Genomic DNA, 139,450 nt, shown 5'->3' with positions numbered 1-139,450 from the left:
GACACATAAGGGTAGTAGCAGACCTGTCCACTGAAACTTGACAGGCCAGAAGGGAGTGGCAGGAAATATTCAAGTGCTGAATAGTAAAACTATACAGTTGAGAATCCTTTATCTAGCAAGGCTGTCATTCAGAATAGGAGAGATAAAGGCTTTCCCAGGCAAACAAAAACTAAGGAGTTCATGACCACTAAACCAGCCTTGCAGGAGACTCTAAGGGGGACTCTGAGTGGAATGCTGTAAAGACTACAAAGGACTAGAGGTATCACCACAAACACAAAACCTACAGATAATACAATAGCACTAAATCCATATCTTTCAATAATCACTCTGAATGTAAATGGACTAAATGCCCCAATCAAAATACATAGGATCAGAATGGATTAAAAAAGAAGAAGAATAAGATCCATCTGTATGCTGTCTACATGAGACTCATTTTAGACCTGAAGATACCTGCAGATTGAAAGTGAAGGGATGGAGAACCATCTATCATGCTAATAGATGTCAAAAGAAAGCTGGAATAGCCATACTTATATCAGACAAACTAGATTTTAAAACAAAAGCTGTAACAAGAGATGAAGAAGGGCATCATATCATAATTAAGGGGTCTATCCATCAAAAAGAGCTAACAATTGTAAATATTTATGCCCCCAATATAAAGCACCCAAATATATGAATCAATTAATCACACACATAAGCAAACTTACTAATAATAACACAATAATTGTGGGAGACTTTAATACTCCATTCATAGCAATGGACAGATAATCTAGACAGAAAATCAATTAGGAAACAGTGGCTCTGAATGACACATTGGACCAGATGGACCTAACAGATATATTAAGAACTTTTCATCCAAAAGTAGCAGAATACACATTCTTCTTGAGTGCACATGGAACATTCTCCAAGATAAATCATATACTGGGTCACAAAATAGCCCTCAACAAATATGAAAGGATTGAGATCATATCATGCATATTTTCAGATCACAACATTATGAAACTTGAAATCAACCACAAGGAAACATTTGGAAAGCCCCAAATACATGGAGGTTAAAGAACATCCTACTAAAGAATGAATGGGTCATTCAGGAAATTAAGGAAGAAATTAAAAAATATATGGAAGCAACTGTAAATGAAAACACAACAGTCCAAACCCTTTGGGATGCAGCAAAGGCAGTCCTAAGAGGAAAATACATTGCAATTCAAGCCTATCTCAAGAAGGAAGAAAGGTCCCCAATATATAACCTAACCTCACACCTAGAAAGGCAGCAGCAAAGAAAACCTGAAGCCAGCAGAAGATAAATAATAATGATTAGAGCAGAAATAAATAATATAGAATTTAAAAAAAAACAGTAGAATAGATCAATGAATCTAAGAGCTGGTTTTTGAAAGAATAAACAAAATTGATAAACCCCTAGATAGACTTCTCAAAAATAAAAGAGAAAGGACTCAAATAGATAAAATCATGAGTGAAAGAGGAAAGATCACAACCAATACCACAGAAATATGAACAATTATTAGAGAATACTATGAAAAATTATATGCCAATAAACTGGACAATCTGGAAGAAATGGACAAATTCCTAGACATCCACACACTACCAAAACTCAAAAGGGAAGAAGCAGAAAATTTGAACAGACCCATAACGAGTGAAGAAATTGAATTAGTTATCAAAAACCTCCTAACAAATAAGAGTCCTGGGCTAGATGTCTTCCAAGAGGAATTCTACCAGACATTCAAAGCAAAGTTAATACCTATTCTTCTGAAGCTGTTCCAAAAAACAGAAATGAAGGAAAGCTTCCAGATTCATTCTATGAAGCCAGCATTACCTTGATTCCCAAACCAGACAAAAAACCCACTAAAAAGGAGAATTACCGGCCGATATCCCTGATAAACATGGAAGCAAAAATTCTCAACAAGATAGTAGCAAATCAAATTCAACAGTATATTAGAAGAATTATTCACCATGATCAAGTGGGATTTATTCCTAGGCTGCAGGGCTGGTTCAATATTTGGAAATCAATCAATGTGATACATCACATTAATAGAAGAAAGGATAAGAACCATATAATTTTGTCAATAGATGCAATAAAAGCATTTGTCAAAATACAGCATCCTTTCTTAATAAAAACCCTCAAGATAGTTGGGATAGAAGGAACATAACATCATAAAATCCATATATTAAAGGCCCACAGCTAATATCGTCCTCAATGGGGAAAAACTGAGAGCTTTCTCTCTGAGATCAGGAACATGACAGGGATGTCCACTCTAACCACTGTTGTTTAACATAGTGTTGGAAGGCTTAGCCTCAGCAATCAGACAACAAAATGAGATAAAAGGCATTCAAATTGGCAAAGAAGTAGTCGAACTTTCACTTTTTGCAGATGATACGATACTCTACATAGAAAACCCAAAAAATTTCACCAAAAACCGTGCTAGAACTGATCCATGAATTCATCAAAGTTGCAGGATATAAAATCAATGTACAGAAATTAGTTGCATTTCTATGCACCAATAATGAAGCAACAGAAAGAGATATCAAGGAATTGATCCCATTTATAACTGCACCAAGAACCATAAAATACCTAGGAATAAACCTAACCAGAGAGGTAAAACATCTATATGCTAAAAAATCTAGAAAGCTTATGAAAGAAATTGAAGAAGACACAAAGAAATGGAAAAACATTCCATGCTCATGGATTAGAAGAACAAATATTGTTAAAGTTTCGATACTACTCAAAGTAATCTACACATTTAATACAATCTCAATCAAAATAGCACCAACATTCTTCACAGAGCTAGAACAAACAATCCTAAAATTTGTATGGAATCACAAAAGACCCCAAATAGCTAAAGTAATGTTGAAAAAGAAAACCAAAGTAGGAGGCATTACAATCCTGGACTTTAACCTGTATTACAAAGCTGTAATCCTCAAGACAGCATGGTATTGGCACAAAATACACGCATACAGCAATAGAATAGAGAACCCAGAAATGGACCCACAAATATATGGCCAACTAATCTTCAACAAAGCAGGAAAGAATATCCAGTTGAAAAAAGACAGCTTCATTAGTAAATGGTGCTGAGAAAACTGGACAGCAACATGCAGAAGAATGAAACTAGATCACTTTCTTACACCATACACAAAAATAAATTCAAAATGGATGAAAGACCTAAATGGAGGAAACCATCAAAATCCTACAGGAGAAAACAGGCGGCAAACTCTTTGACCTCGGCTGCACCAACTTCTTACTTGACATATCTCCGAAGGCAAGGGAAATAAAAGCAAAAATGAATTATTGGGACTTCGTTGAGGAAAAAAACTTCTGCACAACAAAGGAAACAATCAACAAAACTAAAAGGCAACTGATGGAATGAGAGAAGATATTTGCAAATGACATATCGCATAAAGGGTTAGTATCCAAAATCTACAAGGAACTTACCAAACTCAACACCTGAAAAACAAATAATCCAGTGAGGAAATGGGCAGAAGACATGAACAGATACCTTTCCAAAGAAGACATCCAGATGGCCAACAGACACATGAAAAGATGCTCAACATCCCTCATCATCAGAGAAATACAAATCAAAACCACATTGAGATATCACCTCACACCAATCAGAGTGGCTAAAATTAACAACTCAGGAAACAACAGATGCTGGGGAGGTTATGGAGAAACAGGAACCCTCTTGCACTGTTGGTGGGAATGCAAACTGGTGCAGCCACTCTGGAAAACAGTATGAAGGTTCCACAAAAAATTAAAAATAGAACTACCCTACAACCCAGCAATAGTACTATTAGGAATTTATCCAAAGGATACAGGAGTGCTAATTCATAGGGGCACATTTACCCCAATGTTTATAGCAGCACTTTCAACAATAGCACTTAGCTATTGCACAATGGCACTTTAGCACAATAGCACTTTCAAAAATTATGGAAAGAGCCTAAATGTCCGTCAACTGATGAATGGATAAAGAAAATGTGGTTTATATATACAATGGAATACTACTTGGCAATGAGAAAGAATGAAATCCTGCCATTTGCAGCAATGTGGATGGAACTGGAGGGTATTATGCTAAGTGAAATAAGTCAGTCAGAGAAAGACAGATATCATATGTTTTTACTCATTTGTGGAACTTGAGAAACTTAACAGAAGACCATGGGGGAAGGGAAGGGGAAAAAGTAGTTACAAACAGAGAGGGAGGGAGGCAAACCACAAGAGACTCTTAAATACAGAGAACAAACTGAAGGTTGATGCAGGGGGCGGGGGCAGTGGGAGAAAGGGGAAAATGGGTGGTAGTCATTGAGGAGGGCACTTGTTGGGATGACCACTGGGTATTGTCTTTAAGCGGTGAATTAGGAGAATCTACCCCCAAAACAGCACACTGTATACACTGTATGTTAGCCAACTTGACAATAAATTATATAGATATATATATATAAAAGAATGTGTAGTATCTACCTGTTGTGGGGCTAGAGGGGCCCAGAGCTCTTGGTTTCACATGATACTGGAAGCAGAATAGGTCTCTATCTTTCTATATATTTTTTAGTTGAACATACAAGAGTTTAATATTTTATACATAGTCAAATCATTAGCTCTTTTTTTTATGGGGGAGGGAGTATTTCCACTATTCTATTTTCTCTTATTAGTTTTCTCTTCAGCTACCTACTGATGTGTAGCAAACCACTCCAAAACTTAACGGCTTTAAATAATAATTTATTATTTCTCACAGTTCTGTGGGTTGACTGGGATTAGCTTGGCGGTGCTTGCTTGGGATCTTGCATTGGTAACCCCATGGCTGAACATGGAGTCATCTGAATGCTCACCTGGGCTGGATGTGTAGGATGGCTTCTTAACTCTCTGTCTGGCACCTGAACTGAGATGGTCAGATTTAAAAAGGAAAAAAAAAAGCTGTTTTTCATTTGAAAGAAACACATAAAAAAAGCAGAATATAGGATAAGTGAAAGAAAACGAAGGAGAAATTATATACCTGACAAGTATCAAAAGAAAGCTAGTATAGCTATATTAATGTTATACAAATTAGATTTTATGACACAAAGCATTTCTCAAAATAAAGAACTACTTCATAAAGATGTAACACTGTAATAATCTAAACAGTTTAAATCTGAATGCCCCTAATAACATAGCCTCAAAATATACAAAGGAAAAAAATTAACAAAACTACAAAGAGGAATATATAAAATCACCCATTAGTGGGTAGTTTTAATAAGCTATTTTCAGTAATAGAGAGATCAAGCAGGCCAAAAGAATAATGAAAAATATAAAGGATTTGAAAACAATTAGCAAGTTTTATCTGACATGTACAGAATACTGCTCCCTTCTGCTGCAGAAGGCACATTAACAAACATCAATTGCATACTCAGCCACAGAGCAAGTTTCAACAAATATAAAATGGTAAGATAGCAGACTTCATGGCTGTACTCAAGGAGTCCATCAGCTGCACTGGGCACAGTTGTTCTTTCTTGAAACATGTTTTTCTCTTGGCCTCTAGGACACAGTCCCTTGATTTCTTTCTCATTTCACTGGCAGTTTCTTTTCAGTCTCCTTTGAGATTTTTCCTCATCTTTTTGAACTCTACATATTGAAGTTCCCTGGAGGCTTAGTGCTCAGAACTCTTCTCTTCCTTTTTAGCACTAGTCCAAAGTAATGACATCTCTATTTATGACTTTAAATAATATACAGTGCAGACTTCCAAATTTAAGTCTCCAGCCCAAATTCTTCCCCTGTGTTTCAGAGCAACAAATCTACCTGCCTACTCAACATCTCCATTTGGAAGTCTAATCAGCATATCACACTCAACACGTTCAAATCTGAGTTCCTGATTTCTCCCCAAACCTGCTTTTCAGGCATTCTTCTTATCTCAGTAAATGACTACTTTGTTCTTCTAAGTGTTCAGGCTTAAATCCTTGGCATCACCCAGAGCTTGTCTCTCTCTTTTATTACATAATAACAAATCCTGTCATCTTTGTTTTCTGCTTCTACTACTCTAGGTCACACCACCATTATCTCCCACCCAGACTAATAGTCTCCTACAGGTTGTTTCTGTTATTTATTGCTGTGTAACAAACAATCCCAAAATTAATGGCTTAAGGCAACACCATTTTATTATTTCTCATGATTCTGTGAGTTGAACAGGTGGTTCTACAGCTTTTGTTTTGTTTGTTTGTTTGTTTGTTTGTTTGTGGTTCTACAGCTTAATGTGGTGTCAGCTGGGGTGTGGGATGGCTAGAAGGATTATTATGACCTTACTGTCATGGCTGGCAGTTTGTGATGACTTCCCAGTTAGGAGCTCAGCTGGAGTTATTAGCCAGGGGTCTGGTTAGGCTGCTACACAGCATGACTTCTATGAGGGAGTAGCACTGAAAGGGAAATGCACAGTCCTTAAAATTATAGCCTTGGAAGTTACACAGAATAACTGCTGTGCATTCTTTTAGTCAGTGCAGTCACAGGACTGGCCAGATTTAAATCAGGAGGAATAAAGTCCACCTCTGGATGAGCAGAGCAGCCAAGAATTTGTGGTCATTTTTAACCCCCCATAGCTCCTGTTTCCACTTTTCCCACCCCATAATTCTCCACATAACTTCCAGACTTCCTTTGAAAACATAAGCCAGACCATGTCACTCCTATCCTAAAAACTCTCTAGTAGCTTCTCCTCTTGTCCAGACTAAAACTGCAATTCTTCACTGTGGTTGTCAACTTTATCTCATCTGATCCTTGCCCCCTTTCCCAGCTCCTATCTCCCACTCACCTCATTCAGGCCAAATTAGTCCCTAATGTTTCTCAAACTCCCTAGTCATTGTCCTGTCTGAGGGCCTTTGCATTGGCTATTCCCTTTGTCTACATCCCATGGATCTTTGCCAGTGTCATTCACTCCCTTACTACCTGCAGGTGTCTAATCAAAACTCATTTCATCCTGAGCATCTTCCTTCTCTAGAATAAGCAAAACTAATCTATGCCAGTAAAAGTTAGAGGGAGGTGCCTCTGGGTAGAGGGGGAATTGCCTGGAGGGCACAAGAGAACATTCTATATTTCATTTTGGATGGTGACTCTCCCATGGATGTTTCTGTTATCTATTGCTGTGTAGCAAATCGACCCCACATTCAGTTACGCAAAACAACTATTTATTATCTCTGAGAATTTCTGTGGGACAGGAATTCGGACAGAACACAACAGGAACAATATATTCTGTAATATCTGGGACCTTAGCTAGAAAACTTGAAGGCTGGGAGCTGGAAAGGCCCATTCACTTATATATTTGGTGGTTGATGTTGATGTTGATGTTGACTGGGACCTCAGCTGGGACTGTGGGCCGGAATACCTACACTGGCCTCTCCATGTGACTGCTTGGCTTCCTTACAGCATGGTGGATGGGTTGAGAGAGAAAGAGAGGGAGAAAGAGTGTCATATGGAAGCTGTATTGCCTTTTCTAACCTAACCTCAAAAGTTACACTATGTCCCTTCCACCACATTCTGTGCATTGGAATCAAGTCACTAAGGCCACAGAATTGTCAGACATGTTTTAACACACCACAGGTCTGAACAATTGCCAAAACCCATTGACTGAACCTTTAAGAACTGTTCATCTTATGATATTTCAATTATAGCCCGATTTAAAAAATAGAAAAATGACCTTCCTTGACCCTAAAAAAGAGGCCCCACCCCACCATTACCTCCCATCCCTTTGCCCTGTTTTATAGTAAAACAAAAAGCACTTACCACAACTCAACATAGTATTACACATTGTTTTTTCACTTATTTGCTATCTCTCTCCCACCCCATCCCCACCCCAAATAAAACTGTAAAATTTAGGAGACCAGGCGTTTTGTGCCCAATATTCAGCACATACAACAGAGCCTGGCACACAGTAGCTGCTCAGTTCAGATTTCTCAAATGTTATTGACTGCATTGAATGACTCCAGGAAAGGAAGACCCACACAGCAGAAAATAAGTGGCACTAAGGCCATGTATATCAACATTTTAAATACAGATCACAATTGTCACAGGCTTTCAGACAATGGAAGGAATGTCTAATTCTGAGCCATTCTCTAATGGCTCCAGAAGGATCCTTAGAGGTGACTTGGTGTTGCTCCTCATTTTACAGGTGAAGATGGTAGGATCCAAAGGAGGGGAGACCCTTGTTCAAGGTCACACAGCAGTAGGTTTAGGAACCAGGCTCCATGACTTGGGTAACGAGGTAAAGTTAAAACTCCAGGTATTTTATTCTTCTGGAGAAGGACAGCCCTCTCTTCAGTACAGCAACTTTTTGGAAATGAGCATTCCTAGCCTGGCAATGCTGGCTGGACACAAACAAATGAGATTTTAGAAATAAGACTATGAGTTGGATGATACGAATTGGATGATACAATTCAGGCTCATGTGTTGGGCAAAATCTCTGTGTACTACACAGAAGGGCAATGCATTCCTTTTGGAGTTTTTAGGTCATTTGATTTGCCTTGGGTGGTGGGATAAGCTGTGTGAAAAAGTTTCCTGGTCTTTGGTATCATAAAATCCTCTCCCTTCCCACCCTCCTCCCCCACCCCCACCATCAGCTAAAGAACTCTCTGTAAAAGCTAGAGATTTGAGCCAATTCTCAGGAAAGTGATTCCATGATAGAAAGATAGAAACATTTTTACTGCTATTCACTCACTGAAAAGCTTTTGGATCCCTACCTTTGTTGCATTTCTGAGAGTGCTAATTAATTTAAGGTGTTCTTCTATTATGCTATACTACATCTGGAGTATGAGCAGTACACATTGTGCAGCCATAAACCAAATAATACTCATTTTTGCATAAAACAAGAGTCCAATTCTATCTTTTAGCTCTTATTCAAGTTTCTTGAATCATTCTATTTAAGCAACATCTGTTAGGACAAAGAAACACACTAGTTCAGGTGGAAGATTCATTTCGGGAAAGAATATGGGGATTCGCAGAACAGTGTGAATCAGGTTTTAAAAAAAAAAAAGAGAGAAGAAATGAGAAATAGTGCTTGCACACTCTATACACTAAATTACTAATGTATTTTCTTGTTCAAATTGATATCATTGTATTACAAGCAAAATTAGCCATTGGAAATTTTTTAAGTGCACGATTCTGCTCCTTTCTAACCTTGTTCTTATTCTCACGATTAGCATTACCTTGAAGAAACCACAAGCTGAGCCCAGGAGACATTATGGAGCCTAATCTTGCCCATGATGATATTTCTAATAGCAATAGACTTCATTCAAATTCAGCATCACCAAATGGATGATTTTAAGTTTATTTGCTTAAGCAGTGAATGAATAATGAGGCAGGGTGAACTACATTGCTCTTTTTCTTTTTTCTTCCTCTTTGTAATTGTCATGAATCATATATTCTAATTTTCCAGTTTGTGCTTCAGTTAAAGTCACATCTACCCACTTAGATACTTTAGGCTCTCTAAGAGCCATCTGCTATTTCCCCTTTCCTACTGCTGCAGTGACTCACACTCATCCTGCAGAGACACTATGTGCCTGTATGTCCCACAAAGCTTTGCTCATAAAAGATGCTCACTAAATGTTTGTGGACTGCATCTATGAAGAGAGAATGCCCTCTGTATTCCCTTCCCTTTCAAAAAACGATTTCTCAAATCCTAGATACATGTTTGGCATGTTTAGAGACAAACATAATTTCAAACTTAATAATGTTTGTGAAATTAAAAACAGACACTCAGATCAATGGAACAGAATAAAGAACCCAGAAATGGACACACAAACATATGGCCAGCTAATTTTTGACAAAGCAGGAAAGAATATCCAATGGAATAAAGACAGTCTCTTCAGCAAGTGGTGCTGAGAAAACTGGACAGCGACATGCAGAAGAATGTACCCAGACCAGTTTCTTACACCATACACAAAAATAAACTCAAAATGGATGAAAGACCTAAATGTGAGACAGGAAGCCATCAAAATCCTCAAGGAGAAAGAAGGCAAAAACCTCTTTGACTTCAACCACAGCAACTTCTTACCCAACACGTCTCCGGAAGCAAGGGAAACAAAAGCAAAAATGAACTATTGGGACCCCATCAAAATAAAAAGTTTCTGCATAGCAAGGAAACAATCAGCAACACTAAAAGGCAACCAATGGAATGGGAGAAGATACTTGCAAAAAGACATAGCAGATAAAGGGTTAGTATCCAAAATCTATAAAGAACTTATCAAATTCAACACCCAAAAAATAAATAATTCAGTGAAGAAATGGGCAAAAGACATGAATAGACACTTCTCCAAAGAAGACACCCAGATGGCCAACCGACACATGAAAAAATGCTCAATGTCACTCATCATCAGGGAAATACAAATCAAAACCACAAGGAGATACCACCTCACACCTGTCAGAATGGCTAAGATTAACAACTCAGGTAACATCAGATGTTGGCAAGGATTTGGAGAAAGAGGATCTCTTTTGCATTGCTGGTGGGAATGAAAACTGGTGCAGCCACTCTGGAAAACAGTATGAAGGTTCCTCAAAAAATTAAAAAATAGAACTAACCTATGACCTAGCAATTGCACTAGTAGGTACTTATCCAAGGGATACAGGTATGCTGTTTTGAAGGGTCACATGCACCCCAATGTTTACAGCAGCACTATCAACAATAGCCAAAGTATGGAAAGAACCTAAATGTCCATCAATAGATGAATGGATAAAGAAGATGTGTATGTGTATAAATATATACACACACTACACACACACACACAAACATGCACATATATATACACACACATATAGATCTATATGTGTGTGTATATATATGTGTAAACACACACATATATATACACACACATATAGATCTATATGTGTGTGTATATATATGTGTATATATATCACATATGTGTATACACACACACACACACACACACACACACACACCAATGGAGTACTACTCGGCAATCAAAAAGAATGAAACCTTGCCATTTGCAACCACGTAGATGGAACTATAGGGTATTTTTTTTTAAATATGAAATTTATTGTCAAATTGGTTTCCATACAACACCGAGTGCTCATCCCAAAAGGTGTCCTCCTCAATACCCATCACCCACCCTCCCCTCCCTCCCACCCCCCATCAACCCTCAGATTGTTCTCAGTTTTTAAGAGTCTCTTATGCTTTGGCTCTTTCCCTCTCTAACCTCTTTTTTTTTCTTCCCCTCCCCCATGGACTTCTGTTAAGTTTCTCAGGATCCACATAAGAGTGAAAACATATGGTATCTGTCTTTCTCTGTATGACTTATTTCACTTAGCATGACACTCTCCAGTTCCATCCACGTTGCTACAAAAGGCCATATTTCATTCTTTCTCATTGCCACGTAGTATTCCATTGTGTATATAAACCACAATTTCTTTATCCATTCATCAGTTGATGGACATTTAGGCTCTTTCCATAATTTGGCTATTGTTGAGAGTGCTGCTATAAACATTGGGGTACAAGTGCCCCTATGCATCAGTACTCCTGTATCCCTTGGGTAAATTCCTAGCAGTGCTATTGCTGTGTCATAGGGTAGGTCTATTTTCAACTTTTTGAGGAACTTCCACACTGTTTTCCAGAGCGGCTGCACCAGTTTGCATTCCCACCAACAGTGCAAGAGGGTTCCCGTTTCTCCACATCCTCTCCAGCATCTATAGTCTCCTGATTTGTTCATTTTAGCCACTCTGACTGGCATGAGGTGATATCTGAGTGTGGTTTTGATTTGTATTTTCCTGATGAGGAGCGACGTTGAGCATCTTTTCATGTGCCTGTTGGCCGTCTGGATGTCTTCTTTAGAGAAGTGTCTATTCATGTTTTCTGCCCATTTCTTCACTGGATTATTTGTTTTTCGGGTGTGGAGTTTGGTGAGCTCTTTATAGATTTTGGATATTAGCCCTTTGTCCGATATGTCATTCGCAAATATCTTTTCCCATTCCGTTGGTTGCCTTTTAGTCTTGTTGATTGTTTCCTTTGCTGTGCAGAAGCTTTTAATCTTCATGAGGTGCCAATAGTTCATGTTTGCTTTTAATTCCCTTGCCTTTGGGGATGTGTCAAGTAAGAAATTGCTGCGGCTGAGGTCAGAGAAGTTTGTTCCTGCTTTCTCCTCTAGGGTTTTGATGGTTTCCTGTCTCACATTCAGGTCCTTTATCCATTTTGAGTTTGTTTTTGTGAATGGTGTAAGAAAGTGGTCTAGTTTCATCCTTCTGCATGTTGCTGTCCAGTTCTCCCAGCACCATTTGTTAAAGAGATTGTCTTTTTTCCATTGGATATTCTTTCCTGCTTTGTCAAAGATTAGTTGGCCATACTTTTGTGCGTCTAGTTCTGGGGTTTCTATTCTATTCCACTGGTCTATGTGTCTGTTTTTGTGCCAATACCATGCTGTCTTGATGATTACAGCTTTGTAGTAGAGGCTAAAGTCTGGGATTGTGATGCCTCCTGCTTTGGTCGTCTTCTTCAAAATTACTTTGGCTATTCAGGGCCTTTTGTGGTTCCATACGAATTTTAGGATTACTTGTTCTAGCTTCAAGAAGTATGCTGGTGCAATCTTGATTGGGATTGCATTGAATGTGTAGATAGCTTTGGGTAGTATTGACATTTTAACAATATTTATTCTTCCAATCCATGAGTATGGAATGTTTTCCCATTTCTTTATATCTTCTTCAATTTCTATAGTTTTCAGCATACAGATCTTTTACATCTTTGGTTAGGTTTATTCCTAGGTATTTTATGCTTCTTGGTGCAATTGTGAATGGGATCAGTTTCTTTATTTGTCTTTCTGTTGCTTCATTATTAGTGTATAAGAATGCACCTGATTTCTGTACATTGATTTTGTATTCTGCGACTTTGCTGAATTCATGTATCAGTTCTAGCAGACTTTTGGTGGAGTGGAACAATAGGGTATTATGCTAACCGAAATTGGTCAGAGAAAGACAAATATCATATGATTTCATTATATGAGGACTTTAAGATACAAAACAGATGAACATAAAGGAAGGGAAGCAAAAATAATATAAAAACAGGGAAGGGGATAAAACATAAGAGACTCTTAAATATGGAGAACAAACAGAGGATTACTGGAGAGGTTGTGGGAGGGGGGATGGGCTAAATAGGTAAGGGACATTAAGGAAACTACTCCTAGAATCATTGTTGCACTATATGCTAACTAACTTACATGTAAATTAAAAAAATAAAATGAAATAAAAACTTCAAAAAAATAATGTTTATGAAATCTGTCTTAGGACTGTATTGAGTCACACATGTAAGTTGTTGCCTAATCCTGATCCTGTTGAGCCCTAACCCTGGCCATTTGGCTGCCAAGCATGTGACATTGGTTACATGGACAACAAGGTAAACAGAGGAGCTGGACTTGTACAAATCCACTTGCACTGTGACTTAGGTATGGCTCATCTGTGGATGAGCAAGTAGTACAGTGGTGCATGAGAGAGTGAAGTGAGCATATACCAGAGCAGTGGAAGACAAAGTCTGAAAAAAAATAAAATAAAGGGAGGTTGTAGAGGGCCAAGGATGCTAGCCTAAGGAGTGTGAATTCTATTCTATGGAAATCAGAGAGCCTTCCAAGGTTTCCAGTGACAAAAATGCTCATGGAGGTCATTCCTATAATCATCAAACATAGTTAGGTAAAATGGTACAATTACTTTGAAAACAGTTTGGTAGTTTCTTACAAAGCTAAACATATACCTCCAGTGCAACCCTTATCCCTAGGTATTTACTCCAAAGAAGTAAAAATGTACTTCCTCACAACAAAAAAACCCTGTACAGGAATGTCCATAGGAGCTTTATTTCAAGAAGCTGGAAACAAATCAAGTATCCATCAATTTGTGAATGGGTAAACAAACTGTGGTACCATGTTCACAACAAGATACTACACAGCAGTAAAAACACGATGGGTTCACACAGCGTGGATGAATTCTAAAAACACATATACTGAGTAAAAGAATGCAGACAAAAGACTACAAATGGTATGATTTCATTTATAGGAAACTCTAGAAAAAAACGAATCTACAGGGACATAAAGCAGATCAACGTTGCCTGAGACCAGGGGTGAGGAAGGAGTTGCCACAACACGGGAGCACAGGGAACTTTTGGGGACAATGGAATTGTTCTATATCTTGGTTGTAGTGGTGGTTACCCGAGTACATACATTTGTCAAAATTCATTGAACTGTACATGTAAAATGGATTCATTTTAATGTGTGTAAATGATATCTTAATAAAGCTGACTGGTGAAGAACAAAAGAACTGTTTGGGCACAGTTCTACACATGGCAAAGAGGAGACAGAAGAAACTTTCCTAAGGTGCTTGTCATCTAGTATGAAGATGAGGTGAAGTCCTATGACATAAAGGCCCTACATTGAAGAACAATAAATGGCAGTGTGGATTAAGTGACCAAAGCAGCATATGAATAGGAAATAGAGGAGGAGAGTGTGCATGCGAGTGTGTGTGTGTGTGTGTGTGTGTGTGTGTGTAAGGATACCTATGGCCTGAAATTAATTAATAACATATCAGTTTTGCTGAAGATCTTGTTTATATTACTCTTCCATCAAGACCCACTTCCAATTTCACTTCATAAATTCTAGCTGGAGTCCCTACCCACAGCAACCATTTCTTCTTTCTCTCCTCTGTACTCTTCTAGTAAGTTTAATTTGTCTGTAAATAACCATGGCCTTTTTCTTGAACTGTTCTTCAAATTGCTTATCACTACTAACTTTAAATGTGTCATGCCTTATAATCTGTAAAAAGCTCCTTAAGAGAGCACTGTATCCTGAATCTCTAACGGTTCCTTAACTATAGCAGCTGGGCAGTTTTTGTAGGTGTTCTCGGTTCATTTTGATTTTCAGTTCCTAAAAGTGAACTGTGTTAACAACTGAGGGTAAGGAAGAGACATCTACGGCCCTGTTATGCTTGTACTTCGGGACTAAGGAGCGAGACACTGGGATTTGTGAACCCCTCAGTAATTTATCTCTACTTCTACTTTCATGGACAGACTATAATTTCTATCACAAAGCCAAGACCCTTTTCAGACAATGTTGTCTCTGAGGCAAATTGAAACTGGGTTGATATATTTACTCCATAATTTCATATACCATTGATGTGTTTTTCAATCGGGAATTTCAGCCAGGGTAGTCACATTTGTATGCGAAGCCTGCCAACCATGGCCAGAAACCAGGTCTCTGTTCAAGACACACCTTGACAAGTGGATTAGATGTTCTAGTGAAAGGCAGATAAATGTCACTCATGTCACTATAAATAAAAGTCTGGGCCTGCTTATCAGCTTGTAGGGTTGAGGTCTTACCTTCAACACTTCTGAGTGCTTTACACTTTATTATCCTCTAAACAAGGTCTTTTCTAGCCAGCTTCCCCCATTTATACACCCAGAGGGAATTATTACCGTTCAACTCTTTGAAATATGTGCCTTCTGTCAACTCCCTGTCTTTTGCTTTAGGAGACAATACAAACTGTGGCCTTAAACGGAAATCTGCCAGAATTTTCTCAGATGTCATATTAGGAAATAAAATGTAGTAGGACCCTTTCATAGTGCTGGATCTAGGACATCTTGTACCTGCTTTACAAGCGAATCATGTTCTAGCAGGCTTTGACTGTTTGGGGTTACATTTTAGAGCATGGGATTTGTCATCTAAATCCATGTAATAACAAGTATGGATTTAGACTCACGGTTTTGGTCAAATCCTATTCTTGGCAACCTGAGTACAGGCAGCCAAAGCTTGCTAAAACATCAGTAGCAGCCTGTACACACTTACACTTATAGCATCTATTCACACTGTTTCCCAGGGATACAAAACCTGCAAAATGCCTTGCAAAAAAAAAGGGGGGGGTTCCCATGGTTAGAGAAATGTAGAAATGGGGCATACAAAAAGGCTCAAAGAGGGCCATAGAATTGCGGTCTACTCAGCTCAATTTAACCCAAAGCTCCCAAAATTATTTGACCACAGATCCTATTTCTCACATACTTTGGAGTACACTACTTATTGTTATAGCTCTTTGGTTAACTTAAGGCATGAGTATACACTGAGAAAGTTTAGAGTTAAATAATCTTTCTGAATAAATTTAGCAATGTGTATATTACGGCCTTAAAAATAAATCTTTTGAAGGGGGTGCCTGGGTGGCTCAGTTGGTTGAGTGCCTGACTCTTGATTTCAGCTCAGGTCATGATCTCGCGGTTCATGGGTTCGAGCCCCACGTTGGTCTCTGTGCTTTGTCAATGTGGAGCCTGCTTGGAATTCTCTCTCCCTCTCTCTCTGCCCCTACCCCATTTGTGCTCTCTCTCTCTCAAAATAAATAATAAACTTTAAAAAATACATCTTTTGGTTATCTACATCCCTCTATTGCCCTCCTGTACCTTTATTTCTGAGCTCCAGTCTGAAGTTCAACAGAGATAGGATGTGTATCAACAAACATGTTTGTGTGTCAGCTCGCCAATGTCATGTTCATTTGTAGCTATTATTTGTACTTGGTGATAATGATTGCAGAGTGTTTTAGGTAGCAAGGAGCACTTGAGACAACATCTGAATACACAAAAATCTTGGAAAATTGAAAAGTAAGCTTTGCATTGTTTCTAAGAGCAGAAACATGTAGATTCCATTTCCATTTTATGTTCTAAGACAGAGATTTTCAAAGTTTTTGGTCTCAGGGCTCTTTTATACTCTTAAAAATTATGACCACTCCAAGGGGCTTTTGTGTATTATATCTATCAATATTTCCCATGTTACAAATCAAACTTGAGAAAATTTTAAAATACTAATTTATTAATTCACTTAAAATAGCAAGAAACTCATGCACGTTAACCTATCTTATGAAAGTATCTATATTTCCCCAACAGAAGAAATTTAGTGAGAAGAATGACATTGTTTTACATTTTTTGAAATCCTTCAATGTCTGGCTTCATAGATGACAACTGGATTACTGTCACATCTACTTCTGATATTCAATTTGTTAAGATATCAGACCCCATAGCCTCTGAAAAATCCCACTATACTCTTGGAGAATGAAAGTGAAGAGGGTAAATCACACTTGAATATTATTATGAAAATAGTTTTGACCTCAAGTCCCCCTCAAAAGAGTCTCTGGGACCCAAGGGATCTCTGGACAACATTTTGAGAACTATTGCTCTAAAAATTCAATTCAATCAATGTATTTATTGAGAATCTGCTGGATTCCAGAGAACTTACAGTATCTCCTTCCACACCTCTTTATTTTCAATCAAATCTTACTGTTATTGCAAGACTCAGTGTATTCTTTCTCCCTATCATCTGACGACCCTGTTAGATGACTAGATCTCTGTCTTTTCTCAATGTCTGTAGCAATTATTATCTATGCAGCTCATTTGGGCTTGCAGTCATACACTGTGATATGAGACTTATTTATTGTTGGCTAAACTGTGACTTATTTTATTATTTTATATTTTGTGGCTGTCGCTTATCCTTGCTACTGATGGTAGGCTCTTTGGGAGAAATAATTTATTTTGCTTATGGTACCCAACATACATAGCAAAGACTGTGGACCATAAATATATATTTACCAATTTGATTTGCAACTTTGCTGAGGAGTGTGGCAGAGACAAAGCCATGTGTTCACCAATCCTCTTTCCTTTTCCTATCCTTGGGCATGCAAGACTATATTTCCTTATCTCCTCTGCAGTTGGGTTGGGACTATGTGACTGGGTTTTGGTCAAATGGACCAAAGTGGAAATGAATAAGCCACAACCAAGCCTGGACTTTAAAAACACCCAGGACTGGAGCACCCGAGTTGAACATCCAACTTTAGCTCAGGTCATGATCTCATGGTACAGGGGCTAGAGCCCCACGTTGGGCTCTTGCTGACAGCTCAGAGCCTGGAGACTGCTTCAGATTCTGTGTTTCCCTCTCTCTCTACCCCTCCCCTACTCACTTTCTGTCTCTCTCTCTCTCTCTCTCTCAAAAATAAAAACATTAAAAAAATTTTTTAAGAAAAAAAACATCCCTCCTGCTCAGTCTTTCCTTTTAGTAACAATGGTCTGGTCATGTGTTGAGCTGGCAGAATTACAGGAAGAAAGCAGCTGAAGTCCTGAGTCACCTTATGGAGGATATCCCTGGGGAGTAGCCCAACCCCATTTACAGTAAGTTAATGAGATTTCAGGCATTATTTATTACCATAGCAAAACCCAGCTTACCCTGATAGATTAAACACAATGTTCATAGGAATAATGAAATGGAAGATGAGATGCCATGTAGAAGTCAGGGAATGTTATGGAAGATGACAGTGGGCAGGAGCCAGTTTGCACTCACATTCTGGAAGACATTCATGGAGAAGAGGAGAGAGAAAAAGTGTAATTTGAATTGGCAGGAAGGTGGTGGGAAGACTAGCAGCATACACTCAATGAGGTGAGAATGTGTAGGAAATACAACCAAGAGAGAATGAAGACAGCCTCAATGCCAGGAAGTTAATGCTGGGTGGGGGATGTAAAAATGAAGCTCCATTAGGTGATTAAATTGTCCAAGATCTTTTAGGTGGATCACACTAACAAAATTGTGAGGCTTCCTCAAGGCAAAAACCCAACAGATAACCATTCAATGGCTAACATTTGCTGGGTGCTTGGCATGTTTTGGGCCATGCTCTGAGTGTTGTATCATTGAATCTTCACAGAAACTCCATGAAGTATATAATCCTCATTTTATAGTTGGGAAAACTAAGGTGCAGAAAGGTTAGGTATCTTGACCAATATATTAGTCAGGGTTCTCCAGAGAAACATAATCAGAATCAAAAGTGTGTGTGTGTGTGTGTGTGTGTGTGTGTGTGTGTGTGTGTGTGAGAGAGAGAGAGAGAGAGAGAGAGAGAGAGAGAGAGAGAGACATAGAGACAGAGACAGACAGACACACACACACACACAGAGACATAGAGAGATTGAGAGAGCTTGGCAAGTCCAAAATCTGATGGGGAGTGGGGCTGGCAGGCTGGATTCTGAGGGAAGAGTTGCAGTTCAAGTCTGAAGGCAGTCTGCTGGCATAATTCTTTCTTGTGCAGTGGAAGTCTTTGTTCTATGAAGACTTTAACTCACACTCTGGAGAGTAATCTGCTTTACTCAAAGTCCACCTATTTGAATGTTAATCTCACTAAGACATAACACAGGGGTCTCCTGCATTCCAGGCACACCCTCTCCTACTTCCACCATGGAGTAGCAGCCCCATTTCCCCTGGTAGTTCCAGTCCATCACAGTAACTTCCTTTTTTGCCTGAGTTTAAAATGGCCTGGTGGCAGTCTTAACTTCTCGGTCAACGGAATCATTGCTGTGTCTCCTGTTGGAAGCATTGCTGCTTTGGAACTAAGACCTCTAGGTCAGCAGAGTGTAAGATCACAAATATAGGAAGCAAAAATTTTGCTACTGGGTCACTATGGGTAATAGTGAGTAGTGCCAATCTTATCTCCACACCTCTATTCCTAGACTGGTGAGTCTTGGCTATGGGAGAAACAGCATCATATACTGAATGCTGATTGAGAGCATATACAGCCTCTTTGGAGAAACTTGTTCCAGTCCTGTAAGATATTGCCCCCCTGATACTGTAACAGAGTAGTTAAAAAGACATTCCAGGGGCACCTGGGTGGCTCAGTCAATTAAGCATCCAACTTCAGCTAGGTCATGATCTCATGGTTCAAGAGTTCGAGTCCTGCATCAGGCTCTCTGCTGTTGGTAGAGAGCCTGGTTCAAATCCTCTGTCCCCCTCTTTCTCTGTCTTTCCCCACTTGCACTCTTTCTCTCTTTCCCTCTCAAAAATAAACATTTTTTAAAAAGTCATTCCACTGTTCTAGCAAGCCAGCTGCTTCAGGATGGTAGAGAACATGGAAAGGCCAGTGAATTTCATGGGCACAGACCATTGCTACACTTCACTGATATGAAGTGAGTTCCTTGATCAGAAGCAATGCTGTTTGAAATACCATAATGATAGACAAGACATTCTGTAAGTTCACGGATGGTAGTTTTGGTAGGTGCATTGTGTGAAGGGAAGGCAAATCAATATCCAGTGCACATCTGTTCCATTAGGAACAAAATGCTTCCCCTTCCATGATGGAAGTGGTCCAATATAATCAACCTCCCACAAGGTAGTGGGTGATGCCTCCTGGGAATGGTGACATACTGGGAACTCAGTGCTGGTCTGTGTTGCTGGCAAATTGGGCACTCAGCATCGCTGTAGCCAGGTCAGCTTTGGAGAGTGGAAGTCCCTGTTGCTGAGTCCATGCATAACTTTCATCTCTGCCTCTGCTGTCACTTTGTTCATGAGCCCATTGGGCAATGACAGGGGTGGCTCTGAAAGAGGCTGTCATCCACAGAATGGGGCATTTTATCCAACTGATTATTAAAATCCTCCTCTGCTGACGTCACCCTTTCGTGTGCATTGACAAGACACAGAGATTTACCATTCCACAGAGATCTATTCACATACTTCTTCCCCAGACTTCCTTGTCACCAATCTTCCACTTCTGTTCCTCCCAAGTCCTTGATCCCAGCAAAACCATTGGCCACAGTCCATTAATCAGTATATAATTGCATATCGGCCATTTCTCCTAACAAGAAAAATGAACAAGGGTGTACTGCTCAAAGTGTTTCCCACTGGGAAGATTTCCCTCCACCACTGTCCTTCAGGATGTCCCAGAAAGGGGCTATAGTATTGCAGTGGTGCCTGAATATTATGCAGAACCATTTGTAAACCAGGCTTGAGTTTTCTCTTCTTTTATATTAAACCAAGGCAGGTCCAGCATTTTTAACTTGCTCACAGTGTGCCATATTTTTGTCCATGTTTCAGCCAACCAAATTGTCAGACCCGTTTCTAAGCCCCAGAGCTACTTTCAATGCAGAATCCCTGCTCAGTGTGCCCACAACAATAAATTTGCCCTGACCCAACTTTAGGTTTCTTCTACCATTATTTCACACACTTTGTATCCATTCCCACACATACTCTCTGGATTTCTGTCTGTATAAATTAGAAAATCTAAGTAGTTATTTTGGAATGTAGTGCACCTCATGGGTCACACTTTGCACCTCACTTTTAGTGGCCTGCTGGGACTTGTGTCTAATTACAGGTTGCTATAGATGGAATGAATGCTTGTGCATTCTAAAGAGAACCCTTGCCTCTTCTGTTATGCGACATTACACTGAGAAGAGGACTGTCAATAAGGAAGCAGGTCCTCACCAGACACTGAACCTGCTACCTCCTTGATCTTGGACTTCCCAGCCTCTAGAGCTGTAAGAAATACATGTCTAGTGTTTATAAACCACTCAGTGTATGGTATTTTGTTACAGTAGTCCAAAGAGACTAAGACATTGCCTAGAAGCAAAGAGGGGAGGTGGGAGTGGGTCCTGAGGAGAATCAGTATCATCTTTCAAGGCAACTGCCTTGAAAGAGGGGAGGCCATTATAGTTTCCGCAAGCAATGCAGAGTTAATCTCCACAGGTGGGAATAGAGAGGCTGCTTCTATGGGCAAAGACGAATCAGAATGAATGGTCATAGGCTCCCAACTCCATCAATTTTCTCACATGTCGGCATTCCAGTTTTCAGGACCTCATTCCTTTCCAGTCAGTGCCTTTATCTTAACAGTAGACACCTGGGAGGCTGGGAATGCCATCTGTGTTATAAGTCAGCCACTCCCATGATGAGGTTCGGAGTTTGGCTCTCAGCAATATCAGCTGTGCCGTAGGTGATAAATGTCTCTTTCAGGGCAGACACTGTGAGGTCATTTATATGATGTTTGAGCTGGGAAATTGAATCCCTGATCTCATCTTTTTCTTCTTCTACTTTGCCCCATGATGCCAGGAGCAACCAGCCAATCTCATTACATATTTGTTGGTTGACAAAAATGTTTTGTTCTTCTTACAAGTTGATTAGGTTGATGAGGGTATCCAATGGTGATATTTTGCATCTCTCTATTGCCAGGTCACACCGTGGACTCTCAGTGCTCTCTTTACTAATGGAGACAGTCATTAGTGTGCTTAATTCTAATCAGATTGGACAGTCAATTCCAGAAGCCCCAAAACCAATTCAGAAAATTAATCTTGAAGATTCTAGTCCTCTAAAACCAGACTGGTACCAAAATCTATATTAGTCAAGGTTCTCCAGAAAAACAGAATGATTATTTATTTATTTATTTGATATATATTTAAGGAATTGGCTCATGCAGTTAGGGAGACTGTCAAGTCCAAATCTGCAGTATGAGCTGGATAACCCAGGAGAACGAATGGTGCAGTTCCAGTCCAAAGGCTGGCAGCATGGAGACCCAGCAAAGGGGAGGGTGCAGGTGAAGTCTGAAGGCAGTCTAGTGGAAACATCCCTCTTGCTCTAGGAAGCTGGTCTTTTTGCTCTATTCAGGCCTTCAGCTGACTGAGTGAGCCCTACTCACATTATGGAGGACAAGCTGCTTTACTCTACCAATTAAAATGTTAATTTCCTATGCAAACACCCTCACAAAAAAAAAAAAAAAGCCTAGAATAAAATTTGACCAAGTATCTGGGCATTCTGTGGCCCAGTCAAACTGACACATAAAATTAACCATCACAACTATTATTTCAAACATATCACATTATTCAAAATGAATTTTATAAAGACAATGAGGGAAAGGAAGCACTTGGTAATCCAGAGAGCAATCACGGGCAACAGTTTCTCAAAGATTCTTTAAAAAAAAATTTTTTTTAATGTTTATTTATTTTTTAGAGAGGGAGAGAGAGAGAGAGACAGAGTTCAACTGGGGGAGGTGCAGAGAAAGAGGGAGACACAGAATCTGAAGCAGGATCCAGGCTCTGAACCAGCAGCACAGAGCCTGACGTGGAGCTCGCAACCGTGAACCACAAGATCATGACCTGAAGTCAGACACTTAACTACCTGACCCACCTAGGCGCCCCACAAAGACTCTTTTCTATAATTACAATGTTAATAGGGCTTTAAAATAAATTTATGAATGTTTAAAAATACTGGTTTCTATATATTTCATATTATCTTCATATTAATGTAATCCAGATGTCAGCTGGGGGCCTTTGTCTGCCCCCTTCAGGCTTAGGCAAAAAACCTAATGTTTCAAAACCTAATAGTTCCCAGCCTTTAGAAGTTTACAACCTGGTTAAATATTCCTTCTAATTTCCAATACTTATAAATTCTCCTCACCTCTTCTGCTTCTTGAAATCTGCTATGTTGCGTAGCTCTGTGGGTTTAGACAACAGTGACCCCAACATGAGACTCATCCTCTTTTTTGATTTCAAAACAAAACAAAACAAAACAAAACAAAACAAAACAAAACAAAACTGACACCCATCCTGAGTTTAGTAGATTTTACTGGAAACACTAGGCTGAGAAAGGTATCTCACAACACAGCCTGTATCTTCCTGCCACTTTCAGGTTCCCTCTCTTCTCTACCTTTCACTCTCCCCTTTTCTGCCCAAAATTTCAATTTTTGTACCTAATTTACGCAAAGCAATTTTAGCACCCAGTGAATTAGTTGTGTACTCCTCAAATGTTGTTACTGGGTTGTTTGTACTATTTCCTTGGCAAGGGATAGGAACTTAGCCCAAACCAGCTTAGGGCAAAAGAATTTATTGGTTCATGGAATTAAAGGAGAGGGTTAGCAACCAAACTGCAGGAAGACGGATTTAGCTGTATTCAAAAGCCACCGGAAACAGGGACTTAAATCTGCTTCTTTGGTTGCAGACTGGCAATAAATCCCATTCTTATCTTTCAGCTTTCAACTATATGGGAGGGGTGCCTTACCTTCCTTATGGTTCGAAGTACAAAAATGCTCAGCAAGGACTCCCAATGGCCCAACTTGCCTAGCTGTCCATACCCCCATATGATGTGTGAGTTCTAAGAACATAGCACCTCCCAAGGAAACCAAATACTTGAGGAGGAGGAGCTATTTCCAGGAGACATAAGAGATTTCACCATAGACATTAATACTCTGGAATAGTTCCAGCTGTTCTTAAGTAAAACATGGGATAACAATTTCTCTAATTTCCACACCAACAGTTTAAACAAAGTGGCATCAGATCACAGAGGAGGAGGGGGCAATGAATATTGCATGCCAGGTAGCAAGGAGAAATACTTTCAGTGGCCTCTTGAGGTGAGCCTTTAGGATTGAGTGTGATTTGTGGAGCCAAGAGGGGATTCCAGGGAGAGAGACTTCCAAGCTTGAGCAAATGGACATAAATACCTCCTCTTCCAGACCTCTCTTTTTATATGCTGGAAAAATGTATTTGAAGCCACCACAAAACAAAGGATAAAAGTATCCTATTAGAGCAAGGATAGAGGATTACATGATCTTTAGTTGGACTGAAACAAAAACTGTGTGAATAAACAGGTGACTAAATCCCCCTACAAATTGACTTTCTCATGTTACATAAAGATAATAGTACCTTAAGGCTCGAGTTACGATTAGATGAGATAATCCCTTAGCCAATGCTTTAACACAACGTAAACGCTCAAAAAAACAAAAACAAAAAACAAACCCCACTAGATATCAGCAATTGCACTCATAAATGTACCTGGAAAGTTGAATTAAATGCTGAACTCCGGTTAGATTCCATTTTTTTAAGTATTTAGAGTGAACTTATGCAAACCAGTCATCATGACGGCAAAATATTAAAAAGTACTCCTTTTAATAGTCCAGGTATGTAGAGTATCACAAAACCGAGAAAAACCAGGAAGCAGAAATAACGAGTGGGTTTACATGCTGTAGTTCTACTGTGACTTGAGATAGGTTTGAAAGAGGTGATCAAACCCGCAAAGAGCTCCCCTGGGATCTGCGGAGCGCCAGGACTCAGCTATCCCGGGAGCCGGGATAGCTCAGCGGGAGCCGCGGCGAAGTCACCGCCTGGGCCCCTCCCACGACTCAGACGTGTCACAGCTCTGGGACTGGCCCCACCGACCGCAAGGGCCCTGAACCCGGCAGGGCCACCCCCTTCACCTTCCGGCCGGCGGCCGAACCCCGCCCCCAACAACAGGCCAGTTTACGCACCAAGCGGCGCAGCCGTGACGTCACTTCCTGTCGCCGGCGCGCACGTGGGAGGAAGTGCTAGTGCCCGCGGTTGCCGCTGCTGCTTGTGTCTCTGGTTACGTTCGTCCGCGGGTCGGGCGGTCGCCTCCGAGCTGGGCAGCTGCTATGGGAGTCCCGGCTTTCTTTCGCTGGCTCAGCCGCAAGTACCCGTCCATCATTGTCAACTGCGTGGAAGAAAAGGTGAGGAGGCTCCTGACGGCCACCCCGCTAAAGCCTGGCGCTCCGGCACGTCTAGGCCGCGGCCCTTGGCGCCCGCCGCCTGCCCCTGGGTCACGGTGCTCGGTCCCGCGCGGCTCTTTCAGCCCTGCGGACTGCGGTGGCCCGACACGCGGTTGGGCGCCGGCACCCAGAATCTGGACCCGGGCCAGCGGGAGGGGCGGGGCGAGGGCCGAGAGGGATACGAACTCGCGGAGGGCTGTTACTCCCTCGCCCGCTTTCTCCCCCCGGACCGGAAGGCCCCGCCCATGGCTTTGTTTCCTCCGGCACCGCGCGTAGTCGTTTCTGGAGAGACTCAAAGTCTTTTAGGCCACTTCTGGCGAGTCCGTTGAGTTAGCTGGTTAGGGCTGCACGGATGCTGATCCCGGCCTTTAACAGCCTTGTAAAGTAATCCCCGGCGGCGGATTTTTGTTTACTGTTCGTGACAGAAAGGTTTTCTCCTAGTGTGAGAGGCTATTTGTTGCTGTTTAACCCTACGTCGAAAGCAGCACCTTGGAAACGTCTAGGACAAGATAGAAGTCTGATAAGTGCCCCCTTCTCTAGGCAGTATGCTTGTAAAAATTTTCGGAATTCCTGAGTGCACTCGAACAATACACTTTTTGTTGTTACGTTGGTAATATACATGTAGACTTGTGCTCATTCTTTAGTTTTGTGTTTACTGTTTCCGTGTTTCCAGTCCAAGTTTGGTTTTGTACTCCGAATTAGAATTTCTGGATTGGGAAGATTCAGGGACACATCATGCTTCTCACCCCTTCGTTTTTGAAGGAAGTACGCATCCGTCAGTGTGAAAACATTTCTTTTGCTAAAGCTGTTGAGGTCTTGATTTTTGCTGATTTTCTATCCAAGGAGGAATCGAAAGCTTTGTTTTGATGATATTCCTTGTGTTTTTGTCAGAGAAACTGTTAAACTGAATGCTCATTTCCTTTGTTTTTAAAACTTTCATCAAGCTTTACTAACTTGGATCTTACTCCGTTTCTACTCTGCAGTGATAACCACTTTTAAGTGTTTTCGTTCTAAGTATTATGTTTATACCTGATTTATTTGTTTTGGATCTAGCTGTGGAATTCCAGCTGTGATAGATGAGGGTTTAGGCGCTCATGCAGCACCCCCCACCCACCCCCCACCCCCTTCTAATATTAGTACGTCACCATGTTTCTTCTATGGGTAATTACACTTGATAGCTTTAATATGCCTTTTTTTTTATTGACTCTCCTATATAAAGTATACCTTGAGTTTTCATCATCTAAGCTTAAGTATTAGCTTTTCTACCCCTGCTGCCCTTATTCTTTACCCCAAGCCTGTCAGCTACATTTTTCCCTTATTGGCATCCAAAATTAAATTGTCAGGGCATTGGCTATACTAGTTTGTTTTAAAAGCTGAAAAAATCAAAAAGTGTTGTCGATTATTGTCACGATGCTGATTTAGGTTATGTGCTACTTTTGTCTTAGTGTTGCTTCTCTCTTTTCCTGTTTATATGGTTCCTCATCCAAACTGCGGGTTGTCTCAGGTATTCTATCAAGTCCTCTTCTTGGAGACTGCTTTTTGAGGTCTTTTATTTCTGTGCTGTCACACCTGGTTATTTATTTAGGCTTGCTGGAAAACTGCTTCTTGAGGTTTTTAAAAATTCCTTTCTTCTGTTGGAGGTAGTTTTCTGGTCATCATCTTTGTTGGCTTAAATCCTTCCTTGGTTTTTATTTTTAGTTGAATTCTTAAGAAATGTTATGTGAGATGTGAGTTTTCTGAGTCCATTCTATCCTTGTACACATCATTAGCTAAGCATAGTTTGAGTTTGAAAATTTGTTTCCCTCAAAACTTTGAAAGCATTGTTCTTTTGACTTCTGTCATTCATTGTTGTTGATGAGAAATTCGATGTTAATGTGATTTACTTATTTAACCAATACTTATGTAGTGTTTTACATGTACTAAGTGCTGTTCAAGGCACTATACAGAGAAGTTTATTAAATCCTCATAATAACCATATGACTGCTACTGCTTATTATTATTACTACCGGTGAGAAAACTGAAGCACAGAGCACTCAAGGTCACTTGGCTAATGGGTGTTTAAAGCCAGTGTCAACTGGGAAAGACCACGTTCTTTATTTCTGTTCTGCTTTTATTCTTTTGTAGTTGATCTATTTTTCTTTCTGGATTTTTAAAAAATCTTTATCTTTGGTAGTGTAAGCTTTCATGATTATGTACAGGTTTTTTTAAAAAAATTAAATTCATTTTGAGCAGTACTTGGTTGACTTTGAGTCTGGACACTTGTGTTCTTCAGTTCTAGAGAATGCTCTTTGATTTTTTTTTTCTTGGCCTTTTCCTCAGCCCTCTGAATTCTGGATACTGGTCCTCCGATTGATTTTTCTTTTCTCTCTGTTCTCCACTTCCCCTCTCCCTTTTGCAGCTTTATTGAGGTGTAATTGACCTACGGCAAACTGTGCATATTTAAAGTATACAGTTTAATAGATTGACAAATGTGTACGTCTATGAAACCATCACCACAAGTAAACATAACTTTAAGACATTCCATCTGCCCCTTTGTTTTTTCTCCTTAAAACCCCTCCCTGTTGCCAATCTTTTTTTTTTTAATTTTTTTTTAAAACATTTATTCATTTTTGAGAGAGAGAGACAGCACGAGTGGGGAAGAGGCCAAGAGAGAGGGAGGCACAGAATCTGAAGCAGGCCCCAGGCTCTGAACTGTCAGCACAGAGCCCAACGCAGGGCTCAAACTCACAGACCTGGAGATCATGACCTGAGCTACAGTAAGATGCTTAACAGCCTGAGCCACCCAGGCGCCCCTGCCTTGTGAATCTTTAATCAACTCTGGTGTCCCTAAGTTTTCCTTTTCTACAATTGTATATCATTGCTTTGATACATTGTTTCTTCTCATGCAGGTATGGAGTGCCTGCTACCTTACATACCACAAATATTGAGATACTGTTTTTCATTTTCATTCAGTAACATTCCAATAGACTCTTTGGCTTCTTTGGCCCATTAGTTATTTATAACAGTGTTACTTAGTTTTCAAATATTGGGGATTTCCAGACATTTTTTTCTGTTCTTGATTTCTAATTTAGTTCGCTGTCAGAGAACATACTTCGCATAATTTTAGTCCTTTTAAAGTTTATTTGCTTTGTTTTATGGCCCAGAGTCTGGGCTTGGTAAATGTCATTTTGCCTTAAAAGAGATACAGGTTCTGCTGTTGTTGAATGGAGTGTTCTATAAATGTTATCATGCTGGTTGATGGGACATGGAAGACTTGAATAACATTTACTGATTTTCTCCTTTCAGTTACTTGATAGGAGCATGGAAATCTCCTGGTATATATAATTATTTGGATTTGTCTGTTCTTGTTTCAGTTCTGTTGGTTTTTGCTCCTTGCATTTTGTAGCTTTTTTATAAGGTGCATAAATGCTTAACATTGTTATGTATTCAATGAATATGCTCTTTTATCATCATAAAATTATCTTTTTTATCCCTGGTAATATTCTTTGCTCTGAAATCTTTGTTCAATATTAAGATAGCCAGATCTTCAGACTAGGGTAGCATGGTCTATTTCCACTCTTTTTTAGTCTCTTTGTGTCTTTATATTTAAAGTGTTTGTGTTTATAAGCAACATACAGTTGGGTCGTGTTTTTTAATGCTATTTGATTATATCTGCCCCTTTTTTATTGTGGCAAAATACACGTAACATAAAACTTGCCATTTTAACCATTTTTAAGTGTAGAATTCAGTAGCATTAAGTATATTCACAATATTATGAAAGTATTGTCATTATTAATTTCTATAACTTTTGCATCATCCCAAACAGAAACTCTGTACCCATTAAACAATAATTCTCCGTATTTCCTCCTCCCCTACTTCCTGTCTTAAGAATTTGCCTACTTTACGTACCTAATGTAAGTGGAATCATACACTTTTCATTTTGTGTCTGGTTATCACTTAGCATAGTGTTTTCAAGATTTACACATGTTTGCATGTATCAGAATTTCGTTCCTTTTTCAGGCTAATACCCATTGTATGTATATATCACATTTTGTTTGGACGCTTGGGTTATTTTTACCTTTTAACTACTGTGAATAATGCTGCTGTGAACATTGGTGTACAATGATCTGTATACATATCAGAGCTTAGGGTAGATGTCCGTAAGTGGTCCCTACTGTCAGTTCTTTGGGGTGTATACTTATGAGTGGAATTGCTGGATCTTTTGGTAATTCCTTTTACCTTTTGAGGAACTGCTTTTTCTAATCTCTACCTTGTAAGCGAGGCACTTAGGATATTTACGTGTATGGTTAGATTTAAATTTGTCATGTTTTCTGACTCATCTGGTCCTTGTTTCCATCTTCCAATTCCTCTGCTTCTTTTGGATTGAGTATTTTTTATGATTTCATTTTTTCTCTTCTTTTGACTTTTTAACTACTCTTTATTCATTCAGCCATCAGTTTCTTCACTTTGCATCCTTGGCTTATACAGTCCTCTGTTCATTAGATTTCTCATCTTGAAAAAGTGCCTTAAACTCTCCTAAAGTCTAAAGAATTAGTGCTTCTTGCATTCCACTGCACTGCTCCCTACAGTCTGGTCATTTCTGTGTGAGAGCTGAAACCAGGCAGAGTGTTGCCTTGTTTGACCTCAGTTGGGAATGTGCATGTTGGTGGACTCAGATTTTTTACTGCTCTGCTAATGTTTGTGAATGAATGTGGGAGTGCTGCAAATACTGATTTGGGGGTTACCAAAAAATGTTTAGTAAGGAGGTGAATTTGCAAATACGAAATTCATGAATAATGAAGATCAGTGGTATGTATATCACACAGGGTGGTTGTGTGAATTAAATCACTTTAATATAAGTGCTTCAAACATTGCTTTGTACAGAAACACTTGATATTTCAAAATTTTATTGCTAAATTAAGTTTCAGGAGTTTGTATGCCCAGGTAAAAGTGGGGATATTTTTGTGTCTAACTCTTGTGTAGTGTAAAATTGTGCTCTGTTTTCACATAGTGAAATCCAGGTTTCCTACCCTGCTTTTTTTCTCTTCTGTATGATTGAGTGAATACTTTTTTTTTTATGACAGGCACTACTTTAAGGGCAGGAAGGACAATAATTAAGGAGGCTATTGGTCCCTGAATCTGCATTCACTTTTCATCAGTGTAATATTTTGGGGGGAGATGACTACGTTTTTAGGCAGCTTTATTTAGATATGATTCACATACCATACAATTCACCCATTTAAAATTTAGAATTTGGTGCGTTTTTTGTATATATTCACGGATGTGGGCAACCGTCGCCACAGTGTTAGAACATTTTCATCACTTCAGAAAGAAACCTGTACCCTATAGCTACCAACCCACTATTCCCTGCCCCTACTACTCCTATCCCTAAGCAACCACTAAGCTATTTTCTGTCTCTAGATTTCTCTACTGTGCCTTTCATGTGAATGGAATCATACAGTATGTGTTTTTTCTGGCTGACTTCTTTCATTTACTAGGTTTTCAAGGTACATCCATGTTGTATCATGTATCAGTACTTCATTCTTTTTTATGAGTAAATAATGCTTCATTGTGTGGATATATACATATACCACATTTTATTTATCCATTTGTGTGTTGATGGACATTTGGTTTGTTTCCACCTTTTGACTTTTGTGACTAATGTGCTACGTTTGTGTACAGGTTTCTGTGTGGACATGTTTTCACAGGTATATACTTAGAATTCCTGGGCTATGTGGTAACTCTGTGTTTGGTTATTTGAGGAACTGCCAGACTATTTTCCAAAGTGGCTGCAACATTTTAATTACCACCAGCAGTGTTTCAGGGTTCTAGTTTCTCCACATTGTGGCTAACATTTCTTATCTGACTTTTTTATTTTGGCCATTCTAGTGGGTATGAAGTGGTATTTCACTGTAGTTTTGATTTGTGTTTCCATTAGGACTGAATGATACTGAGCATCTTTTCATGTGCATGTTGGCCATTTGTATATCTTCTTTGGAGAAAAGTCTATTCCTGTTCTTTGCCTGTTTTTAAATTGGGTTGTCTTTTGGCTGAATTATAAGAGTTTTTAGAATACATGTTCTGAACACAAGCCCCTTAATAGATATATGACTTGCAAATCTTTTTCCCCATTTTGGATTGTCTTTCCACTCTCTTGACAGTACCCTTTGAAGCATGAAGTTGTTAATTTGAAGTCTAGTTGCTTGCACTTTTGGTGTCATATCAAAGAATCCATTGCCAAATCCAAGGTCATGAAGATTTATGTCTGTGTTTTCTCCTGAGAGTTTTATAGTTTTAAGTTTTAGCTCTTAAATTTAGGTGTATCATCTATTTTGAGTAAACTTTTGCATGGGTCTAACTTCATTCTTTTGCATGAATAAACTATCCAATAGTTACAGCACCATTTGTTGAGAACTATTCTTTCCTAATTGAATGGTCTTGACACCCTTTTTAAAAATCAGTTGACCATAAGTGTATGGGTTTATTTCTGGTCTTTCATTTCTATTCTGTTGATCTCTATGTTTATCCTTGTACCAGTACCATGCTGTCTTTGTTACCGTTGCTTTGTAGTAAATTTTAAAATCAGGAAGTATAAGTCCTCCAATGTATTCTTTTTGAGGATTATTTTGTATATTCTGGCTTCCTTGTAATTCCATATGAATTTTAGAATCCACATCAGAGTACAGACTTTATATTTCTTTGGTTAATTTTAGTTCTAGCTTTTGGATACTGTTATGAATAGAATTGTGTTCTTATTTCTGAGTTCATTACAAGTGTGCAGAAAGTATTTTTTTAAATATCATATCCTGTAACCTTGCTGAACTCATATATTCTAATAGTTTTTTAGCAAAGTCCTTAGAATTTCCTATATACAAGGTCACATCATGCAAACAGATAGTTTTATTTCCTCCTTTCCAATATAGGTGCTCTTTTTATTTTTCTTGCTTAATTGCCCTGAGTGAAACCTCCATGACAATTTAGAATACAAATGACAAAGGACATCCTTGCCTTGTTCTTGACCTTGAAGGGAAACCAACTACTTCATCACCATTTAATATGTTAACAGCTTTTTTATAGAAGGAACTTACTTTCTATTACTTTCTACTTACTTTCTAGTTTGTTGAGTGGTCATTTGGTTTTTGTTTTTATCATGAAAGGGTATTGGATTTTCTCAAATGCTTATTCTGTATGTAATGAGATGGTCATGTTATTTTTGTCTTTCATTCCACTCTTGTTGTGACGTATTGCTTTAATTGATTTTTTGATGTTAAACCAACTTTGCATTGCTAGGATAAATCCCATTTGGTAATGGTGTGTGATTATTTTTATGTATTGCTAGATTCAGTTTGCTGATATTTTGTTGACTTTTACATTGTAAGAGATATTAGTCTCTTACAAAACCAGTAGTTTTGTTTTCTTGTGGTGTCTTTGTCTAGTTTTGGTATCAGGATAACATTGGCCTCATAAAATGTGTTGGAAAGTGATTCTTCCTTTTTTGTTTTTTGGAAGAATTCGTGAAGAATTGGGGTTAATTCTTTGAATGTTTGGTAGGATTCGGTGAAGAAACCATCCAGACTTGGACTTTTCTTTGTGGGTATATTTTTATTACTGGTTTTACCTCATATTGTAGGTTTATTGAGATTATTTCTTGTGTCATTTTTGTAGTTTTTCTGTTAACTTGTGCATCTCATCTAAGTTATTTAATTTGTTGGTGTACCATTTATGATAGTTTTTGTTTCTGTAAAGTTGTCAGTAATGTCCTCTTTTGTTTCTGATTCTAGTAATTTGAATCTCTTTTTCTAGGTCAAACTGGTTAAACATTTGTCAATTTTGTTGATCTTTTGAAAAAAACAACTTTGGTCTCATAGATTTTTTTTTTCTCTTTATTTTGTGTTTTATTAATGTCTGCTCTAATGTAATTTTTTCTGGTTGTCTTTGGGTTTAATTTGCAATTGTTTTTCTAGTCTCTTACGGTGGAAGTTTAGGTTATGGATTTGAGGTCTGTCTTAATATAGACATTTACGGCTATAAATTTTCCTCTGAACACTGCTTTGGCTCTATAGCATAAGTTTTGGTATGTTGTATCTTCATTTTCATTCATCTCAAATTATCTTCTGATTTCTCTTTTAATTTCTTCAACCCATTGGTTGTTCACGAGTGTGTTGTGTAATTTCCACGTTTATGAATTTGCCAAGTTTCCCTCTGTTATTTTCATTTCATTGTGGTTGGAGAACATATTTTGAATTATCTCTCAAAAAAATTTTTTTAAAAAGCTTCATGTATTTAAAAAGTATTTTTTACAATAGCTTTTTATTTTGTTTTATTTTATTCTATTCTATTTATTTTTTAAGTAGGCTTTACGCTTAATGTGGAACCCAACGTGGGGCTTGAACTCAGGATCCTGGTATCAGGGCCTGACTTGAGATCAGTAGTCAGATGCTTAACTGACTGAGCCATCCAGGCGCCCCTCTTTTATTTTTTAATGGAAGTATAGGTAACATACAGTGTTGTATTAGTTTCGTGTGTACAGTGTGATTCAACAATTGTATACATTACTCAGTGCTCATTAGGATAAGAGCATTCTTAACCCCCTTTATATGTTTTACTCATCCCCTCATCCACCTCTCTCTGGCAACCACCAGTTTGTTCCTGTATTTGAGTGGGGGTTTTTTTGTCTTTTTGTCTTTGTTCATTTGTTTCTTAAATTCCACAAATGAGTGAAATCCCGTGGTATTTGTCTTGCGCTGTCTGACTCATTTCACTTGGCATTTTACCCTCTAGGTCCATCATGTTGTTACAAATGGCAAGATCTCGTTTTTTTTAATGGCCAGGTAATATCTCATTGTGTATGTATACCACAACTTCTTTATCCATTCATCTATGGATGGACAGTCAGTTCACTTCCATACTTGGCTGTTGTAAATAATGCTGCGGTAAATGTAGGGGTACATATATCTTTTTGAATTAGTGTTTCTGTTTTCTTTGGTAAATACCCACTAGTGGAATTAATTGGATCATATGGTAATTCTGTTTTTAATTTTTTGAGGCACCTCCATACTGTTTTCCACAGTGGCTATACCAATTTGCATTCTCACTAAGAGTACACAAGGTTCTTTTTTCTCCACATCCTCGCCAGCACTTGTTTATCTCTTGTGTTGTTGGTTTTAGTCATTCTGACTGGTATGAAATGATATCTCATTGTGATTTTGATTTGCATTTCTCTGATAATTAGTGGTGTCGAGCATCTTTTCACGTGTCTGTTGGCCATTTGTATTCTTTCTTTGGAAAATGTCTATTCAGGTCTTCTGCCTATTTTTAAAGTGGACTATTTGGGGTTTTTTGGTGCTGAGTTGCATAAGTTCTTCATATATTTTGGATATTAATCCCTTATAGGATGTATCACTTGTAAATGTCTTCTATAAAGTAGGTTGCCTTTTTGTTTTGTTGATGGTTTGCTTCACTGTGCAGACACTTCGGTATAGTCCCAGTAGTTTTTCGTTTTTAAATGTTTATTATTTATTTATTTTGAGAAAGAGATAGTGAGCAGGGGAGGTGCAGAGGAGAGGGATTCATTCATTGGTCTGTTCTATTGATTTTTTAGTTTTTGTTTCACTTATTCCAGCTGTAATCTTTATTCCTTTCTTGCATTGGGTTTGGAAAGCTTCATGTATTTTGATGCTCTGTTATTAGTTGCACACTTTTTTTTTTTTTTATTAGTTTTAAAGAGAGCATGTGCAGAGTGTGTGCAAGTGGGGGAGAGGCAGAGAGAGAAGGAGAGAGAATCCCAAGCAGGTCCATGCTGTCATTGCCCCATGAGGGACTTGATCTCACAAACCAGGAGATCATGATCTGAGCCAAAATCTAGAGTTGGGCACTTAACCCACTGATCCACTCAGGCACCCCTATGCATGTATGTTTTTAATTATTACATTTTCTTGATGGATTGACGATCTTACCACCATAAAATATCACTATTTCTGGTAACTTCTTTTGTTTTAAAGTTTATTTTGTCTGATAACTAGTATAACAACCATTCTAGTTTTCTTGTGGTTGCTGTTGCATGGTATCTTTCCCCATCCATTGACTTTCACTTTTTCACAAGCTGAGATCATGAACTGAGCTGAAACCAAGAGTCAGATGCTTAACCATCTGAGCCATCCAGGCAATGCCCAGCCACCCCCAACCCCCGCCCAGTAGTTTAATTTTGCTTTTGTTGCCCTTTTACTGAGGAGACATATCTAAAAAACTGTTTTTGCAACCAATGTCAAAGAATTACTGCCAGTGTTTTCTTCCAGGAGTTTTATGGTTTCAGATCTCACATTTAGGTCCTTAATCCATTTTGAGTTTATTTTAGTGTGAGGTGTAAGAAAGTGGTCCAATTTCATTTTTTGCATGTAGCTGCCAGTTTTCCTAACACCATTTGTTGAAGAGACTGTCTTTTCTCAATTGTATATTCTTGCCTTCTTTGTCATATATTAATTGACTGTATATGCATAGGTTTATTTCTGCACTCTCTTCTGTTCCACTGATTTATATGTCTTTTTGTGACAGTACCATATTGTTTTGATTACTATCACTTTGTAAGTATATCTTGAAATCTGGGATTGTGATACCTGAAGCTTTCTTAGTCTATCTTAAAATTGCTTTGGCTATTTGGGATCTTCTGTGATTCCTATCTAGCTCTGTAAAAAATGTTGGCATTTTGACAGGGATTGCATTAAATCTGTAGATTGCTTTGGATGGTGTGGACATTTTAACATTATTGGCATACTCCTCTCAAGTTCTACAAACATATTTATGATAGCTATTTTAAAATCTTTTCTGTTAAATGTGACATGTGGACACTTTCACAGGCAGTTTTTGCTGCCTGCCTTTTTCCTGGCGTATGGCTCATACTTGGTCTATTTTTCTACATGCCTAGTAATTTTGTTGCTGCAAACAGGACATTTTAGATAATATAGCACTTTCTAGGTACTGGTGCCTCCTCCCTTCCCCATTCCAGGGCTTGTGTGTTCCTTGTGTATTTACTAGCTAGCTTATTGTAGTGAGCTATGTTTCTTTCTCATGGCATTATGCATCTAATATTGCTCCTTGGGGAGGTGCAGTTTGGGGCATGCCCATAACCACCCTGAGCTGACCGTGGTACAGGTAGGGCTCTCTCCCATCTATCTGATCACACCCAACAGTTAAACTTTACTAATTATGGCCCATTACTCTGTCAGTTTCAGCAGTGCCCTGGGTCATACATTTCTCTACAAACTAATGCAGTCACACTGGATCCTTCCAGGGATTAGTTTTTGAGATTAAATTGGGTATTTGTCTCAGCCATCTTATTCCCTGGTTCTCTCCTGCAAACTAGCTGGTTTGGGAAATCTAACTAGTGGAGTCTAAAACTCAGTTCTGTAGTGTGGTATTTGACTTCAATAGTGGGAACTTTCAATACAGGGGAATCTAAGGCGTAATTCATGATTTTTCTGATGTTGCTGTTAAATGCTATGCAGGTTTAAACAAAAATACATCTACTTAACTATGACTAACAGTAGTGGTTTCTGCCTCACATTTGAGGAGCCAGAAAGCCTTGTAAGTTTGGTATGAAATTTTTCTTGATGGGTTTACGTTAAAGCTTATGGAATGTATTTTTATACGGACTCACTATTTGTGTATTTGTATCATCTTTACTTTTTAAAGTATATTTATCTTGATTCCTTGACATTTTTATCAAATATAGGATAATTTATCAACTGCCTGTTTAGAATGTATATACTCCTTTCTCCATGAAGTGGAGGAGGAGTGGGCATCCTGCTAGGCACAACTGCCTAGACTGCCAGCCCTCTGGGTGGGTGTGCCTCTTGTTCCTCCAGGGACCCACTGATCAGCCAGGGTACTGCATTGCCCTTCCTCTCAAGCACCCATCTTGCCTGGTCCTTGTGGAGCCTGAGTGTAAGCGAGGGGGTAGTGAAGGGTCTGAGTGAGCCTCCTAGCTGTTACTGCTGCTGGTGCTGATGGATCATCTAGAGGCTGTCCCTTGAGCTCCCCTCTGGGCTTGGAGCCCCTTGTGTTCTCCCACTTCTTGGCAAGAGCTCCTCCCTGCATTTTTCAGACTGTCAACCCTGAACAATACCAATAATTAGTCTGTTTTATACCTTTCTATAAATGGTACTATATATATATTCTTCTGCAGCTTGGTGTTTTTGGTTTTGTTTTTTGTTTGTTTTTGGCCCAGCAATATACTTGTGACCATCCTGCCCTATTTTTTGAATCTCACTTGTGTCTGGCATTTAGTATATGGACATCCACATAATCCATTCTGTGGGCTCTTTTTTCCCCCTAATTAAGTTGACCTTTCATTTTTATTTCTTTTTTTTTAAATAGTTTCGAGATGTAATTTATATACCATAAAGTTTACCTATTTAAAATGTACAGTTCAGTGGTTTGTTTTATATACAGAATTGTGTAACAGTCAACATTATCTATTTTAGAACATTTGTATCACTCTCCAAAGAAATGCTGTCCCCATTTGCATTCATTTCCTATCTCCCTCAACCTTGCCCCACCCTCAGATTGAAACTCCTCTATTTCTGTCTCTATAGATTTATCTATTCTGGATTTTTCATATAAATGGAATCTTCTGTGGTCTTTTGTGACTGACTGACTTCCACTTAGAATGTTTTTGAGGTTCATCCATGATGTAGCATGTACATGATGGGCTTTTAAGTTCACGGTTTTTTGCTATTACAAATGATGTTTTATGTGTGTTACGGAACTTTTTAAAAAATGATTTTATTAACAGTGATTTCATATGATCTCATTTTTATCATTTGCTGAAACTGTTAGAAAAAAAACAAAGGTAGTATTAATTACAAAGATACAATTGAGTGCCTCCAGGAGTGAGTAAGATGTAGTGCTTATCTTTTTAAGAACTCACAGTGTAGTTGAGTTAGAATGACTAATTGTAAAACCATGGAAGTGCTACAAGTGAATAAGCAAAATTCTGAGGAAATACAGAAGGAGGAGCAGTTTTCTGAGAGATCTGTCCAAAGAGTTAGAAAGTAAGTGACATTCGATCGCAGTCTAGACCGTGGAAAATTAATAAGGTTTCGGGAAGTGGATGTTGGTATGGAGGCAGAAGGAGAAGCAGTGTGCAGAGGCACTGAGGGATGCATGAGGGTTTTCCAGGAACTTAGAAGAGATAGGGTTGGTCTGAATGGTACTTTGGTAGGACAGAAAGCTAATAAGAGTCCAGGCTCATTGGTCTGTACTTGGGAATCATTGAAAACCTCAGGCAAGATGAAGATGCAGCCACATTCGTACTTTAGAATGAAAACTCTGATGGCTTGTGGGGTTGCCTGGAGACAGGAGAGTCTAAGGGTGAAGCAGTCCATATGAAGGCCATTCAGATCTTTGAGGTGAGTGATGCAGTGACAGCCATGGCAGTGGTGCTGAGAGGAAATGAAGTGGAGAGACATCTTTTGGGTTAAATTGACAGGACTTTCTGATAATGCGTGGGAAGGGAAAAGAATTCCAAGATGACTCCCAGGGTTTCTCACTTGGACACTTGAATGATTTGAGAGTTTGATAGCTGCCCACTTTCCACAGACAAAATATCTGCTTCAATTTGCTTTAAGGAGTAAAATAACATCTTACAATGTAAAGATGACTTAAAGTGTTTTGTTTCCAATTCAGAGGTGAAACATGGGTTCATACTGACCCTAGGATGTGTTAATTTTAGACTTGAACAATCAAACTACTATTATCACTTCCTCATAGCCAAAAGAATGCAATGGTGTCAAGATTCCTGTTGATGCCAGTAAACCAAATCCAAATGATGTGGAGTTTGATAATCTCTATTTGGATATGAATGGAATCATCCATCCCTGTACTCATCCTGAAGACAAGTACGTAACCCATTTTTGTCACTGGTACTAAAAGTTACAGAGGAGTACTGTATTAAATGACACCGTCTGCTTGTCCTTCTAGGCCAGCCCCGAAAAATGAGGATGAAATGATGGTTGCGATTTTTGAGTACATTGACAGGCTTTTCAATATTGTGAGACCAAGACGACTTCTTTATATGGCAATAGATGGAGTGGTAAGTTCACCTAGAATCCTGTTTTTGTTTTTGCTGGGTTTTGAGTGTGTAGAATGAAAGTCAGCTAAATAACAGTAAAGGTTGACTGTGGTGAATTTGAGACAGATTGATCGTTCTGTCAGTGTTTTGTGCCAGATTGTGAGATGCTGGGGATTAGTGGTGACTGCTCTTGCTTTTGAAGGACTTACCACTAACAGGACAGAGATAAGCAAGGTTACTTACTTGTGGGCTTTAGGTACTAGATAACACCTGCAGGGTACTGAGGGAAGAGGAAATCAGTGCTACTAAGGGAATTAGGAAAGAGGAGTAATTTTTGTCTCCTCCCCTTCCTTTCCGCCTGCCTGCCTTCCTTCCTTCCTTCCTTCCTTCCTTTTCCTTTTTAAATTTATTTTGAGGTAGAGGGAGAGAAAGAGAGAATCCTAAGCAGGTTCCACACTTGGTGCAGAGCCCAAATCTCACAGCCATGAGATCATGACCTGAGCTGAAATCAAGAGTCTGATGCTTAACCGACTGAGCCACCCAGGTGCCTCACTTTTGTCCCATTTCTTGAAGCATAAAGAATAACAGGTGGGGAGGGGAGTGGAATTGCTGGAATAGATGGGAAGAAAGAAGACCTTCCAGATTTCTCAAAGCCATGCCTTTAATCACACTGACAAATTTGGGAAATCATAGGTGTTTTAGATCAGAAAGGGAAATAGAGCAATGACTTGAGAACGCCTTACTTCAGGAATTTGGGTTTTATCTTATAGGCAGTGAGCAGTCATCAGAATGCTTTAAGAGGGCAGTAACTTACTTACTGACCTAGGATGATAAACCAGCTAGCTTAGCTTCTAAATGACCACATTATATATCAGAGTTCAAGGAAAATTAAAGTAGATTGTAACCCTAAAATTTATTTAGCTGTATACAAATAGACTCTCTTTCTTTTAGATTTAGTAATCCTAATAGATAATAGAATGATTTTGAAAATCTAGAAAACTTGGGGTACGAGAAGATGAACTTTTCTGTAAGGTTCTCTTTATTCAATGAAAAATCTTAGCTACTTGATAACTTATTAAGTTTCTGTTAAAGTGCAATAAAGAATAGAGGAGATAAGAATATCTTATTTGGAGCATATTCTAATTCATATTAGTGAAAATTCTTGAAGAAAATCTGTCAGTTTACATCCAGTGTATCCTTAACTGCTAGGTCAAGTATAAACTATGTGCATATCTGTATGAGTGTCTGTAGGTCTGTCTGCATGTTTGTTCACTCGTGTCTATAACATGGTTTTGTTTAAATATAAATGTAGATCAAAGAACTTGGTACTTAGATTAGGTGTAGGAAAGGGAACTATTTAAAGAGAATTTAATAGTTTTAATACAAAATAGAACTATTTTGTAGGAAAGGGAACTATTTAAAGAGAATTTAAAATAATTTATTTTATGTAGACAGGGTACTCAAGAGTTCCTTCCAACCCCAAAACGAAGTTCAGGAACTTAAAAACTTTAGAGTCCAGTTCACTTCATTCAAACTTATACAGTGATTTTAAATTACATTTGGTAAGAGTGATTTAAAAGTATTGTCTGTTAAAACCTTGTTCCCTCTCTATCTGCTTTGTAGAGATGGAGTGGTAATCATTCCTACCTTATTGTGGGAAATACAAAATAGAAGTGCCTTGGGGCGCCTGGGTGGCTCAGTTGGTTACATGTCCGACTTCAGCTCAGGTCATGATCTCGCGGTCTTTGAGTTCGAACCCTGCGTCGGTCTCTGTGCTGACAGCTCAGAGCCTGGAGCCTGTTTCAGATTCTGTGTCTCCCTCTCTCTCTGACCCTCCCCTGTTCGTGCTGTGTCTCTCTCTGTCTCAAAAATAAATGAACGTTAAAAAAAAATTAAAAAAAAAATAGAAGTGCCTTGAGGTCCTACAGATTAAGAAGTAGTTTTCTGTTGCTTTCATGGGGCATGGTGAATCCCATGTGGAGACCATCCTTCCTTTTAGGCATGTATGTAAGGTCTTCCCAGTCCTTTATGTACTAGTAACTACTCATCACATGCTGGCTGGGTCTTTGAATAAAGTGAGCTGCTGTTCTTGGGTGCCTTGAAGGACTATAACCCAGTGGAAGTGGCATTGGGTTGTGGGCTCTGCAGTATTAAGTGGCTTCTTAGGATGTTTGTCTGTTTGACATGTCACTCACCTGACTGAGGTCAGCTTTTAGGCTCTTGGTCCAAAATTTAAGTTCTTAGGAGTTATTATCTGTTATGAAAGGATAATGTATATTATTTTTCCATTTTAGTATACTATTTTTATAAGGACAACTGATTGAAAATAATGTACAGATTTAGTTGGACATATTTCCAATAGCATCACGTGACTATATGATGTTTTCAGGCACCGCGTGCTAAAATGAACCAGCAGCGTTCCAGGAGGTTCAGAGCATCAAAAGAAGGAATGGAAGCAGCAGTGGAGAAGCAGCGAGTCAGGGAAGAAATACTGTCAAAAGGTAAAGAATATGCATCTCGAAGTTGGATTTCTTACAAAATATATATAGAATGGGGAGGGTGTGTGAACTTTCCCTCGGAACAGGAATGATTTTAATTTAATTAGGATCCAGAATATCCACGAAAGATTTATGTTCACTGTCAAAAATAGTTAATGGACTCCGTCACTCCCACTAACAAACTTTTCTTTTCCAAACTCTGTAGTAAAAGGGAAAGTTGGGAATAAAAAGGAAGGAATTCTGGTAGGGAAAGGAGATGGTCAATCCCTTTCAAGGTGAGCACAGCTCTTCAGCTAACTTTCATGTATCTGTAAAGGAGAGATACATTAAGAGTGCTTCTTACTTGTTTTTTCTGTGTGGGCTGGTAGAAAGCTACAGTTTTGCATACATTTTCCTCAAATCAGTCTTGGTAGCTTGCTTATTGCTTCTTTTTGGAACTCAGAGGTCTGTGAGAGGAGGCCCAGGATGATGTGATCCATATTTACAGGCTTTCACACTTCAGTATAGGTGGATGCAACAGGCATTGAGGCAGTGAAATACCCAGGGTTCCCTTGATTTGGGGGAGGTTTGGGGGATGATTTTTGTAGTTCCTCTAGAGCCTTGGAATTCCTAGTGGGTACATAAGGGAGAGAAGTGGGTACTAATGGGTAGAAGTTGCCAGAGTCTTGGAGGGGAAGGAAGGTCAGGGAGTCCTGATACTTAGTGGGACCGGTTCTCTACTGAGACACTTACCTGTGAACTGGGTGTGGCTTTAGCAGGATGATTTGTTTGGTGTTTTGTTAGGTAAGGCAATCTGATAGACCAAGAAAGCTATGATTCATTGGGTGAGGATAGTGTACTTTGCCAGTGAAAAAGGATACGCTAGTATGGTCAGCTCAGGCCTACAATTATGATACATTTTCTGTTTGAATTTGCTAGACGTGTGCAGCTGCATAGTAACTATAGCTGCATCTTGTGATTACTATGCTAAAACGTGTTTGTATTTATGAAAGATAGTCTTTGATTTTAAAGATGTCTTGTTTCTTGAAGATGTTTTGAAATATATTTGTCTTGAAAAAAGTAATACGACAAATAGGACTTTTATATCCCAAGTGATAATTTTATGTCTTATCATATAAAGCTGTAATAAACTCAGCACTTTAATTTTGTTTTTCTAAGGTGCCTTTATCTCAGGAATTATCGTCAAAATGAGAACTCCTAACCTGTGTGTGTTTGTGGTGTGTTTGTGTGTGTGTTCTGCTGTTGAGGGCATCATGAAGAATACCATAATTTTCATATTTCTATATTATAGTATCTTTTTGTATACTGTATATTGTTTGATGGTCATGTTAAATGTTGTATTAAATTTGAAGGGATGAATCTTACTTTCTTCCCAAAATGGGGAACATTTATTCCTCGGGTGACAGCACTTCCCTTTCTTTTGTATTTGAACTGGTTGTTTTTCTTGTTCTGGTTTAATACTGGGTAATTTACCTCACTTTTTATGGGGAGAACAAAACATTGCCTCTTTTTTCTCTAGGTGGCTTTCTTCCTCCAGAAGAAATAAAAGAAAGATTTGACAGCAACTGTATTACACCAGTAAGTAGTCTCATACTTTGCCAGCTATTGCTAACTCTTAAATGGTAGGTTAATTTATTTCCTTCTATCATTTTAGGGAACTGAGTTCATGGACAATCTTGCTAAATGCCTTCGCTATTACATAGCTGATCGTTTAAATAATGACCCTGGGTGGAAAAACTTGACAGTAAGTTTCACATTTTAGTACTTGAGAAAGATAAGAGTGATCATTTTAGGCTGTACTTTGATTTGACTGATACTGTCTTTTTTTTTCCCCCCTGTAAAATGCTGTTGACTGTCAGAGGAAAGAGAAGCTTCCAGGGTTATTAGAGATGGGGTGCTCTGCATGGTCCAGTTTTAGACTGCTGAATTTTCTCTCAATGCCAATTTTGTCCTCTTACCATCACTATGAAGCTGTAAAATGGGACCTGTGATTGATAGATAGATAGATAGATAGATAGATAGATAGATAGATAGATAGATGTGTGTGTGTGTGTATATATATATATATATATATATACCGGAAAGCAATTTTTAAGTTAAAATTTCTGTTGTTATAAATTGAAATGCAGCAAGATTAAAGTTATGGGACTGCCTTTAAAGAATAGCTGTGTTCTCCTAAGTGTTTAAGTAAAATTTAAATGAAGAACTTTTATGTAATTTTAAGTACAAAGATGGTTTCACTATAAACTAGATATAGTAAATTACATTTAACGGGTATCTTTTATTGATTACTCCCAGGGCTTATATAGTTTGTGGCTATATCCTTGGGTAGCAGTGAGAATACTAGAAATTTATAAGCTGATCAATTCTTCCTTAGCTAAATTTGACCAAAACATTTCATTTTTGTAGTCCATATAATAAGTTTACCAATGAAACAGTTTTGGTGTTTTTTTGTTTTTTTGTTTTTTAATGTTTATTTATTTTTGAGACAGAGAGAGACAGACCATGAATGGGGGAGGGTCAGAGAGAGGGAGACACAGAATCTGAAACAGGCTCCAGGCTCTGAGCTGTCAGCACAGAGCCCGACGTGGGGCTCGAACTCACGGACCGCGAGATCATGACCTGAGCCGAAGTCGGCCGCTTAACCGACTGAGCCACCCAGGCGCCCCCAGTTTTGGTGTTTAACACACACACACACACACACACACACACACACACATTATGAAAATTTCCCAGTTAATGACACTATCTTAGTAGAATTATCCCAATTTATTTTAAGGTATTCAATTTTGATTTTTTTGTGCTAGAAAATTGGAGATGAACTGAAAGTGTTAAAAACTGTTTTTTATAGGTTATTTTATCTGATGCTAGTGCTCCTGGTGAAGGAGAACACAAAATCATGGATTATATTAGACGACAAAGAGGTAAAACTTCCTTATAAATATTATGTTATATGTTCTATTAAAAAGATAAACCACTGTATAGAAAATACATTCCTGTGCTATAAAACACATTTATAAAAATATAATACATCTTTCTCCCCCCTCTTTAGCCCAGCCTAACCATGACCCAAACACTCATCATTGCTTATGTGGAGCAGATGGTAAGTTTATTCTTTGGGTTTGATTCACTTGGATTAAAGCAAAACAAGCTGATGGGTTTGTGTGTAGTAATGGATTATTCATGATTGCCTGGAAATTCTAAAATGCCTTGCTTATTTTATGTTTGAGAAGGAACTGGTATTGTTTAATCTGTGATTAATGTTTATTTATATATTTTTCAATCTTTTGATACTGCTGCACATACTGTTCAAATGGAAGGTTTCCCCAAGTGTTGACTCTTGAATGGTAGTCCACATTCTGTGCCCATGTGTCTGGAGGACAACTTGTTAGCTGAGAACAACTAAGAAGTTTTGGCTTTTTGGCTTTGCCACTTCTATTTATGTGTTTGGGCTTTTCTTTGTGTTGGTGTCTTCTGTCATGGTGGTGTCCTCTATCGTTGTTTGTGGTAGGGTCTTCTCAAAGTGCTCACTGTTCAGTGTTTTGTCATTGTTGATTGATAGCTGATCTCATTATGCTCGGCCTTGCTACACACGAACCCAACTTTACCATCATTAGAGAAGAATTCAAACCAAACAAACCCAAACCATGTGGTCTTTGTAATCAGTTTGGACATGAGGTCAAGGACTGTGAAGGTTTGCCAAGAGAAAAGAAGGGAAAGGTAAGAACTTTGAGATGTTAGTTCTGTCATTTAAAATTTTTCTGTTTTATTTTTTGTTGTAATAAAGTCTATGTAACATAAAATATACTATTTTAACCATTTTTAAGTTTACAGTTCAATGGCATTAAGTATATTCAGGTTGCTTCATTTTTAAAATGGATAAAAAAAAGACTTTAAAGAGCACCGACTAGTTGATTCAGTTTTTACCTACTTGCTCTGTTACCCCTCACAGAAATGTGTCTTTCGGAACTCTTTAAAGGAAACACGGTTTGAAAAGCATGCATGCATTCATTCTTTCTACTCTCCGTTTTTTCTAACATAGCTTATTATATCTACACGAGTCTTAGGTCTCCTATTAATAACACTTCTTGCACATGATTTGTTTGTAGAAGTATTTGTTTCAAATGGTTATTTTTCTTAAAAAGAAGTATAAATCAAATATATTAATCTTGATACTTTTAAGTTACCTCTAGTTCCTACATATTTTGGGTTCACTTGTCACTTGATTATATTCAGTCCCCTTTGAATGGATTTTTATCTGATTTAAGAATATGGTGCCTCTTTAAAAGACATGCTGAGTGAAAAAAGAAGGTAAAAAATATACTATATATTCACAGAGGAGGGTCTAGAGGCATATACCTTGAAATGTTAATATTGGCTGGCTCTAGGTCGGGGTTGATAAGCTACAGCCCTCCAGATTTGACAAATGATCTAAGAATGGTATTTACATTTTTAAAGAGTTGTAAAAAGAAAAACATGAAAGAATATGCAACAGAGACCATGTGTGTGTCCTGTAGGCTAAAATGTTTACTATCTGGTCTTTTGCAAAAGCGTTTGCTGATCCCTGGTCTAGGTGTGATTGGGATTATGGATAATTTTTTAAGATGGTTTGGTGAGTTCCATTTTTTTTAAATACTTGTAAAATTTCTCTTTAGAGAAAGTCACAATATTTATTGAGTTGGGAAAAATGAGAAAGTTTAGAGTATACTTGTTTAATCTTGATTCACTTTCCTGCAGCATGATGAACTTGCAGATAGTCTTCCTTGTGCAGAAGGAGAATTTATCTTCCTTCGTCTTAATGTTCTTCGTGAGGTATGTAGCAATAAACATTGGGATCGGTGCTCTGAAGCAGGGTGGCTTTTGATAGCTATAATGGCAGCATTTCTTTCTCGTTGTAGTATTTGGAAAGAGAGCTCACCATGGCCAGCCTACCATTCACATTTGATGTCGAGAGGAGCATTGATGACTGGGTCTTCATGTGCTTCTTTGTGGGAAATGACTTCCTTCCTCACCTGCCATCATTAGAAATTAGGTATGTGTGTTTGTGTAAGTTTTCACACTAGTGTTTTAGCCGTCTTGCCTTTACAGTGCACACTGGTCCTAATGCGTAATGTTTGTTTCCTGGTGGCAGGGAAGGTGCAATTGACCGTTTGGTTAACATATACAAAAATGTGGTACACAAAACTGGGGTAAGTTCACTCTTGAATAATTTCAAAACAGAAGTATTTGCTTTTATAAGAAGATCATTTTACATGTATTTTATCACTTACAGGGTTACCTTACAGAAAGTGGTTATGTCAATCTGCAAAGAGTACAGATGATCATGTTAGCAGTTGGTGAAGTTGAGGATAGCATTTTTAAAAAGAGAAAAGATGATGAGGTAAAGTGTTTCTATTGCAGTAGCTAAATTGCTCCTGTCTCTAATAGGCTATGATGATCCTGTGATTGTACTTTTAACCTCTTTGAGTGCGTTCTTATATTATTATAGTGTATCAAACACCAACATAATCATGAGTGGTCAGTGCTTTATTTTATAAAGGTTGTGATGCTTGCTGTGTGGAACTGTGTATTGTACACTGTGTGAGTTGCATTGTAATTTTTTCTTTCTTCATGATCTTAAGATATAAATCTAAACACCTGTCTGATCAGTAGGCTATGAAATGAGGATGCCAACATTAGAAGAATGCTGGGATTGAACTTGTGGCTGCCATGTTTTATAGAAAATATTTATGCCCTGGAAGACAGGTTAAGACCAAGGAACTTTGTACTCTGGTAGTAGAGTGTAGGGAATCAGGGTTGGACTGCATCTGCCAAGGCAGAAGCACTTGGAAGCACTTGGAAATTGATTACATGTGATAGGGTAAATGCTTAGGTGAGAAGTCTGGGTTTCTGGCTCAGGCAGTTGGGAGATTCCTGGTGCAAGCACTTGGGGTAGAGCAGGTTAGGGTGGGGACAAGGTGGAAATTGAATTGATTTTGGAGATACTAAGTTTGAGAGGCCGTAGGACACTGGAGAGGAAAAAGTCCATGAAGCAATTAGATGGATTTGTGTAAAGCTCAGGGCAGAAGTCTTTTGAAAGGAGATTGGAGAACTATTAATTAGCAGGTGGGGGGTACTTCAAGCTATGGGTGTGAACTTGAAGTCCCTGGGAGCCTGTGTGGAGTGAAAGTGCCTCCAGCAGAAACCTTGAGAAATGTGGACATTTAAGGAGGGAGAGGGACCAGTTCTAGAGAGAGGGGAGGAAATCCCTAAAGAGAAGAGAAGCCATTTGTGTTGTCTGAGGTGTCCAAGAAAAATGGACAGGCCCCTCACTAAGGAATCTAGTCCTGAAATCATTTTTGCACTATATGCTAACTAATTTGGATGTAAATTTTAAAAAGTTGAAAATAGAACAAGTTAATTAAAAAAAAAAAAAAAAAAAAAAAAAAAGACAGGCCCCTGGTCTGTGGCCAGGGGTTTGGAGGCCCTCGAAGTCAGTGAGGAGGAAGGGCAGCAGCCTGAAGGCAGAGGGGCTTGGAGGATGGTTGTGGGGGAGGGTTAAGGGGGGCAAGGCAAACAGTGGGTAAAATGAGCAGATAATAGCTTCTTAGAGAATGAAGGAAGTCCTTTCAGATCTTAAGCGAATTCATAGGCCTATTTTGAGCAAATAGCAATATAGTAATATTGCTACGTTGCTTTGTGACCTCCTGTCAGATTCAAACATGTCATTATATCTGACAATATTTTCTTCAACTTTCTTTACTGTAGCTGGTGATCTCTTTCTTAGAACTTTGGGTACCATTTTATGTAGCAAAGTGAGTGGACTGTAAGCATTCCTTCCAAAGCCTTTGGTACTTGGTAATCCACTGTGGTGGCAAGAAATTTTCACATGTAAGGTTCAAATAACAGAACTAACTTTGGGATATCAAATGTCTACCAGAATAGCCATTTTTAATTAAATCATCAACAATTACAGTGGCTCCACTTGACCCACTTCCATTTACGCTTAAGAAAAAAACCGTATGTACTGTGTACTACTTGATATAAAAACTTTTATTAAAACCGCGCTTGTACATGGCTTTAGCAGACTTTGTACTAATAAATATTGGTGATATTTGGCATTAGAGCAGGATTATGGGATTTGATAGATACCAAAATACTTAATATGGTTTCCAACTGGACTAGCAGAGAGGGTATTTTACAGCTTTGGATCTTTTTTGGTGTTCCTTGACATCATAAAGTGTTCATCAGCAAGGTTGGTCTTTGGGGAAATTTATGAACCCTCAGAAATTCAATGTAAAAGTATCCGGGTATATGTTTTTTCCTGGAAAGTGTGTCTGTGGCTTTTGACTGATTTCCAGAAGAGTTCATAGCACAAAATAGATGGTAGAAAAGTGATGCTTCAATATTTGTTACTAAAATTGAGCAGTTGAAGGTGATGCTTTTTATTTTATAAGCTTTTATGTTTGTCTTTTACCTCACAAATGCTCATTTATTCAGCAAATACTCAGCAAATATTTATTAAGTATTTATCATGTGCCAGATAGTATTCTGAGTGTCATTGATATAACAAAAAATACAAAAAAGCTGACAAAAGTTCCTGATCTTATGGAGCTTACATTCTTCCAGAAGTGGACAATAAGCACAAAAACTAAGTAAAGTATGTAATATGTTAGTGATGAGTGCCATGAAGAAAATTAAAGCAGGTGAGAAAATATCTGGGAAGGTGGATATGAGGTCATTGCAGTTCTAGAAAAGGTGATTAGAGAAGGCCTCACTGACAGATGACTTTGAATAAAGACCTTAACAATGTGAAGAAGTAAACTATACAGGTGTTTGTAAGAAGAGCATTTCAAGCCGGGGGGGAATAGGCTGTGCAGAAGCTGTAGGTAGTGTACCTAGGATGTTGACAGAACAGTAAGGACCCAGTATGTCAAGAGCAGAGGAAACAAGAGGGAAGTGACAGGAGAAGAGATCAGAACAATGATTCAGGGCCCATTCTGGGAAGATCCTGTAGGTCATTATGAGGACTTAGCTTTCATTCTACATCAGTGGAGGGCTTTGAGTATAGAAGTAACAAGATCTGGCACATGTTGTGAAAGGATTGATCACTCTAGCTGCTGTATTGAGACTATATGGAAGTAGTGAGCCTAGGTAGGAGGCTCTTTTGCAGCAATCCAAGGGAGCCAGCATGGTGGCAGTGGAGATGATAAGAGGTAGTTGAAATTTGAATATGTTTTTTGGTAGAGCCACTGGATTGGCTGATGTTAGGTTGAGAGAAGCAAAGGTATCAAGAATGACTCCAAGGCATTTTTGTCTGAGCAGTTGAAAAATGGTCTGAGTAACTGATAAAGAAGACTAGGAGGTGGTGGAGAGGTCCTGGTTGGAGACTCATCACCATTTAGATGGTGTTTAAAGCCATGAGACCAGATGACTATTCTCATGAGAGTAGAAAAGTCCAAGTATTAGGCACAGAGGAACACTAACATTAGAGGTTGGGGAGTCAAGGAGCAAAGGCGTGCAGCAAGAGTGAAAGAGGAGAACCAGGTGAGTGTAGTGGCTGGGAACCCAAGTGAAGAGCATGATTCAAGATGGAGAGTCATGGTCAGATGTGGACTGAAAACTGACTAGGGAATTTTACAGTCTGTAGCTCATTGGTGCCCTAGATAAGAGACATTTCATTAAAGATGGAGAGGAAATCTTGTTTAAAGAAATTGGTGCATTTCATATCTTCGGAGGTTTTAAGGTAGTCATTCACCATATATCCAACATTCAGCTTCTCTTTTGACAGAAAGTACAAATTAAAGATCTTATTAAGGATGTTATTTTGCAGTTGGCATTACTGATCTGGAAGGGCAGAGAAGTGCAGCTAGTAAGGTGGCGGTCAGTACAGTAATTCTAGCCCCTGTTTTGGGCTGTCATAGAACCCCAATTGACATTCCAGTGCCTTGATTCTCACAGAATCTTGGGCATGGGAGGAATGCTGGGGCCAGGGAGGCCTTTGAATGGCCAAACAGTTAGTGGGAAACAAGATCAACCCCAAATCCTGTTTAATTGAAACCGTGACTACATTTTGAAAATGAGCAGAGGGGAAGAATCCATGCAGAGTGGACCCTTTCTTGTGGATTAAATTGGCTCAGAATGAGCAGGGCAGACATCTGAATTTCCTTCCTTTCTTTCATTAGATTGACTTCTTAGAACCTGGTGTGTGGGGCAGGGAGGTGATGTTTGTATAGAGCCCCACTTCTCTCTTTACCCACTCTGTGCCATGCATGCTACAGAATTAGGAACTGTCAAGCCCTTTTTAGGTAACACAAGCTCATTATTAAATTGTCAGTTTGTTTTTAAATGGACATCTTGGTTATTAACTGTATTCAGCTAAAACTTAGAATTTTTTGTTTTCTTACTTGCATCTTCTCCATATTGACAGCCTATTTGCTCCAGGGTGAGACCAAGAGTCTTTGTCATGACTTGCATTCTTTCCTGAAATGATGTCAAAAGCTTAAGTGAAAAAAATTAAGAGGAACAAATTATATCTAAACTCCATTTAGAATGATCTGTGTCCGTCAAAGGTTCTGATAAACAGCACTTTGAACATATGGTCCATTGCCTAGTTTAATTATATATGTCTAGGTTTCTGGGGTCTTCCTTTAAAACTTAAATTGTTTCCCAAATCATTCCTGGTAATGTTTAACTCTGACATTTTTGTGTAATTATTTGACAGAATATGTGGATTTTATACTTTTAGGACAGTTTTAGAAGACGACAGAAAGAAAAAAGAAAGAGAATGAAGGTGAGTTTTAATTAATTTCGTAAGATGGGCAATAGCATAAGTTTACAGTTTGGGGGAAAGATGTTCTTTGCAGTTGCTTTATTTCTTCTCTAATAGGAGTTGGTTAGGGATGTAATGTCTACCCAGCTGCTGTCTTGCCTAGAGAAAGAATGCTAGTGTTTTTTCTAAGCTCTGGAGTCTGAAAGGATGCACTTGATGGGCATGGGGCACTTAGCTATTTGAATTTTTTTGTCATTATCAGGTATTGTTTGTGTAATAAAAGCAGTCAACCCTTTATATCCTCTTAAAAGTTACTGCATTCTGTCTACATCTGTCAAGTTAATCTTCCTGAAACTGTTGTTTCTCTGCTTGGAAATGACCAGTGATTTTTGTAGTCCCCTCAGAACCCACTTCTGTCTCAGTCTGGCATGCAGAACGTACTCTGATCCGGTCTGATTGTAGCTGCCCGGCTTTTCCCTCCTGTCTTCTGAATGTATCACGTCCCTCCTGACTCAGAGCATTGCCTGCACTTGCAAGCTCTGAGTGGATTTCTGACTTCACGACTCCCTCACATCTTAGCTTTTCCACCAGGGCCTCTCTTAAGGACTCCACCCTCATCCAGGATTAGCAGTCCTTTCTCTGAACTCTGCTGCTTTTGCTTGTGATATTTGTTTTCTTACTTCTTGCATAATGCTCTGTAGTTACTTCTTTAGTTCTTATTTTTCTTGCTTCTTTACTAGATTTTAAACTCATGGAGTTTAAGGACTGCCTTTTATTATTATTACTATTATTATTATATTTTTTAAGTTTATTTTTATTTATTTTGAGAGAGAGATAGAGAGCAAGTCGGGGAGAAGCAGAGAGAGAAGGACACAATCCCACAGTCTGTGCTGACAGCGTAGAGCCTGATGCGGGGCTTGAACCTACGAACCGTGAGATCATAACCTGAGCTGAGATCAAGAATCAGATGCTTAACCGACCGAGCCACCCAGGCACCCCATTTATTTTTATATTTTATTAGAAGTAAGCAAGTTGGGGACTCTGGAAGGGAGAAAAGTAGAGTTCCTTATTGTTAGAGGTATGTTCAAAACCACTAGATTCAGAGGGGCATATTTGATTTCTACCTTATGTATTGCTATTTTCTTTCAGTCAGTACTTGTGTAACAAGTGTGTTGTATCAGTCAGCCACAACTGTCACTAATTACAGCTCTAATTGGAAGTGAAGAGTTAAATTCTAGCAAGGTGAAGGGTAAATAAAAATGGTTTTTCCTAAGTATAGATTAAACTCTTGAGTAGTTTTTTTAACCTTAATAGTTATATTATTTTCCTGTGCCTGAAATTGTTTCTTGAATGTGTCTTGAAATTGTCAGGAATCGTAGAATAGCTTAATGAGACATGAGTAGATTCTGTGTATCAGAACAGTGTATTATGTACTTTTAAAACAGTTATTAAATGTTACAGAATATTGTTTACAGGGTGAGTTACCATCAGATCAAATTGTGCTAACAGTTTGTAAATGCTAACAGAAATCCAGTTCCTCCTTTAAGTGCTTACAGTGAGAATCCTGTTCCATTGCCTTCTTTTCTTCCTGTCATCTGTGTTGTGATGTAATTTTAATTTCTACATTTGTTTCCACTTATGTTAGAGAGATCAACCAGCTTTCTCTCCTGGTGGAATATTAACCCCACATGCCTTGGGTTCAAGAAATTCACCAGGTTCTCAAGTAGCCAGTAATCCAAGACAAGCAGCCTATGAAATGAGGATGCAGAATAACTCTGTAAGTGACTTACTTTCATGTGGCATTGAAAAGTGGTGACCATCAGAGGTCTCTTGCAGTTGTGTGTGAATTTTGTCACTCAGCCTGGAGTTGTTTTGTAGTTTTCTCAATTTCTTTTGCCTTGAGATATTTTTAACTTTGCTGAATCCATGATTATCAATATGTAAATATCTAAATAACATGAAAGAAAAGAAAATGCATGCAAATATAGATAGCTAAGAGGCTGTAGGGTTTCTGTAATGCAACCAGAGGTACTGGGTGCTAGAAGCTTGAAGGGGACAAGAGAGAAAAATGGGTTTTCCCCTTTCTTTCCAGGGATCAGTTATAGACATTTTACAGAATAATCCCAGTCTGTCAAATATAAGCACTTCTCACTGCCCAAACCCTTACCCTCCAACTCAGGCATGGAATAGATTTGAATATATATTTTAAGGTAGCTCTCGCTATCCAAATTCTGGTTGCTCTGTACTTAGAAACTCAGGAACTGAATGGATTTGCCACCTGCAGTCCTTCCTTGTTTAAACTTGGTGATCCAAACTGAAGAAGCAGATCATCTCAGCCAGCAAGGCTGTACTCTGTCCAGTAGCTTCCTGTTGTTCAGTGGCAACACTGAGCACAGAGCACATGACAGGGCAGCAGCAGGGGTGAGGGAACAGACCACGAATTGAAGGACAGCAAATAATCAAAACGATTGCTTATTTCAGGTTGGTAGGCATAAGAGAGAAAATGTGTACTATAGAGAGAGGAAATATGTTTTGTAAGGCTTGAGATCTAATTAAATTTTTGTTATATATTCAAGGAAATTGTATAAGTTTTGATATTTAAGTTTCATTATTCTGTTATCCTATTGATGCTCAAATCCTTTATTACAGGGCAGTCCTGTTTGTGGAATCTTTGCCATACTAGGAGACTGATTTATATTCTCGCCAGTTTCCATTTTGAAGTTTTAGAACCTTAGATTTCGAATTTGGGAACTGAGATTTTGCATCTCCTGAGAGAAGCAGCCTGGGTTTCTGTTCTGTTTTTTGTTCTGTTTGATTTTTGTGTTCTTGTCTTATTCCTTTCACCATTAACAGTGGGATATGGAGGGTCAGTGAAGGATTGCGATGAGACACTTGAATAGAACAGAAAAGGCTGATGTCCATCATTTAATAGTGACTGCCTTCTCCACAGAGTGGAACTAAGTGACTTGTATTGTCAGACACCATGTTGATGATACAGTGCTTTTTTTCTTAATCTCAGGGAGTACGGCAGAGTTAAACTTGGCCAGCTGTGATTGCTTTGAGAAGGATTCCAGTATCATACTAAAGCTCCACAGGACTAGACCCACCATTGATTAATAATGTCTGCCATGGGAGTAGGAGTAGGGAGATTGGTGATTAGGTTGCTTATTTGATCCTATCTTAATTCCCCTTGACACAGTTATTTCTGTTGGAGTCTTGGCGTAGAGGGTTTTTCATCTAGGATGTTATAAATTTAAGGAAATCACAAGGCTGAATTACCAGTTCATTTAAAGGGTGCCTTTTGAGTTACAGAGTTTGTGCTTTTTTTTTTTTTTTTTTTTTTTAAAGCTGTTGGACATGTCCAGTATTGAGTAGTGTCTACTTGATGGTCAACGTTGTTAATGTTTTACTAGCTGGCTTCTGTTTCCTCATAAATCTGTGTTTTTAAGTTTTGCATTCTGAAAAGTATGGTTTGACTATATCTGCAGCCATTTGATAAGATTTGATTGCAAAAAAGAGTTTTTTAAAAAGGAATTTGAATAAATTGGTATAAATCTGGTATGTTCAGGAAAGACTATTTTTGTTGGTAGAGAGCAAAAAGAGAGCAGTAGAGATTTGGTATTAAAGAACAAGCTACTTCTTTTTTGTTTTCCGTTGTGGTTGTATTTGTTATCTAAAGATAGTTTTCTGTTTGTTTTTTTTTTTATCTTGTTTGTCAGTTTGGGAAAGTTTGCTTTTTATCCAACTTCTTTGTACTTAGATGATTGCTGTGAATATCATCTCATAATTTAATCCAAATGGATTTAGTGTTGGGTTTGAAAAATAAAAGTGATAAGCGGTTCCATTGTGTAATGGTGAGCACTCTGGACTCTGAAAAATAAAAGTGATGACTTCTTGAAAGGTGACCCACCTTACGCTATGTAGGCAGCCTGTGTTGTTGATCTTTCATACGTATCGTTCATATCATTTTCCTTTAATCCTTGCAATAACCTCCAAAGAGAACATTATCCCATTTCAGGTTGAGGCTAACAGAGGTAAATTGTCTAAGGCTGTATAACCTATAAAGGTTGGACTTGGTATTTCAAACTCAGATCTGTCTGACTGAAAATACCCATCTCAGTTTCAAGTACAACCGCACCTTCCTGAATTTATTTTTATAGTTTTGTGTGTTTTTTTAATGTATTGGCCATATAGTATCATGAAAAAAATGGAAATTATACATTTTTAAAAGAAAGTTATAAGCTCTGCTTTGTTGTAACTTTTTTTGACCTATGGTGTAAACTACATTCATAAAGTAATTTAAAAATAATTGAGTTTACTCACAACATCTAATATACTCTGTATAACAGAAGAAAAACCTTATCATTAAAACCTTTTCTGCCACTTGTGTTTTTGGTCATAACATTAAAAACTAAAGTTGCAGAAAATTTTAATTTTTAAAAAAAAAATTTTTTTTTTCAACGTTTTTTATTTATTTTTGGGACAGAGAGAGACAGAGCATGAACGGGGGAGGGGCAGAGAGAGAGGGAGACACAGAATCGGAAACAGGCTCCAGGCTCCGAGCCATCAGCCCAGAGCCTGACGCGGGGCTCGAACTCACGGACCGCGAGATCGTGACCTGGCTGAAGTCGGACGCTTAACCGACCGCGCCACCCAGGCGCCCCGAAAATTTTAATTTTTTAATGAAATACTGAAATACTTTAGAGTGTTCACTGTGTTTCCTGAGTTAGTTACAAAGGGAAGATAATACTGAATTTAAACTGGTATCCAAGTCTTTGAAATACTAAATCTCCATTTTTCTAAGTTACTGATAGATTTTTACTTGTGCATTGAATTTTAAAACATTATCAATAATTTTATCACTTACCTGGCAGAGTGTCTTTAAACTGTTGATTTCCTGATGGTTGCGTGAGGTTGAGCACTTACCATTTAACTTCGTTGTCTCCAGCATTGATTATATTGTATATTATTAATTTATGTATTTATATTTTCCCCCTCCCAACTTTGCTATTTGTTTGGTATAAAGTGGTTGTGAATTCATAATGTGAGGAACCACCAAAGAAAAAATAATCAAGCCCTATAATTTTTAAAAATTTATAAGATTAAATTCTTTTTTCTTCTGAAATAATTTTTATTCTAATAATGTTCAGATTCTTTTGAGTTTAAGCATAGGAAGCTTGGAACTATATTATTCTTTTTTGAAGAAGTGGCGTAGGCCAAGATCAGTCTTTGTATTTTCTAAATGTTTACCATATCTATTTAATAGCTTTAAAAAATGTATTATCATGAAACATGATTGTAACAGCAGTTGGATGTAACTTCTTGTGTGAAATGAATAATTAAATCCTTTCTCTGTAATGTTATAATTGTTTGCAGAGTCCTTCAGTGTCTCCTAATACAAGTTTCACTTCTGATGGCTCCCCATCTCCGATAGGAGGAATTAAGCGAAAAGCAGAAGACAGTGACAGTGAACCTGAGCCAGAGGATAATGTCAGGTGAAACCATTTTTTGGTAACACTTTGTTATCAAATTGCTGAAATAGATGCTGTCTAATTAATGCTATTTAGCTTAGAGCAGCATTGCCTTCAGATGCTTGCCTGTGATCTTTTTATCCACCAGTAATTAATGTGGAGGGTTAGAATAGTCAGTAAATTCCAGTGAGATATGTAAGCTATAGCTGTTAAACCTAAGTATCTAGATTAGTATGCGTGCAGGTTTTTGTCCTCCAAGCCACTTTTCCCTCTGAGACCAGGCACTGGATCGGCTAGACATGAGGTGTTTAGCTCTGACTATGTGATCTGAATGTTACTGTTTTGAGATTAAATCTTCAGGCTGCTTAACACAGAAAGTTCAGTTACACTTGGATACTTAATATAGTTTGCTTTAATCTCAGTTGGAAAGGTTCTTCCTCAAATGAAATATGCAAAAGAGATAAACATGTATATTTTTTAAAACCACAGACTTCGATCTGTACAATTACATTTCATGACAGGGAAGTTTCCCTTTAGCTGTATACTTGAAATTTGTAATGAGAAATTTTGATTCTTTATCCAGAGATTTGAGATCATTATGTAAGATTAACAGCCTCTCATGTAATTAAATCCGTATTTCAACCCTGTGTTCCAAGTGCAAAAGGCAAACAATCTGAATGATTGTAACTAATTAAGAATTTAGCAAAATGATATATTTCAAAGTTAAACAATAGTGGTCCACAACTCATGCTTCTTTTATAGGACGTGGATGGTATGTTTGCATTTATGATGAGAAACTTCTCAAGTGTCATATATGGTTCTGTATTTTCCTAACGTCCTTTGATGTCAGATTCTGAGATCTTTGGTGACTTGTGATTGAACATTTACCTGATCCTCTGTTTCTGCAACTCTGGATTTTCCTCTTAGAGTATGTTTTCTGTTTTATTGTGTAGCCATCTTGATCAATACCAGCTTAATAGTTAACTTGATTTATTAGTACTTTATTGTGTAATCCCGGTGCTGAGAATAGTCAAGGTAGAACTGCTTCTATTAAGAAATGCTTGGGACCCTTAACATGTATTTCATTAATATTTTCTGTAAAACAATTACAGTCCGCATCATAGAGGGTATTTCTCCTAAGTGATGTCCTGTGAATCCTTGGGGCAGGTGGGAGGGAATTAAAATTGATGTGGTGTATTCTGGAACATGACTGCAATTTGTAAGATGTGGCACATGGTAGAAAATAGCCCTTAATGAGAATCATCTTGATGTTCTTGATCTGTCTTGATTTGTTTTTTTAGTGTTCTTTGGCTTCTTTGTGTTCTTCGATAAAATGTTTAAATCTTTCAGAGAATGAAAAATGAGTACTTAAAAATATATATATATACTTTTGAGTGAAAAACGTATAGTTCACATGTATTGTCAGTGGCAAATGAGAATTTAGTGAATTAGAAGTGAACCTACTTCTAAGTTTTACCAGAACATGCATATGTGTGTTTATGTGTCCTTCCCTTAAGCCAACAGCTCTTAGCTGAAAGAATAATAAGGCCCACGGATGGGGAAAGTAGATATAAACATAATTTTCTGCCTGGTTCCTAGATTATCTTATAAACCATTTTTACCTTTTAAAAAATTACACATGCAACTCTTTTTTTTTTTTTTTAAGTAATTTGATTGACTTCCTTTATTTAGTTTAAATGTATTTTACAAACGGAGGACCTTGAAATATCTTCAGTATTTGAATCTTAAAATGTAGTTTTAGAATTGGTCCACAATCAAAAAACATGTAAAACAGTATTAACATTTGAGCAAACAAATACTCAGTATCTACTTTAATAAATAGTTATTCTTTTTCCAAAATGTTGTTTTCTAATGGTCTTACTAGAATCATCATTTGGGTTTTTGATGTTTATCTCTTAAGTTGATAATAAGTCCTGTGTAAGTGGGCTTTTAGAAGTGATTAAATAATTAAATGAAGCTGTGTTAGCATTACTGCTTAACTCATTAACATTTCACCTGGATATTAAATATAAAATGGTTTGGGTGATAAATCGGTGAACAATTACTGAAAGTATTAATTCGACATGAATCGGCTTTGCCTGGATTTTAGGCTATGGGAAGCTGGTTGGAAACAGCGGTACTACAAGAACAAATTTGATGTTGATGCAGCTGATGAGAAATTCCGTCGTAAAGTTGTACAGTCTTACGTTGAGGGGCTCTGCTGGGTTCTTCGATATTATTACCAGGTACAGAGAATATTTTCCTCTAAACCTACCTAATCATTTAAGGAAGATAGTAATTTCTATAATCATGTGTATTATTGAGCTGTGTTATGAAATTAAATCCAGACTCATTTTTTTAAAAGCTTCTTGTTCAGAAATTCATTACCTTAAATAATATTTGTTTGTAAACCCTTTGAAGCTTCTCAAGTGTTAATATATAAACAAAGATAATTTTTGTTGTGCTTATTAAAGATTTCGGCGTCAAGTAGTATGGTTGAGTGTACTTTGTCTTTAACGTGATTAAAGTATAATGGTTTTTTAATTGGAAATTAAAAATAACTAAGTAATTAATAGACAGTCACTAAATGACTGAACAAAGGACAAAGCCTAGAAAATACTAGTAAGAACTTGGAAGACATTTGAATGATACCATTTCCTTCGTGTAATGTAGTGATGTTACATGAAATGCATGATAATTGGAGTAATCTGTATCTGACTTTAAGCTTTTGATAATTGAGATGTCAGATTGTGAGAGATTAGGTAGACATAGAGGGGATTGTGACACTAGTAGTTAATACCTGGTTTTGTTCTTGGAGAGCAAAACAAGTTAGGTTTGGTGTGATCTGAGAAAAGATGGAGTTTGTCATTAAGTGGAAAGTGTAATTTGGATGCATTAAATTAGGTTGTAAAATACTGCAAATTCATGTTTTACTTTTGTCCTCAAGATTTTAATTCCCTAGGCATAGAATCAAAACATATTAGGAGGACTTTTCTATCAGTAAAACTTACTGTTTTCTTTTTGATAGGTTTACTTAAATTTTTTTTTTTAATTTTTTTTTTAACGTTTTTTTTTTTTAATTTATTTTTGAGACAGAGAGAGACAGAGCATGAATGGGGGAGGGGCAGAGAGAGAGGGAGACACAGAATCGGAAGCAGGCTCCAGGCTCTGAGCCATCAGCCCAGAGCCTGACGTGGGGCTCGAACTCACAGACTGTGAGATCGTGACCTGAGCCGAAGTGGGACGCTTAACCGACTGAGCCACCCAGGCGCCCCTTAAATATTTTTCTAGTAAAGAGAAAGTTGTCACAATGAAAATGTAATAGGGAATTGTAAAATGAAACTTTTGTTGGCAGTTTTACTCAGTCACTGTTTCAGTGATGTCCCTTACCATCTGTATGCTATAGGTAAGTGCCAGCTACCACCGCTCTTCATTCTGTTTGGTGATGGCAGCTGTAGAATTGAAAAGAAATACCACCAAGCACATTTTAAGGATAAAAATCTTCACGAAATTTGTTTGTAAATATAAAGTTTGGTGTTAACTACTAATTATTAAAAATGCTTTGCAGTAGTTTGTGGGGTTTTTTTTGTTTTTTTGTTTTTTTTTAGTTTTTTCCTGGGGGGGGTGCCTGGGTGCCTCAGTCAGTTAAGTGTCTGACTCTTGATCTTGGCTCAGGTCATGATCTCATGGTTCGTGAGATTGAGTCCCTCATCAGGCCCTGTGCTGATAGTGCGGAGCCTGCTTGGGATTCTCTTCTCTCCCTGCCCCTCCGCAGCTCATGTGCATGCACGCGTGTTCTCTTTCAAAAAAACTTTAAAAAGAAAAAAAGATTTTTATTTTTAGAGAAAGCACAAGTGGGGAAGGGGCCAGAGGGAGGGAGGAGGGGAAAGAAAGAGTGTGTGGGGGGGGGGGGGGGTAGATCTTAAGTAGGCTCCACACTCAGCATGGAGCCCCATGTGGAGCTCAATCCCAGGACCCTGGGATCATGACCTGAGTCAGAATCAAGTGTCAGATGCTCAACCAACTGAACCACCCACGTACCTCATGCAGTAGTTTTTAAATCAAGGAGCCATTGATATAAAGTAAAAGTTCAGTTAATCAAAACAACTTTTAGGACTTATGGGAAAAAATTAATATATGGAATGTGCACTGGAAATCGTGTTTTACAAATAGAATATTATAGGTTAATAATACTCTAAGTTTTGTTTGCTTTACTGTGTCCATACTGAACATAGATTTTTGGGTTTGGGTTTTTTTGGTTTTTTTTTGTTTTTTTGTTTTGTTTTTTGGTGATGATTCTAGGGCTGTGCTTCCTGGAAATGGTATTATCCATTCCATTATGCACCATTTGCTTCAGACTTTGAAGGAATTGCAGACATGCCATCTGATTTTGAGAAGGGCACTAAACCGGTAAGCCTAGTTATTTAGAGTCATAAAATTCATAGAATTTTGGCTTAGATAAAAATTGTGTATTTTATCTTAAACTTTTTTTCTTTCTTGCAGTTTAAACCACTGGAACAACTTATGGGAGTTTTTCCAGCTGCAAGTGGTAACTTTCTACCTCCATCATGGCGGAAGCTCATGAGTGATCCCGTAAGTGTCTTAGTACTGAGTTCTCTATACTTTTCACCTTTTTATTTTCTACTTTCCTTGGTCATCAGAACCCTTACCCAGCAAATAAAATTAATTTGTGTTGGGGAGAAATTCTTTTTTTTTTAACGTGTATTTTTATTTTTGAGAGCAAGCACACGTGAGTGGGGGAGGGACAGAGAGAGAGGGGAACAAAGGATCTGAAGCGGGTTCCATGCTGACTGCAGAGAGCCCAATGTGGGGCTCGAACTCGCAAACTGCGAGATCATGACCTGAGCTGCAGTCGGACAGTTAAATGACTGAGCCACCCAGAGGCCCCTGGGAGAAATTCTTGTAACAGTTACTTTGTTCTCAGCCTACCTGTAAGTTATTATTTTTATTTATTTCCACCATGTGTAGTGGCTTCCAGAGTTCAGACTGGGCTACCTCAGATCATCTCTGCGCTTGTTTTATCTGCCAGATAGAGAGCAGGGGAGACCCTGGCATGAAATAGGAATTATTAGAGTCTGTAAACTCTTCATTGACTGTCTTGGGTTCACAGTTGTCAGTTCTAAAATTTTTCTATAGTAATGCCTTCCCACCCCCCATTTTTTAAATAAAATTGTTAATTTTGTTTTACTACTGGGGTTAATGACTTGATATCTTAATAACGAGTTTTTGAAGGAATAAAACCTCATTTTCTCATCGGGCCTGATAGCATGAATGAAAGAAATGTCAAATTCTTTATAACTCATGCATGTGTGACTTTTGTTTTGAATCTTTATTTTTCTCCCTGATACAGGATTCTAGTATAATTGACTTCTACCCTGAAGATTTTGCTATTGATTTGAATGGGAAGAAATATGCATGGCAAGGTAAAATTTAGACGTTATTCCTTTTTGTTAAAATAATTTTCTCTTTTTGGTAAACGTAAGAAAACATGATTTATGGGATGAAAGAATTTCTGTGAAAGAGAAATATTTTGGGACACCTGGGTGGCTTAGTCAGTTAAGCGTCCAACTTTGGCTCAGGTCATGAACTCACTCATGGGTTCGAGCCCCGTATCAGGCTCTGCACTGACAGTTTGAAGCCTGCTTGGGATTCTCTCTGTCTTCCTCTCTGCCCCTCCCCTATTCACGCTTTCTCTCTCTCTCTCAAAATAATAAAGTTTTTTTAAAAAGATAAATATTTTAGGGCGCCTGGGTGGCTCAGTTGGTTGAGTGTCTGACTTCAGCTCAGGTCATGATCTCACGGTTCATGAGTTCAAGCCCCATGTCAGCCTCTGTGCTGACAGCTCAGAGTCTGGAGCCTGCTTCGGGTTCTGTGTCTCTGTCTCTCTCTACCCATTCCCTGCTCATGCTCTGTCTCTCTCTGCCTCTCAAAAATAAAGAAACATAACAAAAAATAATTTTAAAAAGTAAATATTTTAAGAATTACATGTGAAAATTTCATTTTTTTCCATCCAACCTGGGATTATCAGTGATTAGTAGTAATTAGTAACATTCTGATAAACAGTAAATTAGACTGAAAGAGATTAATCATTCTGTCTTTTGTCTCTTTTGTGATTGATTAAGGGGACTTGGGACTTGCTCATTGGCACCTTGTAAGATTGCTGAGAAATAAACATGGTTGTGTCCATGTGGAGATTCACTTATACCCCATGGAAATTTGAAGATGAAAAATGTATAAGAAATTTAGTTTTAAATACTTGACAGTAATCATTTCCTGTTTGTTTAGTTAGCTGTTATTTTCTCATTCCTTCTGTTACAGTTTTTATAAGAATGTCAATTTTAAATTAGTACTACTAAATTTAAGGTGCTGTTTACCACTCAGCAAATGTGTGATGATGACTGAATGTAAAACACAATAAAGAATTCTGTCACACAGTAAGTCAACTATTATTTCATGCCAAAGCCCTTTTCAGCAATCATTTTAATCTTTTCTTCCCCCATATATTTTTCTAAGATAATCAATTTGGTAAGGTTATGTGTTTACTTTTTCCTTGGTTATTTCCTCTGGTGCAGATGACCAATAACATGACTCAGAATTGTGAGACAAAGGGGTATTCATTTGAAAATCATTTTATGAGATTTTTAGGGTTGACTTTTGGTTTATGTAGTGAAAGACATTTCATTATTTCTTTAATGGAATGATAATGGGAAATGCAACCCATTGATTGAGGTTAGCAAGTATGCTCTGTGGTCATATTTTGTTATATGTAAATGGATTGGAGTCTTAGATTGTTTTTGAAGGTGCTTTGTGGAGAATGCTTTGATTACAGGGAGTGGAGGCATAGGAGAATAAAAGGCAGTGAAGTAAAAATATAAGTATATAAGCATACTTATGTAAATGTCAAGTAAGTAAGTATATAAGTGTGCAGATGTCTTGCTTTCTGTATATACCATTGTAGTATAAATCATCTGGAGGAAAAGCGAGGCAATGCACAATGGCTACAATTTCTTCACATCCTTGCTAACATTTTGTTATTTTCTTTTCTTTATTCGGTAAATGGCTTTTACGTATTTAGGTATTTTTTATTGAAGATAATTGACATACAATACCCTCTTTCAGGTGTACATCATTTGTACATCAGGTGTACAATACAAAGTTACTACAGTACTATTGAGTGTACTCCTATGCAGTATAACATACCCATGACTGACATAACTAGAAGCATATACCTCTCAATCCACTTCATCTAGTTTGCCTGCCCCCTCACCTGCTTCCCCCTCTGGTAACCAACAGTTTGTTTCCTATATCTATGAGTCTGTTGCTGTTTTGTTTTGTTTGCTCATTTGTTTGGGTTTTTTTTTGTTTTGTTTTTTTTTTTTTTTTTTTTTAGATTACACATATAAGTGAAATCATACAGTATTTGTCTTTCTCTGTTGGGACTTGTTTCATTTAGCATTATACCTTGTAGGTAACATCGATGTTTTTGGAAATGGTAAGCTTTCATTCGTTTTTGTGACTAATATTTCATTGTATACATCTTCTTTACCCATTCGTCTGTCTAAGGACACTTGGGTTGCTTCCGTATCTTGGCTATTGTAAATAATGCTGCAGTAAACAAAGGGGTGCATATATCTCTTCAGATTGGTGTTTTTGTTTTCTTTGGATCAATAGCCAGAAGTGGGAATTGCTGGACCATACATTCATTCTATTTTTAATTTTTGAGAAACCTTCATACTGTTTCCCATAGTGGCTGCACCAGTGTCCATTTCCACCGACAGTGTATGAGGGTTCCCTTTTCTCCACATTCTCACAAACACTTGTTATTTTTTTGTCTTTTTGGTAATAGGCATTCTTAACGATGTGAAGTGATATCTCATTGTGGTTTTGACTTGAATTTCCCTGATGATTAGTGATACTGAACACCTTTTTATGTGTCTGTTCACCATCTGCATGTCTTTGGAAAAATATCTGTTCACATCTTCTGCTCATTTTTTAATTGAGTTGTTTTTTTTGGTATTAAGTTGTACAAGTTCTTTATATATTTTAGATATCAACCCCTTACTGGATGTATGATTTGCAAATACCTTCTCCCATTTAGTAGGTTGCCTTTTCATTTTGTAGGTGGTATCCTTCGCTGAAACACGAGCTTTTTAGTTTGATGTGGTCCCCCTTGTTTATTTTGGCTTTTGTTGCTCTTGCCTGAGGGCACTCGCCAAAAAAAAAAAAATTATTACAAAGACTGAAGTCAAGGAGCTTATGGTTTCTTCTAGGATTTTTTTTTTTTTTTAATTTTAACTTGCATCCAAGTTAGTTAGCATATAGTACAATAATGATCTCAGGAGTAGAATCCAGTGATTCATCCCCTACATATAGCATCCAGTGTTTATTCCAACAAGCATCCTCCTTAAGGCCCCTTGCCCATTTAGCCCATCCCCCCTCCCACAACCCTTCCAGCAACCCTCAGTTTGTTCTCTGTATTTAAGAGTCTCTTATGTTTTGTCTCCCTCACTGTTTTTATATTATTTTTGCTTCCCTTCCCTTATGTTCATCTGTTTTGTATCTTAAAGTCCTCATATGAGTGAAGTCATATGATATTTGTCTTTCTCTAATTTTGCTTAGCATAATACCCTCTAGTTCCATCCATGTAGTTGCAAATGGCAAGATTTAATTCTTTTTGATTGCCGAGTGATACTCCATTGTATATATATATCACATCTTCTTTATCCATTCATCTATCGATGGATATTTGGGTTCTTTCCATACTTTGGCTATTGTTGATAGTGCTGCTGTAAACATTGGGGTGCGTGTGCCCCTTCAAAACAGCATACCTGTATCCCTTGGGTAAGTACCTACTAGTGCAATTGCTGGGTCATAGGGTAGTTCTATTTTTAATTTTTTGAGGAACCTTCATACTGTTTTCCAGAGTGGCTGCACCAGCTTGCATTCCCACCAGCAGTGCAAAAGAGATCCTCTTTCTCTGCATCCTTGCCAACATCTGTTGTTGCCTTAGTTGTTAATGTTAGCCATTCTGACAGGTGTGAGGTGGTATCTCCTTGTGGTTTTAGTTTGTTTCCCTGATGATCAGTGATGTTGAGCATTTTTTCATGTGTCGGTTGGCAGTTTTTCATCTGATGTCTTCTTTGGAGAAGCGTCTGTTCATGTCTTTTGCCCATTTCTTTACTGGATTATTTGTTTTTTGGGTGTTGAGTTTGAGAAGTTATTTATAGATTTTGATACTAACCCTTTATCTGATATGTCGTTTGCAAATATCTTCTCCCATTGAGTCGGTTGTGTTTTAGTTTTACAGCTTGAAGTGCAGAATTGTGATGGACTTTGTTTTCTTTTTCAGTATTTCTTTGGCTATTTGGGGTCTTTTCTGGTTCCATACAAATTTTAGGATTATTTGTTCTAGCTCTGTGAAGAATGCTGGTGTTACTTTGATAGGGATTGCATTGAACATGTAGATTGCTTTGGGTAGTATCGACATTTTAACAATATTTGTTCCTCCAATTGATGAGCATGGAATATTTTTCCTTTATTGTGTGTCTTCTTCAATTTCTTTCATAAGCTTTCTATAGTTTTCAGTGTATAGATTTTTCACTTCTTTGGTTAGGTTTATTTTTATGGTTTTTGGTGCAATTGTAAATGGGATTGATATCTTGATTTCTCTTTCTGCTGCTTAATTATTGGTATATAGAAATGCAACCGATTTCTCTGTATTGATTTTATATCCTGCAATATTGGTGAATTCATAAATCAGTTCTAGCAATTTTTTGGTGGAATCTTTTGGATCTTCCACATAGAGTATCATGTCGTCTGTGAAGAGTGAACGTTTGACTCCCTCCTTGCCGATTTGGATGCCTTTTATTTCTTTGTGTTGTCTGATTGCTGAGGCTAAGACTTCCAATACTATGTTGAATAACAGTGGTGAGAGTGGACATCCCTGTCATATTCCTGAACTTAGGGTGAAAGCTCTCAGTTTTTCTTCATTAAGGATGATAATAACGGTGGGTCTTTTGTATATGGCTTTTATGATTATGAGGTATGATCCTTCTATGCCTACTTTCTTGAGGGTTTTTATCAAGAAAGGATGCTGTATTTTGTCAGATGCTTTCTCTGCATCTATTGAGAAGATAACGTGATTCTTGTTCTTTCTTTTATTGATGTATGATGTATCACATTGATTGAATCAGCCCTATATCCCAGGTATAAATCCCACTTGGTTGTGATGAATAATTCTTTTAATGTATTGTTGGATCCAGTTGGCTAGTATCTTGTTGAGAATTTTTGCATCCATGTTCGTTAGGGAAATTGCTCTGTAGTTCTCCTTTTTAGTGGGGTCTTTGTCTGGTTTTAGAACCGTCTTTTAGGAGTGTTATGCTTTAAGGTCTTACATTCAAGTCTGCAATTCATTTGAGTTTATTTGTGTGTATGGTGCAAGAAAATGGTCACTCTTTTGCATGTAGCTTTACAGTTTTCCCCACACCATCTGTTGAAGAGACTCTTCTTTTCCATTGTATATTCTTGCCTCCTGTGTCATAAATTAATTGACCGTATACGTGTGGGGGTTTTCTGGGCTCTCTGTTTTATTCTGTTGGTCTATATGTCTCTTTTCATGTCAGTACCATACTGTTTTGATTACTGTAGCTTTGTAGTATAGTTTGAAATCAGGGCGTGTGATACCTCTGGCTTTGTTCTTTCTCAGGATTGCTTTGGCTATTTGGGTTTTTTGTGGTTCTATGCAAATTATAGGATTCCTTGTTAACTAGTTTGTGAAAAATGCCAGTGATATTTTGATAAGGGATTACATTAAATCTGTAGATTGGTTAGGATAGTATGGGCATTTTAACAGTATTCTTCCAATCCATAAGCATGGATTATCTTTTCCATTTATTTGTGTCTATTTCTGTTTTTTTGGTAATAGCCATCCTAATGGTTATGAAGTGGGATCTTACTATATTTTTGATTTGCACTTCCCTAATGATTAGTCATATTGAGGATCTTTTCTTGTGCTTAGCTACATCTTTGGAGAAATGTCTATTCAAGTTTTTTGCTCATGTTTGAATTGTGCTTTTGTTGTATTGTAGGAGTACTTTTATATTTTGGACACTAGTCTCATATAAGATTTTGCATTTATTTTCTTCCATTTTGTGACTGTCTTTTTACTTTGTTTGATAGTGTCCTTTGATGCACAAAAGCTTTAAATTTTGATGAAGTCCAATTTTTGTTGGACTGTTTTGTCATTGCCTGTGCTTTTGTTGTCATATCCAAGAAATCATTGCTGTATCCAGTGTCATGAAGCTTCCTCCTTGTTTTCTTTTGAGAGTTTTATAGTGTTAGGTCTTAACATTTAGGTTTGATCCATTTTGAGGCAGTTTTTGTCTACGGTGTAAAGTTAGGGTCCAATTTCATTCTTCTGCTGTAGATATCCATTTCCCAGCACCATTTGTTGAAAAGACTGCTCTTTTCCCATCAAATGGTCCTGGCACCCTTATTGATGATCATTTGACCATGTATCTGAGTGCCTATTGATAGGCTCTCTGTTTCGCTGCCTGGTATTGCTAATCTTATGCCAGTACCAAACTGTTTTAATTCCTGTAGCTTTAGAAAGTTTTGGAATCAAGTGGTGGGAGTCCTTCAACTTTATTTATTTTTTTCAAGGTTGTTTTGGGTATTTGGGGTCCCTTGAGATTCTAAATGAATTTTAGGGTGGGTTGAAACTCAGGCCTTTAATATTTTTATATTTTGTGTAAGTATTTTCATTTATTAGACTGTAGCAAGAACACAACATATTTTAAGGTAAAATTTAGTAGGGGTGCCTGGGTGGCTCAGTTGGTTGAGCGTCCTGCTTTGGCTCAGGTCGTGATCTCACCATTCGTGAGTTTGAGCCCCACATCGGGCTCTATGCTGACAGCTCAGAGCCTGGAGTCTGCTTCAGATTCTGTGTCCCCCTCTTCTGTCTCCACCCCACCCCTGCTTGTGCTGTATCTCTCTCTGTCTTTCAAAAATGAATAAACATAAAAAAAAATTTTTTTAAGGTAAAATTTAGTACTATTACAATTTTTCTCATATGTCTTTAAAATTTATCCAAAGTAATGGTAACATTTAAGTTCTTGCCTAACTTGAGTGCATCTTAAAATGATAGAAGATAAAATATATCTGGGTACATTTTCAGCATTTATTGAACGTGCAATGTTGTTCTTTTATAGTATTCATGTAATAATACTCCAGCACCTGTGTGGCTCAGTCAGTTAAGTATCTGACTCTTGATTTTGGCTCAGGTGATGATCTCATGGTTCTTGAGATCAAGCCCTGCTTCAGGCTCCGTACTGACAGCGCGGAGCCTGCTTGGGATTCTGTCTCTGCCCCTTCCCTGCTGAGCTCTCTCAAAATAAATACACATGCTTTAAAAAAAAAAAACACATTTGTTGAACATGTGTACTTTCAATGTTGTGTTTTTATATTTAATTTATATAAGAGAAATATAGCATAGTCATTTCGAATGTTGTGTATTTTATATATGACCAGAGAATTTAAGTATTTTGATCAAAGTCACAGAGCAATAGAACTAAGATCTGAACACAGAGAGTATGAGCACTATGTTTACCTAAGTTTTACTGCTACTTAGGTTACCTGTAAATAAGCACTCTGGAAAATTTTAGGTGTTAATGTCATTTTTACTATCAGCTCACTCAGGCTTTATCTTTATCACATCTGGGTGTAATGCATTTCTTCCCACCCTGGCCATTAGGGCTGATTTTTTGCTTAATAACCTTATTGTTGTCATTAGCTGCTGACCAGTTGGAGTTGGCTTTTGGAGTTGATGGAATGTCTGCTTGATAATTTGGGTTTTAAGTGTATGACTAAACAAAACTTGAAAAGCTCCCTACATTTTTTTTCTGTGTGGATGTTTACCAGTAAATGAAATAGCCTAACTCAGATGATAGATGTTAATATTGAAATCACTTTTCACACTAGAAGTTAGTTTCTTTTTAACTTTAAAAAAAATACATGTTTCCCTACTAGGTAATGAAATTGAACTTGTTTCTAAACTTTGAAAATATGGTAGCTAAGTAATTAATGACAACTTGAGGAGCCTTTCATTTCTCATTCTAAAGGGAACAATCACAAGTAGAGCAGTTTTGACTGTCAGTAGTTTCAAAATTATTTAGCTCTATTTAGCATTACTCTTTGCCATTTGTTTTAATTTTTTTAGCCAAAAGACTATTTATATTGTATACAGTACAACATACACATTTGGTTGAATAACTTCATATATTTTTCTAGTAATAGACATTGTGCTACTGGTGTGCTTCTTTGAAAATTATGAATTTAGATTGAAATAAAACAATTACCTTAATTCTGGCACATTCCAGAGAACAGTTTTCAGCCTGAATACTCCCCACAGTTATTTAAGCAAGTCTCTAAAAACTTCTTGCATATAAATTAGTTATTAGGTTTTAAAATGTAAACAAAATACTGTGAAGTTTTAGAGCTGGAAGACATTCCATGTATTTATTCTAGTTGAGTATTTTAGTTGAAAACCAAGTCAGAAAGATGAAAGGACAAACTCAAGCCCTTGGCAGATTAACTGGCTTGCCCACGGGCATCCTCGTAAGTAAGGCGAGAACAAAGACTCGTGTCCAGGTGGCTACTTGTTCAATTAATTTAAAAATTTTATCATCATAGAGTTAAGATTCTGCAAACATGGCTCTTACGAGCCATTTTAAGGATGGAAAATATATAGAACTTTTGTCTTCTCTCACCACATGGGAAGTATTTGCATCTGAGATTTGACCAAATAGAGTTCAGTTTCGAAGTGTTTTTACATCAGCAAGGATATTCTACTAGAAATGTTTATTTGGACCAATGATAAATGGAATTTGGATGATCCTAATAGCTGGGTGGTTGGTGTGCATTTTTTCCCCCAGGTGTTGCTCTGTTGCCTTTTGTGGATGAGCGAAGGCTGCGAGCTGCTCTAGAAGAGGTGTACCCAGACCTCACTCCAGAAGAGAGTAAGAATTGTACTTTCACTTGATCTCAACATTGAGTCTGTATCATACAGACTTTACATTTCCCTATGAAATTAGACTCTTCTTCCACTTGTCAAATTTCACATAAAGGCCTAAACCTTTGATGTTTTCTTTATAAGAAAAGTCAGCTTCTTAGAATTTATTATCCATAAATTGAATAGTAATTATAATTTTTTTAACTCACAAGTGTTTGTTAGATTTATTAAAAAGCAACACTTCAAGAATATCCTTTGACTTTTTGGTTCTTGTATGATATGTACACACAAAAGTATTTTTCCATACTGGGTTGTATTAGTTTCCTCCATCCTCCTTCCCTTCATCTCCCCTCAATAACAGTTTGCTTGAAAAGTTAGATTCAAACAAAGGCATTTTCTCTCAGATTGCTAACCTAAAATGTTACTTTATTACAAACAGTGGCATTTTGTCATTAATACTGATAGTTAAAAGTATTGGGAAATTGGGAAGCTAGATTCTATTGGGAAATTTATTTAACACCAGTATGATAAACCTATAGAAATAATTTCTCTGTCAGCCATTTGTTTGGGTTTCCTCATGAAATGGTTTTATATTTCTTAACGCAAATGAGTTCTGTACAGATAACTTTGTCCCTTACCTTACAATACTATATTCAGATATCTTTTAGTGATAATTTTTTCCAAGTCATTGATCTTGAAACCTTATTGTCAAAAATTATTTTTCTTTCATAGAGGCTTCACACATTTTGGCCTATAACTTTTAAATTATTTTTTGTAAACTTTATACTTAAGTTTTAAAAATTTAGGTGATTTCTTGGGGTACCTGAAAGGCCCAGTCGATTAAGCATCTGACTCTTGATCTCAGCTCAGGTCTTGATCCCACAGTTTGTGAGATCGAGCTCTGTGTCAGCCTCTGCACTGACAGCACTGAGCCTGCTTGGGATTCTCTCTCAAAATAAATAAACTGTAAAAAATAAAACAAAATTTAGATGTTTAATTTTCTCATAAAAGTTGTGCTTGTAGATGTAATTGTTTGATCTTTATTCTTTCCTTACTTTCCTCCCAGCTAAAAGAAACAGTCTTGGAGGCGATGTCTTATTTGTGGGGAAACATCACCCACTTCACGACTTCATTTTGGAGCTCTATCAGACAGGTTCCACAGAGGTATGGTCTCTTTTTCCATCATGAGGTGTTTTTAGACAGTGTAATTATTTGATTAATCAGAAATGCATTTTTTAAATTTTGATAAAACAGAAACAAGTGTACCATTTTAACTTTTTAAAAACCCTTAAAAAGTGTGTGATTTTTTTGGCATTAAGTCTGTGTACAGTGTTGTGCAGCCATCACCACTGTCCAGTTCCAGAACTGGGTATCCATTAAACAGTATTAAATGATACATCTCCATTCTCCTCTCCTCTTACTTTTGGTAATCTACTTTCTAAGAATTTACCTGTTCTTGGTAACTCACATAAATGGAATCATGCAGTATTTGTCCTCTTGTGTCTGACTTACTTTACTTAGCTTAATGTTTTCAGGGTTCATCCATGTTGTAGCAGGTGTCAGAATTTCATTCCTTTAATGGCCATTGTGTGTATATACCACATTTTGTTTATCCATTCATCTGTTGATGGGAACTTAGGTTGTTTCCTCCTCCTGGCTTTTAAGAATAGTGCTTCTATGAGCATTGGCATACAAGTAGACGTGTGAGTCCCTGCTTTCCATTCTTCTGGATATATGATCAAGAATGCATTTTTCCACAGCCAGTGGATGTACCTCCTGAACTATGTCATGGAATGCAAGGAAAATTTTCTTTGGATGAAGAAGCCGTTCTTCCAGATCAGTAAGCATTTATTTGTGTAAATTGGTACAACTGGGAAGAAGTTTAGTTAGCATTTTGTCTTTGTTGCCTACATGTTTTATTTTCTAGTAATAGTGAGAAAACAAAACAGAAAACCTGCTGCACTATGAAGAAGACTTGGGGTGAGAGCCCAGCTCTTCAACCCAGTGGCTATGTCACTGTGTATAGGGAGCCCTGGGGGTTCCTAAAGCCCTTTCAGGAGATCCATGAGGTCAAAATTATTTTCATGATAATACTAAGATGCTGTGATATATTTGCTTTTCTCACTCTCTTTCTGTCTTGAGTGTACAATGGAGTTTTCCAGAAACTGAATGTAGTGTGATAGATATCTTAGGAGATTAAATCAGAAGCAGATAAGAGAATCCAGCTATTAAGATAGATATTAAACCAGATATTAAAGAAATTTTCAGAAATGTAAGACAATGACACTTCTCATTTTTTTTCATTTTGTAAAATATAGTTTTTCATTAAAATGTTATTTATGTTATAGGTTTATTATTGTTATCTTTAAATTAGTATTTTAGAAATTTTGTAGTTTTAATTTTTAAAAGGTATATATTGATAGACATAACCAATGTAAGCAAAAGCTTTTTGAGGTCCTTGATTTTTAGGAATGTTTTAAAGGCGTTCTGAGATAAGAGTTTGGGAATTCTTGGTCACAGAGTATGTGTATCTTCTTTTCTACATAATATTGGATGGTTTTCCAAAGTGATTACACTATTTTATAATCTCAGTGGCAGTTTGTGAGAGGTGTTGCTCTGCATTCCTGCAAACCTTTGGAATTGTCATGACTTTAATTTTTGTCAATTTAGTGGATGCCTGTTAGCTTACAGTTGCCTTTCTCTGATTACTAATGAAATCAAATGCCATATGGTATATTTATTAACCAGTTGGTTTTCCTCATTTATAAAGTACCTGTTCTATTCTTCTGTTTGGTTATTTATTCCCCTGACGCCCCTTTTTTGATTTGTTTGTATCCTTTACAAATTCTGATACGAGCCTTTTGCAGAAAATAATTTTCTGTTAAGGAGATTGCAAACAAGGAAGACAGGGTCCTTTTGAAAGCTATAATTGGTTATGTTGTTTTTGTTGGTACATTTTAATGAGTTCTCTTTCCTAAAGTAATATCTTACTTCCACGTATCCAGAAGGCTACAACTTAACTGTCTTCCTTGTCTTTAGAATAGTATGTTCTCCTGTCCCCATGTTACGAGATCTGGCACAGAACACTGCGATCAGGTAAGTCTTCCAAAATTCACGTCATTTGACCAAAACACAGCTCTGTAACTTGCAAATAAATCTAAAAAGACCTCTGAATCACAAGGAAATGGCAGCTATTAATCTACCAATGCTTTGAGATTCGAGAGTCCCTGTGTTGCAAACCTTGGAACAGAGCCTCTTGACTTTAAATTATGTATATTGTTAAAGTTACTGATTGAACAAGCTTGCTTCTCGGCTTTCTGGTTTCCCTTGACAACCTCTAATTCTTCCCGGATTAGTAAGTGGGAGGTAGAAAGTAAGAGTTTGTAGGAGTAGTTCTATGTAGGAGCAAACAGACCTCTACACCCCAGAGGCCCACACAGCTTCACTGTGTTACAGCAGATTATTTTAATTATATTTACAGTTGTGGCTCTGCAGTTTAAAAACAAAACTATTACATCCTTTACTTTGGTTGAGATAGAATGATTTTATAGAAATTTTTACCAACAATTAATAGATAAACTTAAAGGGCTAATTTCTGCTACCTGGAAAACTTACTTATATTTCATTTCTTGCATGATGATAGCATTTTCTGTGTGTAAAATATAATATGATTGTTTAGAATTAAAAACCAACAAATTACTATTTGCTTAATTAGTGTATGTAATTACTAATCTTGACAACAGGGTTTTTGTTACTATCATTTTCTGCAGTCTTCAGGCAAGACTAAGGCAAACACATCTTAGTGAATCGAGGATTTTGTAAAAGCCTGTGTGGGAAGGCTATTTCCCACTCATACTATTTCTCTGATTCTTGGGAAGCATTTTAGATTTATCATTATAAAGTGAAAGCATGTTCATTTTCCTATCCTTAATGGATTTAGGTAGCACCTGCAATTTTAGGAGGTATGTATGTATGTATGTATGTATGTATGTATTGTGGTGATAGACTGAATGTGATGTTTTCTTTTTCTTTTTTCTTTTTTATAATATAATTTGTTACCAAATCGGTTTCCATACAACGCCCAGTGCTCATCCCAACAAGTGAGAAGGACTTTTATTTAAAAAAAACTGTCATGAATTTGGAAAATCTTTCTAGATTAGTTGCTTTTATTTATCTTTACGCACATGTTTTGTTTATCTTTACACATAATTTGTTCTAGCTCTTTGTCTTTGAGCTCTTCTGTTATGGGTGGAGTTAGAATTGTGAGCCAAGCTCTTGAGCCCTTCATGAATAGTCTGGTTTGGGCAGATCCATTGAGGATGCTCTGTGTTCACCCTTGGGGTCTCTGCCTTGCAGTGGTGCTTCAGGTCATTTAATCCCATTGGATCCGTCTTCGGATTGTCACATGTTTGCTTGTGCTCCTCTGTTTTTCTGCATGTTTTCAAGAGCCTTTCTGCCCAGCCCTCTAGAAGTAGTTAACTTTACTTACCTTTCTAATTAGGATAGAGAAACTTGTCCAAGGGAAGAATTACAAAATTGACAAATCCTTTAGCTTCTGTTTGTATGGTGGTGTTAGTGTTGGTTGGTTATGAGCCTGAGGGGCCTTTGGTATTATTTGGTATCCATTATGTTCACAAGATTATCTGATGTATAAGATAAATCCCTACGTGTATATTCAGGTACATGTTGAAAAAGCTTCATAATAAAATTGATTTGAGTTAATTTCCTAGAGATTTGTGAAAGACCACATTAATTTTTACCTTATGAGGTAATTTTCATTGTTTCCCCTGAGGGGTAATGAGGTTGATCCAGTTTACTGCATATTTTTGTGTGTGTGTTTGTTTGGGGGCTTGTTGTTCATCCCAGTGTTGTGTTTGCTCTGTAAGGGAAAATCTACGAATGCAGCCTCCGGTGCCAACTGCAGTTATTTCTCTCTGTTTTGACTCCTGGCATCTTTTCCCTTCTCTGTTTGGGTGCATCTGGTATTCCATTCCACATCAGAGAAACCATTGAGTGTAGGTGGGTTCTTCCCATCGCATTGGTCTTACTTGTAGTAGGAAAGTGTATGAGAGAGGTTGTTGAAGTGTTTAAGTTCCTAGAAGGACCCTTAGAAAATAGAGGCGGCTGTGACCTAGGAAATCTTTTATTCTTTTCTAATTCTGATCCCATAAATCAGTCAGTATATTAGTAGCTTAACTTTGAATAGAACTGAGCTATCCCCTTTAATTTTCCTCATCCTGCATTTCACCATTGTAATTTGCTTAGCTGTAATATCTTTAGAATATTGTTTGTTAACTTTAAATATATAAAACCTCATAAGTATATACAACCTCATATGATTTTAAAATTAAAGGGAAGTTCTCTTCCACTGCAGCGGCACAATTTTCTGTTCTTCTGGAGTAGACAGACACACACACACACACACACACACACACACGCCTCTTTGTTTTACCTCACATTCAGTGTTCCATACTTCTTTGTCCAGTGCCTGTCACTTGTTCTCCTGGCTGATCTCTCTTTTCTGTCTCTGAGCAGTTGCCCAGACTCAGGAGCCTCTAGTTCTATATTACATTCCATGTGCTTAGCCTCTCATTCTACAATAATCCCTGTATCTACACCACTGTTCTGGAATTTTTTTCCCTTGTTTTTTTTTTTTATTTTTTTTATTTTTGGGACAGAGAGAGACAGAGCATGAACGGGGGAGGGGCAGAGAGAGAGGGAGACACAGAATCGGAAACAGGCTCCAGGCTCCGAGCCATCAGCCCAGAGCCTGACGCGGGGCTCGAACTCACGGACCGCGAGATCGTGACCTGGCTGAAGTCGGACGCTTAACCGACTGCGCCACCCAGGCGCCCCACCCCTGTTATTTTTTATCCCTGGCTCTTCCCAGTGGGCCTATTTTGTAGGGTTTTTTTTTTTTCCTTTATTTTATAGTTTCTTCTCCTGAATTACTATAGTGACTTCCCAGCTGATTTATTTGATTCCACCTTCCCACTGACTCTGTTGGCATATGCTATAAGTCTTCTCTCTCTTAAAAGCACTACCAGTCCTCAGAAATCTTTGCTCTAGAGTGCCAGTGGAATTAAACTTTGCTTTGTCGAGGTCTGTCACAGTTTGGCAGAGCCATTGCTCTCTGCTTAAATCCGCGCAGTTGCTCACAGACACGTCCCTCCTCCTTGTAACCATGCTCTTCCCATCACTATCACACTAACCTCTGTATCTTCCTCTCATTGTTTGGAATGCCCGTTCCTTTATAGCCTATCCTTCATAGCTTTTCTTCTGTTCTACAAGGTGATCTGTAATTTATATGATCTTCTTGTGTGTTATTTTCATCAGCAGCATTTAGTTTTCTTTTTTTCTCATAGCACCTAGCATAGTTCTGAACCTGTGTAAAAGCCCAGTTGTTCATAGTGTTCATAGTGTCAAAGCCCAGTGTTTCACAGAGCCTTCCAGGAGCCCTTATTTCTTCAAAGAAGTGTTTCTTAAACTTTCTGTAGTCACCTTTGGATGAATCAGGCAAGGGATAGAGTGTTTTATCTCTTCAAGGAGGTTTTTTAAAAATGTGAGTTTTTTAATGTAACTGTTACTGCAGTGTCTATAATGCTCATGGCTGGCAAGCAGGTGATTTGAAATCAGAAGCCTAGAGGAAGTGGAGTATATAGAGTCAGTCACAGACTTGATGGTGAAAACTCTTGGAAGGGTTTATCTTCCACTACCTGGTTAGCCACTTCTGACAGCATGTCAGAAAAGACATCTTAAGTCCTATAAACTCTTTAAGTGCTTTAAAATGTCAAGTATATGAATCATGAAGTTTTCCCTACAAGAATAGTTTGCAGTGGTATGCTGATTTAGCATTAATTACAGAAGGTATCAGGGAAAGGTGGGGTAAAAATGGGGAGTGCAGGCAGTAACTTGATATTTAGAGTTTTCTGCTATCTTTGTGAAGTGTACTAGCACTCTCAAACAATAATAGTACTTAAAATAGCATTTCTAAGGGTAATTCTTAAAGTGAATTGAGTTGGAAAGGGGTGTTGTACATTCCTTTCCTTTCCTGTTGAGACTTTGCTGTAGTATTTTCTTCTAATAGTGTCTAAAGTGCTACTTGTGATACAGATAAAAGCACTGCTCAATTTTGTTATTTTCAACCATGCTTAAGTTTACAATTTTTATATTTTTGTCCTTAGTGTGTTTGTGATAACAACTAGGTGATTATATGAAATAATAGGGAAGTTCCCTACCAAGGGAGGGGTCCATCATACTTCTCCTGGGGCAGGGCTTCTCGGTGGGTAGAAGTTTGTGCTGGATGAGTCAGCACGGTGCCACCTAGAAGTGGTGAAAAATAGTCCTGTTTACAGAATTAGATGAAGCTGGATGAAGCAGTGTACGTCTAAACACAATTCTCTTACCTTAGCTGGACAGTCTGTTGAATGTATAAGCTGTTCTGTTAACTCATTTCCTCCCTGAAGCTGCTTCTGTCTTATCTCCCTGATACTGCTTTCCTTCCCCTGGTGTGCTCTACAGTTAAGCTCTTTTGTTTCTGGTGGTAGAAATTTGTCAGAGTAATCTGCATTTTTTTCTTTATTATTTCTATTATTTTTACTTATATATTTTATTATAATAAAATAATTTCTATTATTTTAGTTTCTCTGCCTATAAGAATTTTAATTACTTACATAAATAAACCTGAAAAAAATGAGGGAACTTTAAAAGCTTGGATCTCAATACAGTTCCCCTTTGGGACTTTGCCTAATGAGTTCCTGCCTCTTTGCATGTTTCTCTTTTTGGAGATGTTTGTTTAAGTTGCAGCTGATGTTATCACATTGGAAAAATACAGTTGAGTTGTGCTTTAGCTTCTTTTGTTCTTTAATTTCTAAAAATGTAATAGTTCTTAGTATATATTTTTGGGAACAAATTACTAAAAAAAATCTCAACCAGTGAAAGCTTAATTCATTTCGGAGAGAGTAAGTCTTCAAATTGTACTCAAAGGTCCAAGGGAAAAGAATGCTTTAATCTTTGAGGTCAAAAATAGTATCCCTTGTCCCTTCAATAGGGACCTCCAAACTTATTTTTAGATGCACCCTTTCTGTCTCCTAATGGTTTGTTCCCTCCCTATTAAGTATATAGATCACTTTGTGGAGTTTGGTTCTGAGAGGAAGTAGGGGAGATGTTGGAGATTTTTTTTCCTATTACCTTGGAAATGTTTTCCCTTTTAGAGCATGAGCATGAAGGATGGAATTTTTTTTTTAATGTTGATTTATTTATTTTGAGAGAGGGTGCAAGCAAGGAAGGGGAAGACACAGAGGGAGAGAGAGAATCACAAGCAAGCTTTGCACTGTCAGCACAGCACCCAGTGACAGGCTCAAACTCATGAACCTCGAGATCATGACCTGAGCTGAAACCAAGAGTCAGATGCTTAACTGACTGAGTCACCCAGGTACCCCAAGGATGGGATTTTTAAAGCAGTTTTATTGAGGAACAGTTGACATACAGTAAACTGCATCTTTCATAAATAAATGGATTTGTTTTCTCAAACACTGATTTCAGCTGTCTTACTAAATCTCTGATTGTAATGATTGTCGTTCAGGAGAGATTATCCCTGTGACCCTGGGGTTATCTCCTTACCTTTGCTGTTTCCTTCACTTAGCTTCCAGTCTTCCTGCACATGACTTGCAGATCTTCATCTCAAGCCCTCACCTCAGTGTGTTCTTCATTCCACTTGCAGCCCTGCCATTTCTTTTGCCTGCCCAGCATTCTCATCTCAAGCACACATTGAAGGCCCTTGTCTAGACTGTGTTGAAGACCTTCTTTTGGTTCTCTCCCTCTGCTCTCTGACACACTGTTGCCAGGAGGTTCTGTTTGAATTGCCTCCTTGATTATATTTACTCCCTCACTGCCTGAAGCAGCTTCATGTTGTGTTCAGGACAGCCTCCTGATGACATTAACCCAGTTCAGGCAGCCTGTCTTCCTGCCCACTTCCGTTCACAAACTATTTGGTCCAGTCTAGCTCTTTCCAACTGAGGTTCCACCTGGGAGTTAAGGCTTGAGAACTTAAAGCATTCATTGCGTGTAACAAGTTGGTTTGTGTCGTCCTGCTCCTTTAGAATGGAACTAGGTATGAATCTTTCTTGGGAGAATTGAGGATGTAATCACTCAGATCACTTTCATACAGCTGCTGTTCCAATTCAACTGAGCTATTCCTTGGTCCTGGGACCCCTTTCCACATCTTGGTTACATTTATTTCCTCTCTCATTTGGTAACCAGTCCTGTCCCACCTTATACCAAGGCCTCTTGGATGATGTTTTCCTTGGTCCCCTGTGAAAGAATACTCTTCCCTCTTCTCCATACACACATGCTTTGATCCCACACAAAGACATGTATGGAAGGCATGTGCATACACATGCTTTGACTCAGCATCTTTTCTGCATGTGTTGTTGCCTTTTCCACTTTCCTTCCTTATGAAAATATTATTAAACATTTCTTATTTCCTTTAACAGAAGGGAAAGCAGGGTTGCTCCCTGGCCGCCATTTGTGCCCCCACACTACTCTGAGACCATGTGTGCTGTGGGAACTCTTAAAGTTTGTTTGGTAAACTGCCGAAAAGCCCTGCTGACACAAAGATACCTGCTTTGAGACACTTTAGTTGCAAGTGTTGCTTTATTACCGATTTTCTGTCTTTACTTTGTACCTAGAAGGCCCTAATGAACTCCTGTACTTAACTACCATTTTCTCTGCCACCCTCTTAAACCTGTAACACTGCCCTAAGCCACCTTGCCCAGTAGAGAACATTTGAGATAAAGGCGGTTGCCAGTGAAGAGTGAGTTGTAAGAGGAATGGATTGAGTAAATGAAGTATTGTTCAGCTGCTCTTGAACTCCGCATTTTTATTACAAATGAAGTTATTTTTCTGTACTTAAAATATACAGTTAAATCCCAGTGCAACGAAAATAGACCCTAATAATATAAAGTGGCAGTATTTGAAGAAAAAAAAGTTAGCTGTCTCAAATGTCAACCAGTTCAATAAAACCTTTTTGAATAAAACCTTTTTCAACTGATTGCAGTCATGGAGGAATTTTGGAAATACTAAAAAAACACAGAGAAGGAAAGGCGATGATAATACAGTGAACATCACTGATAACTTTTTGGTGAATATATGTCTAGTCTGTTGTATATGTATTTTCCCCATGTCAGTGGGTGTTCTCTTACTAAATTTTTTGTCATGTCAATTGAGGATTCCGTTTTTAGGGAGAACCTTAGTTTCTTTAACCACTCCGCTATTACTCATACGCTTCGGTTTTAGTTTTTCAACATGAATACTAATGTTGTGAATATCCTTAGGTATAAACCTTGTATGTATCCAGAGTCTTAACTGCTGTGTCAAAAGGAAAACTTGTGTACTTACCAGGCTTTGGGACACACTCACCCCACCAGAAAGGAAGCTTGATCAAGCTTATATTCACAGTCCAAGAGTACAGACTTATAAAAAAGTCACTCTGTAGTTTTCAAAGTGTGACCATTCCTGATGGAAGAGAAACATCCTAATAGAGCATGATACAGGGTTCCAACTGGGAAATTTAATGTTTTTTTCTCCATAGATTATTTGTGTTCACTTTCTGAGTTTGCAAGTGTTTCTGGTGGCATTTGCATCTTATTTTTGTAACAAGAGCCAATCTTCCCTAAGATGCTAGAGGGAAAGTCTTCGCCCTACACTAAACAGAATGAAAGGCGTTTTTTGAAATTTTTTGTTGTTGCAAACCTCTTCCATCTATCTCCAGTATCCTGTTGGTATTTCTCGAGGGTTGAGGCAGGGTCTGTCCTTTGTCTGTGGTCACCCACAGTTAGTGACAGCATGGCTCTTCCCACACAGAAAATTACATGAAGGCTGTGTACTAGCGATTAGTTTGGGGAAGGAAATATTCAGCCATTTGATGAAACTATCAGTTAAAAGAATTTTTGGAGAAAACTTTGGAATTTTAATTACTCTTTTTTTAAAACATGAAAAGTACCTCAGTTTAAAATAGTTAAGCCAAGGTAATATTAAAATCACTAAATTGTATTTTGCTCTCTTCTAGTATTAATTTTAAAGACCCACAGTTTGCTGAAGACTACATTTTTAAAGCTGTAATGCTTCCAGGAGCAAGGTAACAGCGATGTGGCCATTAAATATAAACTGTCTAGTTTTATTTTGTATGAACAATGTTTATCCCAGTACTGAATATTGTATTTTCAAATGGTCAGAAAACCAGCACCAGTACTGAAACCAAGTGACTGGGAAAAGTCCAGCAATGGACGGCAGTGGAAGCCCCAGCTTGGCTTCAGTCGGGACCGGCGGCCTGTCCATCTGGATCAGGCTGCATTCAGGACTTTGGGGTGAGTGGTAGGTTGCTGTCCTTTGTATATTTTGCTTTTTTGGAATCATTCACAGGCATTGGGTCAATGTTTATGTCATAAATACTTAAGAAGCCTAGTTGGCAAATATTTTAATGACTTTGATGCTTTTATGCTCTTCTTCATTTTTTAAAATTCACTTCCGTTTCTTTGGTATATGTATTATGCTTTATGTATTGCTTGAGAATTCTGTTATTTTCCCTTAAGAGGTTTTGCTGTCTTTCTGACAGTTATTTCAAAGGAATAAAACATTCTCTTTACCCTCAAGAAAGTTTTAGCTGAATTAATATGCGGCAGAATCTGTTTAAAGTGTTACTCAATATGTTACCATATATGTAATGCGTAATACATAACAAGTACGTAGTATGATACGTGATCAATACAGTAACTCTTAACTTTGATCCAAATTCCTACTCCTTGGAATTTGTCCTGAGAAAATAATTCTAGAGAAGCATAAAGTTATATGCCCAAATCTCTAATGAATTGTTATCAATAATAGTAATACTCAATGAGAGGAATAGTTTAGTAAACTAGAAGATGTCACCATGGTATTCTGTAGGTGTACATATTATAATTTTGCAGACTATGACAACTATAGGGTAATGTTTGATATAATTGAAAATAGCAAGATACACAGCAGCAATGTATACAGTGATAGCAACAGCATGGGTCCTTAAGGACAAAACTGAAATATGATACAAAAAAGAAAAGTAGACTCACTTTTTGCATGAAGTAATTAATAAATAAATTAATTTAGTAATTAGTAATTAATTAATACATACTTAAATAATTACCAATTAAGAATCTTGGTGTGGCAAATGAACATATTCTGTCACCATTACTATCTGTGGTACTGTTTTGAACTTTGTTAATTATAAATCTTTTAAGGTTGTGTTCTCTTAATCACATCTAGTAGTAAAGAGACCACTACTAGCATTTATTTAATTTGTGTCAGCTATGATGTGGTGGCTAGATCTATAATTTGTTTTCTGGTTGGTGGGGTCCTTTTACAGCCATGTTATGCCAAGGGGCTCAGGGGCTGGCGTTTACGGCAATGCTGCACCACCACCTGCGACCTATCAGGGAAACTTATACAGGCCACTGTTGAGAGGACAAGCCCAGATTCCAAAACTCATGTCAAGTAAGTTTTTATTAGTTGATTATTTTACATGCTAAATTAAATATTACAACAAAGGTAAACCAACCTAATCTCATTGCTAAAAAGATTTATCAGGGCAGAGATAGTGGACTTAAAAAACATAATTTAGGAGAACTGTAAGAGAATGCTTCATGTAAATTTTGAAGATACTTTTATCTTGGCTGTGTATAGTTAATTGAATAATATGAACTGGATTTCTTATTTTCATCTGTAACTCTACTAGAGTGAACGTATGCAGAAAGAAATATGTGGAGAGATTGGCTACTTACTTCATTAATACAAGTATTGGGGCAGTTAAATCAGATGCTAGATATGGAATTGCAACCTCTTAATCAATTGAAAGCTGACAGTATCCCTTTCTCACGATGCATATTGTATCTCAGGATTCCTTAGGATAAAGCCAGGCATTGCTTTAGGTAGTAATACTCCTTTAACTCTGGTTCTATGAAAATCTTGGCCCTTCCCTAACCCCTGGTAACCAGTTTTGTGCACAGAAGTGGTCTGGAAATGTTACCCATTGAAAATAGTTACATGGCATTTGAATTGGCAGTGGACAGAGGGAAGAAAGAGTTAAAGGTTAGACTTTTCATAGATTCTGTATTAATTTTAAACTGTATCCCCATATTGTTATTTTTGAGTTCTGTGGTTGTGTTTGTTTACCAAGAAAGTAGAAGTCATGTGCCAGGTTCTCAAAACCATTTTCTTTGTAAGGTCATTCCTAGTTGTCTGGTTGCTACCCAACCAAACAATGGCAGCATGGCAGCAGGGGGATTTGGTAGCAAGATGCTAACATTTGTTAAATCTAAGTGTCATTTATTTAAGTTTCTTTCTGAATGCTTGAAATATTTCATGAAAATTAATTAACAAAAATAGAGGGAGCTGCTGTAAGAAATCTTTTTCAACCGAAGTTGTAGTAGGGGTGCCTGGGTGGTTCAGTTGGTTAAGTGGTTGAGCACCCGACTCTTGGTTTCGGCTCAGGTCATGATCTCATGGGTTCAGGAGTTCAAGCCCAGATCAGGGTCTGCGCTGACAGCACGGATGGAGCCTCCTTGGGATTCTCTGTCTCCTTTCTCTGCCACTGTCCCATGTGTGTGCTCGCTCTCTCTCTGTGTCTCTCTGTCTCTGTCTCTGTCTCTCTCTCTCAAAAATAAACATTTTAAAAAATGTTTTAAAAAAGGTGGGGGGGGCGCACCTGGGTGGCTCAGGTGGTTAAGCGTCCAACTTCTGCTCAGGTTATGATCTCACGGTTCATGAGATAAAACCCTGCGTTGGGCTCTGTGCTGACAGCTCAGAGCCTAAAGTTGCCTTGGATTCTGTGTCTTGCTCTCTCTCTGCTCCTCCCCCGCTCACACTCGGTCTCTCTCTCCTTCAAAAATAAACATTTAAAAAAATTTTTTTTAAATAAAAAAATCAATCTTGGAGTTGTCAAAGAAATACCAGATTAATGTGAAGATTGTTGGGAAGTATTTATGATATGTGCCTACCACTGTTTGCATGCTAATTAAGTTATAAACCCATATTTTAACCTAAAGCCCACCCAGATTTTCCTAATCTAGTATCCAGGAAGAAATGGGTTCTAAAGGTGTCTCTCTCAGAGCCCTCTGTGATCAGTGTATTCTCTCTGTCTCTCTTTCTCTGTATGCTATGTGGCTTGACATTGAATGGAGCATTATCAGACTCCATGAAAAACATGGAGTTCAGCGGTTTTATTCTATTTAATGAACACAGAAGGGGTACAGAATTTAATGGGTCTTGTGGGGATCTGCTTGGTGCAGTAATTTACTTAATTCCTTTCCCCCCAAGATTCAGCAAATAACATTTCTGTATATTTCCATATATATATTATCAAGCCATGCCACATACAACAAGAGTCTCGTCCCTTTGAAAGAGCTATCTATGCCCTGAAATTTTACTAGTAAATGCTGAAAGCACATCCAGCTTATTGGTTTTTTTTTAATGTTTATTTTTGAGAGAGAGTGCATGTGCATGCTCATTTGGGAGCAGGAGAGGGCCAGAGAGAGGGAAACAGAGAGTCCAAAGCAGGCTCAAGTTGTCAGTACTAAGCCCAATGCAGGGCTTGATGGGGACTGAACTCACATACCTTGAGATCATGACATGAGCATAAGTCGGATGCTTAACTGACTCAGCCACCTAGGCACCCCTCCACAGTTAAAGCCAACTGTTTATTGACACATTCCTTGCCAGTTCCTTTTTTCTAATGGCTCTTCACCATGCACTTCTATCCATAATGGTATCACAGCTTCCAGGTGGGGAAAAAAATTGAGACACAGAATGCTAGAGCCAAGTATAATCTCCATAGGTTATTTCTCAAGATGATGGTTATGTGGCATTCCTGAGGTTGTTGCATCTAGTAAACTTTGAGAGATTTGGAAAGACGTTTGAGTAGCAAAGGTAAAAGCATGTGTTCTCCATTATGCAGCTTCCTTCCATTTCATGTTTCCTAAGGCCCAGTCACTGGGCTTGCTGCCACCATAATCACCCAGCTACTTACTTAAAACTTTTTAAAGTCTTTTTTTTTTTAACTTGATTTATTTTGAATACATAAATTACAGTAAAACCTTAGTTTGCAAGTATAATTCATTCCAGAAACATGCTTGTAATCCAAAGCACTTTGTATATCAAAGCGAATTTCAAGAACCATTGGCTCAGTTGTGATCATGTGACATTCAGCATCACGTACTACTCGTATCAACTACTCATTTTATCAAGTTAAAATTTATTGGAAATGTTTGCTTGTCTTGCAGAACAGTTGCAGAACAAGTTACTCGCAATCCAAGGTTTTACTGTATATCAATACCGTGTGACATGAGTTTGATGTGCTAGTTGTATTTTTTTCAAATATATGTCAAATACATAACTGTAAAGACAAAAAGCTTGTTCACAGACCCCCAGAAATTGATTGTGTGTATCACTCATGGTATACACTTTGGGAAATGTTGCCTAGATCTTTTAGGGAATCCTAGGCCCACATGAGAATCTGTAAACAAAACATGGATTCCCTTCACAGAAAATCACTCACTCAGTGTGCAGTTTGTATAAATCTGAGTGCTTCATTCTCAGGTCCCCTATCAGTCTGCAGAATTCTTCTCCAACAGTAAGAGAAAGAAGGAAGTCAGAAAATTCTTTTATTTTTCAGGGTCACACCAGAGTTAGAGAATTTCATGTCTTTTGGGGCCTGCAAGTTTATAGTTCTTAGTTTGCCTTCTTTAGGAACAGTTACCTCTTACGAGCATCTGTGCATTTTACTTCAAATAGTGGGTTCACCTCTCCCTTTTTATTACTTTGAGTAACTCCTCTTTTGCCATTGTTACAGTTCTTATGAGATCTAATTTGTTTATACTTAGAAAGAGACTTTAATTAGAATCTATTCCAGTTAGTCTCTATTTTAATTACATCATTAAAAATGGGAAATAAGTTTTATAAAGTAGGGATTGACTTAGAGCAAGACACAAGTGGCCCTCTCTGCGTGTTGACTTGTAACATTGAGCTACCTGAGGATTAGTGCTGGAACTCTATACTTAACATCTTTTCAAAGGGGATGGGAATGGTAGGAATGAAAACGTTTATAGGAAAAAAATCAGGAAGAATACGCTATTTAAATTGAGCCTACTACAGTGGGACATTTGGGCTTAGAAATACACAGCAAAAAGTCAGGTGATATTAAGCTTAGAATAACTGGTGCAAAATTCCAGGAGCATAATGGGGACAGATTACAAGGGTGGAGAGGCTGGTTTTTTCCTCCATATTTGTAGTGGCATTTTAAATGAATTTTAACTGTAGTTCTTGTTAATTAAAATGTGGCAGGTAATAAAACAGACTCCCATAATCCTGTGATCCTGCAATTTTAAAGCAGTAATTTTTTTCATTATATTCTTCTTATATGTAATTTTTGAAAATTGGATGATCATACATGTATTTTCACATATTTTTTTATTAAAATGTAACATATAAAGTTCTGAGTCACAAGTGTACAGTTTGATTAATTTTTATGAAATGAACACACTCATGTAATCACTACCCTGGTCAAGAAGTAGAGGGGTGCCTGGGTGGTTCGGTTAATTGAGTGCCTGACTCTTGATTTCAGCTCAGCTCATGATCTCACAGTAGTGAGATCCAGCCCTGTGTGGGGTCTGTGCTGCATATGGAGCCTACTTGAGATTCTCTCCCTCCCACCCTCTGCTCCTCCCCTACATGTGCTCTCTCTCTCTCTCTCTCTCTCTCTCTCTCTCTCTCTCTCTCTCAACAAAATAAAACAAAATGTAGACAGGGACCAGTCCCCAGAAGCCCACCCTTCCCCCCCATCACGTGCTTTCCCAGGTACCACTCTAGCCCATCAAAGGTAATTACTATCCTGACACAGGTGTCATAGATTTGTTTCATCTGTTTGTTTGTTTTAACTTTATATAATGGGACTCTTACTCCATTAACCTTTTAAAAAATTTGCCCTCTTCTGTTTGACATTTTGTTCTGAGATTTATCCATATTGTTGCTGCAAATTTCATCACTTACACTGTTCCATCAGTGACTACATCACCATTTCCCTCTCCATTTGGGGTTGTGTTTGGGTCGGTCAGTTTGGGGCTGCTGGAGTAGCACTGCTGTGAAATTCTTATGTTTCTCAGCACACATAATATAAACATCTCTGATTAGTATGGACTAGTAGTAGAATTGCAAGGTCAGGGTTCTGCACACATTCACCTGTAGTGAATAAGTTTCCCAAATTACATTCAGTTTATACCAGTTTGCATTCCTTTATCAGTGCAGGGAAGATCCAGTTACTCCACATTGTAATCAACCCTAAATATTATTAGGCTTTTCACTTTTAGCCATTCTACTGGATGGGTAGTGGTCTCCCACTCAGATTTGAATTAGCATCTTCTTGATGCTTACTGTAGTTGAGCTTTTTTCATATTTATTGACCCTTGAACATTTGTGTGTGTGTGTGTGTGTGTGTGTGTGTGTGTGTGTGTGTGTGTGTGTGTGTGTAATATGCCTGTTTGAGCCTTTTGTCCATTTTTCTACTGGGTAATCTGTTCCTTTTGCTTTATTAGGAGTTCTTTTATATTCTGGTTATGAGATTATTTTTATATTGGGAATACCATTTTCCACTATCACTGTTAGTTTTCCTTCTCACTTTAACTGGCATCAGGTGAGGAATAGGTTTATGCCAACATTTGGGAACTCTGGGTGAAGAGCAGTGGGAATTCTTTGTATTCTTGTAGCTTTTCTGTAAGTGTTGAAATCACAATAAAAATTGAGGACAAAAATATTCATAGATGTTTGATGTGTGTTGGTGTTTTTAGAAGTAATATTTTAAATGTCGTTTTCCAGTTGCTTGTATGCAGAAATGTAGTTGGTTTTTTAATTTTTTTAAGTTTTTTAAATGTATATTTGTTTTTGAGAGAGAGAGGAGGGGAAGGGCAGAGGAGAGGGAGACACAGAATCTGAAGCAGGCATGGGGCTCAAACCCACAAGCCATGAGATCATAACCTGAGCCGAAGTCAGATGCTTAACCAGTTGAGCCATGTAGGCACCCCAAAACGTAGTTGATTTTTGAATTTGACTTTGTATCCAACAACCTTACTAAAATCATTTATTCTGAAAGTTTGTATATTCTGGACTTTATGCCTACATAATCATGTGATCTGTAAGTGGTGACAGTTTTGTTTATTGACTTTCTAATCTTCATGCCTTTTGGTCTTTTTTGCTTTATTGCACTGTCTAGGACCTCTGGTGTAATTGGGTAATGGTAGACATCCTTGTTTCATTCCTAACCTTAAAGGGAAAATTTGTAATATTTCACCATTAAATAGTGATGTTTGCTGGGTGCCTGGGTGGATCAGTCAGTTGTGTCTGACTCTTGATTTTGTCTTAGGTCATGATCTCACAGTTTGGGGGATTGAGCCCCTCATTGGGCTCTGCACTATAGTGTGGAGCCTGCTTGGACGGACTCCCTCTCTCTCTCTCTCTCTCTCTCTCTACCCCTACCCTGCTTGTTCTCTCTCTCTCTCTCTCTCTCTCTCTCTCTCTCTCAAAATAAATAAATTTAAAAAAATAAATAAGCAAATATGTTTACTGTAGTTTTTTTTTTCTTTTAGATAAGAAATATTGAACAAGTTTTTTTCTGTTTCTTGTTTCTAGTGGGTATTGAATTTTATCAAATGCTTTTCCTCCATGTTGAGATGGTAATGATGTTGTTTGTCTTTCCTTCTGTTATGTGGTTAAAGCAACTTGGCATTAACCATTGGTAATGATATACCAATACCAGGTATTATCATTTTTTAAAAGTCCTTGCTAATTTGATAAGCAAGGAATAATATATCTTTGTTTTAAGGGATAATTTTTTAAATTGGTACTTTGATCCTAATTTTTACTAACCAGTTTTTCCTTAATAAATTTCCTATTCATGTATAAGAGCTTCTTAAAGCTCTTTTTAAAGTAGAACAGTGCACAGTTACATCTCCTTTCTAAAACCACAGCTCTGTTGGTTATGGAAAAGACTTGGTGGTTGTTTTAGTTAGGGAAGGATGAAGATCTGAACTGATCTGTGGCAAAGTGGATTCAAAGTGGAGAAGATAGGAGAGGAACAACTGAAGGGCTGGATAATTGAATATGTTACACGAGGGAGAGAAGATGAGGCTCACTTTTGCACTGTGGACACCTGGGTGACTACTGAGAATTTGGAAATCCAGGAGGGTAAAGGAATACGGAAGAATATGCTGAGTCTGATTTTTGTGCACGTTGAAGTACCTGAAGACATTGAAGTCATGTGCTGGTAGTTAGTAATATGGTCTGATTCTTGCTCAGCAGAAAGGAGAGGGTTTGGAGAGAGAAAATTGGGAATCAAGCCAGAACTGTAAAAGCTTTAGAAGGATTTGGATAAGTAAATGAATTTTAATTGCCCTTGGTTATAAGAGAACCTAGAAAAGCTTGGGGTTCTGAGAGTAGACTTCCTTGAAGGCAGCCATGTCATTTCACAAGTTATTCCCTGATAATAATTGTCCTAATCTAGAATGGTCACTGCAAGATAGTAAATTGGTCACAGTTAATGTGATGAGCCCAGAGAAATGGTGCCTACTATCAAGAAAGGAAATCCCGGGGCCCTCGAGTGTCTCAGTCGGTTAAGTGACTGACTCTTGATTTTGGCTCAGGTCATGGTCTCATGATTTGTGGGATTGAGCCCCGTGTCAGGTTCCACGTGATTAGCGCAGAACCTGCTTGACATTCTCCCTCTCCCTCTCTCTGCCCCTCCCCAGCTCACACATGGTGTGCTCTCTCTCTCTCTCTCACAAGAAATAAATAAATAAATAAATATTTAAAAATAATAAATGATAGATCAGCCTTCTTTTTTATAGAATCTTGAGCTGTAAAATTTGATCAGAAATAGTTTTAGTAAAATGGAAATCTAACAAGCCATTTAATTTTTTTTTAATGTTCGTACTGTCATAGCTGTTTTCTTCATGTGGTGCAAAATAACAAGAGAGACCATTTGGTCAAACTCTATCTGCTGTAGGTGTTTCTTACTGTTGGTTTGTGATTTGTCTTTGATGTGTCAGTTTTTGGCTGATGAGTAATTGGCCCGGGTACTGAAAACTTGTTGGAGTCAAGTGCAGTCTTGAGCATTCCCTGTGAATGAGGCATTTCATTTCTCCAACCCAGAGAACCCAGTATGTCACTTCACTTCATTTCAGTTGGTAAACTTGTCAATTAGCCGCATTTGAAAAGTGATTTTTGATTAGTGCAATCAGTAAACATGGAATCTTTCCTGTGATTGCCATGCTGATTAGGTAAATTGTCACTTGAGGAGCTATTGGTGAAGCCTTGGTTTATATGGCCTTAGAGCTTTAGAAAAGAGATAAGTTTTTAAAGACCAAAGGAAAAAAATAACTGTCATTTTTCCTCTCTCGCCTGTGCCTTTCTGAAGTGCAATTCACTGCTTCAGAATTTTTTTTTCTCCCTCTCAAATGGATCTTCTGTTAGAGCCATACAGATGAATGATAATAAGTTTGTTTTACCTTCTACTTCATTACTTATCAGCCAGGAAATATTTCTGCTTTATGAATACTTAAGGGCTATATATATTTCTCAGAGCCACACGAAGAGATCTGTTTAAAAGTAGCCTTAAAGGTTTTCTTTGATCCTTTTTATTTTTCTTTTATGGGTTGAAAGCAAGAGATGTTTTAATAATTGTGTTAGAATTTTTACGTCATAGGAAATTTGCTTAGATTTTAACAAAGAATATAGTTTTTGCATGTGCTGAGTTTGCTTATGTAAAAACACTTGTTCTGGAAGTGAGAAATAGTAAAAGCAAAGTAGAGTGGGAAGTACCTGTAATACTAAAAGTGATGGAATAGGGACTTTGGCCATTTGTCTAGGCACTTAGAGTTATATGAGTAGACTATTGAGAGGGTTCCTTCTTTCCAAAGAAAGTATTCATGGCTAATGAACTTTATATTCCAGTTCTACTTACAGATCTTGTTGTGCTTAATCTAACCAGTAGCGTATTTGAACCTAATCAACATGTGTTCTTGATCATGGTGACTTTCCCTCCATTGGTACTGTTTCTAGGAGAAGATATACAAGCTTTTTTTCTGTCTTTATTGGTCATGAAGCATTAGGATAAGCATTTCTGAAGGTTTTTGTTAATGTAGATGTATCTTTCTGTTACCTTCACTTGATTTTAAATTTATTAGGGATCCCGTTTGGAAGCTTCTGTTAAGTACCATGCAGAGTTTGTATTCTATGGAACCAGAATCACAGAATTCAGTCTTCATGGTAAAAAAAAAAGGGCATGTTTCCAGGGTTAATTACCACTGTGATCCTGGGACATGGACATATGAAGTACAGAGCTAGACAGGGATCAAATGAAATTCACTGTATTTCCTTTGACTTTTGTTAAGCTAATTTTCTATATGTAAGACACTTAAAATACTTCTGGAAACATTTAAACTAATTCTCACTAAACTAATTTGTGTGCAATATATGAATAGACCAATGGACTTCAAGTTTAACAAGGTAATGATCAGAGAAAGTGGCGCAAAAGTTGATTTTACTTTCAGTAGATCACTTTCTCATAAATGGTAATGTGTTGAAAGTCACGTATGTTTTGAGGTAAGTGTGTCTTATGTTTTTCCATAGGAATAAACCATACAAATGATGATTGCTGTTTTTGTAAAAATTTCTGGTTTTAACCTCTTAGGATTATGATTTTTTTCTGATTGTGTTTGGTCTGTAGTAGTGATTCAGAAGTTATTCTGGGCCTGTAGAGATCCTTTTTGCCCTGTTTTCTGTGGGTTGTGTGGTAAGCCTCGTGAGTTCCCATTCAGGTTTGGAATTTCTAATGACCACTGTGAAAACTCCTCAGCAGTGTTCCTCAATTTGACCATTACTAGTCTGGTTTTAAGAGAAGAAAAGAGACTTAATTGAAATTGACTAGAGATACCACATTTTCATTCAAAATGGGTTTCTGCATGAAAGTAATGGTGGTGAAAGTTTCCTGCTTCTTTGTAAGAGAAGCATCTCTTCTGGGTTTGGCTGCTGGACACTCAGGCTGGCCGAGGAGCAGTAGGCTATGGTTGCACTCTGCCCTGGCCAAGGGTCACCTCTCCATGTAGGAAACTTCCTTCAGGTGGCATAGTCAACCTTGTCGAGGCCAGGGGAGTCCAAGGCAGTAGTAGTGGGTTGTTCACACTGGAATCATGTGAACAGCCAGGTCCTCTACTTGTACTTGTTCCATATTCTCCTTTGTGGGGCTTTTAAGCACAATTTTACTTTTCTTTTTCTCCGTTTTTTGTTTGTTTTTTTTTTTTAAAGTAAACCTAGACTGTGTTTTTTTGGTTCCTAACCAGAGATGAGCTTTCATTTCTTCTTTCCTTTAAGAAAGTAATTTTGAAAAGCATGTTTCTAGTTTGTGTTTCCATTAAAATGTGAGCCTGAATACATTATGGTAAGCCTTGTTGTCCTTGGGTCTTGGGAGTCTGGAGGAGGTTACTGTCCTCACACAGTGAACTCATTAGACAACTCCTGGAACCAGCTGTTTTAATTAGGTCACACACGGACCCCACTAAAGAAGGGTGGCCAAGGTGACTGTGAGACTGGAGACGGGAATGGAGTGGCAGTTGGTTAACACTGACCTTCTGAGCCACTGAGTGCCTTCCTCACCAGTGTTTGGGGCTGCTCCTTTCAGCTCCTTTACGTGCAGAACCAGCAGCCATGTAATTGTTTCTTGGAGTTAGATATTGGCAATTCAGCTTTGTGTTAGGGGAAGAGGTTTGACTCAGAAAACAATAGGAAAGTGGGCGGTCCCTTTACTAGCATCTCTCTGGCCTGTGTTGGGAGAGATGTGTGGGCTACACTTTATAATAGCTAGGTGAAGCAGGGTTCCTTCCAGTTGCCGTGCTTAGGGGGAAAATTTCAGGATTTCTATTGAAGTTACTATTCTTTCAGTTTGTATTTATGGAAAAGAACCTAAATCTTTACCTTTCTTTTGCACAGTATTTAAAATAAAAAATGTGAAAAGTATATACCTTAACATACACATGCACACATACATAGGCAGTGAGAGAGAAATGAGAGTATAATGACCAGGGTTCCTAAAACTATGTTTCATTATCAAAGGAAAAATAATAAAGCAAAACATTTACTGACCCAGTTGATTTTATATCTTTGTACATTTGCATTGTGTATAATTATGCTAGTTTATTTGGTTTATATTCAGTCTTAGATTTTTTTCAAGAATTTTTAATCACAAAAATATATAGGTAGCTGAATCATGATTACTTCTTAATTGGATTCTGTTTGTTGTTTTTGTTGTTTTGTTTTCTTTTTTTGGTGTTGAGTTGTAGAAGTTCTTTATATATTTTAACCCCTTATTGGATATATGATTTGCGAATATCACTAGGTTGTCTTTTTTGTTTTGTTGATTGTTTCCTTTGCTGTGCAGAAGCTTTTTATTTTGATGTAGTCCCAATAGTTTTTGTTTTTGTTTTTGTTTTTGTTTCCCTTGCCTCAGCAGTCATATCTAGAAAAAGGTCCTGTGTCCTTTGTCAGAGGAATTACTGCCTGTGTTCTCTTCTAGGGTTTTTATGGTTTTGATTACATCTTAAAATTTTCTGTTAACCCTTCCCTGTTTATTTTCCAGATATGAGGCCCCAGGATTCCTGGCGGGGTCCTCCTCCCCTTTTCCAGCAGCAAAGATTTGACAGGTAATACTAAAGCAGACATGACTTTTAAGTATTTTTCCACATCAACATTTGAGGTTTGGGCTTTCTCCATGGTTTGAAATGTACTTTGTTCCCTCCAAACAGTTTCTGTTGTGTCTGTTCTTTAGACACAGATGGCTAACACGTTGAAGTAAAAGACTCCTGTTTATATACTTTCCTACTTTTCTTGGTCCTTGGCCTTTTATTTTATTGAATGTTTTAAGGTGCCCTGAAAAATGCAACACAGAGAGCTTAAAATTGTATTAGATTTTGGTCAGGCTAAACAAATTTCTTTTTAGAAGGGTTGCGCAGCTTAATGAGGCATAACTAATGGTGTTCCACTTTTATCATTTCTGTGCAGGCAACACAGCATTAGTACAGACCGACCATTGATTCTTGCTACAAACCTCTTGAAGTCCTAATCAGCTTCTTTGGTACAACTTTTTCAGGGCTGACAAGCCTATTGTAGGGCAGTGTCACTGTAGGTCAGTAGTTATTAGTTGCCACTGAAAACAGTTTCTTTAACTACTTAAGACTGAACTGAATTAAACGCAGAAGGGACTCAGAAGAGGATTATGGGATCTGCAGTCTAATAAGTACCGTGGACTAGGAAGAGTGTGACATGGTTTAATAACGAGGGATGTTTGACTTGTGTTCTTTCATTGATAAGTTGTGTGCTCCTAAGTCAGGTGGTGTCTGCACAACAAGACCGCTAGGCATGTTATGAATAATTATAGTAACATCTGTAGAATAATTTTTTAGAGGGCGTCTTTAAGATCTATCATTTTATGCTGGTTTTGCCAGCATCAGTAAATGCGGAAACCAATGAAGCCCATAGTAAGGCTTCCCTCTTTGCCTTCCCAGTTCTAATCTGTTTTGTTTTTCTTGCCTTTACCGTTTTAGCATTCTGATGTGTTCATATCTGAAATGAATAAAATGTGTTAGGAACAGGGTTATAAATGATGCTCCCCTTTTAAGAAAACTTTCTTTAGACACTCTCAGACATCATTTCATTATTTTTTTCAAGAAGATAAAAGAAATGTTACTCAGTTGCTTTAATAGTATCAACTACTTAGTGCAAGCTGCTTTTTCATTTTCAGATGACTGATACAATGCCTGTATTTATGTTTTGTTCAGTATAAGTGCTCAGAGAACACCATATGCACTACTTCAGCATCCTCAGGATAGGACCATTTTCAAACAAATTAAATGAGTAAGGAGTAAATCTTTCCTAAATTACAAATGACCACATTAGAACTGATCTCATTTTAAATAACCATCCTTCTGCATTAAGTTTGTTGAGTTTGATTTTCAGGCAGTTTCTCTACTTCTTTCCCATATTGTTAATAATCACTGACATTTATTGTCTGCCTATCATGTGTCTGCACTGTGTAAATATACCTTTAGAAACATGACTTCATTTATTCCTCCTAGCAACCCTTTGAAGTAGATCTTGCTTGTTTTTACAGATGAGGAAACCTAGGCCCACAAATCTGACAGCTTACCTAAGGTTTCTCTTCTGTAGCATTTTTACTAAGAAACTTTCACTTGAATGAGCAGAGTTCATCAGAACACTGACTTGAGCATAATGTTATAGTAAAGCCGCCAGGACTTAGAGGAAGTAAAAGGTCTCCTTCCACTTCTGAGGAGGTGCTCATTTTTCATTCCCAGCGGCTCTCCTTCCCTGTGTACACTAAAAGATTCTCTAAGATCATCATCATTGTCCTGATATCCATCGGGTTTTTGTTCTTCTGCTCTAGCCAAGTACTGGTATTATCCTGACTGCCTTTGTGAACCCTGCAGATTAGGAGCAAGTTTTGTGGGGCATTCATTTTTGGTTTAGTTTTAGGCTGAAACTGGAAATCATACCTTAAGGCAAATGTTGAATGTGAGCTTAATAGAAGTCTGTCTTATGTCTTAGACTGTGGTCTTTTAAGAAACATACCATTTATTCCTAAAGAAAACAGTTTGAATTTGGCATTCCTAAACTTGTGCATTAGCCTGTTAGCAAATGCAGTGAGTACATCGCTCACTTCTGGAGCACTTACCAGTCTAACCATTCTGACTTCACAAGATGTAGAGGAGAAGATACACACTGGCAGTCACTTTGACTTTGCTGAGATGTCACAACTAGTAAGTAATAGAATTCTTACTGGAACCAGTTTTACTGATCCTTATTAGTTCAGTAGTTGCCTGCCACATGATTTTGAGTGTTTGGTTGAGAGCCCTACTAGAAAAGAAATACATGGGTTTTTTTATGAAATACATGGTTTCTTGAATTTTTTCTTACTTTGAGATAGTATCTGTAATCCATATGTTCATTTAAAAATGCAATAGGAACACTGCTTCTCCCCCCCACACCGCCCCCCCCCCCCCCCCACACACACACACATGCACACACAGACAAGCCAGTGTTAACTTTGAGTTAATGGTAAACAGAGCATTCGAGTTCTGCCCTATTGTCTGTAATTCTTGCTAGTGGAGGCCTTCTCTTTTCTGGCCATAATCAAGGTGGCCATTTAATTTTTAACATATGGCCATTAAGTTTAGTTAGTCTTTGAAAATCTTTAAAAATTTCGCCATATATATAAATTAAAAATATCCAAAGTAGTTACTTCGCATTGCCAGCTACTTTCCAAAACAGAAATTTGGAAACTTAAGAATATTGTTGCCATAGACAAAAACTAAGAAAGAGACTCCTAACTATAGAGAACAATCTGGTGGTTACCAGAGGGTACGAGGTAAGGGGGGAAATAGGTGATGGGGATTAAGGAGTGCGCTTGTCCTGATGAGCACAGGGTGATGTATGGAAGTGTTGAATCACTATATTGTATACCTGAAACTAATATAACACTGTATATTAACTATACTGGAATTAAAATTTTTTTAAATAAATATTAAAAAAAAAAATAGAAAGTTGACAGTAATGTTAAAAAAAAAAAGTGTTGCCATCCATGATGCCAAATGCCTCAGATAGGTTGCCTCAATAAATAGCTACTAATTTAAAATAGTTGAAATCTGTCAACCTCAATGCTTCTGTCCCAGATTTAAATAGAAGGCAAATTATACTTGTAACTATTTGCAAATTAATATAATTAATATAGAAATACGGTAAACTTGTGGAAAGTAAGGAATTCTCTGCCAGTAAAAAGGAAAAGAGGGTAATTCCTGTCCCTCTTACTGTTTTTTCTGTTTAATTTCAACTAAATTATTTTTATTAAAAAATGACTGAAAAATGTTTTAAGTAATTATTATGAACAAAGAGAGGACTTTGTGTTTTTAAATTTTGGCTTTGTTTCTAACCTATTTTTAGAACATAAAATAATGTAAAAATGCATTTATAATATATTCCATCCATGTGAGCAGATTTTCCAGAAGCTCAATTGAGTGAGTTTGATCATTGCAGAACTTAAAAAAAAATTGATTACAGTTAACACAATGTGTGAGTTGCATTTTTGGTATGTGGGTTTTGTGTGAATGGCCCAGTTTTGATGAGCCTCCTTGGTTGTAGTACAAAACATTAACCCCTCCCTCATGCACAGACCAGAAGAGACCATTCCTATCTCTGTAGAGCTGTTCTTGCTAAAATATATTTGTATTAATAACAAACCTGAAAAATAATTAAAAGCCTGAATATATGGATATTCTTTCTGAGATACAGATTTTTTTAATTTTATTTTGATTCACTTACAGCAAATTTTATATTTATTAGAGCTCTGGTTTCACCACTAACTAGAAAACAGTATTGGCTGGCTTCTCTGGAGTTCTTCAGAGTCGTTCTTTGAGCCATCACACAAAAAGAATTATCTTTGGTGTTTAAAAAAAAAAAGCAAGTTCCAAGTGAAGGCAAGGAGAGTAGGAGGGTGGAGAAGATGGACTGAGGCTTGAATAGCTGTGAGAAAATTGGACTACCCAGTAAGCCCAGCTCTGAGCTCCCATCCTCGAAGACCTGGGAGGTGAAATTCTTGTGCTGGTATGGTTATCATTAATACGAGTCAGTGCTTTAGCAATTTTAAAGTTTGACTGTAATTTCTCCTAACATCTGTAATGGCCCCAAAGCATGTGGTGTTGAAATACATTGGAGAATTTTGCTTCTGTTTATTCTTTTTAGTGACTGTTCTATAAAATGGAAGTTGAGGAAAATGTCTCAAGGAGAAAGTTGTGTCTTAAATGGTGATTGCCTTTCTTAGAAGGTGTATCTTTGCTACATTGTTTATGTGATGGTTTTAAATTATGATTTAATACAGCATACCTGTAGCTTTGTATCTGCAAAGTTAAAATAGGCACTTGAAGACAATTAAAACATTTCTTTTGACTAGTAATCTGGGCCGGCAAACTGGGTTATAATAGCTGTTGAATCTGTGTTCCCATGTAAACTGTACACCAAATGCCAGTCAGCCCATGCCAATTAGTGCTCATGTTGCTAGGTCACCACGGTCAATTGTAAGCTGCATCAATAGAACTTGAAAAGATTTCCTCCTGATCAGACCTTTTGACATATTGAGCAGAATAATGGATGGGAAAAAACAGCCAAGTCCCCTACCCTAGATTCAAAATACTGAGCAGTAAGAATTCATTTACAACCTGCAATTAACTAGAAAGAATGGACTCCAAGAACGAGTCTAGACATTTTTAAAAATCAAGCCCATTTTCCTATCTTGTACATGTTTACACTTCGGATAGCATCTTAAATGTAGCCACCTCGGTGATCTTGAGTCCAAATCTTTGGGTGACCAAACAGAAATTTCACAGTTGAAAATGAGCAAAATATTTTAAGTCCTACCTTTCTGATTCAATGGAGTTTAAGTACCTTTTTAAAAAATGGTGATACTTTATGAAACATGTTAGACTACGTTGAATATGAGGGACATAAATGTCACTCTAATACTGTGTGTCCCATTTGACAAATGGCAAATTAGGTTGTCCTAAGATTTGGAGATGATGCTGGATAGTTTGAGACAATGGGCTGTATAACAGATATGACTTCTAATGCCAACATGATTCTTCTCCACAGAGGCGTTGGGGCTGAACCTCTGCTGCCATGGAACCGGATGCTCCAAACCCAAAATGCAGCCTTCCAGCCAAACCAGTACCAGATGCTAGCTGGACCCGGCGGGTATCCACCCAGACGTGATGATCGTGGAGGGAGACAGGTGATACAGCGTGGGCCATGGGACAAAAAGCCTGCTGCTCACTTTATACTTAGCATGTTTTCTTAAAAACATTTCTGGAAAAGGTCACTGATAGAGTAGCTCAGCTGAACTTGGCTCCCTCATTGTAAAATGTATATAGGGTGGTAATCTGCCTTACTAAAATCTGTTACACCATGAAGAATTTTCATTCCCAAGGGTCTTTCAATCATAGCAGTCAGTGGTATTTAGCACAAATAGGGCCAGTTGCCAAAACCTATTTTTTTTTTGGTCATTTAAGGATGTTGTTCTTTAAATAGAAACTAGATCTCATGATATTAATGTTCTAGAAACTGAAAGTAAGAATCTATCCTTTTAACCTTTTAACCTTATTCATCTTAGAAGTCTCCTATCTTGATTCATAAAATACCCTTTTTCATGGAAAGAAATCTCTCCTTCATCATATGTTTTTTGTTTTTTGTTTACTAAATTTAAATAGCCATACTTGATTCAGTATAATAAATAATTCCTAGACAAATTTATTTGGTATGTGTAAGCTTCACTTTCTTCTCTGTAAAGCATCCGGTTTTAGCATATTTAAGCCAGAGGTCTGTTTGTCTCAGTCTATTTTTCCCCCAGCCATTTGACACCCTGGTCAGTATTTACATGCTCTGCAATCAAATCCTAGCCAGAGAACAGGGTCAGAATGCTGCAATTTAGTGTTTTAGTGTGTGTGGTGTTCATGGAGTTTGGCACCTGCGGTGATGTGAAGTGGTTTTAAAATTGCTTACCTGGTATTGCCTGCAGGTCTTTTGCAGTGCTTTGAATATTAATTTTCATATGCAGGTTCTTGCCATGCATCCCTTTATGTAAGACTGCTCTTTTGACAGCTAAGAAAAAAAAATTATACTTTTTTGTGTGTGTTCTTATAAGTGTTCACTTCACAAGAAAATCATTTTAATTATCTTTTGAGAGAATTTTGTTACAATCCATTAAAGTCTGTTCATAGACTTTGAACACTGTCAGCCCAAGATGTCTAAAAATCCCATCAATGGTTTGAGACTATTTATGTTAGAGAGTTGATGGGATGATACTAGGCAGTCTAAATAATGAGTATTATTGAAATGGGGACATACTTATAAACTAGAAAAAACCCTGGAGAATCTTCAGTCCAACCACCTCATCTTCCAATTCGGAAACTGAAACCACGTGGTGCCTGCACTTGGGCAACAGAGTTGGGGCCTGGCTGCCCTGTCCTTCTGATCCTGGTTCATCATGTTTCCCATCTCCTTCAGAGGCCTTCCTTGTAAGGGACTCTCTGCTGTTATAGCAGGTAAAATAATTATTCACTTAGAAGATATAAACTAGTTGGTAAGTTTGTAATTCTTTTAGGACCTTTTAGAAATACATTTCTTTTTCTCAATCTCTCTTTTCATGGAGATACTTTTTATTAAATCACAGGTTTTGAAACACTATTAATTGCAGAAGTTCATTGTTAAAAACAATGTTAATTATGATCCCCACTGTATTTTAGTGAGGTTTATATGACTCATAATTTAAACTACTCCGTGACAACATGGGGGCAGGACAGTCTGTTTCAGAATCCTGGAAGCCTAGAAAGGAATTTTGATGGAATCTTATGTTGTGCAGAAATGTTATTTGCAAGTCTACTAGGATATGTTATGAATGTCACCGGTAATTGTTCATGTAACAATCTAATGTGTTACTTAATACTCTACAATTTATAGCTAAAAAAAAAAAAAAAAAAATCCCTAAAATAAGTAGTTCATTAGGCCTCAACTCACTTAGCAAGCTCTTGCCTTGGTTAAGCAAAAATGACTTTTCTAGTGTAATATGTCTAAAGATGATGTAGGCATCTTACTACAGTGTGGCTTGAATTAATGCCAGGGATGGCAGGGAAGATTGAGAACCACAGAACACTTAACGATAGTTCATTTGTGTACATTGTAGGGAATTTCTTAAGTGCCTGTTATGGCTCATTTGGGTAGTTTTCAGCAGTAGCATTTGTGCCGGAGTCCAGCTTTGCAACGAGCTTTGCATAAAACTGGGGGCCCAAAGCACCTATTTATGAGACACCTTCCATATGATATACTTTTAAGACCTATTCAGCTTCTTTATGGTGTGTTTTTCCAGAGCAATGTAAAATTAATTTCTTTGCAGAGGTGTTAATCCAGAAAATAAACTCTTGCTTTTGCTTATTTTCAGGGATATCCCAGAGAAGGAAGGAAATACCCTTTACCACCACCCTCAGGAAGATACAGTTGGAATTAGGCTTTTGTAAAGCTTTCCCAAATCCTTTCATCGTTCTACAATTTTATGCTATTTGTGGAAAGATTTCTTTCTCAAGTAGTAGTTTTTAATAAAACTACAGTACTTTGTGTATTTCTTTTAACTGTGTATATTTCTACTGATCTGATCTCACTGTTTATGTTGCTTTCCAAAGATGTGTGTTGCATAATACAGTGGATCTGAATTTATTATTGCTTGTAAAACACATTTGATGGAATAGGAATACTGGTTTTTCATTATGGTTAAAAATCAAACCAGCTGTGGATTTTAAAACACAGTGTATTCTAGATCATCTGAGATCCATGCTGATTTTTAATGCACAAGAATTAGGTATGAACTCTTGAGTTGGAACCCTCAGCCAACTAGAGTATATATTGTTCAGTATTTCTTTGGAAACATTTCATTAATGTACTTGTCTTATGAAAATTTCTGAACTTTAGTAAAAAAAAAAAAAAAAAAAAAAAAAACCTCTGGTCTCCTGTGTCCTTATTCTTTTATAGTTTTTAAACATTGAAAATCTTGGCCAAATGTGTGTTTTTTTAAGTCATTTTTTTCAGAAAACTATTTCTATAATTAGATATCAAAAGAAAACCAATGTAGCAAGAAAACCCAGCCATCTCCTATATTAGTAAGTATGTCAGCTATTGATTTGACTATACCTTCTCTGTGAGAATAAGTTAACATACATTTTATAAACTTCATGCAGACTTGTACTCCAGTTTTAAGGACTTGTTTTAAATCTTTAAGGTGAAAAGTTTAATTCATAGCTAATTAGTCTGTACTCCTTAGCATGTTTTACGTTATAATAGATTTGTTTTCACTCATTTTTTTTCTTGCTACTTAGCACACTGTTATTACTCCTTATATTTATGCTTGCATTCGACACATGGCACTTGCACATGCATTTTCACTTGTTTGCCAGGACAAATTTACACACACACACACACACACACACGCGCGCGCGCACACTTGCTGCTTTGTTTCCATTTGCCTGTTCTAGCCTAAGATTGTAGAAAAAGGCTTCTCTTTGACCTTTTGACTTAGGACATTTTTGCTTTAATATTTCAGCTAAGGCACACTTGTTACTCTTAGCCTATGTGGAAAAAAAGGCCACCTTAACCTTGAATAGGAAGTTATTTTGAAGCTATTGAGTTCTTTGCTGGTGATGGGTGAATAGAGTAGGGTCCTTTACTGTTGAGACAAAGCATCTCTCTGCTGGGCATTAACAACACAACTATTGTATATTAACCTTCACAATACATTAAAGTGATAACACCTTCTGTTAAATGTCTCTATCTTCCAAATACTACAAATGAATAGCCATCTAAATCAAGTATTGCATATTCCAAAGGAGCCCATATAAATGTCTTCCCGTCTGTAGCTTTATAGATACCCCAAACGCACACTTTGACAGAACCTATATTTTCTCAGATCTTTTAGGTTTTAATTTTAAGCTATCATGAGCTTGTCTATAAAGTAATTGTTTTTGCTTGGCCTTTCAATTACGTGTAACTGTTAAGTTTGAAAACGAACGTTTAGAGTATTTTGAAGACATTTAAGCAAAAAAGCCTAATGGAAAAGCTGTGCCTGCCTCCTAGATTCCCTCTTAGAGGTTTGGTGCCCCGCAGCACACCTGCCAGCCAGCTGAACCCTCACTTAACGGGCCTTCTCCGTTCCTTCGCCCTTGCCACCTCTTCTTGCTTACTCTTCCTCTCCTTCCCACGTCTGAATGTGCCAGAAAAAAATGCATTCTATTCAACAAGTGTAAACGCTTTTTAGAACTTCAAATAGAATATTTAAAGCTATAAACATTCCCTCCGCATTCAGGTATAAAAATAGTTAATGGACCAGATTTAAATAATTATATTATCTTTCAGTAAGACACCGTAATTCAGGGTCTAATATTAAAGATGCTTAAAATCTTGGAACATGAAAACAGAGTGACTTTATTGTGGCGCTAAGGGCCCTTAATGCGCAGTTGTCTAACCTTTAAAGATCAAATGAGGTGATGCACGTTAAAATACAAAGCCGTCTACAAACTATTAGCCATTTGGCGTTACAAAGGCAAATTGGGTGTAATGAGCGAGAGGTTAATGTTCTTGCCAGGGCGCGGGGCGTCTGGACCGGCGGGGGTGCGGCTGATGGTTCCAAGCTCCGGTGTTCCCCCAGGCGCGTTGGAGGTCGGGCGCACCTCCGACCGCGTCGAGGGCCCCGGGGCGCGGCGACGTCGCAGCCAGACGGGGATAGAGGCGACGCCCGTGAGCCGCGGACCTGGCGTGGCGGGAACAGACGCGCCGCTTTTCCGAGGCAAGGTCCCCCAGACCCACGGGGGACTGGCGGGCGGGGGAACGCTCGGCCCTCGGCGCACGTGGGGGTCGCGCCTGGCGTCCACCCGCTCCTCTCGGTCCTCGCGGCCCCGCCCGCCGGAGTCCCCAGTCCCGCCACTCTCCGGCCCGCCTCCCCTCCCCCGCAAGCCGCCGTTTCAAGCAGGGCGGGCCCGGGAAAGTTCAGACCCCCGACCCGCAGGGTGGCCTGTGTGTCGCGGCCCCCGCCTGGCCCAAAGCGGATCATTGCAGCAGCAGCAGCAGCCGCCCTCGGTTCCTGGAGGCGGCGCCGAAGCTTCCCCAACCAGCTCGTTTCGCCTTCTCAGTTCAGTGCACGAATGCAAATACCGGACCCGTGAAGAGATGATGGAAATCTTCTTCCAAGGCTGCAGTTTTAAGTCTGAACGTAACACAAGTGAGCTAAACTTAGAAATCTAAAATTTAGACGTTGTCTGATGAGTCAACACTCCCCATTCCGGACGGCAGAAAGCTGGCTGGTTCCGTCCGGCTAGTCCGGTACCTCTTCCCGACCGCCCCAGAGGATCATGGAGCTGAGATCCCGCCACACTGTTCCTGGCGATCAACTGCCCTACTATTACTGACCAGGAAAAAAGTCAACAAACAATAAAATGACAAACGGCCCGTTCTCGATGGATTTTTCCTCCACGCAGCGTAACGTTAACTGCTTGTGTTGCTTGTTTCGAATTTCGTATTTCTGGAATGAGGGCCAAAAGAGAACATGGTATGATTTTTGTATTTGAAATGGGAATAGAGCTTATTCACTACTGCAAAATAACTCTAAGTTTGCACAACTTAGAGTTAGGCAGTATTAGTGGTTAAACCTTTATTATAAGTCACTTAAACAATGACTGAAATAGAGGTTACAAGGGATTTTAAAAAATGGTCTTTCATTCAGTTTTGGGTACACATTTTATCCAATTGCAGATAAATGTATAAAGCAAAAACAGTGAAACCAAAAAAACCCTCCCAGAAGCTTCCACTACGTCCCAACTTTAAAATAATAAAAGTAATCTTGAAATTACAAAATTATCTCAATACTTACTAGGGAGAGGGAATTCCTGAAGGGATGTGAATGCAATTCCCATCTGCCATTTTCTCTGAATCTTCTCCAGATGTTCACCAGTTTCACTAGCAGTAAAAGGCTATTCCAAAAAAATTTATTTTAATAAAATGTTTCCTAACTCTCTGTCTCATTGGGTTTGGACATGGAAGTAGCAGCATTTTAAAAAAAACTGGACTGAAATAGTTAACATACAGGGGTTTGTCCTCACACGTTAGTGTTACATTAAACAGTTGGGCAACATCATTTATGCTTTGAACATCTGAAATTTGTCTTGCCACTACATAATGCATTATTTTATGCACAAACTGATATCTAACAATGCAGTCCGTGGGTCTTTATGTGATTGTGGTTCGCAAATTTATTCCAAAAGTCTTTCTAAATCAGTATTCAATGCAGCTAACAAAGCAACTCTTTGGAAGGTGCTTGCACTTAATGAACAGGATTCTCTGATTTGCTTTAAATTGAAAGTAAACAACTGATAGCAGGATGGAGTTTGAACACAACATCTGTGTTGATAAAAGTCTGATTGACTACTTGCTCTGACCATTAGGTTTTAATTCTGAGCAAAGCCTTAAATAGAAGACAACTGGGTTACACCCTCCACAAGTTCCATATACAAAACACCCTTCCTGTGTCCTTTAACACTGCACTGTCACACACCCAGTGGTTCAGTTTGCATCCCGACACAGATTACAAAAAAAGTACCTGCAATCCCTGCTGTTCCTTTCTGAAACTTTGATTCTGGGTTTTTGTTTCCGTGCATCAACTGGAAAAGATAAATTTGTTGTACAACCCCAAAACATTTTTTTAAAAAAATACCACATCTGCAGTTAGCATTTCTGGAACCAAGTTTTGCTGTGGCCTCTGCTAAACTTTAAGGGGGCTTTGTTCCACTCAGACCCTGCGCGGGCCCTCCCTTTTGGTTGTGAAGACACTTATCCTCCTCTTCAGTTAATGAGTTTCACCTAGTCTGGCCATTTGTGTTGTTATAAAAGATCTGCAAAGCACTAATTGCAAAAGAAGGAAAAAAAGCTCTTGCTTTGCGTTAATCAGAATGTGGAATTCTTTAGCAAAAACATTTTCTATTTTAATGTTTCAAGAACCAAACCCTATCCTAATTTCAGGATGTGCACACATAAACTCAGTGCATTTCTGGGTGTAGAACGTCAAGCCATCTGCAGCAGTTAGTTCTGGCAGTGGCTCCCTTACTATTGAGAGCAATGCTGAAAGGAAAAAGATACGCCTACAGCAAATACACTTTCAGAAAATACTGTATAAAGGCGGCTGTTTTTTCTTTTCGATTCAGAGTTCACTTAGTCTAAGAGACTCTTTGCTCTAGAAATAAATTATATCAAGGGAAAAAACTGTCCATGAAGACTTATTTTCTTTGTTACTTGGAGCCTTTAGTCCATAAGCTATTATTGTTAAGTATTGGGCTGTAAAATATATATACATATTGCAAATCTTGTGGACTTTTGGAACATGTTTTCTGGAAGTAAAATTTCAAAATTCTGGTACTACTGTGAGGAAACCAAATCAATATAAACAAACATTTCGAAACTTGGCACATCAAAAATAGTTATGTTAGCTTGGCAAACATTTTAAAAGTTAATTCAATTAATATGCAAAAGCCCAAATTGGGAGAATTTTCTGTAGGTGTGACTGCACCATTTTCATAGTATTATTTTCTGCTCAAATTATTTTTCATGTAAAATGTTTTCAAAAAATTAGTTCTTTTCCAAAAATGCATTCACAGACTTTTGATAAAGGCTGATCCCCTTGTTTCTTCAGTGGTTGCTTTTTCCCCTCTGTCAAAGGGACTGGAGTTTTATGATTACTATTACTTATTATGTAAAATACAGTTTAAAGAAAGTGCATGTTTAATTTCTAAAACACCTTCCATAGGATTCACTTTGCACATTCAGAAAAAACACCTGAACAATGAAGTGAAATGAAATGTTTCAGCCTCAAACTAATTCTAAAACTTCAAATGTATAGGAGTTTTAGGGTCTTTGGCAACCATTTGTTTATCATTTATAAATCATGCTTTATCCATGTTATAATTTTCATTCATTTTATATAAACTAAAGTCCTTCAGCTTGCTTTTGGTGTTTTTACTCCAATACCAGTTATTTAAATTGTGAGTAAACTGAGCTGCACTGTCATGTGATGCCAAAAAGTGCAAAAAAAAAAAAAAAAGCCAAACCAAAATAAAACCTGTACAACTTAGTGAAAAAGAAATGACCACTTGACTTTTACAAAAAAAATACTTCGGATTCTTTTAAGTTATATTTAAATATCCATTTGAAACATAGGAAATATAAATTGGCATATTAAAGAGTAAATACATTATTTGTACAATAAAACACCAACAAGATCGGTGTGCAACCCCTATTGAGTTCGAGATGTGGGAAGATTGTAAATATTTCTTATTCTTTACATTCTGATTACAATTCAATAAATCACTTTATTCTCCTTGACATGCTTTGAAATATAGATTAATTGATGTCAATTTTAGCAAATTTGCTTGCTTGTTCTAGTATTCTGGTAAGGTATTCAAATTCAGACAAGCAAATAATTTAAAGAAAATAATTTGTCTATGAAAGGATAGCGTGCATTTATTTTATCAGTTGATCTGTGAGACCAGATTTCACATAAAAAGTAGTTTGCAACCCTTCTTTCTTATAATGAGCTGCAATCTTACGGAAGGAAATATCCTCTTTCAGGGTAATATAGGAACACTAATTCGCCAAATAACGATTAAAACATTCTAAAATCAGCATTAAATTTAAAAAGCTGTTATCAATGCATATAAGCAATGTTTTGATTTTTATTTCATTTCTCTATTACCTAAATGGCAATGATTCCCCTGCAATAATGTTGCTATGTGCATGATCCACCTTGAGCTACAATTTACTTTCAATCAAACATTAATGAAATTGCACTTAAGGGGGAGGCCTTTGAAAATTAATCTCTCAAGTTCCACTCCAAAAAAGCATTCATTGTTAAAGCTGGGTTGGTTTTTAGAGCTACAAACACCAACAACGTTTCCTACTTTTAAAACTCTGAGAGCTTTGGTTAGGAACGTGGTGGATGTAGACACAGCCAGCTTTCGAATAATTTAGGAACTTCTGGAAAGAAGAAATCACCACTTCAGTCTCCTGGCGTGGTATTATTCAATTCCAGGGCCGTCGCGGTCCCCCAACCCCCAGCGGAGAGGTCCAGAGCGTGCCCCTCTCCTTGACCTATTCGTTAGTTTTTGATAGTCGCGTACACAAGGGTCCGCTTCGGTGTGTTTTCCCCATCCGTTCTCGAAGTTCCTTGCACACCCTCCGCGCCGCAGGCAGGACCCCAACCCGGGGCGCCCGCGCGGTCACCACGTCCTGCCATAGAGCAGGTTGGCGCCGAGCACGCCGCCGCCGTAGTCCCCTGCCGCCGCGTCCAGGGCCGCCAGACCGCCTCCCGGGCCGTGCAGCGCTGGCGGGCTGGGCGACAGCTCTTCGAGCTCGGGCGCCGGCGTCGGGGCCGGCGGCTGCGGTCCGGCCTGGCCGGGTGTCGGAGTGCCGGCACCGTTCTGGCACGGCTTGCCGTCCTTGACCAGCACGGGCACCGCCACGCGGCGCGGGGACGGTGGCGGCGGCGGTGGCGGCCCCAGGCCGCCCTCCTGCTGCAGCTGCTGCGCCGCCTTGTCCTTGGCCTGCCGCTTCATCTTGTAGCGGTGGTTCTGGAACCAGATCTTGACCTGCGTGGGCGTCAGGTGGATCATGCTGGCCAGGTGCTCGCGCTCGGGCGCCGACAGGTACTTCTGCTGCTTGAAGCGCCGCTCCAGCTCGTAGACCTGCGCTTGCGAGAAGAGCACGCGGCGCTTCCTTCGCGGCGCCGCCGCCGCCGCGTGCAACGGCGCCAAGGACTTGGCTGCGTCCGCGATGCCCGTCAGCGACCCCATGCCGGCCACATTCACGCCCGCGGATGGTCCCATGAACCTGGAGACTGGGGAGGGGCCCGAGGGGAAGCCCTGTGAGCGCCAGGCCCGCCGGGAGCCCGCTCCCGCCGCCGCCCCGCGCTCTTCACACCCCGCCGGCCGCGACGCCCGCGGGACCCCGGGTGGGTCCCGGCACCCTCCGCGCGCCCAGGGGCCTAGTGCCCCCCGCCCCCCGCCAGGTCCCACGACACCCCCCCCCCCCGCGCGCCCCCGGTTGGGTCCCAGCACCCTCCGCGCGCCCGGCGGCCCAGGGCCCCGCGCTGGGTCCCCGGACCCCCCGCCCCGCGCGCCCCCGGCCGGGAGCCCAGCACCCCCAGCCACGCGCGCGCGACCTGGGCGGTGACAGGCAAAGCCCGCGCCGTCCGCCTGCCCTCAGTCCCCGCGCTGCCCGCCCCGCTCACTTGACGAGTAGCGCGGGTCCGGGTTGGCGCCGTACCAGCCGGTGGCCGCGGCGGCCGCGCCGCCCCGCATGCCGTCGGTGTAGGCGGGCAGCTCGCCCACGTTGCCCAGGCCGCCGTTGCAGTAGCCGCCCATGGCGCCGTGCGGGAACTGCGAGACGCCCGGCGGCATGTGGTAGGTGGCGGCCGCCGCCGCCGCCGCGGCCGCCGCCGCGGCCGCCGCCGCCGCGTTGTGGCCCGCCATGGCGTGCGGCGGCTGCATGCCCGCCACCGCCGCCGCCTGCGAGGAGGGGCCGAGCGGCGGCGCGCGGTAGGCGGCGGCGGCCGCGGCCCCCAGGGGCGCCCCCAGGCCGGGCGGCGCGCCGTCCATGGCGCCGCCGAACTTCTTGTAGGTCTCCTCGATGGGGCTCAGGATGTCGGACACGGAGAAGGGCGTCGTGTGCTTGGGGCTCAACGACATGGCTCGGCGGACGGCCAGGTAGGGGTGCCCGGGGCGGGCGCGGGCGGGACGCGGCGGCCGCTCGTCGCCGCCCCCCGGCTGCGGCGGTAGCGCCTGTGACGAGGAGTCGGCGGCGCGGCGAACCCCCGAGCCGCGGGATCTGGGGTTTATTTTAGTCCGCCGCCAGGTTTACGACAGACTCGGGGGGCGGAGCAACATCCCAAACGAGCAAACAATGGTCATTGACATCTTTTTCTCTACCCTCCACCCCCTGTAATGGAGGCAAAAAAGGTAAAGGGGGCAGTTGGGTGTTTCTTGAGAACATCACCCCCCTTTGCTTTCTCCATCCTTCCCGCCTGGATCCCCGGCAGTTACCCCAGCCCTCGAGCACCAGAAATAGAAAACTCTGAGGTCGGCGTCCAGGCTTGACGTCGAGGACTCGGCGCTTCTTTCCATCCAGACCGCAGTTTTCCAAAAGGGACTTTGTAGCAAAGTCCGGTATATTGGGACAGCGGCGATGTGGTGCTGAGTTGGAGGGGGGTGTGCAGGGCTCTCCTGGTCCTCCCCGGTGACCAGCCTCTCATTCGCACCATCATCTAAAGTGTTAAAAAAAAAAAAAAAAAAGGCTCTTGGGTCCCACCATAAGAGCGCATAAAGAGATGAGGTACAATGACCACCCTCTGCCTTTGTAAGGCTTCTAATTTATGCATCTTTAGACCCTTAAGCGTCATTTTGCGGGTAACCAAACAGGCACTTCTAAATTAGCTCCAAGTAGCCAAATCCAAAGAAGAGAGAAAACATGCACACAGAGACACCCACAAATACACAGATGCTAACTTGTAAGTATTCTGTTTTTATCTGTGGGGATGGAGGTTGGATAAGAGAAAGAGTACATTTTTATTTCTTGGGCTGTTTCGTCTTCAATTTGCACATGTAAAGTTCATCACAGTTTTCTTTCCCTTTGCTGTTGCTGCTGCTTTCTTCCTTCTCCCCTCCCTCCCGCCTTCCCTCTCTGGCTGTCAAGTAAATATCCAACTTAGGGTTTATTCTCCTATCACTACCATGATCAAAGAAAAAAAAAAAAAACCTTGAAAACCTAAATATTTCTAGTTGTTTGAAAGGGGTCTTTTTGTTGTCAGAAAATACATAACCTCTTCAAGGAATATGAAGTGGATACAGAAACCAGGTAAAAATGATAGTTTCTCTTGAAAAATATGAAACCATAGATAAACTGATTTAAGAAAAAAAACCAACTTTGTCACTCTTTAATTTGCAAATTTACCTGCAGAGCAAAGAACTTAGTCTAAGTTCTCTCCACCAAATGCTGAACATGGCAAAGAATAAGACAAAAGAAGTGTGTAAAGCATATTGTCTAAATTTTGAAAACAACCTTGCAGTTAAAAAAAAATGAAAATGGGGAGATGAAGATACTGTTTTTAAGTTTTCCTGGATACTGGTGGGGCAAGAGAAAGGAAAACAAGGAGAATGCTTTCTTAAGCCAGATTTTATTGTTTAAGAAAAAGAAAAAGATGTGTGAAAATGATTCCAGTTTAACCTAAGGGTACATGTCTTGAAGGCAAGAACAGTGCTACCTATTCCTTTTCCTGTTTGGCTTCAGCCCTTTGGTTGGAATGTCTTCCATAGCTTTGCTCTTATTGTTTTAATCTTTGTTTTGTTCATTTCAGTGAGTTTTGCAAAGAATCTGCCCTCTGTGGGGCTAAGGGGTATGGGGAGGGATCAGTATGGTCATCTATGAGGACAAAGTGTCAACCAGGCAAGTGTGTAGAGTAGTATTTTAAAATACTAAAAGAAGGAAAGGCGAAGTTACATGAATTATTTGCAGTTGTTAGTTAATTGACTTGGCAAGATCAGTATTGCTACATTTAACATGATGTTACTTTCACAGACTTTTACAGGTCTTTCCTGAACATGAAACATTTGGGCTAGGTCTTCATCCTCACCTGCACTGGAATTGCCTATTCATTTTTTTAAATTAGTGACACACAAAGAAGCATTTACATATGTACTTGTGATTGCTGGAATCCTGAAAACTGCAGTTTGGCTTTTAAATTCTGGTTTAATTCAAATAGTATTGTTTACTTGTATTCGCTTAAATAAAAAATAGAAAGTCTTTCATTTCTAACTTTTCTCAGCGACAACAAGGTAAGTAAAAATATTTGTGTTAGGGCATCTATGGATTTAAAAAGTCTGTTGTGAACCATTATGTTTTATTTTTCAAGTTCAAACATGTCTCAGAAATGAAACCTAGTGTCATAATGTTCATGTTGATTAGTTACCTACTTGAAAAAGTGTTTAATAAGATTTTTTTCCAGATAATTATTATTTACTCTTTGTTCACGCTGTATACTTCACCTTGTGTAGTTTGTTATAGAACCACAGGATAGCAGTTCACATCTAGTTGTTGCTTATTTTGTTTTTCAACTGTATTTGTTCCTACTACGGGTTCATTTACATATGGAAGGCTCCCATTTTTAAATTAAAAAAACCACTTTATCCTGTCTGGAGGCTCTCTGCTGAGAGTTACTTTCTGGCTGCTGGGGAACTTGATGCCCAGAATATTGCTCCTTCACTAGAAGTCAGTAGTTGTGGGGTAAAAAAAATCCATAATCTTTAACATTTTTCTTTCTCAATTATTTGTGTCTCATTTTAGAAATTATGTACTTTTATGCTGGAAACACTGTTTGGATATATGCAGATGATTCTGAAAGTAGATGTAGTCTGGAGGATGTATATGTACATTCATATACAGACAGATTAAAACAGTCCAATTGAGACTCCATTAAAACTTTTCATCAAATTCACTTCATCCGATTATTGTCTGCCTAAGTTATGTATGGAAATTTATACTCGGTAGATTCTTAAATACTATTGACTAAATTGGATTTCACAGGAAATGTATTTTTAAGGAATTTTTTTTGGGGGGGTGGATTTTTCTTTCCTTAAAAACAATGCTGGCACACAGGGCAGCGGCGGGGGGTGGGGGGTGGGAAGCAAATACCACCAAAGGGAATACAGTGAAAAGAGAGGGCCCTCCCATTGCTCTGCTCTAGCCTCTCACTTTCTCTTTTCAGATGCATTGTTACCTGTTTCTCCTGGGGTAGTCTGTACAATTTGAAGCATACGACCATTTTACACACTAGAGGTAGCATGTTCTGTATGGTTTGGTACCTTGTCTTTTCCATAGTTTAGGTTTTTGTAATTTTACAAATCCCATTTAACACTGGCAACTTGATAAATGGGTTGTGGCAGAGAGAGAAAATTTTCTGGACAAAAAGTTTAAGATCTCTTGGCTTCTTGACAAAAATGTGGCATTTGTTGAAAATCTCTGATGTGTCCATTACCCTTAGGGCCAAAGATATTTGGGGAAAAAAAATCTGAAGTAGAAGCCTTTTCCAAATTTGGGATTTGCTCTTGTCAGATAGAAGCTCAGAGAAAGGGGCCTGCGAGCTGTTGAGAAACCGTCTGATATATCCAGCCAGTACTTAAAGGGAAATGTATTTTTTCTAGGTTGTTGCTCTTCTGTCTAGCAAGTAGATTTCTAATGTGTCCCAAATTTCCTTATAAAGACAGACTGTGTTTGAAAATGTAACTTTTGCTTGACATTCAAGAAGATAAGTGACTTTTAGAAATGAGACACTTGCTTTTGTGATTAGTTTAAAATAATTGTGAAATAATTTGGTTAATAGGATGCCTATTTTGTGGAGGTAACTTTAAAATGCCATCCTTGCAGTTGGGAAGGAATAAAGAAACATGTCAGGATAGTACTTTGTAGCAAAATTTGAGGTTATAAAGAGGAAACAAAACAGATAAAACATAAAAGTTTTTAAAAATTATTTTAACATTTTTTTCTGAGGTACCTGACTGGCTCAGTCAGTGAAGCATAGGACTCTTGATCTCAGGGTTGTAAGTTAGAGCCCCACAGTGGGTGTAGAGATTACTTAAAAATAAAATCTTGAAAAGTGCTGATTTCATCAATTTCTGAAATTTAGTCCTCATTTCTTTTTAATCATAAAAATCTTTTGTTTTAAATGTTCATTTCAATTATTTTCAATCTTTTATGATAACTTTACACTTGGATTTATGCAACTTTGTTGCTTCTCTCCCCCTTTCCCAACGGGGTACCACAGAGGTAGGATTTTGCAGTACCTGTGTGCCTGCCTGCCATGCTTCCCTCTCCGAATCCTCAGCCCATCTCTCCACAGTACACAGAAATGCAGCTTGGGAGCTCGACACTAGGGCTGAGGAGAAATGGTAACCTCTCTCTGGGAGAACAAGAGGAAAAAACTAGAGAACTTGACACCCCTCACCTCATCCCTACAGTCACCCTTTCATATTTGCTTCACCAAATGCAAACTCTGCAATTAAAAATACCTTGAGTTACTCTTTGAGATTCAGATTTTTTTAAAATTTTTTTTAACATTTATTTATTTTTGAGACAGAGAGAGACAGAGCATGAACGGGGGAGGGGCAGAGAGAGAGGGAGACACAGAATCCGAAGAGGCTCCAGGCTCTGAGCCATCAGCCCAGAGCCCGATGTGGGGCTCAAACTCACGGACCGCAAGATCGTGACCTGAGCTGAAGTCGGATGCTTAACCGGCTGAGCCACTCAGGCGCCCCAAGATTCAGATATTTTAGATTGAAGATAGTTTTCTGACCAATGAATATATTTTAACTTAAGATGGTTATTAATACAATGTGAGAATGAACAGTAGGTGTTAAAGATATTGCTTTTGAAATAATCATAATAAGGAGGTCCGGTTAAATGATTCCTAAAAAGCAAAAACTAGAAGCCTCCCTTCCTGGGGTCAAGATGTACAACAAGGTTTTATAGTAACAGAGAATAACATTAGGCTACCCAGGGATGTAAATACATGAAAATTGACTAGTATGTCATAACTCTCTTACCCTAGGATTTTGAGCTTGAGCTAGAAATTTGAATTTTTGTATGTTTAAAAAAATATTTTAGAGTAATAAAATACTAGATCAGGGAAACAATGCCAATATTGAAATATATTTTTTATTTCTGAAAAACAAGCTTACTTAGAATGTATCTTGCTTACATAGAATGTTTAAGACCTTTTAGAATATAATAGCATTTCCATTGAACAATACCTTTGACATATTTTCACATGTTTTGGAATGTCATTAAATAGCTTTTTTTATAGGAAAAAAAGAATCCTTTGAATTTTAGGCAAAACCACATTTCTATTTATTATTTTGTAGGAGGAGCTAGTCATTATAAAGATTTAACCCTATCTCTACACATACCCCATTAGTGAATATATATATCTTTTTTAAAAATATGCACTTTTATAACTTTTCTCTCATATGCTCTCAGTTCTTCCATATCTAAGGAACTCAGTGAATTTAATGTAAAATCTCTTACAGCAAATCCCATTAAATGTGTATGTCATCTTACATTTATAAATTGAATTGTAATTATAAAGGAAGATATCAGTCTTTACACTTAAGTCAGGTAATTAGGTTATTTGTTGCCATCACTTGAAGGAGAAATTCCAATTTTTGACATTTTAATAAATGGTTTATCTGTTGCATTTATTAGTAGAGTTTTACAAAATACATTTTAGAAAAAGTAACTATGACAGTAATATAATTTGAGAATAATCTGCCCAAGTTTGTCCTGTGTCCTGCTAATGATGAGCTATTTGACAGATAGTTGTATGTATCTGCATTCTAGGCTAGTGTTTGCTTCATAAATCAATATGAATTTGGGTAGATTTTAAACAACTTAATTATTGGTTCAGTAATTTGCTTTTAAAATGTATATAAATAATTTCATTAATCTACTTTATCCAAACATTGAATGCCATAAAGAGAACTGAGTGATAAAGTTTGTGAAGTAAACGAATAATGGAATCTGACTCTTCAGTAAACCTAGTATTTGTTAAGTTCTGGAAAATGAAGTACAGCACTAAATTTAAAATGTAGTTTGATTTACCACACAGGGAATGACAACAGGTAAGATTGCAAAGGTCATTCAGACTGGTTCAAACAGAACTAGAAATAATAGAAGTTTTACAAAAGTGCTACAAGCTACAAACTGTTGGAATTCGGTGAAAAATGCCAAATAAGAATTGCTTGAGAAAATCAGTACCAGTTTGAATGAAAGCAACTTACTGATATATGGTGTAATATATAATTATCTAATAGAAGAAATAGATTACTCAAAATCTCTTCCAAAATAAAAAGCATATATATCCAAAAAAAAAAAAAAAGTTTAAAAAACAGAACTAACTTGGGGCACCTGGGTGGCTCAGTTGGTTGAGTGTCCAACTTCTGCTCAGGTCATCTCACAATTCACGAGTTGGAGCCCCGCGTCGGGCTCTGTGCTGACAGCTCAGAGCCTGGACCCTGCTTCACATTCTGTCTCCCTCTCTGCCCCTCCCCCGCTCAAGCTCTGTCTCTCTCTTTCTCTCAAAAATAAATAAATGTTAAAAAATAATTTTAAAAAACCCCTAACTTAACCATAAGAATAAATGGCAAACTTCAATGGCTGAAAGATTTTTAAAAATTACACAGTATAAAGAAAGGAAGTTTAAAATTGAGCTTATAATCGTTTAAAGTTCACTTTTTAATGGCATAAATAAATCTTGAACTGTGAAGCGTATGTTAAGGCTGAATGTTGTGCATAGCACAACACATTGTGTTTATGCCCTGTTATAAAATATTCTGAAAGATCTGAATAAAACTTTCACATATGACATTTTATTTTTCTGTAAGTTCTCTGGTATGTGCAGTGATTTTTTTCTATAGTTAATTCTCTTAAATGTAATATTTCTTTAGAATAATTGGTGTAGTGCATATATGATTGAGCTGCCATTGTGGACATAATTGATGGCAGACTGCCTTGATGCAGCTCTTATGAACAATTTACGGAGATTAAAAGGGTGATGGAAATGGTGGCTTAGGAATTGCTTTCTAAAGACACTGGAGGATCGAAAAGAAACCTGGGGTTTCCAATGCCCTCTGAAATCATTTTCACATAAAACCCTGGTTTAGTAGGTATAAGTGTGGTATAAGTGTTCTGCTCATGAAAAATAATATTTATGTGGGAAAAAGAGATTATTTGGTCATGGATCTTAAATGAACAAATTGGAGTGTCTATTCTATACCAATTTCAAAAGGGGGAAACAGAATATTCTGTATATTCGGTATTCCATGTGGGGTTGCCTTTCGCTTCTTGGCAATTAATGAATATATGTAAATACAAAAATCAAACACTTTTCATAATCAAAGTCTAATCATGAATAGTCCTTAGCTTTCTTCCACATATAAATTGCCATATTTCCTTTTGTAGCAACGTGGATGGAACTGGAGAGTGTGATGCTAAGTGAAATAAGCCATACAGAGAAAGACAGATACCATATGGTTTCACTCTTATGTGGATCCTGAGAAACGTAACAGAAACCCATGGGGGAGGGGAAGGGAAAAAAAAAAAAAAAAAAAAAAGAGGTTAGAGTGGGAGAGAGCCAAAGCATAAGAGACTGTTAAAAACTGAGAACAAACTGAGGGTTGATGGGGGGTGGGAGGGAGGGCAGGGTGGGTGATGGGTATTGAGGAGGGCACCTTTTGGGATGAGCACTGGGTGTTGTATGGAAACCAATTTGACAGTAAATTTCATATATTAAAAAATAAATAAATAAAAAAAAATTGCCATATTTCTATGTGTTCAAGGAGTAAGTGGTAGCTCTCTTACATAGATATTTTGACATAGAGACTGAGGAGGAATTAATTATATGATGCAAAAGAGAAAAGCTTAATTATACATTTATTCTTCCTCTACATTAATTCATAAAGGATATGAGGCAGTTTATAAATAAATAGATTTATGTACTTTTAACATTTAGTGAGAATCTGAACTTCATAAATAAAGATCCTATAAGAGAAGGAAGTTAAGATCTAGGTGAAAAAAAACAACTATATAGGCCATGAAGCCTACTATGTTCCTACAGTTGAACTTCCCACTTGTCTCTAAGCTTCCTAACAGCCAATTTAAAAAGCCTGTTTCCACTCTTTTTATTTTTAGGGGGAAAAAAACCCTGTTTCCTCTAACACTTCACTTAGAAATTCCTCATGGGGTGGGGGGTTCACATAGGAGGCATAAAGTACTTAATAGTTCCGTAACAGATAGAGTTATTATTCCCTAAGTTTAGCTCATTATGGTGGCCATGCCTAAAAATTTGAGCCCGCAACACCAATCAGTTTAATTAAGGTAACTCTGAAGGGTGGGAGCAAAATAATATGGTCCAGATATGCAGCCTTCTGATATTCCAGAAACGAATTCCATACTTTCCAAAGAAGACCTCCTAAAAGCCACCACGGTGTTCAACAGTTTGGTATTAGAAAGTTCTTACACTGAGGCTAAGTTACTGTGATTTATACCAATTGAACCTACTTCAGTCTTCTCATGCCAAATTCTGTCTAGCCTTTTTCTGTAAAGCCCTCTAAATATAAGAAGGTATATTATTATGATATTATCTTATGTTTTCTTCTTTTCATACAAAAATAACCCCCAGAACAAAAATATCTGGAATGGACATGCACAACTGAATTAGCCAATAATTTGTCAAGTGATTACTATATGTTGAAGAGTATCCTGAGTGCTTTAGAAAGTTGGGAAGAGAGTCCCTCTGATACCAGAGAGCAGAAACTTATTCTTGGCATATGTATCTAGATCTTGAAACAGTACTTTTAAATTATATGTACATTATGTATTTATTATTTTAAGTTATATATACACATGTGTATGTTTATGTACATGTGAATATATATGTGTGTTTATGGATGGCTGTGTGTATGAAAATACATGTCAAGTTCTAAACAATTGAGTTACTAAAGAACTTTATTTAGAGTATAGCCCATTTGTAGGGTGGGGATAAGGCTAATATATTAAAACTCACTAACATTTATTAATCTTTTGCCAGTGTGCTAGGCACGTTTAGGTGTTTATTTCATGTAACAGTTACAATAGAAGAGAACTTAAAGTGTGATTGACATTGGCAGTGAATTCAAATGAAAAAATATTTTGAAAAGAAGTGGGGAAAGAGATATCAAAGAAAATTGTTTATACTGCTTTCCAGCATCTCTACAAGGTTGATGGATCAGAATTTATGCAATATTTGAGTAGCTATTGTTAATGAGACTATTCTTACATTGTTAGACTATTTTGATGGCTATCTAGAGAAGTTTACAAACTTACTATTCAACTTGATGTTTGTTTTGTATACATTTTCTCTATAAAGAGAGCAGAAAGTTTGGAAGCTTTAAGTGACTATAAGTAGGGTTTGTAATAGAGCAGTGATAAAAGGTGTTTCTTTCCTATACTTACTACAGAATAAAGTAATTTCCTTAGAAAAATTAGCAGTATAATTTCTCAGATTATAGTGAATTGTAAATATTTAATTTGTGAATTACAGGCATTAATTATTGATATCAGCTTAGTATTAAAATTATTAAAGGAACAAATAGAAGCTTGCTGCCAGACAAACTGAAAATAATATGTATGTATATAGAGCAATTCTGTCCAATAGAGATGCAATGTGAGCCACATATATAATTTTAAACTTTCTAATAGCTACATTAAATAAAGTAAAAATAAACAGGTGAGGTTAAATAAAAGTACATCTTATTGGGGCGCCTGGGTGGCGCAGTCGGTTGGGCGTCCGACTTCAGCCAGGTCACGATCTCACGGTCCGTGAGTTCGAGCCCCGCGTCAGGCTCTGGGCTGATGGCTCGGAGCCTGGAGCCTGTTTCCGATTCTGTGTCTCCCTCTCTCTCTGCCCCTCCCCCATTCATGCTCTGTCTCTCTCTGTCCCAAAAATAAATAAAAAACGTTGAAAAAAAAATTTTTTAAAAAGTACATCTTATTTAACCCAGCATATACAAATGTCCTTTCAATAACCAATATAAAAATTACTGAGTTTTTAGTCACTAAATCTTTGTAATTTTACACTATGGAATGTATATACATATTTCTTTATGTGTCTAGACCTTATACTTTAAAATGATATAATGGTTATTATCACATATATATTCATTTCCTTTCTTCATTCAATTATATTTTATTTCACTTTCCACATCAGTACCTATATGTATGTTCCTTGCCCGTACAAATATATGCTTTTATGGCATTGCACATAGATGTTAATTCCTTCTAATGATCATATCATATTCTGTGATACGGTTTTACTATACATTTCATCAGCCCCTGTTAATGAGTTTAGCCTCTTCTCGCCTCTCCTCTCTCTGTTCCCTCTCTTCCTCCTCTCTTCTCTCCCCACCCCTTTCTATTACAAACAGTGCTGCAGTGAACACACATGCAGATCTTTGTGTACCGGTACAAATATTTCTGCAGGCTATATTTCTAGAAGTGAAATTGGATCAGAGGTAAGTTTATTGTATAATTGACTTACTAATGAACTTTTTAGAATATAGCCCATTTATAAGGTGGGGATAAGGCTAATAATACACCTACCATTTTGGCAGGTGTTGTAATTGCCCACCTGGCTGGCTCAGTCAGTTAAGTGTCCAACTTAGGCTCAGGTCACGATCTCATCGTTTATGGGTTCGAGCCCCACATCAGGCTCTGTGCTGACCGCTCAGAGCCTGGAGCCTGCTTCAGATTCGGATTCTGTGTCTCCGTCTCTCTCTGCCCCTCCCCTGCTCAGTGTTCTGACTGTCTCTCTCTCAAAAGTAAACATTAAAAAAGTTTTTTTTTTTTTTTAAGAAAAGAAATTACCTTCCAAAAAGTCATCTCAGTTTACCTATCAGCAGTGTATGGTGTACTTACTCCTTTCTCCCTGCATCTCTCACCAGCACTAGATAATCATTAATTTTTTTTTTTACCAATCTAGTTTTACATACATAATTTAGTATCTCTTTATTGTTATTTTTACTAAAGTACTACAGTTTATTTAAAAAACAAGAAAATTTGCCAAGAAATATATAAAGTGTGAAGGGGAAAGTCCCCTGAAATACATCCAGGGATACCCACTCTTAAATAAGTATTCGAGCTTAAAATTTTAGCTTACAACTCTAATATATTTGCATTTTTCTCCTTGTTGTGTTTCTTTGAGGGGGTATATGGCATAATACAAAATGATTATGCTTTAGAATTAGATTTCAGTTGAATCCTACTGTAATCCAAACTGTAAAATTTGGTTGCAAACTTTACTTGACCATTCCGAACTCAATTTTCTCATGTGTAAAAATGTGAAGGTTAACTTAAATGTGTTTAAGTAATAGATGGAATCACCTCTCAGTTCCATAAAATATTCACCTTATTGCTTTCTTTTGTTCTTTCTTTCTGAGAACAAGAAAAGGACATATTTCCTAAAATACTATGTTTTATTGCCGCAGTTAGAAACCCACAATATGTCAAAGAAGATAACTGAGAAGTAACATTAGTATAGAAATGGATTTGGACGTGTGGAAAGATTTATTCCTTTGAGGACTGAGTGTTACCATCCTCCAGCACCTCCCCTTCACTTATTAATCTCTTCTTTTCCATGACGTCCTACAGCCAAAGTGTTGAATAATATTATCTTCTCTTTTGGGAAAACATGAATCTTCAGGCACAAAAGAAATACCTTTCTGTTCCAGAAAATTATCTGGATAATCCTGGAATCAACCAAACTGAAAAGTTTCTTATGCAGATAATTTCCCTTTGGGTAGTTCTATGTCAAGGTGGAAACATCTGGAAGGTTATGTCTAAAAAACCCTAGATGGGAACTCTCCAGTACAACAAATGGTATACTACTAAAGGATACCTCTGTAACTAGAACAATATTTTGCAAGTAAGTTTATTCCAGTATTGTTTGGCTGCTAAACTAACAACTACAGAATCTTTGTCTGGAGACGGAATGGCTTTTAGCCCTTTTCCACACATACATGAATATGTGCTTTATCCACTCAGTCCCTTATCCAATAAACATTTTGAGAATTGCCCACAACATGCTAAGCTATAGATAACAAAGAAGAAGACAGGACAGGTTCTGTGCTCAATGAAGTCCTGTGGTAGGAGCAGGGAAGGGTGAAGGAGAGAGAGTGATAAGTGAGCAACATTTACAATTTATTTTTTAAAGTGCTTTGGTAGTTATGCATAAGGGGCTATGAAATTACAAAGGAGGAGCCACTAACTCAGTCTGAGGAGAGGAAAAGGGTTGTGGAAAATCAAGGAAGATTACCTGGCTGAAGTGATATATGGGATGAACTTTATAGATCAGTGAGTTAGAAGGTAGAAATGGTATTCCAGGAAGAAGAGCATGTTTGAAGAGGCGTTTTAAGTCAATGAACATTTAGTGAATGTCTGCCACGTCACCACATGTGAAGCCATCTCCATTATCCACCATTAGCAGTTGTAGACCTGTCAACTTAGTTTAAAAAAAATACATAGCCCCATGTAGAAATTCATTCCACTAATTTGCATTTAAACCCATATTGTATTATTCACAACTATTTTTGGATTCAGATTATAGGAACCTACCTTGAAGTAGCTTATGTGAAGAGGGGGATTTATTTGAATGATACTGGAGTTAGTTTCATAGGCCAGAGAAGGATAGGCATGCAGCTGGGTGTCAGAAATGGAACCAGAAACTTAAATGTCACTAGCACACTCATTTCCCGATATCTTTCTGCATGTTGGTGGTGTTTCTCCTACTGTAGATCAGTTTCCTCTATGTGGCAAGAAATGGCCAGTAACAGTTCTGGGCCTCCTGTTCTGTGGTTCCTTTCTCAGAGTCATTTCTACTTTAATTCTAATGTTGGCTTAGAGTGCTTGTCCACTTTGGCCACAATTCTAATAGGCAGCTACCACAAGAACTATCAGGTTCAAAATATGTGTGTGTTTGAGAGGAGGATAGAGAACAGCTCCCAACTGGAGGAAGGGGCATAATAGGCAAAACAAAACCTGGCCACCAAAACTTTATGTCGAATCCAACAGATTTTATCCAGTACCTTTTTTTCGACTTCTGTGCTACGGCTAATGCTACTGACTATCGTCACTTTGGGAGAAACTTCCTTAGTTTCTGGTACTGCTTCCCCTTTGACCTCATGCTCATTCTGTGATTCCTATACTGACTCTATCTCCTCTTCACACCCCTCACAACTAAAAAACTGTTCAAACCCAGTCCTTGATATTCTGATTAGCAGATCTCAAACTTTGATGGGTGGATTCTCAAGCTGGTTGCTGCCACCACTTTTTCTGAATATTCAGCAGGGAGAAGAAGAGTACAGTAGCTCTGCACTTCTCTTCCAGTTTACCAGACATCTTACCACCAGCTCAAATCTCTGTTCATCTTATGGGTAAAGGGAAGTAAAAAGCCAGTCTTTTAAAGAAGGACTGGATTCCCCAGCTTTACATTCAGAAAATACGTTGTTCTTATAGCACTAGAAATATCTCTCTGTAGATGACTATTTCCTAACCATCCTACTTCCAGAATACATCTTGGGATGTAGTCAGCCAGTCTTATTATCCTGTGGATATTCCAAGGATAGTCCTGCCTCCTAACAACCCACATAACCATTCACACATCATGGCCCAGCTTAAATTCTCTCTTCCATAAAGACCTTATGGCCACTCCAGCCCTCTTGATCTCCGTACTGATGCCCTACTCCAACTTACAGTTCCTAGTGCACAATTAGATTTATCAATTACATTTATTGTCTTTGTTGTTATTTTGTCATTGTTGGAGAATATTATGTGGAAAGAGCTGGATTCTTTTTTAAAAAATTAGATATATTTGACACAAAACATTGTATTAGTTTTGGGTATACAACATAATGATTTGATATATGTATATATTGTGAAATGATTACCACAATAAGTTTACTTAACCTACACCACTGCACATAGTTACACATTTTTTTGTGATGAGAACATTTAATCTCATCTTAATCAACTCTCAAATATATAATACAGTATTGTTAACTATAGTCACTATTCTGTAAATTACACCCCCAGGACTTATGTATCTTATAACTGGACCTTTGACCACCTGTGTTTATTCCCCCATGCCCCCCACCCTTGGCAACCACCAATCTGTTCTCTGTATCTATGAGTTTGGCTTTTGTTTGTTTGTTTTAGACTTCATGTGTGAGATCATGCAGTATTTCACTTAGCATAATGCCCTCAAAATCCATCCATGTTGTTGCAAATGGTGGTATTTCCTTATTTGTTATGGCTGAATAAAATTCTATTGTATATATACATGTTTATATATGGAAATATATATATGTATATATTATAATATATACATATATATATATATATATATATATATATATATATATATATATAATTTTCTTTATCCATTCATCTGTTAATGGGCACTTAGGTTGTTCCCATGTCTTGACTATTGTAAATAATGGGGCAGTGAACATGCAAAACTAATTATCTTTTCAAGATAGTGATTTTATTTCCTTTGGATAAATACCCAGAAGTAGAATTGCTGGATCATATAATAATTATATTTTTAATTTTCTGAAGAACCTCATACTATTTTCCATAGTGGCTGCACCATTTGCATTTCCTCCAACAGTGCACAAGGCTTCCCTTTTCTCCATGTCCTTGCCAGCACTTGTTATTTCTTATCTTTTGATAATAGCCATTCTAACAGGTGTGAGGTGATATCTCAGTGTGGTTTGATTTGCATTTTCCTGATGATGTTGAGCGCTTTTTCATGCAACTTATACACAAAGGATTAATATTGCCACTATAAAAGTGCCTTCAAACAAGTAAGTCAATAGAGAATGGATAATTTACAAAATAAATAACACAAATGACTAATAACCACCTGAAAAGGTGCTCATTCCCCAGTAGTATTTAGAAACCTCCAAATTAAAAAGGCCATGAAAAGCCACTTCTCTCTCCCAGAAAGATTTACATTCTATCTAGAATTTGGAGAATTCCAAATAGGACCACAAAGGCACATTATTGATGAGAATATATTGGACAAGGACACACACACACACACACACACACACACACTCACACACATATTCTGTCCTTATGGTAGCATAATTTGTAGTATTATAAATAATATGAATTCCCATCAACAGGAAAATGTCAGGTAGTCACTGAAAAGAGTGGGGGAGGGCAGCATTCAGCTGCATTCATAGCCATGAACAGATATCCGTGATTTTGCGAGTTGCAAAACCATACACTATAATCCAATTTTGTTAAAAAAAAAAAAAAGATGGAAAGAAAGAAAATAAGAAAAAAAGAATCATGTATTTAAATATACACTTAAAACTTCATCAATCTGTTTATATGCCTGAAACATTATTTGGAAGGAGGCACACCGAACAGTTACACAGAATTACTCCTAAGGAGCAGAAGTAGAGAAATAAAGTAAGGAATTTTCACTTTTAAACATGGCTGCAATTTTTTTTAATGTTTATTTATTTTTGTGTGAGAGAGAGAGAACGTAAGAAGGGGACAGGCAGAGAAAGAGGGAGACACAGAAACCTAAACAGGCTCCAAACTCTGAGCTGTCAGCACAGAGCCCGACTCTGAGTTTAAATCCATGAATCGCGAGATCATGACCTGAGCCGAAGTCGGATGCTTAGCCGACTGAGCCACCCAGGCGCCCCAACTTGGCTGTAATTGTTAAGATTACCTGTTTTTAATATATTAATCTTCTTTCTCCAATTAGTTAACTCTTTGGTTCCAGATAATATCATCTCTTCCTCGTAGCACTTACCACAGTGCTGATTATATAAACTCGACTCCACTCTTTCTTGCTTACGTGTTTCTGATTAGTAGTGTGCTGTATTTTTTATCCCTACTCCTCTATAATAACCTTAGCCTTATTCCCTTCTGGCTGTTTGTCTTTGGTTTTCTACAGTTTTCTGTTTGTCTTTGGTTTTCTACAGTTTGAATATTATATGCCTAGGTGTAGATTTTTTTCAGTATTTATCTTACTTGGTGTTCCTTCAGCTTCCTGGATCTTTAGTTTGTGTCTGCCATTAATTTTGGAACATTCTTGGCCATTATTATTTCAAGTATTTCTTCTACTGTGTTCTCTTATGTCTTCTCCCTTTGGTATTCCAATTATGTGTATGTTATATATTTTTAAATTGTCCAACAATTCTTAGATACTTTTGTCTTTTTCATTCTTTTTTTTTTCTTTTTATATTTCAGTTTGGGAAGTTTCTATTGACACTTCTTCAAGCCCACTGAGTGGTTTTGATTTCTAGTATTTCCTTTTGATTCTTAGAGTTTCCATCTCTATGCTTCTCTTACCCTTGCATTCTCGTTTATTGTGCATTTTTCTCCCTTAGATCTCTTAACATATTTATCACAGTTATTCTAAAGTCCCTGTCTGATAAAAAATCTGTGCCATGTCTGAGTTTGATTCTGATGCTCATTTTGTTTCTTTAGACTGTGCTTCTTCTTGCCTTTTAACATGGCTTTTAGTTTTTTTGTTGTTGAAAGTCAAACATTATGTGTTAGGCAATAGTAATTGTTAAATAGGCTTTTAGTGTAAGATGTTAATGTTAATCTGGCTAAGATTTGGGCTGTGTTTAATATTTTCTGTAACTATAGATGCTGGGGGCTTCACATTTCCCTAGTGTCCTTGCTTTTGTCTCTCCTGTTGTTTTAGGGCTTAACTAAGGACTCTCTTAAATAGAGTCTGTGTCTTGAAGCTCTTTCGGCTATAATCCACTGCTTTTATAGTGGAGCCCTGATGGTGTGGTGGTAAAAAAAAAAAAAAAATCTAATTTTCTTAATGTTTATTTATTTTTTGGGGGGGTGGGGCAGAGAGAGAGGGTGACAGAGGATCTGAAAAGTGCTCTGTGCTGACAGCAGAGACCCTGATGTGGGGCTTGAACTCATGAACCGTGAGATCATGACCTGAGCCAAAGTTAGATGCTTAACCAACAGAGCCACCCAGGTGACTCTCTATAATCTTATTAAATCTCAGCCTTTTAGTGGACCTCTGTCCCTGAGTGTGACTGTCAGAAATGTCTCTTAGCTCCCCACAGTCTTTGGTGAGGCAGGAAAGCTAGAGAGGGCTAGAGTTGGAGAAATGTTCTTTCCCCAGGTTGGAGAAGTCTCTGGTAAAGTCCTTCCCACTGGAGAGTGGGCATTTGTAGGGGAATTCTCTGTGTGTATTTCACAATGTCACTTTTCCCCTTCCCCTGCCACAGTCTTGAGGGAATCTTTCTTGGTTTTTTACCATAAGAAGCTGGTTCCCCCTCCCCCCTCAAGAAGTGTAGATGCCCTCAAGGCTGAGCCCCCCAAGATATTCTCACTGTTACACTAGTCTACCCTCAGCCTCTAGAAGTTAATCAAATTTACCATTTAAGGGTCCCTACCAGTTTATGGCTCTAGCATTTCTGCTCCAGGTAAGCAGAGCTCAGCTGTGACATGCTAGGTTTTCTATCTTGCCAGATATCAAGGTGGCAGACAGCCTTGCATCCTCAATTCTCTAATGGGTCCAAGAAAAGCCTTTGGTTTTCAGTTTGTTCAGCTTTTTGCTTGTTGTAAAGAGGAGAGTGATGACATCCAAGCTTTTTACATGTTGGAAGTAAAGTGTGCTAAACACTTAGTAGCCACAAAGTAAACTTTATTAGACTGTAGAATTTTGTATATTTATTTTAACAACTTATTTTTTGTTCTGCGAATTGCCAGCTGACATAAAAGTTTTTAAATGGAAAATTAAAGCCACCTTCAAATATTTAGAGAGTTATAATATGAAAGAGAGATTGGATTTGTTCTTAATGACACCAAAAGGTCTATTAGTGGAAATTAAAATTTCCATGTAGTCAAGTCTTAATTCAATATAAGGAACTTCTAGAAAAATTATTTTATTTTATTTTTTTAAGTTTATTTATTTTGAAGGGGGCAAGGGCAGAGAGATAGAGAGAGAATCCCAAGAAGGCTTCCACACTGTCAGTGCAGAGCCCAACTTGGGGCTTTATCTCCTGAACCTGAGCTGAAATCAAGAGTTGGACACTTAACCGACTGAGCCCCCAAGGCGCCCCTGAAAATCCACTTCTAACTGTGAATTATTTTGGGAATGCCAGTAAGTTTTTCCTGCTCTCATGGGTGGGTACATGGAAGCATAAGCTAAGGGACAACTCCTCAGGTACTTGTAGTAAAGGAAAAACTATCGTGGATGAGAGGTGGTACTATATAGCTTCCAGTGTGGAGGTTCTTTGATTTTCAGTGTATCCTGTTAACCTCCCAAAGGAGAAAAACCTCCACTTATTTTTCAATTTTTGTCTAAATAGAGTTTAAATCAATTTGTACACGTGTAATGGTGATGGCATGGCCTCTGAGGAAGCCGATGTACAGTGTCCTGAACCCCATTCCATGTATCTAATATGTGTATATCTAAGGGTTAGGCATTGGACTCCTCTTGTAGCAGGCTGCTGTGTGTGGGTTACCAGCCCTGCTGACAGCCATGCCTCCAAATGAAATGCCAGTGGGCACACTTGCATGTGTGCTGGGCTGTCATGACGTTGCTCACAAGTATGCCTGTAGAGCAGAGGAGAAAGAAAATGCCTTTGCACAAGTCTCCCCTTATGCAGGAACTTACGTGCAGGGAAGAGATGGGCTCAAAAGGTCTTAAAATTTTTATCTCCACTGTTGGGAAACTGCTGTATGTAGCATGCTTGCTGAAAATATAGTGCTTGTTTGTGGCATGGCTATTTTGTATTGCTTTTGCACTAAAAGCTTTATTGTTAATGATAAAGAGGGAAAGACCTTGGTTGGTTGTTTTACATCTTACTGTTATATTTTGAAGAAACATTCATGTTTCCAGAGGGTAAAAAACAAATCAGGTCTCTAAAAAGTTGTTTTCAAGGGCTAAGAAATATGATTTTGAAATAACAATGTTTCTGAATTGTATACAGTTCATGGTTTCTGAACTGTATATAATTCATTGGGGTTTTGTTTCCCACTAATCAACCCATGACATATTTATGAATATATTTTCTCATTTTATTTTTCATTTTATTTTCTAGGAACCACTTATATTGACTTCATTATACTTATTAAAAAGATGAGAAAATTTAGGTTTTTATCCTGACTTAAGTCACATTTGATGTTAGTAATAGAGTTGATAGGTTTTATGTAAAGTGATCCCTTTCTAGCATTCATAATTAAAAAAAATTAAATTAAGTTGCCATTTGTAAACATTAAACTTCACTCTTTTTTGTATGTTTAGTTCTCTGAGCTTTGACAAATGCTTACAGTCATGTAATCACCACCACAATCAAAATATAGAATATTTCCATTAACCAAAAAAATTCAGTCATGCCCTTTTAAAGTTTTAAATTTTACTTTTAGGTCTATGATCCATTTTCAGTCCCTTTTTTTGAGGATGTGAGGAAGTACAGATGTAGTTATTTTACTTTTTTTCTTCCTTTCAGCCTTCCTTCATCATTTCTTCTCTCTCTTCATCCCTCTCTCCTTCCTTTCTTTTCCCCTTTTTTCCTTTCAAAAGTGGATATTCCATTATTTGAGGACCATTTGCTGAATTGCCTTTTTTGTTGTTGAAAATCAATTCACCATATATGTGTATATATAAAATTTCTGAGCTCTCACTTTTATTTCATTGATCAAAATTCTATAAATTTTAAATTCATTAGTGTGGTTAAGACCTAACACTTACGGCCATTGTTATCCCACTACTTGAGCTGTGACGTACCAAAAAAGTATAAAGCAAAGATTTGTATGTATATATATGTATACATTTTGACTTTTAAAAATATATTACTGTAACTCATTGACATTTATATTTCCAAGCTAAAATACTGAGATTACATTTGAATCAACACCTTTGGTACTTACATTCTGAAACTAATTATGTTGCCAGTATAATGAAATGAAAATGTTAACATGTTTAAATCTATCTTGTGAAACTATTTCAGATATCACAGTGAAACCATTTTTTGCCATCCTGGTTGTCTGGTCCCATAATTACTTTGTAATTTTGAGAAAATCTATTTCTTTTTTTAAAATATTAAATATAATTTATTGTCAAATTGGTTTCCATACAACACCCCGTGCTCATCCCAACAGGTGCCCTCCTCAGTGCCCATCACCCACTTTCCCCTCTTCCCCACCCCCCCATCAAACCTCAGTTTGTTCTCAGTATTTAAGAGTCTAATCTGTTTCAATATTAAAAGTATTCAAGAGTAAAACATTACTAAGAAAGTAGAGACATTTATTTCTTTGAACTCTTGGCAGAAAGTCTCTTTGTTTTTGTCTAACTTCCTCTTGTCTGTCCTGGGTTCAAGTTGATGAGTGTATCAAGATTGGTGGGACCCCAACTTCTCCCTTGCCTACATCCAAAGCAAGACTACTTTGGTTCCTTTGAGAAAAGCTGTATTCCACCAGATATTTTGTTTTTCAAGTACTCTCTCTTCAAGCCCATATTTAGCAGTAGATAGGTTTTGTCTCTATTGTTGGAGGTGGTGGGAGTACAGAGAGCAAGGGATGGAATGTCAACCACTAAAATCTCTGCTCTTCCCTACGTCTCCAGGGGTTGGGGCTCTAAGTCAGTCTCTCATTCTGGGAATAGCCGTGACTGAGGAAGGGAGAGGAATGAGAGGAGTTGTTATTGTTTTGTTGTTGTTTACCTTGACCCAGAGAACTCTGATCTATTCTTTGCCCCAGTGACTCTTATTCTCTATCATTGGGTTGGCTTTCTATAGCCTTGGAAATGTTCCTCTGTCATGACACTGGATGAGCATGGTCACTCCCAGACCATACCTACCTCCCACTCTGTGTCATGCACATGACGAGCACAAGATTCCAGAAAGTTGCAGATGGGCTTACAGATAGGGATATTCACTGCACCTGCTAAGAGTCTCATTAGGTTGCTTCCACTATTCTGTGGTGTTTCCTGCTTGCCGAAGCTTGGCCTTCTGTCTTTCAATTGACAACTTGCAGAGTGTGCCTCTGAAGGGACTCTGCCCCAGCATGTTCTGACAGCTCCCAGAAGGCAAGCCATTGCCATTTCCCTCCCTCCCTGATGAAGCGATTTGTTTTACCATCTCCTCTGCCTAGGCCAGGGCACAGCTCATTAAGTCAGTCCTGGTGGTTTCCAGAGTTCCTTAGCAATTTGTAACACCCCCCCTCCCACACTCTCACCCCATTCCAGTGTTACAACAGACCCTTTCATCTCCCTTTTCTTGAGGGCATTGCAGCCAGGAATAGCTAGCTCAGTGATGCTAAATGAAAAAGCATTCTAAGCCCCCTGATTTGGTTACACAAACCAATTGTGTTCATGGTGCCTTACTTGTAGGGACTGCTGTAATTGGAAGACATCTCCCTGCACCCTTAATGACAGAACACTTGGAGCAGCAGGCAGCTGGGGCCAGAGGCGAAGGTGACTTTACCTGCAGGCTTCATTATTCTGTTTTGCTTTCCAAATTTCAGTCTTCTAGGGAGGCATCTGTGCAAATGATCCTAGGGCCTTTAGTCATGCCTCCCCTGCCTTCTCTTCCAGGGCATAACTCCCAGAGTCAGCCATTTAAAGATTTGGTATGTCATTTTCCACTTTTTTTTATGCATTTTTCAAAACATACATGGGGTGATACCACACAGACAGTAGTCTTCTTTATTTAATCCTATGTTGATGGCATTGTCCATGTTTTCAACTGCATGAAATTCTATTGGATTGTTATAGCATGGTTTACTTCACCAGATCTTTATTGACAGGTGCTTATGCTGCTCCAATTTTCAGGTACTACAAATAGCAACCCCATGAACATCCATGTATGTACATCTTTGTTACCTGAACATGATTTACTCAGGATGTATACTTAGAAGTGGAACTGAATAGAGTTTATGTTTTGATACACATTACCCTTTAGGAAAGCAACATTATTTATGTTGCCAGCAGCATAAGGATCACCATTTCCCTACACTCTCACCAGCTTTGGGCTTTATTATTATTGTTTTTTATCTGTCTCACACCAAACCTATACCAGGGGAAACATAATATGTTATTGTTTCTATTAGCATCCCTTTGATTATCAGTAGAGTTGAGGATCATTTCATGTAGTGAGTAGTATTTGGATTTTTTTTCTGTGAATTGTCTGTTCATATTTTTTTCTACTGTAATGTTCATCTTTTCTGTATTGATTTGTAAGACTTCTTTATATAGTAAAGACATTAACTCTTTGTTCTTGTGTATATATTGCAGATATTCCCTCCAGTTTGTTTCTCTTTTAATTTTGATTCTAGTGTCTTTTGCCAAATGAAATTTAAAATTTTTATGCAGTCAAATGTGTTGGTATTTTCCTTTGTGGCTTCTGGTTTTTCAGTTTTCCCACTCAGTGATTAAAAACATATTTAAATGTATTTATTGCTCCTAACAATTTTTAAAAATCTTCTTAACATGGAGAATTTGTTTTGTTAAGGGAAGGATTATTGTAGGATGACTTCCCATGCTGAATGAAAGAGGGTACTATGAAGTCACTTCTTCACAGGTTTGGTGAAATAGAATCTTATAAGCACCATAGAAGTTGAGTGCAGCCAAGAGCCTACTTTGATGACATTGGATATATCCACACAGTTTTAATACAATTGCCCCAAATGTTTCATAAGTAAATGAAAGGTAGAACCCATGTTTCTCTTGTTATTAAGTTGAACAAATGTTTTGTTTCCAGTCTTGACCAAATATATAACAGCTTTATAATTTTTAGGCCACTAACCAATTGGCTTAGATTTTTCTGTATAAGGGAAAAGAAACCTGGGTAAGCAATATGTTATTAATTACTGTTGTAGCCACTCTGAGAAACAGTATGGACACCCTCTCAATATTTGTTTCATATGTTGAGACTGATGACACCACACACACACCAAGAGGGTATGGAAAAGTTAATCGAAATATAAGACAGGTCTCTGAGGAGAGTAGTGCAGGCATCCAAGAAGATCCAAAGTGGCTTGAGAGAGTAAGGAAAGGAGACTGGCATGCTATTGTGGTTGGGGCTGGGCCTGGGGCTAGGGAGAGGATTTCTGTGTGGGGCCAGAAGCTTGTTTGGTTTGAATCTTCTTTTGGAGTCAAAGGTTTTTTTTTTTTTTTTTTTTTTTTATCAGCTCTCCCAAATGTGGAGCAGAGGGGCAAAGGCAGGGATGTGTCTTACAGGCCCATAGTGTCAGACTCCTTAGTATAACCACCAATCACTGAACAGTAACATTTATATATCCTGAAAGGTGGGGACACCAGTATATTAAGGAATTTACACTCCCCCCAAAATGCTGGTTTATACCAAAGGTATTTATTTATGGAGTTGCTAATAGCCAAAACCAACCAAACACCTTCAAAAAAATGAAAATATTTGGGGTTCCTGGATGGCTCAGTCAGTTAAACATCTGACTCTTGATCTCAGCTCAGGTCATGATCTCATAGTTCATGAATTCAAGCTCTGCGTCAGTCTCTATGCTGACAGCTCAGAGCCTAGAGCCTACTTCAGATTCTGTGTCTCCCTCTTTCTCTGCCCCCCACCCCCCACTTACTCTTTCAGAAATAAACATTAAAAAATTTTAATAAATAAAAATAAAAATATTTGTGTCAGGAACTGCAGATAATCATGATGTCTGTGTTCACCACACCTAACCTAGGCTTCTTGATAGGTCAGTCATTTATGTTGAGACAGATTTTAAATGATTTCCTCAGCCACATGGACACACATGATCTTATACTCCTCTAATAATGCCTCAGTCCTGAGTTTTCCATTATTTGGTGATTTAGTTACTAATGTCCTATGAATCAGATGTCAGCAATACATTTATTTCTAGAATCCTGAATATCTAGAAACTGTGGCTATTTTTCTTTGTAAAAATTCTATTCATTGATATATGATTTTCTCATTTCCTCCTGAAATCACTCCATTATTCTCAGTAATTTTATTCTCTCTCTTTAGGCAGCAGTTACTGCCCTTGACTGCTTACTTTTCAGATTTTCTGTCTTTCTTGGTAACCACTTTCAATAGTACAAACAGACATAGTGGAGCATTTACTTCTTAGATATTCCTGCTTTTGTTGTGAGTGTAAGTGGTTATTTGATGTCAGTGGGTTCTTTGATTTAGATTAGTTACATATATCTTTGTGAATCTATTTAGTTCTGAAATAAATGTGGTTTTATGTTCAATACTAATTTTCAGGGCCTGAATATTTGGTTGGGAAAACTGAAGAATCAAATGTTACTTATTTTTTCAACACTTAATGCCATGCCAGGTAATTAATTTTTGCCTTCTGTAAAAGCTTGTCAAACACCAAGATCTTGAGTCATGAATTCCACTTGTAGTTATTTGTGTTTAAAGAGTTAGTATTCTGTCCTTTTATTTTTATACTATGTTTTTAATCCTTTGATCATGCTTTCTACACAGGTTTTTATTGTATGTACAAAAATTTTCTTTTTCAAGGTATTACTCAAACACCTTTCACTGCCATAAATCCTTTTTTTAAAAATATTCATGTTTATTTTTGAGAGAGAGAGAGTGTGTGCACACATGTGAGCGGGGAGGGGGGGCAGAGAGAGAGGGAGAGAGAGAGAATCCCAAGCAGGCTCCACTTTCAGCACAGACCCTGACATGGGGCTCGATTCAAGAACCATGAGATCATGACCTGAGCCAAAATCAAGAGTCACATGCATAACCAACTGAGCCACTCCTGAATAAATCCTTTTTCTCCCATTATTATACTTGTTGGAATTACAAACCAGAGATTTCTGAGAGATCAACATGAATTTCACACTGAGATCAAGTTCATGGAGTTGAGGGATTTCTTTACTAGATGTATTTGGCAAATATAAAACTTGTTAATATAGAACTCTCAAAAATTAAAAATAGGAAAGTAATAGGTTTGGGTCCAGCTTTCTTGGAAAATGCTGAACAAATTTTACCTAAAATAGCGGCAATGATTTTCCAATAAAAAGAGTGATGTTGGCTCCCTGTACTTGAAATCAGAAACTCTTTAGTAAAATGCAAAGGGATTGTGCTATCAATATTAACATGGATTAGATTTGTTTCTTAAGTCCAATGGAATCAAATCACTAAGCTCTGGAGGCTCTTGGGTGACTCAGTTAAGTGTCTGACTTTGGCTCAGGTCATGATCTCCCAGTGCCTGAGTTTGAGCCCTGCATCGGGCTCTGTGCTGACAGCTCGGAGCCTGGAGCCTGCTTCAGATTCTTTGTCTCCCTCTCTCTGTCTGCCCCTTCCCCACTTGTGCTTGCTCTCTCTCTCTCTCCCTCTCTCTCTCTCTTTCAAAAATAAATAAACATTAAAAAAATAAATCACTAAGCTCTGAACTCAGAAAAGTTTCAGCAAGTACTGTACAATCCTGATATAATTTACACTATAACATGACCAAGGTAAACATAACAATCTTCTATTAAAATTGCATTCAACATACCAACACATTAATTATTGAAAGATAACTATATATTATCCCCTATAAAAATAAAAATACTACTAATATGATGATGAAATAATGCTACATGGGTATAATCATGATGTTATCAGACATAGCTTCCAAGAAAAGGTTAAACTTTAATACAATATGATGATCCTCTAACATTACTATTTAATGTTCTAATTTATGCCTAAATTATGTGATCTCTTTCTGGATTCTATTCTGTGCCATTAGTTCATTTGTCTTCCCAAGCACTAAACCACCCTGTATTATTTACTGTAACTTTATAATAAATTTTGATATCTGATTAAGTCCTCCTATCTCACTCTTCTTCAATTATCTTGGCTATTCTTGGCCCTATACATTTCATATAAATTTTAGAATCACTTACTAAATGTTGATTGCATATACAAATGAATGACTAAAACCCTAAGAAAAGACCACTGGAAACTGCATGTTTCAGGGGTTCCTATGCTGTTCCACTAACTGGTTACTATGCAATGACAGATGGGAATGAGAATAGCAGGATACCACATCAACTGGTGCTCCCTGAGCCATTTGCCCTGTAACACCACCACCACTGCCACCACTAAGGAGAATACAACTGCCTGTTCTCACCACATGCAAACTTCAGATGACACAAAACTTCTGTGACTTCTTTCCCCTTCTAGGGGTAAAAAACCCTTGATTTTACCTTCAAAAAGAAATGCTGGAATGGAAAGGCAAGGAAAGAGGGCACAAAGAGTGTATTTTCATCTGCGTCTCAGTGCTAGCCCAATGGGAACATTCATTTTGTAGCTTATCAAGAGAGTGTGAAACAAGTTGTTGCAAAGCATGGGGAAGGCCTACACTGGAGTCAAGTCTATCTTCTCAGGTAGGAAATTAATACCATAATTGTATGGTTTATCACCACACAAACATAGCACATACACAAAAGCCATCTTTAAACTTCAGTGTGAACAGAATACCTGATAGGTCCCAAAACATAGAAACAATTCAGGAAGAAACAGAATTAAAGGTAAAAATCCTCAAAAATTAATCCTTTAGATTAAAATAAATGACTGAGCAGAGTTTAGAGGGGAGCCAGTTTAAAGGTGTTGGTATAGTTTGGGGACTTTTTTAAAGTTTATAAGTGACATATTACATTATGTTAGTTTCAGGTGTACTACGTAATGATTTGATATTTGTATACATTGTGAAATGATTACCACAGTAAGTCTAGTTACCATCCATCACCATATATGGTTACATTAGAATCACTTTGTCAGTTTCTATTAAAGTTTTTACAGTATTTGGAATGGATCAATTTGGAAGAAGACTTATTTATAATGTTGGTTTTCCAATTCATAAGCATGGTATATCTCTCCATTTGTTTAGGTATCTCAGTAATGTTTTATAGCTTACAGCGTAAAGATCTTACACATATTTTGCTAAATTTATTTCTAGTAAAATGATTTTAAATGTTATTATGTATGGAATACCAAAAATTTTTATTTTCTGACTGTTGCTTATATATAGAAATATAGTTGTATACAAATACTTTAAATCCAGCAAATTTGCAAAATACACTAATTCTAATTTATTTGTACACTATTTTTAACTTTATACACACACAATCTGTGAATAAGGACAGTTTTAAATTTTATTTTTCCATCCTTATAATACCTCATGACAACACAGCCTAGTTCAAAATTTAAAAAATAAGTCAGTGTAATTAATTCACTGCATCAACAGATGAAAAAAGAAAAAGCATGTGATCTCTTCAATAGATGTAGAAAGAGCATTTGACAAAACTCAATATCCATTCATGATAAAAATTCTCAGAAAAGTAGGACTGGAACTCATACAATTCAATAGAAAAAAATCCCAAACAATATGATTTAAAAATGGGCAGAGGATCTGGGTAGACATTTTTCCAGAGAAGACATATAGATGGCCTACTGTTGTATTCAAAGGTGCTCAACATCATTAATCATCAGGGAAATGCAAATTTAAAAAATCACCATGCGATATCACCTCACACCTGTCAGAATGGATATTACCAAAAAGACAATAAATAACAAATGTTGACAAGGATGTGGAGAAAAGGGAACCTTCATACACTATTGGTGGTAAAGTACATTGGTACAATCACTATGGAAAACATTATATTCTTCAAACAATTAAAAATACAGCTATTACATGATCCAGCATTCTACTTCTGGGTATTTATCCAAAGGAAACAAAATCACTATCTTGAAAAAATATCTGGAGCCCTATGTTCACTGCAGCACTGTTTACACTAGCTATATATATATACATATATATATATATGTGTATATATATGTGTGTGTATATGCATATATATATATGTATATGTGTGGGTACACACATATACATATATATATATACACACACACACATATATATACATACACATATATATATATACACATATATATGTCTTTTGCATATATATATATATATATATATATATATATAAAATTCAGCTATATGAATAGAAGGAATTCTTGCCATTTATGACAATATGGATGGATCTTGAGGACATTGTGTTAAGTGAAATAAGTCAGACAAAGGCAAATACTATATGATCTCACTTATGTGTGGAATCAAAAAAAAAAAAAGACTCAAACTCTTAGAGAAGAGATTTGCAGTTACCAGAAGTGGGGTGTGGGAGTGGGTGAAATGAGTAAAGGTGGCCTAAAAGTACAAACTTCCAGTTATAAGATAAATAAGTCCAAGCTAGGTAATGTACAGCATAATGACTACAGTTAATGTGTACTATGTTGCGTATTTGAAAGTTGCTAAGAGAGTAGATCTTAAAATTTCTTATCACAAGGAAAAAAGCTGGAAACTATGTGTGGTGATGGATGGTAAGTAAACTTAACAATAACCACTTTGCAATTTGTACATATCATCATGTTGTACGCCTAAAACTAATACAATTATATATGTTAATTTTATCTCAGTTTTTTAAAAAAGCTACTAGAACTACTGAGTTTAGCAAGATCATAGGATACAAGACCAATGTTCAAATATTAATTATATTTCTATATATTAGGAATGAGCAATTAGAAATTGAAAATTTTAAAAGGTACCATTTATAATAGAACCATAAAAGAAATAGTTAAATAGAAATCCAACAAAATATGCTCAGGATCTGTGTGCTTAAAACTATAAAACATTGATGAAAGAAATCAAATTTCTAAATAAGTGGAGAGCTATATATCATGTTCATTGGAAGACTGTTACTAGTAAGATGTTATTTCTCCCCAAATTGATTCAACACAATTTCAATCAAAATACCAGCAGAAATTTTTATAGAAATTGAGAAGCTGATTCTAAAATTTCATAAGGAAAGGCAAAAGACCTAGAATAGCCAAGATGATTTTGAAAAAAAAAAAAAAAAAGAGAGAGAGCGAAAAGATCGAAGTTGGAAGAATTAACATTACCTGTTTTCAAGACATACTATAAAGCTACAAGTCATCACGACATGAAAAGACAGACACATAGATCAGTAGAACAGCATAGAGTCCGTACATAAA

The 139,450-nt window shown here is 37.9% G+C and overlaps 2 protein-coding genes across 3 annotated transcripts; one reads left to right on the top strand and one right to left on the bottom strand.

The window, feature by feature from the left end:
• Positions 1-25,038: 25,038 nt before the first annotated feature.
• On the top strand, positions 25,039-102,354 carry XRN2 (5'-3' exoribonuclease 2). Of its 2 annotated transcripts, XM_058684739.1 has the most exons (30): positions 25,039-25,222; positions 39,008-39,135; positions 39,218-39,329; positions 41,698-41,809; positions 43,326-43,384; positions 43,461-43,550; positions 44,658-44,730; positions 44,859-44,909; positions 45,369-45,526; positions 46,544-46,618; positions 46,705-46,838; positions 46,938-46,995; positions 47,079-47,186; positions 51,534-51,578; positions 53,203-53,334; positions 56,934-57,052; positions 59,139-59,274; positions 61,331-61,438; positions 61,532-61,621; positions 62,400-62,472; positions 70,981-71,064; positions 72,124-72,221; positions 72,818-72,897; positions 74,097-74,153; positions 82,126-82,194; positions 82,292-82,423; positions 83,455-83,582; positions 94,762-94,825; positions 99,837-99,975; positions 102,178-102,354. In XM_058684739.1, exons 1-30 carry the CDS (start codon positions 25,148-25,150, stop codon positions 102,241-102,243), a joined length of 2,853 nt encoding a protein of 950 aa, XP_058540722.1. In that variant the 5' UTR covers positions 25,039-25,147; the 3' UTR covers positions 102,244-102,354. The 2 variants fall into 2 exon arrangements, with proteins under 2 accessions (XP_058540722.1, XP_058540724.1); XM_058684741.1 differs by lacking the exon at positions 47,079-47,186.
• Positions 102,355-109,042: 6,688 nt separating this feature from the next.
• On the bottom strand, positions 109,043-110,521 carry NKX2-4 (NK2 homeobox 4). Its single transcript, XM_058686357.1, has 2 exons — positions 110,053-110,521; positions 109,043-109,659 (listed from the first exon to the last, which is right to left on the bottom strand). Exons 1-2 carry the CDS (start codon positions 110,507-110,509, stop codon positions 109,043-109,045), a joined length of 1,074 nt encoding a protein of 357 aa, XP_058542340.1. The 5' UTR covers positions 110,510-110,521.
• Between the last annotated feature and the right edge of the window lie 28,929 nt (positions 110,522-139,450).

Source organism: Neofelis nebulosa, chromosome 9 (assembly GCF_028018385.1).
Source record: "Neofelis nebulosa isolate mNeoNeb1 chromosome 9, mNeoNeb1.pri, whole genome shotgun sequence".
NCBI classification, from domain to species: Eukaryota; Metazoa; Chordata; class Mammalia; order Carnivora; family Felidae; genus Neofelis; species Neofelis nebulosa.
Note: the sequence above shows the minus strand (reverse complement) of the source record. Positions and strands in the feature narration are given on the sequence as shown.

What these genes read in the sequence shown, in the direction of transcription:
- XRN2 (XM_058684739.1), top strand. Translation starts at nt 25,148, where the DNA reads ATGGGAGTCCCGGCTTTCTTTCGCTGGCTCAGCCGCAAGTACCCGTCC. An exon ending in TTCTTCGATATTATTACCAG is followed by an intron (nt 59,275 to 61,330) that starts GTACAGAGAATA and finishes TGATGATTCTAG; the next exon opens with GGCTGTGCTTCCTGGAAATG. An exon ending in ATCAGACAGGTTCCACAGAG is followed by an intron (nt 72,222 to 72,817) that starts GTATGGTCTCTT and finishes ATTTTTCCACAG; the next exon opens with CCAGTGGATGTACCTCCTGA.
- NKX2-4 (XM_058686357.1), bottom strand. Translation starts at nt 110,509, where the DNA reads ATGTCGTTGAGCCCCAAGCACACGACGCCCTTCTCCGTGTCCGACATC. An exon ending in GGACCCGCGCTACTCGTCAA is followed by an intron (nt 109,660 to 110,052) that starts GTGAGCGGGGCG and finishes GCCCCTCCCCAG; the next exon opens with TCTCCAGGTTCATGGGACCA.